The sequence below is a fragment of the Homalodisca vitripennis genome, chromosome X (assembly GCF_021130785.1).
Source record: "Homalodisca vitripennis isolate AUS2020 chromosome X, UT_GWSS_2.1, whole genome shotgun sequence".
NCBI lineage: Eukaryota > Metazoa > Arthropoda > Insecta > Hemiptera > Cicadellidae > Homalodisca > Homalodisca vitripennis.
In genome coordinates, this window is record NC_060215.1 from 68,982,245 (window position 1) to 69,115,999 (window position 133,755).

The 133,755-nt window shown below is 32.3% G+C and overlaps 3 protein-coding genes across 5 annotated transcripts; 1 reads left to right on the top strand and 2 right to left on the bottom strand.

Moving 5' to 3' along the window:
• Positions 1-372: 372 nt before the first annotated feature.
• On the bottom strand, positions 373-41,801 carry LOC124369144 (putative fatty acyl-CoA reductase CG8306). 2 transcript variants are annotated; one of them, XM_046826921.1, is made up of 9 exons: positions 41,553-41,801; positions 30,281-30,477; positions 27,560-27,811; positions 23,848-23,993; positions 12,891-13,000; positions 8,594-8,786; positions 7,061-7,306; positions 6,569-6,826; positions 373-2,202 (listed from the first exon to the last, which is right to left on the bottom strand). In XM_046826921.1, the coding sequence occupies exons 1-9, from the start codon at positions 41,563-41,565 to the stop codon at positions 2,064-2,066; spliced, it is 1,554 nt and encodes a 517-aa protein (XP_046682877.1). In that variant the 5' UTR covers positions 41,566-41,801; the 3' UTR covers positions 373-2,063. The 2 variants fall into 2 exon arrangements, with proteins under 2 accessions (XP_046682877.1, XP_046682879.1); XM_046826923.1 differs by lacking the exon at positions 41,553-41,801 and adding an exon at positions 36,448-36,584.
• A 1,844-nt stretch (positions 41,802-43,645) lies between these two features.
• LOC124369145 lies at positions 43,646-109,493 on the top strand. Of its 2 annotated transcripts, XM_046826924.1 has the most exons (13): positions 43,646-43,773; positions 51,804-51,866; positions 52,713-52,841; positions 63,872-64,033; positions 67,804-67,934; positions 70,608-70,673; positions 73,692-73,842; positions 87,113-87,254; positions 90,106-90,209; positions 93,049-93,591; positions 96,769-97,157; positions 97,706-97,863; positions 104,889-109,493. In XM_046826924.1, exons 1-12 carry the CDS (start codon positions 43,678-43,680, stop codon positions 97,836-97,838), a joined length of 2,109 nt encoding a protein of 702 aa, XP_046682880.1. In that variant the 5' UTR covers positions 43,646-43,677; the 3' UTR covers positions 97,839-97,863; positions 104,889-109,493. The 2 variants fall into 2 exon arrangements, with proteins under 2 accessions (XP_046682880.1, XP_046682881.1); XM_046826925.1 differs by lacking the exon at positions 70,608-70,673.
• Positions 109,494-114,077: 4,584 nt separating this feature from the next.
• LOC124369146 lies at positions 114,078-128,451 on the bottom strand. The gene is made up of 3 exons (XM_046826926.1): positions 128,304-128,451; positions 118,776-118,912; positions 114,078-114,842 (listed from the first exon to the last, which is right to left on the bottom strand). Exons 2-3 carry the CDS (start codon positions 118,894-118,896, stop codon positions 114,601-114,603), a joined length of 363 nt encoding a protein of 120 aa, XP_046682882.1. The 5' UTR covers positions 118,897-118,912; positions 128,304-128,451; the 3' UTR covers positions 114,078-114,600.
• Between the last annotated feature and the right edge of the window lie 5,304 nt (positions 128,452-133,755).

The window sequence follows — 133,755 nt, forward strand, 5'->3', positions numbered from 1 at the left end:
GGAGAATGTCACACAGTAATAACAAACACTGGCATCACACATATGTATAACAATTAAAATACTTAGCAGTAAAGACTTGGGCAAGTGGTTACAGAATGTAAAAATTACATGTGAGCTTTGCCCCTTCTTACACTTCTCACTCTTAGCTAGTTTTATGTAAGGTGTTATTTTTCTAAAGTTTCACATGCTTAGGCTTCCAGGGTTATTTTGAACACTTAATTTTTTATAGAGTTTAACTGGTCACGTGACATGGGCCAGTGAGAGAGTTGGTGAGGTCTAAGAGAGTGAATACCCATTCAAATATAAACAAAATTTGGAATACAAACTATCTTCTTATTTAAAACATGATATAAGGTTAATAAAACAAAATACTGAATATAAACATGTAAAAGTATATTTTTATTTCTTAGTCATAAAATATATCCGTGCTATATTAATTACAAAGTAAACAACATATAGTAAAAATATAAAACATAAATAATGAAACATGGAAACATGATTTCTTCTATAACAGCGATATCATAATATCAAAGTATCTAACAAAAATAATTCCAGAGGAAATAAAATAATCGCTGTCAAGAATTGACGTGTACAAATATGGAATGTGACTGCAACCATTACAAATTATATGTGGTAATAATAACTCCCTTTAAAAAAGAACGGAGAAAGTATGTTTTAAGTACAGATAATGTACTGAAAGTGTAATGTAAGCATACACAATCTGGAAGTATTATAGATAAATTGAAAAAATAAGAAGTAACAGTGTCATTAGCTATTTGTAGAGATAATTATTTTTGGATATTTGGGGACAAATTAAGTGACATTTTCTCAACATCAGGGATTTCTGGTTCATAAAGGTTTAAAAACTTTTCCATAACATAATTAACAGGTAACAGTCAACTTCATTATGCCTTTAATAAAAATGAAATAATATAGCAATATAAATGTTTAACCTTCTTTTGAGAAATCATGAATGTAAAATTGGAATAAGTTTGGGTAAATAACTAAATTTAAAGCTAATTTTAGGTTAACTATTTGAAAGTGTAATTTAATATCACGAAATAATTACAGACTGACTGAGCTGGCAGGGACTGCATCATTATTTTACATTACAATAAAAACAATGTTGCCCATGTGTATTTTTTCTTAATTTAAAAACAAACATCTTTCTGCTTTTATATCCAGTCACTTAGATCAGACATAAAAAATAAATAAAATAAAACAAAAATTTCAAAGTTACTTTGTTATTATTCAAACAATTTAACATTAACACATTGTATTTCTAATAGCTAAATAACCTAATTTTGATTTCCAAAAGTAAATCATGTTTATTAGTAATACTGACATATATAAAATTACACTGTAATTACTAAAGCAATACAAACAAGACAAATCCAAATTAACCATAGCATTGATAAAATTTAATTTTAACTGCTCAAATTAATGAACCAGAATAATACCTATTTATTGTGAACAGATTGTACAGCTTAATTGAATATTGAAAACTTGGTTATACCCATTGTATTGTAAGTTTAACGTAATGTGTTAACAAAATAGTTATTTGGTGTTCAACTTTAATTGAACTTATCAATTCTGATTCACAATCTTTAATATCATGTGAAACATTGTGGAAAACACATACAAGTATTTGATTTGTGCAATAACTGAAGTTAAATTGATGAGGAGACACAACATTTTAAAAACGAAATAAACACAATGATTTTCAAATCAACACAGTGAAAATGTGATAAAATATTTAATATAAAATGAGACCCATATGAATTAAAACCAAACCAAACTAAAGTACAATAAAAAAAAAAAAAACTTGAGCAGGTGTAATTATAAAAAACTCAGCAACGTTCTTTTGTTACTTATCACATTATACCACTTGTTTTCTTTTTGCAATATTTTAATGTTGTACATACGCTCAAGTTATATTCATTATTTACTATGTTATAATTAGTACTAACAATATATAAATCAATACTAATGAAGAAAATACTTGTGTTTAATCCTATGTGAAAAAATAATCAGTATTGTATGCTTCGACCTCGAACGCTAATTTACAATATGCTGAATAGAACATACAGGAATGGAAGAACTAGAGCGGCCTGACCTGCTGAAACTCCAAATACACACTTGATGATGAACCAGAACAACGCAAAAAGAGCAACTTGTAACATCAAGTTAGCCACCATCAACCTGCAATAGAGAAATAAGTCAGGTAGGATCAATTGTACACAAAACATAATACAATAAATGCTAAATTAAATTTTCAACTTTTCATTTCTGTCTGGTGCTTTAGGCATTTTGGCAGGTTTACAGTCTCTCAAATATAGGTAATATATTTCCTGTATTACAAGTGCAGGACTATTTCTTGTATAAAATTAAACTGCTTAAAACTGACAATCAGTACTTATTGGGATGGGGTCAATTTCAAATTCTTGGTTTGGACTTCATCCTACAATGTGTGTCGGTTACTAATTCGGTGAAAATAGTATTTAAAAAGCTATTAATTTTTATAAAGTGTATCCTACATACAGTGATTCAAAATGGGTTACTGACCTTACTTAGTTTAAGTTTAATAGTCTTATACTTGATAAACTTGTAGATGTAGCAGTTAGGACCAACCTGCATGTAATTAGCATTCCTTTTAGATATGACAAACTTCAAAACAACTTTGGGATTCATACCACTAATGGACAGATTCAGAAGGTTCTTGGGTCTAAAATACATAGATTTGTGGATGTAACTAGTTTTTCTAGATTCAATTATATACAGTCTCCATTTTAACAAATGGGGTAAGTTAAACCTAGTTAGGTTAATAAAAAGAAGTGTGATGGGCAAAGGAGACAACTGTCAAATGAATGACAAAAATGAGGCCAGTTTTTTATCACAATGAATAATGTATGTAAAAATGATACCAATGTTGTGTTAAATCCCAATAATCCTCAAAACATGTAAATAAATTTAAAAAAATACGCCCCATACAATCATATCAGCACTTTTAAACACAAACTTTTCTTGGCTTATGCATTTAAATATACAAGGAGGAATATCTTATAAAATAAGAGACCTCGAAATCTTTCTTGAAAAAACTGATATTGGTGTCATTTGTTTAAATGAATATTTGTTACAGCCTGATCAAATTACTATTCTCAATAGTATACCTAGTTTTAAGATAGCAACATATTATTGTAGAAAACATGGCCAAGGTGGCGGGGTACTTATATTTTGTTGAGGGATAATTTAAATTTTGTTGAAAGGAATGATTTGAGTATTTACTTTCAGGATTCAATTTTTGAAGGATCAAGTATAAAACTAACTGATTCAAATTCAATCATTATTACAATTTTAGAGTTCCTAATGCTGTTAAGGATATTTTCCATGATTACAAAAAAAACTTGAATCTTTGTTTGTTTTATTATAAAAAGAAAGTAGAAGTAAGACTATTTACATAACAATGGATGTAAATATAGATTTACTTGAAAGTAGTAGAGTGCCTAACCTCAGGGACACGTTTTTAAATTTCACTAGGTTACATGGATATATTAAATGTTTTCTAGAGCCCACAAGAATAAATTCCTTTTCTAAAACAGGTATTGTTAACATCCTCAGCAACTAATTATAAACCGACTACAAAAAACTTAATTATGACCTATGGATATGATATCATCAGGGTCTCTTTCTTCCAATAATGGAGAATAACAAATTTTGTAAAAATGAGAAAGTGAATTAAGCCCCTACTATTAACAGATTTTTTCAAAACAAAATAATTTTTAAATGCTCTTAGTGAGGTCCATTAGAATGTTCATGAGTACATGTACCCTCAAGATGGTTTTAATAGTTTTTTTAATAATTTAGGTTTATCTTTGAACATTCTTTTCCTTTAAAAACACATTCTTAAAAGATTAACAACAAAACCAGAAAAACATGGATAACTTTAGGTATTAAAATTTCTAGCGCAAGAAAGAGACAACTCAACAAAATTTCAAAACACACTTCTGATCCATTATTTCTACAATACTTTAAGAATTGTAAAATAATATTTAAATCTGCATGTAAAAAGCTAAGAAACTAGTTATTTGTAAGTTTATTGAATCCTCAGAAAATAAAAGTAAGGCAGCATGGTCAATTTTTAAATCTGAACTAGGTAGCCATAAGCTAACAGAAACATTCTCTGAACTTAATTGTAATAATGACATAATATATATCTGACAGACAGAAAATTTCTGAATATTTTAATAATAATAAGTTCGTCAACATTTCTAGAGAGATTAATCTGAACCCAGATGTAAACCAATCAGTTAAGTATGTGTCTAATTTAGAAACTCAATACCCTGTTCAATTTAATATTAAACCTCTTTCAGTCCGCACAGTATATAATACAATTAAAAAACTGAAAACAAAAAGTCATCAGGTTGGGATGAAATTCCTGTGGATTTCATTGCTTCGCCCCTTTATGTCATAATAAATTTGAGACGGGTTATGTCCCTTACCAACTTAAATATACAGAAATAAAACCAATTTTCAAGAAAGGAAGTAAGCACAACCCAGAAAACTACAGGCCAGTATCAATTTTGCCTTCTTTTTCCAAAGCGTTTGAAAAAATAATGACAGATCAAATAATATCTCATTTTAAACACAGTAATTTGTTTGCAGATGAGCAATATGTTTTGTTCAGTCCGCACAGTATATAATACAATTAAAAAACTGAAAACAAAAAGTCATCAGGTTGGGATGAAATTCCTGTGGATTTCATTGCTTCGCCCCTTTGTGTCATAATAAATTTGAGACGGGTTATGTCCCTTACCAACTTAAATATACCGAAATAAAACCAATTTTCAAGAAAGGAAGTAAGCACAACCCAGAAAACTACAGGCCAGTATCAATTTTGCCTTCTTTTTCCAAAGCGTTTGAAAAAATAATGACAGATCAAATAATATCTCATTTTAAACACAGTAATTTGTTTGCAGATGAGCAATATGTTTTTAGAGCTGGACAAAACACAGTTCAGGCTATTGCAGATGTTGTGTATAGAGTGGCGGAGGGCTTGGATACATCACGGAGCACAGCTGCTGTGTTCTGTGACTTGTGCAGAGCCTTTGACTGTGTGGTACATGAAATTCTCTTGGATAAAATTCTCTATTATAATTTTTCTTTCTCTAGTTGGCATTGGATACACTCTTACCTTTCATCTCGATTCTGCCGTACAGTTGTAAAAAAAGTTATTTCAGTTAGAATGGAAATTATTTAATTGTGGGGTTCCACAAGGATCAATTCTTGGTCCTGTACTATTTTTAATATATGTGAATTATCTCACAGCAAATACAAATTCTAGTTTAATATTATATGCAGATGACACATCTGTAATTCTCAAATCTACTTCTAGTACTGGCCTTCATATGTTGAGTCAAGACTCTTTTTGAATTATCAAGATGGTTTACAGCAAATGCTTTAAAATTATACAAAAACTCAATTAGTTGGTTTCCAAACTGTTCAAAGCCAGAACCATCTTGAATTTAACAGTCAGAGAATCAACACATTGAAGTTTTGAAATCAGCAAGTTTTTTAGGAATCCACATAGACTCAAATCTAAAATGTAAATAGTTGGTGGACGTGATATTGATGGTCTGTAAGTGATAAGGGAATAAACATTTGCGTAATTATATATTTTCAAAAGTCTGTAACTTGAAATAGAATTATTTTTCTATGATGTTTTTGGAACAATAACCTTTACACTCTTGAACATTGTAAGACGAACACCAAACTACCGAGGAATTTCTCGCACACTTTGTCCATTTTTATATTATAAATTAGCCCTTTCATGCGAGACATCTATTTTGAATGTATGGTATAGTAAATTACCTGTGATGTTTTATTTGCCAGATTGATATGGACATAAGTTGTGGTGATGTCCTTCTGACAAGACCACGTTGTCATGATTATAAGTTGTCTCAATAAATGGCTAATCTCATGCGATTGTGTTTTAGGCGAGTTCTAATACTTCAAGTACTAGTCTTCCAATCTTACTTTTTGTGACTAAAGCTGCAACGTTGAACCAAGATGCTGACACCATGCGTGTTAGTCAACATCAAAGTGAAAGGGAAGTCAATTTTAAAACTTCATTAAATAATTAAGTTTGGAGGCAAATTCCAAAGAACATTGGAACCACTAGGCACCAGATATAATTTTACTCATAGTTCATTATTACTCTATTTTGGCAGCAACATGGCAAGTCATATTTTTATTGTAACATCTAAAAGTGGTGTTTGTAAGTTTTATTTACCACAATTAAACTTATAAATAAACTTTGCAATATCGAGTATTTATTAGAACATATCAGAGAACTCCTCCCCCATGTGTTTTGTCCATTCAGTACAAATTATAGCTTGTCTGCTTTAACAAATCAAGTATAGCAGACTCACTTTTGTGACATGACTATAAGAAACATCCACCAGTCAAAGAATTAAAAAGTTATACAATTTTGCAAAATGAATTACTTAGATATTAAAATATCTCAACCAATTCAAGATTGTAAATTACAGGATGCTTATCAGATACATACAAATTGTCTTTGTTGCGTGCACGGTCAAGTGTGCTATCCTTCTCCTTGTGCAAGTATCGGCGAACACCTTTAGCCATATCTTCAAAGAAGGGCTCCCACTGCAGTGATGCCACATCTAGGCCATAAACTTCCTTATCTGCGGGTGCCAGAGAGTGGTGTAGTCTTAGTGACTTGCTGTTGTCGAACATCCACTCTTGGAAGATGAATGGCTCAAGTCTGTCAAGAGACTGGTTCACTGCGGTGTGAAGTCTGACCAGCCTGTAGCATACAGTAATACCAGTGATTGTAAAGTCAACACTCACTTACTTTGGTGCTAGCTTATCCATTATAGAAAATAAGACACAACAATGCTCTTGGTAATCTGACCATTTGTGCTCTACTTCCTATTTGTCAATATTGAGTATGTTGGATTTTACACAGAAAAGAAAAGCACCTTATTAATTTTTTTGTTTATTAACTCTCCTATAATGGATTTAATATTATGTTTCTTACTTTGGACGCACTCCTGATACTCTTGAGATGGTGTCAAAGATGTAGGCTGGGATCATGTGGAAAATAAATGCAGAGACTCGGAAATGAGTGATGGAAGGCAGCAGCTTTAGGTGTGGATACCAAACAGCCTGCATTAGAGGGTATTTGTGGAGCAAGTCTGACAGCAAGTGTTCCACATTAGCCCAACGGAACGGTTTGTGGGTGCTTGATGTGCACTGGAAGATGGGAGTTTCAGTTAGCTGATTCCTGAAAAAACATATATAATTATAATACATTATAAGTTTCAATAAAACATACCTAACATAATCAGTTTAGTTTGAATATATTAGTATTAAGTCCAAGCAACAATAACATTTTATTTTTCAAAATATATGATAAACTTAAATTTTTAGTATATTTGTGACTTTCTATCATTCATCCTTGATAACAAAAATAATGTTCTATTTATTTCAGAAAACAGGTCAACTCTAAATAGTGTTATGGCCAAATATTTCAACTATAGTGTAGGTCATTAATACAAAACAATTATAATATACAATAATATTTAAGTCTTTATATTCTGTAATATGACATCTACTAAATCAAATCTTTCTCTATATTTAAACATCATTTACGTCATTCAAAAAATCAAGAAACATTTATGTAGCAGCCTAGTCATTACACTTAATACGAGCTGAAACATCAAGAACTTTTTGATACGTTTAGTAAATCGTTCTTACGGAACATGGAGTTCCTATGAAGTGAACTATTACTGGAATATTCCGATAGAACTAGTTTCTGTTCTTTGGGCACATCTCTATTGGAAAAACACTTACATCTTCAGTTATATCCAACATATCTCAATGCTTTTAGTATTATTATTTATAGTTTTTTAAAATTATTTTGGAAAATGATAACACTTTATATTACACCATAAAAAGTATTATTAAATATCAAGTGGTTTTAGAACTACTGGTCTTCCCTGCATAAAATAATGGCAGTCCAGAAATTACTCTGCTAACATTTTCAGCATATTCTTTATGCTGTCCAAATATTGCATGGTTGGTCTTGGTTGTTTAAAATAGATGATTCAAAAGGATTTAAGGATTATTATTGACAATGGCATTGTTAGGCATAACGATAAAAAAAGACAAGGTTTTGAGTACAAATAAAATCTAACACAGACAAAGGTTTGCTGTAACATCTTTGATACAAACTCTAGTGAAAATATAACAATGTGAAATATCTTGGAAGCACATTGTTACATAAAAATATGCTACCAATATGTTCCTACAAATTGTCTTAATAAATACTCAATACACTGCTTCAATAATAACAAACTCTGTTGCTGCTATAGGCAATGTTTTGAGATCCGTTAAATACCAAAATAAATGCCAAAAATCCGTTTTCAAATTATTAAAAAAACTGCAACTAAAATCAAGCTAATAAACAAATATAAAAACCAAGACAAAATGTATTTCAGTTTCAAATTCTCAGGTAGCTCTACAGTTATTTTCCTTTACTAAAAATAGATTAATTAATGATGTTACATACTTTTGACTAACTGTGTATACAGCAGCTACGATCATAGTGTTAACAACCACATCTACAGGGATGTAGTCATACACCAGATGTTTCCCAACTGGCAGTCTTCTTACTACTCCCATAGCAGCACCCATAATAAATCCTTGAGGTCCATTCTTGCTGTTGGTCCAACCAGGAACAGGTTCTTTCCAAGCACCAACAACTGTTACAGCATAAAAGTTATCTATAATCTCTACTTTAAATCAATTGGCTTTTACCCCCATTCAAAAATTTTGTAATATAGAAATCAAGACACCTAATAGAAGTTCCCAGCTACATTTTATACTCGTATTATAAAAGTAATAGTATAGCTAGCAGTAGGCAATTACCATAAATGTTCCTGAATGTTGATCACGCTGACTATTCAAAATAGTCTCCCCAATCTGTTTTCAGACACATGTTATTAACATGACCTACCCACAATATAGATCAGGGATAGCCGCAACAACCCATGCCCTGATTATTATTATTATAATCAGATTAACTTACTTCTCATTAATGCCAAGAATCCGACTTCTACTTTGTCACTTAAGGCTCAGATTGAGGCCCAGCAAAACATTAATTCCTCCCAAGCTGAAGAAGTAAAAGATAAACAAGTTCTTTTAAAAAGGCCTGAAGAATCATTTTACAAGTTACAAAGCAGGAATTATAGTTATCAGAAGAGTAAAAACCAAACTAGAAATAGTCCTCAGAAAAAAGACTGCCAAAACATGAATGGAAAATTCCCACATTTGATAACGATAAACTCAAATGAGATTCTAAACCAATTCTAATTATGGGTGACTCCATCATAAGCACGTTTCAATAAAAATGGAAGTACAATATGCTATAGAGGGATAACAGCAAATAAGCTTAGTGGAAATATCAGAAGGATGGAAGACATTTCTCAAAGAACATGTTGGTATAAATGATCTGAGTGGGAATGTATGTCAGGATGAGGTGATGGGAGCCATGAGTAATGTAATTAAACTCATAAAAAAGAAATTGGTGCTAGTTCAAGTCATTATCAATAGCGTTACAACTCAAAGAGACATATGGTCTAAAACCATGCACGGCACAAACCAAAATATTCAGTGGCTATGCAAGAACCTTCGTGTTGTGTATCTTAACTTGGAAAGATACATTATGGATGCTTGTCTCTCAAGGAATGGTCTTCATTTACATCAAAGAGGCTCATCCATGTTAAATAAAATATTTATTCAAGTTGTGTCTCTGTGTGACAATATTCACTCCAAACACACAGGACTTACCTCCCAGGGAAGCTCAGACAGTTGTGATCATACTGCCAACAGCAAAACTAATAATTCTGAAAACTTCAATGAGGAGACAAGTGTACTGCCACCAAACCATCTCTCTCTTCAGGAGTACCCACCTCTGCTAACACCTGACACCAGCACTAGCTACCGTTTACAGTGGGATAATCCTAGTGATGAAACATCCAGTGGCTCTCTACCTGGTCAGTACTACAAACAAGGTCGGGTTTGCTTAACTTCCACATTAGCTGAGTGCAAAGTACAGTGTCAGAAAGTTGTAAATGATACAGTGCTCTTAGCGCCCCAATTTGTTCCTCAAGTGCCTATTCAGTGAGATTGCAATAAAAATAAGTCTAATTTAAGTTGTTTTCATAGACAACCAACATGTCAAGCTAATACCAGTATAGAAAGATGTTTTAGAAATCAACTAAATAGTAATAGTTTGTCTAGTTTAAGTTTGAATATGGAGGTTTTTACTCTTAAAGTACTATATGATAGTGTTTCTGTTATGGCAAGAGCTAATGATCACTACTCAAATTTTAAAATAATAAATAAAAAACCAAATAAGAAAATTATTCCAGGCAATAAAAGTAAAAAAAAAACTTGATTATGCACCAAAATATACAACACCTCTCATCTTGTTTAGACCAGTTTCAAATTAATTTAGAAGAAATTAGGCCTGATATTTGGACATTTTTTTAGCATAAAATGAGGGATGCTGATATAATGTACCGGAATATTGAGAATTACACAATAAGGTCATATTTTTCTCATTCAACTACATCAGGTGGCGGAGTAATGATTTTAGATCAAAAATATATTAAAAGCAAAGTTGTCTTGATTCCTATCATTCGGGAGCTATTGTTGGAGAAAGAATTTGAATGCTATGTAACAGAGTTTTAAGTGGCAGATTATTCTTTTGTCTTAGCCTGAGTATATCGAGCCCTTGCTTACCGTTATGTACATACATTTTTAAACAAGCTGGAGATTCTTATTGATGCACTCTCTAATATGTTTGATAATGATATTATAATAGGTGATTTTAATATTAATGTGCTAAAGCAAGATAATATATATAGTCATCTTAAAAATGTACAGTAAGAATTATAAAATATATTTCCCAACAAGAGTAACCTCTACATCCAAATCAGCTATTGATAATATATTATAACGAATATAAGCAATAAGAATTGACTTACTGGGGCATAGAAAAAAGTATCTCAGACCATGACGCATCCAAATCAGCTATTGATAATATATTATAACGAATATAAGCAATAAAAATTGACTTACTGGGGCATAGAAAAAAATATCTCAGACCATGACGCAGAATATCTTCAAATATTAAATACAAATAGTAAACATAAAAATAACAAAAATAATCCGGTAGAAAGTTTTCTAGCAATAATTGTAATGTTTTCTTTTGATGTCTTAAGGCGGAAGAATGGTTGTATGTTTACAAAGCTACAGTAGAAACAAAATATGATGTGTTTCATAGTATATTTATTCATTGTTTTAACATGTTTCCCTAAGAAATCAGTTACAGACAACTCATACAAACTTCTGGATTGGATCACAAGTGATCTTAAAAGAAAAAAAGAAGAACTAATGGAACTAGAAACACATTTTTTATCCTCAAAAAACATAAAATTAAAACCAATAGTTAACAAAAAGAATTTAACAAAACAATAGAAAAACAAAAAAAAATCAATGACAAGATTATAAGCTCTTCAAATAGGGTAAAAAGTATTTGGAATGTAACTAGATCAAAAGTAGAGAAACCATAAAAGACCATGACTAATATAACTTTAGAACATAATAAAGCAGAAATTAATGATCCATTAAAAGTTCAACTGTTCAATAGCTTTTTTGTAAACATGGTCGACGATATAATAACTCTAAATATTCATAAAATATCAACAAACTTTCTGCCTCAACTGTACATTCAAAGCAATATTAGTACATTGTCATTCAGTCCCGTGTCTGAAAAAGAAGTAGAGAGGATTATCCCCTCACTTGAAAATCGATGACATACCAGTAACAGTGAAAAGATTTCAAGAATCTTTATAATTAAACCATTAACTAACTCACTTAATTATTTCCTCTTTAATATTGAACAATTTTCCAGGAAAATAGAAATATCCAAAGTAATTCCTATTTTTAAGAAAGGTTGTACTAAAGATGTTTCATGCTATAGACCGGTTTCAATCTTCCTTCATTTTCAAAAATATTCGAATGAGTTGTTTAAACCAACTTCTTAAATATTTAGAAACAAATCATAACATAAATAAAGAGCAGCATGGGTTTTGCCAGGGAGATCCACAATATCTGCTGGAGTGGAATTCATAGAAAATATAATCAATACTGAACTCATGAAAAAATCAAATTTCCGTCAAAACAATAAAGGCAAAATTTGGAAAGTAAAATTTGCCAATAATGACATAGATCAGGAAAAAATTCCAAAATTTCTGGAACTAACCATTGTTTAATTTCTTGACAATTAATGAACAAAATATACTGAAGAAATGCTTTGTAAGTACACTTAATGATAACTATTGGATTGTTAAACTCCTGTGATGATTTATTATTATCTCTCTCTCTCTCTCTCTCTCTCTCTCTCTCTCTCTCTCTCTCTCTCTCTCTCTCTCTCTCTGAGTATTGCAAGTTCCCAACCAATCTGGACTACTCAATTAACAAACAAGTGTGTTTATACAACCATCACCAGTGGAAAAGTACGACACAGAGAGTAAATAGGCAAGCACGCATCTCATTTTTCCTTCCCTCATCTTCATGGTCTGCTGGTTACCAAGTACTTAAGCATTTTCAAACGCTTGCAACACATTTTTCCAAAATTACTAGTTATAGAATATATTATATAACCCTCAATTTTGTTGGGTTTGCTTCTATTATAACACATTTCTTTAAAATATTTTAGGATTTTTCTTAACAACTCATTTACTAGGAAAAAGTGCACTTATTAATATTCTAAAAATGTAAATTCAAATAACACTTACTCATGCTGGGTCTGATAATGCATGATGGGAAGTTTTGGAAGGAATTGGCCACTTCATGTTCAGCTAAAGCCTTGGTGAATGTGTATGTGTTTGGGTGGTTCTTCAGCAACCTAATAAACAAGTTTAACATTTCATAAAGTTGTTATGCCCACAGTTTCACTATTAAAATTATTTTGAAAATAAATTTCTGAACATAAGGAGATGAGTAAAAACAGTAACAAAGCAACAATTAATTCTTAAACATAAGCTGATAAAATACAATTCTTTCAAAGAAATTGCCGAGTTGTTTCACATTTTTCAAAAAAAAAAGAGAAAATCAACTCTTGTTTGAACCCTTACCATGTCATACAGTAATTATAAACAGATGCACCATATCAATTTAAAATGTTGCCAGATTGGATAACACTTACAGTTATGAAGTTTTGATACTTAATTTGCATATATGGGCTCTTCAATAATTATATAACATGTTAATGAACAAATTAAGAAATGGCTCACACCACTCACTTAAGTCATAAAGATCTCTATTTAGTATAGCACATTTTATATTTTATGTCATACAATTTTACTAAATTATAAATGGAAAGCCTTACAAAAACAACAGTTATATAACTAAGTATATAAATTGAGTCACATATATAATATCTAAATACTGTAAATTGACTCAATAACTCATATCTCAAGATTGTTGAAGTGCCACAAAACATGAAATTTCTCACACAAATGCGAATCAATCGATATGTGTTGGAGAATCCAGAAAGTTCAAAGTTAGAAATAAGTTTTTACTAGGTGAATAGAGTTACATTTTTACCACTAGAGGGCTATTTCACAAGATGTTTACATTATTGAATGTAACCATAAACTTGAGTAAAAATTGTGGTTTGTATTGAAACATAAGAATATACACAAACTATATAATTTTTCCTAACCCTCTTGTAATACCCCAAGAGAGTTTCCTTCTGGCTGGTTTTTACTTACTACAGCGAAACCTCGTTAGTATGAACCTCGATAAAACAAATTCCACGATAAGACAGTTTTTTCAAATTCCCTTGAACCTCTTGTAAAACTCATTGCTAAAAACACCTCTATACAATGTAGTAATTAGTATAAAAACCTCCATAAGACGAATGTTTTTGTGATTTGGCCTAGGACTGATTAACCTCTGTACAACGAATAATCTTACCATAGACCTCTACAAGATGAACGCAACCTCTATAGGATGAATATTTTACGCTCTCAACCTCTATAGTACATAGTTTTCAAAACAAACAGTGACTCAAATGCGTGTCTCGACAGGAAATCGCAGTGGATGCACCCCACTTATCACTCTTCCTTCCTCAGTTATTGTTTGGCACGTGCCTGTGCAGTGTCCAGTACTGTTCCGGTTGCATTTGTATGGCGATGGTGGGAAAAAGATAAAAACAGTGCTGACATTGGAGTTTAAGCATAAAGTTTTGAGGCATATGGAAGAGAATCCGGTGAAGAGGAAAATCGTCATCGAAAAGAGTTTAACATCTCTCCAATCACATTAACAACCATCATGGGTTCCGGTATGGCGACGAACAGTAAAGGCGGCTGCCTGTGTGGTGCGTGCAAAATTTTAATAAATAATGAAGAAGAAACGTTGTTATGTGAAGGATTGTGCGAAATTTTGTATCACGCGAAATGTGTCGGTATCACAAGTAGCGAATATAAATCTATCTGCAAGATGAAGACGAAAGTTCGTTGGATATGTGACAAGTGTGTTTTAAGGTTAAACGTGATGAAAAATCATGCTGCCAGTGACAAGGAGTATTTTAATCTCCGTGATTTAGTTGAAAACCTGATGGGGTTAATAAAAAACGTTGTAAATGATAATGTTCAAATTAACAAAAAACTGGAAGAAGTTACATTACAGGTTAACTCAGCCAAAGGGAAAAGTAAACAGAAAGTCGAGAATATAGTACCGGAAGTTGAAAAAATTCATCTCGACAACAGGAATATTGAGGAGATTACGTCTTTGGAAAGGAACGAGTCGTTGAACCAAAAAAGAGTACTTCGTTCTACCACAAGATCAAAGAACAACTAAAATATCAAGAGTTCTGGTTCGGATTCGACGAACAATAGAGCAATTATGAACGGAATGGTAGCAAGAGTAGCAATGTAGATGACGGCGGAACGGTAGCTTCCAGTCAGACATCTTTAAATGGCGAACTTGTTTCTATGGTTCAATATGAACATAGCGTCGGGACGAATTCGGACGATGTCGATGTGTCAAGCGACTGTAGTGATTTTTACGGTTTTGACGAAATCCCAAATTCGGGTAATGATCAAACAGGAAAATGGATAACTGTAATAGATAAAAAGGAAAAGAGTTTTGCATCTGTAGTGAAGGAGGTTGGAACTCGTGTAAATGCCGGTGAGGCAATTGACAGAGTTAGGCCTAATCTAAACAAATTCAAACGTAGGTCAAACAAAATTTTGGTTGGCACGGGTGAAACAAATCTCATTCAGGGAACAAAAATGGCTTGGTTTCACCTTGGAAAGGTAAAAAGTGGAACTTCTGAAGAGGAGGTAAGGAATTTCATAAAAACAAGCTTCCCAGGTACAGGTTTCATTGTGGAAAAAATGGAGTGTAAGGGAGTGAATGAAAGCTTCAAGATTGGAGTGGATTTTACAATGAAACCACTCCAGCTCTGAAACCAGCTCTGTTTATTTGCAGATGACTCAAACTTAATCATTTCTGCCAAAAACAGAAGCTGAATTAGAAATAACTGTGTATTTGGAACTTTCAAAATTACAAACATTTTTCATTGACAACAAATTAGTTCTAAATACGGAGAAAACTAACTTTATTTCTTTCAGTACCAAACAAAGTAGAAAACACTCAAGTCCCAATATCTTATTAAATGATTCCTGTTTGGGTCAAGTTCGCAATACAAAATTTCTAGGACTAATCATAGACAACAACCTTAGCTGGGATTTGCATATTGAACAGGTGATAAATCGTATCAATTCTGGAATATATGCTATTAAAAGACTGTCTTACTTATGCAGCTTATCAGCTTTAAAGATGGTCTTTCATGCCCACATTCAATCCCATATTGCATATGGAATAGGTGTGTATGGAGGAACCACAAATCAAAATTTTAATAAAATTCTTACAAAAATCTTGCAAAAAAAAGCGCTGCGAATAATGTTAAAAATTGATAAGGAAGAATCAGTTAAAAATCATTTCACTGAACTAAATATTTTAACAGTGCATAGCCTTTACATTTTAGAATGTGTGATGTATGTTAAGACTCATCAGTCCAGTTTCAAGAGTCACTGTGAAAATCATACATATAACACTAGAAATAAGAAGGAATTAGTATTACCTAAGCATAATTTGGAGTATTATAAAAAAAAAACTTCTTATGCTGGAATAAAATTTTTAAAATCAATTCCAAAAATAATATCAAGTGTTCGAGACATAAAGAAGTTCAAATCAATGTTAAAAAAGTATTTAATTCAAAAGGCATTTTATTCATTTGAAGAATTTTATACAATATTATGATTTTACTCATAACTATTATAGTAACTTATTTTTAGTGACGCTATTTATTGTACTCATGTGCAAAATATAAATAAAGATATTAAATAAAAAAATAAAAAAAAAAAATGAAGGATAAAGTCACAGACATTTCACTCTGGCCCAAAAATGTAACGTTAAAATGTTTTTTGTTCAAGAGGAGAGAAACACCACCACAAAGGTAGGACAAATCCAATTTTACCAAGCTAAGACGAATGACCTTAAAATAGTATTTATCAATATTAGGTCAGTTTTTAATAAGGTTGAAGCACTGGAATCATTCTTGGATAACGAAGGACCAGATTTTATTTGCTTAGCGGAAACATGGTTAAATAAGGATAAAAATAAATATTTTAAGATAAACAATTGTTGTAAAATAGCTGAGAAATATAGAGAGAATATTATTGGTGGCGGTGTTGCAATATATGCTCAAATAGGTACCCTAAACAAGCTTAAAGTCAGCCCCTTAAATAAGTTGCAGACTTTAGCAGTGGAAAACGTGTTTGAATGTTGTGGCCTCCTCATATCTTGTAATGGTAATAGGCCTAGATTCGAATTTATTTTAATAGTTTTATATAGACCTCCTAGTAGAGATAACTTTTTGTGAATTTATTGAACTTTTGGAAGATTCTCTAAGCATGATAAAAAATACTTTTTGTGATCTGCCGCTGGTATTATGTGGTGACTTTAACATTGACAATTTAAAAGAAACTTGGGCCAAAGAATGTTTTTTACGATGTCTTAGAGTCATACAACCTTCATGTAACACTTAGAACATCTACAAGAGTTACGGAGAAGACTAACAGTCAACTAGATTATTTCATAACTGATTTACAATCAAACTCATATTATACTGTAACTTTACCACCGTTGTTATCAGATCATAGTTTTTTATCCTTCAAAATGAACATAGGTACAAATAATATTATAAAGAGGAGAATCGAAAAAAGGAAAATAAATAAATCAAACTTGGCACTGTTTGAATATTTACTGACGACCCAGAATTGGCTGGTAAACCTAGACCATATTGATCTACAACAAAACGTAGATAAATTGTTTGATGAGTTTTATTCAACTTTCTTGTACATATTTGATATTTGTTTTCCTAAGATGATTTTTAGTATTAAGGACGAGTCACATGTTAACTGGGTCGATGAAGAAGTTATTATATCCCAGACAAATCTAAAGGATCAGTATTGGCACACTAGGGATAATCCTAGTCACATTGTTAAGTTACAATACGCAAGAGCTAAAAGCCAACATGCCAACTTACTATGTCAAGTTAAAAAACAATTTTACAGGTCGAAGATAAGCAATGCAAAAAATATTTGCAAAGAGTCTTGGGACATCGTTAAACACTTAACATGTGATGAAAATGTAAATAGTTTTAATATTTATTTAAAGGATAAGGACGAGCTCATTTCTCACCCAAGCAATGTAGCAAATGTTTTTAACAATTATTTTGTAAGTGAAATTTTAAAACTAACCGGACCAACGGTGCAAGCTGATGTGAATCAAAATTCAGACCACCAACATGACTCATCTGATGAATTTATCTTGTGGCCTACAGATGAGGAAGAAGTTAAGGAAACTATACTTAAAGTTAGTTCGAAGAGTGGTGCTGGTGTGGATGAAATTCCATGTAGCATATTAAAAGTATGTAAAGATATTATTGCAAAGCCACTCACTATTATCATTAATAAGTCTTTTGAGGATGGATACTTCCCAAATGAAATTAAAACCTCCAAGGTTGTGCCTATGCACAAGTGCAATGAAAGAGATCAAGTTAAGCAATATAGGCCAGTAGCTGTGCAAAGTGTGTTCTCTAAAATAATTGAGATCATCTTTCTGAAAAGATTAATCCCTTACTTGGAGAAAAATCAAATTTTGAATAACCACCAGTATGGTTTCAGGAAATGTAGGTCCACAACAGATGCAATATTGGATTTGTTAATTAATTTATATGAGAATCTTGATTTAGTGGGTGAACAGTTGTGTATATTTTATGATATGACAAAGGCTTTTGATCTACTATCACATGATGTACTTCTCAAGAAACTGTTAGCTATCGGGATAAGAGGCAGGCCATTGAAGTGGATCCATAGCTACTTGAAGGACAGAAAAATGGTGGTAACTGTACGATATTCAGGAGCAGATGGTCTAACTCGACACTACCGTTCAGAGGTCTCTCCCCCTATTAACACAGGTGTTCCTCAAGGTTCAAATTTGGGACCCGTACTGTTTCTGCTATATGTGAATGATTTACCACAATCAATAACAGAAGGTAAGGTCTGCCTATTTGCTGATGATGTTTGTCACTGTTTTGAAGACCTGAACAAGGATTTACTAAGATGCAGAGCACAGGAAGGTCTTAATGAAATGAGCAAATGGTGTCAGGAAAATAAGCTACTGCTAAATAAAGGCAAAACTAAGGCTCTAATGTTTTACAACAGGAAAAAACCAGATAGTGCCCCTTTACTACGGCTTGAGGGAGCGAGCATAGCAGTAGATGAAAGCGTGAAATATTTTGGCTTAACCATAAGCAGTGACCTAAGGTGGCAACAACACATAGAATCCATATCAGCGAGGCTTACTGCAGTATGTTACATGGTGCGAAGGCTCCAGTCAATTATGGACGAGGATGTGCTTTTGAAGGTGTACTTTGGATGCTTTCAGAGTATCATCAGCTATGGAATTATCTTTTGGGGAAACAGTTCAATGGCGCAACGAATTTTTTTGATCCAGAAACGCATCATAAGAACTATCTGCAAAGTACCCTTTCTAGCTCACTGTAGGGCACTCTTTGTACAGTTAAAGGTGCTAACATTGCCAGCCATCTATATTCTTGAATCCGCAATAATGGTAAGGAGGAAGCCTGAAATATTTATAAAAAATGACCAAGTACATCAATCAAGAATCAAGAATCAAGAATCAAGAAGTTTATTAGCCATTGGTCACAACAATATGAAATAGGCATCGTCAAAATATACAGCACTGATATTTACAACAACAAAATTAGTTATTACAATATTGTACTATAATTATACTAATTTTATGACCAAGTAACAGGTTTAATATAATCTATGAAGAGTGTGCACATGGTTTGTTTAATTACGTTATAGCTAATACAGTATAGAAAAATCAGAAATCTACAAAATCAAACTAATCAAAAAATGATATTTATGTCAGAATCTAAAAATTCTTTTAAAGAGTAGAATGGATTGCATATGAGCCAGTTTACTTATCTTTAGTTTAAAAATATTGAAAGGAGTCATTGTAGCAGATGCCAGGCAGCTTATTATAAAAAGTTATGCAATTGAATTTAAAAGAGTTTGCCGGTTTTGACTAGCCTGTGCTGAGGGAGATCTAATTTGGTTTTTACCCCTGGTATTGTGTTGATGAAAATCTTGTCTGGTATTGAAATCTGTAATTTGTAATTTTTTGTATAGACTAGTATATGAAAAATGTAAAGGTTAATAACTGTCATGAATTTGAGATTGATAAAAAGTGGTTTGCAATGTTCTAGAGAGCTGCTTCCACTGATGGTTCTAACTACTTTTTTTTGAATGAGAAGAATATCATTCACAGCATTGGAGTGACCCCACAAAACAATGCCATAGGAAATGTGTGATTGAAAAAAGGCAAAATATGCCACTCTCAAATATTCACAGCTAACAAAATCCCTCAGTTTCCACATTAGATACAAGACTCTAGATATTTTTTCTACATACATGGTCAATGTGTGATTTCCAATTAAGCTTGCTGTCAAGATGAAAACCCAACAATTTTACAGATTGATCTTCATAAGTTTCAGATAAGCTGAGAAGCAGATTTTGCGTTTTCTCCTGATTACATATCAGTCTATTAGAAGTGAACCAATTCAAAGCCAAGCTGTGAGATGCATCCATGTTTTCTTTCAGAGTCTTCAACATGCTTATTAGATGAAAAAAGAGTGGTGTCATCAGCATAAATAACAATGTTAGACAACACATTAGAGGGCAGATCAGTTATAAAAATGATGAATAAGAATGGTCCTAAAACTGAACCCTGTGGTACACCTGTGGCCACAGAAAGAGTGGTAGACTGCTGAGCTTGAACAGAAACATATTGTACTCTATTCGATAGATATGACTGCAATATATTAATGGAATTTTCTGATATACCATAGATCTTAAGTTTGTCGAGGAGGTTGCCATGATTCACGCAATCGAACGCCTTACTTAAATCAATGAGTTGTCAAAGCAACTGACATCCTTTTGTTCAAAAGCATGAAGTGCTTTAACGACTATTTCTGTAACGGCAGAAGTTGTAGATTTATTGGTACGAAAGCCATGTTGGTTATTACTGATTATATTATTGGACTCAAAATGTTGATTAAGTTGATGATACATTATAGATTCAAAAACTTTTGATAAGATGGGGACTATAGAAATTGGGCGATAGCTTTGGGGCAGAGATCTGTCCCCCTTTTTTTGTAGACTGGCAATACCTTGGAAATTTTTAGAAGATCAGGAAAATATCCATGCATTGATTGAAGATGAAAGCTAATGGTGAACTGATGTGTTTTATTGTGTTCTTGACAATATAACTAGATATACCATAAAAGTCGGAAGTTTTAGAGTTTGACAATTTAGCACTACCTTAGTTACATCAGTTGGGGTGATTAATGACCAAGTAAATTGAGGTACACAGTTAGTTAAAGTGTTAGCCAGTAGGTTGGTTTGCCAATATGTCAGTGTTATCAATGTTAGTTTGAATGTCTGCCACCGACTGTATGAAATACTGGTTAGTTTAGGTGTGGATCAAGGTGTTGTTGGTGTCACACCTGTGTTGTTTTGTGTTTCTGAGGAAATTACCTCCCAGGCAGCCTTACATTTATTACTAGCTCCCCTCTATATGATTTTCAAAAAACAAGCCCTTTTTGCTAGGTTGAGCTTTTTTCTATACTCTTTTTTGAAGAATTTATAAAGGTTATAATGCGGCTTCCATATGCTGAGACCCAGTTTTTCTAAGATTCTTAAAAACATCAAAATAACCTAGCATTATTTCTCTACCTCTTTTTAAATCTTCATTGTACCACAAAAGTTTCTTTGTCTGCTTGCTTTTAACACCAATTTTAACTAATGGAGATGATAGATACCAAATATTGTTATATGTTTTTAGAAAACTGTTAAATAAAGTTTCAATGTCAATCTCTTTTCTTTTATAGGTATCAATTATTTCCCACCTTTCACTCTCCAAACTTTCTGCAAACAATTTAATTTGTGTCTCATTTTGCTTACGCATACAATTTTTTTGAGGATGTGACTGTCTCATTTGGTCTACATGATCTATCAAGTTTTTAGATTTAATAGAAGAGGATTATGATCGGAAATGCAGTCATTCAAAACTTTTAATTCATAACAATCCCTTGAAAAATTTACGAGGATGTTTTATCGAGACACGAATCATTTCTTGTAGGAGCCTTATTTATAGCTACCAAGTTAAGAGATGCTACAAGACAAAAGAAAAAACGTTTATGTCAGCCAAGTAACATCCAGCCTAGCAAGAAGTGGCCCAAGATTCATGTTTGGGAAAATATATAATAGAATCCCAGCTGAAATTCAGGACAAAAGACAAAAATTTCTCAATTGGAGACCCATTCTGCAAGCAAAAACTCAGCAATTTGCTGTAGAATTTGGAGACGCAGATTTTCGTGCTATGAGACCATCCAGAAAGTAGATTACTATAGTGGCTAGGGGCAGGACTATCGCGCCATTTTTATGTCAGGGCGTTCCTCCGTTCAGTGGGTATCCAGCTGTCCTAGTGAGCGGTTACTGCACTCCTTGTTGTTTTACAACAGTAGTTTAAAATGTGTGATACAATTGAAAATCCTGTGAGTTTTGAAGTGCAGCAGGTAATATAGGTTTTTTGGCTAAGCACAATAAACCAATTGAGATTTATCGCCAACTCTGTGAAATTTATGGGAACGATGTGATTACTAATGATGGAGTGCGTCAGTGAGATATTAGGTTTAAAAATAGCCAAAATAATGTAGATCAGTCCTAATTCTTCCTCATGGGTCTCGATATTAGGTGGCCCCTACCCCCTAACCTTACCCATCCTGAATATCCTGTCACTCCGGAAGCAGCGCTAAGGTTCTTATAGGACTAAGCACAATTTATAAGCTTCTTGTCCTAAGAGGAAAAAAAAATTGAGAGGTTTCCTCTACTTTTTATATTAAATGAAAAATATTTCAGACTGATAATATATTAAATTTGTTAACTCTTGGTCCTTAATGTTTAGTAAAGTGTTTAAAACAATTTACGACCAACCATGGAGATCAACATAAAATGATGTTAGCTTTGACTAGATGTCTTAGGGATTTTAAAATTATTGACACTTCTCCAAAAGGAATCTACAGGTAATTGTTACAAAAGATTTAGTCTACATCAATATCATGTAGACTGTTAATACCACGAAAAACCAAGAGATTTTTCAACATTTATATTCTCCAAACTATTGAGCACTGCCAATATGAATTTGGAGTACATACCAATCTTATGTTTAACTTAGAAATAGTTTTTATTTATTTTCCAATAGTGAAAGTTTGTATAAAATATCACATCATTTTTATTCTAGTTGTACAAGGTGTGGTTAAAAAATAACCAGATTTACTGCCGGAGCCACAGAACGAACGCAATAGGGCTGAATACCATATGGGTTATTTTTCTATTTTTTACAAGCAAGTGTTAAAATTTGGTACAAAGAGCATAAATTTTGGTGCCATGTGATGAATGATAGAAACTTAGAAATTAGTGAACAAAACTTTACTTAAGTATCACAAAAACGTTAACTTTCCGAAACTTTCACTTAATTAAGTATGAAATATTAAGTTTGATATCAGAGAAGATACAAACCACGCATTGTTATTAGAAGAATGTGACTTCACAGTGGTACTAAAAAGGGCACAAACCATACATTATACATACAAGGGCATGCATGACTCCTTTCAGGTTTATTATTGTTTTCTTCAAATTAGAAGCTGAAAAACTACTCATTGCTCTTAGTCCAAAACAGACTTTGCACTTGCTTCCAGAGTGACAGGATATTCAGGATTAGTAAGGATGGAGGTAGAGGTCACCTCATGTTGAGATGCATGAGGAGAGATAGTGGACACTATATCTGTCATTACAACTTGGAAGAAGGGGAGGCCAGCTCTGTACCAGCCTCTCAAGTCAAAGCAGGTAGGGGTAGCTTGCCCTTGTGTCTAGGCTAGCAGCAATTGTCCTTAACACTTGGGAGAGTTGTTGGGAACACATTGGTTTTGCTATACCCAGTGTAGGTCCAATTGGAAGGTATAAATCAGCCAGAAGTGACCCTCCTGGAGATTCCAGGTGGATAATAGTGAGGGTATATTGTACTTACGAGGGTGTGACCTCTTCCAGTTGGGTACCAGAGAGAGTGCGTACTAGTTCCACCACTTTGTTAACATCCTCAGGAGGAGGATATATAATCTCATCAGCACTTTGTCTGTTAGCATTGGTATAAGCACTTGAAACGTGTACCAGCGTCTACAAAAACATAATATTTTATTAACTACATTTTTCTATTATTTCTTATAATTGTAACATTTAATTTATTGCAGTATGAAGATTTAAACATGAACTGTAACATTCAAAATAAAATAATAAGGGGCCATTCAAAATGAGTATTAGCATATAATTTTTTAAATATTTATTTGATAACATTAATTTCATAGACGAACATCTATAAGTAAAGTTCTTTGTTAAGTTAACAAAATTTTATCAGAAAGTTTTTATTACACATTAATGTCTTTAAAGAATCATTCTGTGGCAATGAAGTATGAGATTCTTCCCTATTTTCAACAAATATTTTGGCTAGTTTATAAACAATTAATCACTGTGTAGGTCTGAAGAGAAATAGAATGGATGGCTCTCACAGACTCGGCATAAGCATATGATGGTAAGTTTGAATTTGTTTTCATCATTACATTTTCGCTAAATATTTGCAGCTCGTAACAACCTTAACTAAAAATATATAAAATTTATTGTTGTGAGCTAACAAAATTTTGTATAACCATTGGCAAAAGTTAATAATAGATGTAAACATCCCATTTAGCATCATTGTAATGGGATTAGAGGTTTATAATGTCTTTTATTCTTAATTTAGTGTTACATGTTTGATTAGTAACACCCACACCATGACTTTCAGAGTATTCTTAAAGGTATCATTATTCTGTCAAGTAAAATGTATTTGTAACTAATTTAATTAATCTATCAGCTTAGTTTTTGCTGTTTTGATTTATTACTACTTTCAACATTTGTAATGGTTTTCATGCCCTAAATTGTTTATAATCTTATTACTGATCTATTATTTTTAGATTGTAAAGCATTTCTTTTCTCTTTTTTAAATCAGTCAAGCAATCCTTATGTGTATGTTTGGATAAACTTAAAATAATTTAATTACAAACTTACGAAAAAAAGTTTTGATTGTTATGTATTCAGTAACATCTGAATTGTGTGCATATGTTTTAGGTTTTAGTTTAGGTGAAGTTAAACAAGCCCAGGGCTGCTTTAAATTGCTTTTAAAATAAAATAAGAATATATCCTTGGTTTCTTTTTCTGGATAATAGCCCAATTTAAAGACAAAATGAAGAAGCACAAAGAAAATATGAAGAGAATAACAGAGAAAAGAGGCCAACCTAAAGAGGAAACGGTACAGATATCAAGGAAAAAGACTACATAGCTTACACAAATAATCGCTATAAATACAGATTTGAAAGGTGAAATCCTAAAGAAAACAAGTACTTATTTTTTAAGCATATAAAAGAAAAAACTTACTTGTTAACCAGTTTATAAACTGAATCTTCGATTGGGACTTAAGAAAGTACCCAGACAAATACTAAAGCAGTGAATAAGGTTACAAATTTGCTTCAAAAAGCCACAAAAACTGTATTGTTACAGAATTGGCAGTGACTCAAGAGACCTTAACATATAATTATGAGACAAAAACGTTACCACGAGGAACTAGTACCTTATTATTACAGATAAAAACAACCTGGGAATTTCCCAAGGATATCAGAGAACAGGATTCCTCAAATCTGATTGGTTTTTGCAAAAGCCTCGGACTTTGAGGACACAAAATTAAAGTAAGGGAGGCGCAAAGGTCTTTTTAGGACTAAGCACGGGAACAAACTCTACTTTTTCCTCAGAAAGGAAAAAAACCTGGGAATTTTACTGCAGAGATAGTGATGACTTACTCGAGATGGAAATTCATGAATTAAAGTAACAATTATTAGCCAACATAGAATATTGTTTAAAAAATTGCATTTTTACGGTGTCTGCGATGGTGTATTGGGATAGCTAGAATCATATCTCACTGACCGCAGACAAAATGTAACTCTTGAGAACAGGATTTCTTCTAAGAAATATGAAACAATTAGTTTCCCCAGGGCTCTATTCGATGATACTACTGCTCTCATTTTCTAATCATGACAAAATCACATTGAAGAGGCTTATTTCTCAGGATTTCTTACAAATGAATAATTGGTTTAAAGCAAATGGTCTCAGTTTACGAAAACCAGTTAAACTATGTAACACTTGTAACATCTCCTGTAACACCCACATAATAGTACAATTCTTTTTTATCAAGAAAAGTACTTGATAATGTAATTATAATTAATGCCTTATATTTTAGTATGGTATCTGAATTAGAAATAGTACAATTAACAATTTTCAATTATTAAACTGTTCACAGACTTTCAGCCATTTTATATTCTCAGCAGAACCATAGGTCTATTTCTCTTAACATCTGTAACACCAGTTATTAATTTGTTCTATTGTTAAATCTATGAGGAAATATAAACCGGCTGTACAAATGTAACATTCAGAACTATGATAATTTGATAATTTTTTAAAAAACTCCTACAGATTTAAAAGTTATTGAGCAAATTTCTTTTATAAAACATTCCCATGGTGCTGCCAAATTTACTAGTTTCATCTATTGTTTACACTATTTTAAATAGGGTTGAATTTCTGAAATCTTTCATGTTCATCCGCTGGCTGTTGTATCCGTCATTCTGTCCTGTTTTATATATTTGGAAACTTTCATAATCTTTAGCTTATTGTTTGTTATTTTTACTTTAAGTGTTATTATCTTGAAATAATTTGATTTAGTGGGATGGGTTTCATTTTAAATCTGCAGAAAACTGAAACACTGAGGAAACCCAAAGCAGACACAAAAGAACAGGCCACATCCTTTCTCCCTAACCACTAACACCAAATGTGAGAGTAAAAGTGACTAATGACCATATGATTATGCTGCAACTGTAGTGAAATATTTTATAGAGACAACTTAGCAAACACTTCCAGAACTTCAAATGCAATTTAACTATTCATAGTAAGTTTAACAACACTGGTGACCTAACAGATTAAAACTTGTATCAGTGTTTAAAGATTTATACAACATTTTCATGATTTCTTCGTATTAAACAAATAATAGCACTACGTTAAGACAATATGTAATTAAAGTTTGTAATGTTATTGTCTCAAAATTATTTTTTTCTATATTTTCCAGGAATTATTTAAGCCCGCTCTCCAAGATCGTGTGCGACAAATGATGTTTCAAACTGAGTACACACTAACCATCTATATTATGTTTATTATATAGAAATATATAATGTTTCTGTAAGTAATAACAAATGTTATATTGATACATAAATTACTTTACCTCTTCATGTCAAAATATAATGTAGAAATATTTTAAAATTTATTATTAGTTTTTGAGTATACACAATGGATGTTAAAACTGTTGAGTGTATGACACTTTCATGAAAAACGCCAAATATTAGATATTGTGTACTGTTACTGGCAAAATCTAATTACATCATAATACTTCAGTGAATGTAAGTTTGCAAAATTAATTTACTATCATCTAAATGTATTTAAACATTCAATACCTGTAATTTCAGTTCTTAAAATCTTGCATATCACCTCAGATTTTTCACAGTCAGAAGAGGTGCAGTAAAGTGTATAACAACCATAGTATAGCTGATTGCTCCTTATGTATGAACAATTCAGTATAAGAATGACGTTAAAGCAGAGAAACAAATTATCACCTTAAGATTTTGCATTTTCTTGCATAATTCAACAATCCTCCTTGTTCCTAGAAGATTGATTTCCACGGTGGTCTTGAGACTCGCCTCAAAGTCAAGCGTGGCCGCACAATGGAATACATAGTTTACATTACTGATGACTGTCTGAAGGTCCTGTTCACTCAGGCCTATCTGGTCAGCATCTATGTTGCCTTCCACAGCCACCAACTTGCTCAGAGCCGATGCTTTTTCTTTGTTGATAAGTGTTTCAAAAATCTGTACAAGACACACATCATATAGCACAAAATATAGCAATTACTACATCAATCTGTAAATTTATGCATTCTATATGTGATGAAAATAATATTCCATATAACATACCTGAGTGTTTACTAACATATGTCCAAATGTCGTGTTTTTAGTTCAATGGGAAGTGAATTTTTTTAAAGATCTTAGTCATATGACCAATCTATCCACATTGGTGTTAGATTAGTATAATAATATTCAATTATAAATTGTAATAATATTTAACATTTAAAAAGCGTGTAAAAATAATGTAGAAAATCTTATTGTGACAAATATTTATTTTTTGGATTAAAACCTGAACACTAAATTACAAGACTTTTTCAACATTCAACCTAAAAGTATCCACTATGTTACTAAAAGTTTCAGAAATTATGTTTTTTTGGATAACCACTGTTCTTAAGATTTGTCATTTGATATCGAACTTGATTTGTGCTTGCACAAAGGTCATCATAGACGGTCCAAGCCCTTAGTAATGATTTATGGTATAAGAAATGTTTTAGAACCTAAGTTGATTAACATAATTTGACCTTTTTATGAGTAGAACACATTGTGATTTGTTTAAAAAATTGATAATACTATGTACTTTATGCTTTAGTGCAATGATATTAACTGATGATTATTACTGATATTAAAGCATGTGTTTGTTGATAGGGAAATTTCCTTTTTGTGGTTTTGCACTGCTAGTAAAAGCAGACTCTTACCATTACTGCCATCAGGAGCTGTACATAGTATGTGAGATGAGAATATTTTTTTTGAAGTGAAAACTTCTTTAGGCGTTGGTTGAGCGTTTTGGTAGAGGGTAAAATCCTCGGTTCGTGTCACCGACATGCTAATGATACTAACCTGCATGAAAAAGTCAGTCTCGCTGTGTTTTTTAACCGTACACTTGGCCGCGGACTACTAACCTGCATGAAAAAGTCAGTCTCGCTGTGTTAAAACTGTCCCGGCGGAGTATGAAAACAGACTGCGGAAATCAGTGACCTTTACGGCTTCCTCTCGCGATTTAAAAGTGAAGCCAATGTCGTACAATTCTGTAAGATGCGTCAAATTAAAGCTCTTAATATTGGCAATCTATTGGTTACATTTTTAAATATTGAAAAAATTTCGAAATAATTTTGATTATTGTTTACATTTTACATAGCGTTTACAATGACAAGAAAAAAGTAGTATGCGAGGATTTTTTTTATTTTTTGGTCAGACAAAATTTGTCAGCGAGAAAGTTGTGTGAAAATAGATGAATATTTTTTTTGAAATTTATCATTTTTTTATTGGAAGTTTAGTTTAGCCTGTAGTAGCGTATGAAGTGATGAGTGAACGTTTCTGCCGGAACTGTAGTTGGCGCATTGGCTCACTGATACCGTATTAACTCAATAAATTAGTTTATTGTGCAATAAAAATACCTTTACGAAAGAACCAAGTTAATTTAACTAATTTATTAGTTTTAAAAATATTGTGGGTTTAATTGTTATTGCAATTATATACTTTATCCGTAGCAATAACTGTATTATTTACAACGGTGTTCAACTCACTGTTGTTCACTCGGTGTTTACTCACTTATAAATGGATAATGAAAACAACGAATATATTTTTAAACATTTTTAATATTTGTACGAATATTTGTATTTAAAATTTAGCATTATTCATTTTAATTATGTTTTTAATATTTAACCTCTTCATCATGAAATGAGTATTATTACGGTATAAGATTTATCTTACTAGCGTGGTAAAATAGATTTCTAGTTATTTGATAATATTTGTTCGTGGATTTTAAAATTGGAAAATTAAAAACGCGTCACATTTACAATTACAGATGTACTGCTACTATAACGTATTGTTAATTACTCTCAACTTAATAGTTCCGTTTTCACTTCTATCGGCAGTCCCACGACTGCTACTGTTTTTTTTCTTCTGGTTTCGAAGTGTAGTCTTTAAAGCATCTTTCCAATATGAAATTCCTCTTGTTTGATAAATCAACATCTGATTCTTTGAGATGCTAAAGAAAACACAGATGGAGGATATATGATTGAAATGGTAGTGTGTGTATGACTTAAATGAGTGTGAATAATGAATAAATGTGTTAGTATAAATTTCCTAACCATTGAAGAAGACCTTCTTAGTGAGTTCCCATTCACTTTCATGATGACAATTTTGATCTCAATCGAGGGAATTGAGTGCTTGGACAGTCTGATAACTATCAATGATAATGTCTCTGGACCTGAATTTCACATTGGAGTGTTTACAGAAATCTTTATGATACAAATACCAATAATACAAATTTGTACTAATAATTTGACAAATAAACTTGTCATAAATACCCTGCAAATTCAATATTTTATATTATTGACAAATTTTGTATCAGAAAGCAGAAAATTTAAACTTTACTTGGCATTTGTGAGATACTTAAACAACTATGTATACAAAACTATTAAAGCTACTTACAGCATTTTCTTTGATCTCATTGAGCCTATCTTCCATACTCTTGCCTCTTTTGGCTCGAATAAGAACATAGATAGTATTAATGTCAGGAACGGTGCGAAGCAATTTCTCCACTAGGGCCAAGCCAACAAAGCCTGTGACACCGGTGACCAACACCTTCTGGTTTGCAAGATAACTAGCCACTTCTGGTAGCATTATATCTATTGAAAAATAAAATTATGTCAAAGCTAATTTAGCCAAAAACTTGATCAGTAAGTATAGCATAATTCTCCCAAGAATGATTTAAAACTAAGGAAGAATGACTGAATAAAACAGAGAATAACGAAAGAGATATTATTACAATTGTAACAGCTTTCATCATTTTAGTGGAAAAAAGAAGAAAAAGTAATACAGAATTTATTGTACAGTAAATTTCATATAGTTTACAGTTTGGGACGTACACTTTACGTTTCTGGCCAAAATTTGGACTTCGGAAGAAATACAAAACTGCCATCTAAAATAAAGTAATATGTGCTATATAAAAATAATACAGTGAATGCATTATTAGAATTACTGAATCACAATATGTGTCCTGTCAGGAGACATGTACCAAATCTTGGAAATCATGTAAACATATGCACATTGCATCATGTTACGCTGGTTGTATGAATATATTCCAGTTAGGCCAGTACATTTTATCTCAAATATCTTTATTTAATATCTGTACAAGTGTATAGTGGATGGATAAAAAGTTGTTTCTTTTTATCTGTGTTTTGTACAGACCAAGTATTTTGCTATTGGAGAATAAATTTACAATAATGAGGCTGAGACACTTCACCATAAAATCTGCATTGAGAATAGCCATATGAAGTTCAATACATTTTTAATTGGGTTGAAAAATTCATGTGATGTAATTCGTATTAAACATTTAATCCAGGAATAAAATGAAATTTTAAAATTGTCCCAAAATATATGGGGATGGTGGGAGCCGCTCACTCAGAGGAGAGGAGAGGAAAGTTTAGGTCACTGTGACTGGAATGATCTGGTATCTAGCACCAAGGAAAGGCATTAAAGGAAGCACAGTGATATATAAAACCAACAACTAATAAAAAAATAACTAAAAGATATATTTTTCATAATACATAGTAAAATAAAATAACAGTACAAAAATTTCAAAATATTATCAATTTATTTTAATTACTAAATAAACATTAAATTAAAAAAGTAAATAAACATCTTGTGCAAAATCAGACAGTATTGGATTAGAAAAGGAGTGGGAATGGCCTTCTGCTAGATCATGTATGAGCTCAACCCTTTTAATTGACTAAATGTAAGGTTTTTGTGCCGCACAGTGTTTATAATTGACATATAGTATTAGTTTGCTTAATGCGGCCACAGAGTTAAGGGTGAGCCTAACAAGTCATGTACTTGATGTTTGACAGTTTATAGTTCGCTAATACAGATTGTCGTAACGGTCTGGGCCTGTTCAAGGTCGATCAATCTGTTCCGTGTCCACAGTGATAACAGTGCCATGGCCCCTCCAGAAAAACCTAAAACGAGTTAAAATAGTAAGGACGATGGTGACAGGTGTCCACAGTGATAACAGTGCCATGGCCCCTCCAGATAAACCTAAAACGAGTTAAAATAGTAAGGACGATGGTGACAGCATTGTGCAGCTGAGTGAGAAGATAGAGGATGTTCAATGAAATGTATGAATTCCGAGCTGAAAGTAGGGACATGGGTATTTCGAGCAACTCAACTCAAGAAAAGATTGATAACTTGAAAGCTGTATTTTCAGTCACATTAAGTCGAAATTGACCGGTGCTTTGAGGACATAAATAAATTGAAAAGTAAAATCTAATTGATCTTTGAAATCTAAAGTGTGTGATGTAGAACAAGATCTTCATTCTCTTCAACAATATACAGGTAAGAGATCTGTAGTTATGTATTATTTATGGAATGTCAGAAGTTATGTCAAAGAACATTTATGATAATGTACGATTACTCCTAACGTGATAGATGTGGCACATAGTGTGTCAGAGAAGTATCATTTGAAACCCAAGGTATTATAGTTAGATAATACGATGCCAAGACAGTGATGAATTTTGTGCCTGACAAAAACTAAACACGGATTTTCTGCTTAAGAACTGGGTTTTTTGTCTGAGTCTAAAGTGTTTGTGTCTTCTTCCCTTGGTAAGTTTCACCATGAAATTTTTTATTTTGCTAAAGATACAGTGCGAAAAGGACTGATGAAATTGCTTGGTATCAGAATGAGAGGTTATTGATATGAAAAGCTAACAGTCAGAAAGAAATCCAATGAGTCTACAGGGATCAGCTTCAGTCTGTGCTGTTAGTATAAGCAATAAGTAAACATCGCCTTAAACTCATAATCTACAGGATACTGGGCCTGGATCAACACAGAATACTGCTTGAAGGGTAAGATTTGAGCTATGTTACGTTATGTCCATGATTAATGAAAGGTCAGTTAAATGTTATTAATATGTACATTTAATAATTATTGTTATATTTTTAGTTATTAAATAATATGTTTTCAGAGTAATTATTGACATTAGGTGTTATTTTAATTATATTTTTTAACAGTTTTGGTTTCCTATAATTGCAATACAAAAATTTGTCGCAATATTTTAATTTGTAAAGAACGTTTATCTAAAGAGAATTTTATGTTTTAGCTTCCTTATTAATGATAAGAATATTATTGTTTCATAAAAATCATTTAGTGATAAATATTATACATGTTCTATTTTAAAACAAAGTTAGTAATATTATTTTGTGAAAGTAGTTCACTCATTATTATTGACATAAACATTTCTTTGAAGCATGTCTATTTTATTAGTGCAGCAATTCTGTTCAGTATAATTTTTAGGTCTGAAAATTGATTATTTGGTTATGTTTAGCGTTGAAGGTTCAATTGATTTAGTATGATGTTAAACAGAAACAGAATTTGGATCAGAGAATAATTTTTATAACTTTTTTCTGCTCCCTTATGTAAATTCAAGCATTATGAGTGTAGATGTATGTAATACGTAGTATATGAATACACTTATGTATGTGTGTATGTAAGTAGGCCTGTATGTACAGTATATCTATGTGTGTATACAGATTTCTTTTTATTCCAAACAATATGTACACAATGAGTTTAAACAATTGTTTTTTTACAGTTTAAATTGACGATGGCAATATTTCGTTATAAAATACGTTCCTTAAAGCTTGTTTGTATGCCTCAGAGTCAAGTCAGCTTTTGAGTTATAAGAAGCAGGTTTATATATGTTTTATAGTTTTGTATTTTGAATATGATCTTCGAGTATAAAGTAGATTTTCCTACCCGAGTTACATCAGAATCTGAAACTGCAATAGATAACTTTATCACTAACATTAAATTTAAAAAGTTAAAAATATCGGGTATAATAACACACTTGTCAGACCATGATGGACAGTTGTTGGAAATTTATGGTTTGGAAAATAAGTTTGGTAATAAAACTAAAATTACTGTAGGAAATTTACGAAGGCTAACACAGATTTAATTTTTTTTTATTTCTGGCACACGAAAATTGGTTAGATGTTTATCAAGCTACTGTTGAAACTAAATACAATGTTTTTTATTGTAAATTTGCTTATGCCTTTGAAACTAGCTTTCCCAAACTACTAACAATAAAAAAATAACAATGTTAAATGGATTTCAAATGATGTTAAAATTAAAAATGATGAAATTGTAAAACTTGAAAAAGAGTATAGAGTGCTGAAAACCGAGATTTTAAAACAGAAAATTAAACAGTTAAAAAGAGGGAAGTTAAATTACAAATTAATAATGAAAAAAAAAACAATTTTTGGATAGTAAAATAATGTATTCTACAAATAAATCAAAATCTACATGGCAAATTATGAAATCTGAAGTTGAAAACACTATTAAAACAAAGGAAAATATACATATTGTTGTAGAGGGCAAAAGTGTATCAGAGCCAAACCTTGTCAGCAATATTTTTAATGATTTTTTTGTAAATGCTGTAGATAATTTAGTAACTCCGAACATCCAACCTAAAATTGTTAGTGAGTTGTCCTTTAAAACACAAAATTCAAGAAGATTAACTTTTGAATATGTTAATGAAGATGCAGTAAAATAAATTGTTATGACTTTTAAAAATAAATTTTCAACTGGTATTGATGATATTCCAATGGCTTTGGTAAAACAATCGTTCCCGCTCATCTCCAGGCCACTCAAGCACATTATTAATTCATCATTAATTTCTGGTTATTTTCCCATGTCAATTAAAAATTGCTAAGGTAATACCTCTTCATAAAACAGGAGACACAAATGACCCATCAAGTTTCAGACCTATATCATTGTTACCCGTATTCTCAAAGGGCTTTTGAAAAAGTAGTTTATAATCAGCTTATAAAATATTTGGAACTAAATCAGTTACTTGATAATGAGCAACATGGTTTTCGACAAGGTAGATCCACAGCTACAGCAAGTGTAAAATTTATTGAATCGATTATAGACTCAATTGACAGAAATGATAAAGTTATTGAAATTTTTCTTGATCTTACCAAAGCATTCGACAGTGTGTCACATGATGGGTTGCTTAGTGTCCTTAGTGATTTGAATATAAAAGGTAAGGAATATAATTGGTTTAGGTCATATTTGAAGAATAGACAGCAGTGTACTCAAATTCAACACATTTTAAACTATGCTGGAAGTCAATATAATTACATTAGAACCTATTTTTCAAAACTTAAAATAGTAAAACATGGCGTTCCTCAAGATTCTATCCTGGGCCCTCTTTTATTTCTCTGTTATTTAAAGGGGCTCCCTGGGACGGTTCCAGGTGGAGGCTCAATATGCCTTTATGCTGACGATGCAAGTATTACGGTTTCAAGTAATAAACAGGAAGACATTGAGCTTTTAACTTTTTTAAACCTTCTAACTGTTAAAGATTTCCTGAGTTCCAAAAATCTCTTGCTAAACCCAAATAAATCAAATTTTGTATCGTTCAGTACCAAACAATCAAGATTACAATTTGAGCCTAACATATATTTAGAAAATTCAAAATTGAATCAAGTAGACAATACAAAGTTTCTTGGAATAATATTAGATCGGAATTTAGGTTGGGAGAAACATGTTGATTATGTGGTAAAAAAAAGTCCTCTGGTCTATTTGCTTTACGCCAAATGTCAAGGGTGTATAGCATTGAGACATTGAAAGCCATCTACTTTGCTATGGTAAATTCCCATATGTCTTACAATATAGGCATATACGGAGCCACAACTAAAAGAAATCTGGACAGAATCGTATTACAACAAAAAAAAGCTTTAAGAATAATTTTTAACCTAAAACAAAGAGATACAGTGAAACCATACTTTTCTCAACTTCAAATTTTGACTGTATATGATCTATACATTTATGAAACTGTTTTATATGTAAAAAAATACAACAACCCAATTAGTATTTTAAATCATCATGATCACAATTTAAGACGTAGCAGATATGTGTTTCAGTTAATTTAAAATATGTTCTTGTCTTTCTTCATCAATAATTTTACAGTAGATAAACCCTTAAAATAAGCTTATAAAATTATGTCAACAGCATTTAATTTAAAATTTTAATTAGAATATGCACACTAAGCTAAATTTTTTTGAATAAACTGGGAAAGGTTACATGAAGACAACAGGATGTTTTAAAGAGTAATTATAACAATGTACATCATAAAACAAACAACATTCAGTTGAAGAAAGTCATTGAAGGCTTAAATAATAATTTTATAAATAGTTTAAGAGATACCTAAATTCATAACAATTTACCATATTTTAAATCATTACACTCAAATTCAGCAAATATTTCCACATATGGACCATTCTCCAAGAGAATTCCAGGTGTGTTTAATTCATAGATGGGGTTCACACAAAGATTTCAACAAAGATCTGGTTAACATAATCAAATTTACAAAATACATAACATACTGTCCACACTAACCTGTATAAAAATTTATAATCTTTAATATTTTATTGTGGCTAGCAAAGCAATAAAACCTGAGCAATAAAGTGATACAAGTGAAAATAGAAAATTTGTATTTAAAACAGCTATAGCTTATCAACTATTATTAATCTGGTTAAAAACTTGACAATGACTATAGACAACAACATGATAATGGCACTGGTTAATTATATGTACTTACGTGTTATTATTTATATACCAAATTACTGAATTTATATACACCTATTAAATAGCTATACAATTTGATAGCAAATGAAATTATAAGAGTATAAAAATAATACAATATTTCAGAGGAACATGACCACCTACTACAGCCACCAGAACTTGCTGTCTAACATTACTCATCAAGGACACAGAAATTACTCCTGGAGATCAAGGAAGTAAAACCAGTTTCAAATGTAAAGCCACACAATCATAGGGAAACCATAATTATGACTTACCTAATGGTTTACTAAATCATAATAAACTATAATGACATCCTGTAGGTACCATCTTAATCAAAACTAAACAACAGCGGCACTTGCCCATCTTCTTCCTTTCAGTTCATAACAAATTTAATGAAAGCAATTATAAAATCAACAATTACTATGAATTTTAAAAGTAGAATAGAAAATTAAACTAAAAAACTAGTTTTTGTTTTTATTTTACATCTGTATAGGTATGAATGCATTTATTTGTATATATTCATTTTGACTAAGTGTACTACTACTATTAGTTTTATTATAAGATATTAGTTTGACCTTGAACATTGTGTACAGTAAATAGCCTTGTGAAATAGGTAAAAATGTGTGACATATTACTGAAATAACAAAAAAAGTTTCACACAATTGTTTGTAATTTTTTATTATCGTCTTTATATAATTTTATCCTGACATATATACTAACATACACCTATCAAACAATAAAAGCCACTGATTACAAATAAAATATATAGAAATTTAACAAAATTATCAAAGAATGATTTAAGCATTGTATTTTTTAAATTAAGTATCATATTAGTCATGATGAATTTCAACTTGACGTTGATAAAACAGTGTAACTGTAATGCTCAAACTATCAATTATTTAATTCTTCTCTCATTTCTGATAATTTTCAGATCAAATAGCAGAATGATTGCAAAAATTACTGTAACTTAACAGTATAGGGACAAGAAAGATGTAGCATGCTATCACCCTGTAAATCTTCTTTCAACAATATCAAAAATTGTCTAGGGAGTTGTGAAACCAAACGTTAATAATATGAAGACAATACCCTCTTGGATGATGAGTAGCATCGCTTGAACAAATATAGAAATTGCAACTGCAGCTACTCAATTTATTTATTCTGATTTAGTACCCCCTCAATTCTATTTGCAATGTTCACAGGCTCTCTTATTCCTCAAATATTGTAGTGACAGAGCAAATAGCTCATTGGATCATGTTAGTGCCTGGTCACTCTTTTTTTTCTTCCTTCAACTGCTGTAAATATTCCGTGCCATAATGTCCAGGAATCCCAATCATAGGTACCTTGTGTGCACTTATTCATAATTTTGTTCATTAAATTGAATGTTATACCAATGTTTAAATAATATTCATAATACACTAAAAGATGCCAAATATAATAAATATCAGGTAATACTATACATTATCCTTGCTATTTGCAGTACACTACTTTCTTATGAAATGCTTGGAATTTTCAGTACCATTTGAAACTCTAGGATTTAAAAATAAAAATAGCCTCATCGGACCAGCCGTTCTTACCAGCGAACATCTTATTTTTATTTAATTAGATAAAAACGCAGATAAATTATTTATTAGTGAAGTAAACTGCACTGGGGATGGGCTGGCCTTAGTTCGGGTGATCCCAATGAACTGGGAAAGTAACTCCCCAGGGGATACACTCAATTGCCACTCAAGACCAATGGGGGATCCGAATCCAAACAATGGTTGGGCTCAGATAATGGTGGTTAAGCATCCGGCAAGAGGTGGCTCTGCTTTTGACTGAACCCCAGGATCTAGGCTAGTGCCCTAACTATGCACTCTGTGCAGCGGTTGCCTTCGGCGCCGCACAGTAAAGGTGCCAAATCAGCCTTGACCAGTCTCAACTGGTCTGTCCGGAATCATACCACAAATTGCTTTTGCCTGACTGAGGGCCCCCCAATCCCATGGTGTGAGGCGAGCTGTGCCTAAGGGATGCGTGGCGCAGGGGTAGTGCGTCACAAATGGAGCTCTTGAGGGTTGGGCACCTTCCAAAGCGTAAGTAGCCTTACCTGGTCATGCGGGGCTCTCACTTTTTATTTCCTTGGTACTTGTGGGACCTTTTATGGATCCTGAAATCAAGAACCCAACAGATCTTGATCTGGAAAGGTTACAGCAGGCAGTTGCATCTGACAGTTTGGCTTTGAGTGTCTCTGCCTATTCATCACACTCAACTACCATCGACGAAGATTCAGCAGTTGGTGGTGTTGATTTAGAGGCCAAGCAGACCAGCTGAGGACACGAGGTGTTGCAACTGATCATAGGAATCAAGGTCCTTCAGGTCAATCTGCAGCACAGCAAAGCTGCCTCAGCTGAGTTCTGAACATGCTTTTTGGCGGATTTCATGTGGCTCTGATACAGAACCCTGGATTTGTAAGGGTAAAATATCAGGGTTTTTCAAGGCAGGGGTCAAAATTTTTAGCGCCCATGTTAATAATGCCAGAGCTTGTATTGTTGTGAGCAACAAGGTGGGCAGCATTCCTGTACCGGAATTTTGTTCCAGGGATCTCTCCACTGTCAGGCTGATTGGGGCTGGTGCTGTACAAACTCTGTTGATTACATCATCATATATCCCATATGATGATGTGGATTGCACACCCTCCAGAGAGATGGCTACCTTGGTAGATCATGTTGGGAGGAGCGGTTTGGAGTTGGTGATTGGCTGAGACGCTAATTCACACGATGAGATGTGGGGCAGCACCAATACAAAAAGCAGTACCCTCTTAAGAGTACCCGTTACAGCAAACCGAAAGTACAGGTATTATTACGATACGTATACCTTACATGGGTACCGCGATTCCTGGTACAAAGTACTTGGACTTGGAAACTGGAAAATGTACCTGTACTATTTTAAGAGTGCACTGTAATTTATGATTATAAATCACTACGGGTAGGTTAAATTTTGTACTTGGTTACTGTGGGTACTGGGTACAGGTACAAACCACAGAAATAGTAATAATTCACCTCAGTTTCATTGTTGCTGTGGTGGTGGCATTTGATATGTAGCGTTTTGAACATAATGGAATTAATGTGTGTCCAGTGCTGTGTATTTCGTGAATTAAAATAAATAGTTATAACAAGTTAGAATTTATCCATTTTCGTTATATTAGATGTAGGCCTTAAAATATATTGTTTACTTTAACCAATTCACACTATTTGTCAAAATTTCAACTTATAATAAGAAAATAAAGGTCTAGAATAGTACAGTAGTACAATAGATATAAAAGGAAGGAAAGCCTATAACTAATAATAACTGAAATTATGTCTGAAATGTCCCTGGTCATCAGTGCGGGTTTCTACCCTGCACTTCTGGCAAAAAAAGAAAAATATCCTCGAGATAGTATCTAAATGCAAGCTTAAATCACTTGAGTGCTCATTTCTGCCCTACCCAAAGTTTGTCCAATGTGATCTGACGTTAGAAAAGTGACCAATCCAGGGACCAACCGGCTAACACAAGAATTAAAGTAACATTATTTTCAAATTTATTTTTATCCACAATAGTAGTGAGATTCGCTTTATGAACTTATTGCAATCGTCCTCCTGGACAAATCAGTATAAGGTTTTAGGATATGAAAATGACAAATAATGAATTTTAAAACAATAAAGGTAGATCTACTTTTCATGGAAGATAGCAGGAAATTATGGTCTGTGTGGTGAATTGGTGATATTTGTTTGCTTTGTCAAGTTGCGTCTCCAAGCTAACAGTAATGGCCGGAGGAATTCATGATCAGACCATCTAGAATTCGATCTTTTAGTTTCAAATATAGTACTTTGAGGGATGTTTTTCATATGCCCGGTGCTAAATATGGGCAACATTAACATTGATATTACAAAAAATGGACCTCACAAAAAACACCTGTCAGAAATTGTTAAGTTCAAAAAGATGTACAAAACAATTAAGAAATTAATTATCCTGACTCGGAGGACCAAAATGTTAAGTGTGGAATGATTGCAATAAAATTCAAAACCAGAGAATCCGGTTCGGAGGCAAAAAATGTTGTGTGGAGAGAGAGCAACAAATTAAATTAAAATATGGAGACATCCGTAGATGGAAGGACGGGTGAAACATGAGGTATAAAGGGTGCATTTGAGGATAGATACCAACGCACCGATGAGGGATATTCTCGGCCTTAGAATGAGGGCTGTATTGTAGTATAGTAGACCATGTATTGAATGTGTATAATAAGTTTTATAAAAATTGGCTCTTATGTTTTTGAGGTACAGCCATTTACAGATTTCGTTTTTCAGTATTTGACAAGTAAAATCGATATATCTCCGAAATTGGTGTCACCTAAGAATGAGGCTTATATTGTAGTATGGTAGACTGTGTCTCAAATGTGTATAAAAACTTTTATCTAAATCAGCTTGAACATTTTTCAGGTACGGCTATCCATAGATTTAATTTTTTCCAGTATTTGACATGTAAAATCGATAAATCTCCGAAAATAGGCGTGACCTACGAATGAGGGTAGTAATATAATACATTAGACCTTGTATTGAATGTGTATATAGTGTTTTATCAAAATCAACTCAAACGTTTTTGAGGTACGGTCATTTATAATTTATTTTTTTCTGCGTTTGGCCTGTGAAATTAAGTACACTTTGTTCATGAAAACCGGTATTTTTAGTTTTAGAATGCCAGTTAAGTAGATTCTAGTTTTTTTTGTTGTAATCGTTCTTTTTGCCTTCAAATAATAAAATTAATTTAGTTTTGTTAGCTGAACTGGTTCAGGAACTAGATTAGTGGTAGTTCAAGAACTAGGTCAGGAGTAGTTCAGGAATCAGGTTAGGATTCATTTTAGAGGATTAGTTCTTTCTATGGATGGAATTTAGGGACAGTTTTACACTGCTTCTTTTTCTTAACCAATAGTTTAAGCCTTAACTGAATTTCCAAACATACAGAAAAACATAACCTAAACTAACCAGAATTTACCTGTAAAACCAATTCAATATGCAAACTATTCATAATTTATTTTTATTTATTCCTTTTTATACTGTGAAATAATAAAATGTTGATTTATAGTATGAGTGATTCACTGAAGAACTTTACCTGATTTTTCCATACTGCTCAAGGCGGCAAGTCGTGATAACGATAAACTAAAACTAAATTTTCAGTTTACTTTACTTTACAGAAAACCTTCTGTACTACTGTACTTCTCCAGTAATACAGTAACTTAGTCACTGTCAGTCAATGGTTCAGTTGTCAGTGTCACTCTTCCAACTTGTTGAATACTTGAATGGTTAGGTCGGATGAAAATGCATTTTTTTAATATGGGTCAGTGACCGAGTGACCACATTCCGCAAAATAACATTAAGGTACGAGCGAGCAGAGACCGCAATGAAGTTAGCGTCACTTTGTCGTCAAGACCGTGTAGCTATCGGCTCTTATTATTTTATGTGTAAATATTGCAGTTCTCAACTTGAAGGCGTAACAAAAATTTAAACTAATCAGTGAAAAACTAAATATAAAAATAAAACACTCGTTTTACAAAACTATGCTGTCTGACTCATTGAAATTATGCAAAAATATTTTCACTAGACACTGTTAGTTGCATAATAAAACAAAAGCCCAAACATTAAATGTCAACGGTCTGGGAATCCATCGTCTGCATTAATGGTTTAAAAACTCGCACATGACCTAATTCTAAACTATTCGCCTCAAAGAAATTGTGCACACAGATGCTCTATAAACTATATTATAACATACAATCACCAAACATGAGTCGTCGCCCGTCTGGGATCTATAGTCTAAATTAAATGCCCGTTAAATATGCGTTCAAGGTTAAAAATCACCCCTGGCATAATTTCAAACTATTCGCCTTAGTGAAATACGTTCTGGAAGCTATATTATAACATAGTTATGGAAGGGGAGCGTAAAGTTGGTAGTTTTCTGTATTTTGTCTAACACCGCGCCTGTACGCTGTATTAAAAATAAATTTAAAGAACTTGTGACAGTATTGTTTTTGATGGCCAATGTGTATGTTCTCACGAATAGATTTTTTTGGAATGCTGTAAGTAACACATTACTTTATTATAAGAAATATCTTGTACTGTTTTTTTTTTTTTTTTTTTTTACTAAAGTCTACAAAATGAGAGCTTCAAAAAAATACAAGATTTAGCATCGCACAAACTTTAATATTATAACATATTAAAACAAACAACGAATTTTTGGAGATGTAAAAATGCATTATTGCACGGACACTTAGACTTACCGTGACCAAGCGACGAGTGTGGGGTCATCCAACAGATAGCATCCTGAATGTATAGCCACTAACAAAACACCCCCACTTTCTTTGACTAGTCTGGAAATGGTGTTCCCAATACTTCGGGCTATGCCTTTTTTTGAGATCATTCAGCTCTCACCAGCTTCTTGCTTCTTTTTACCTAGATAACTTGTTCACGAAAAGAATCAGAATAGTTTAGAATGGCGTCAGGAGAGAATTTTTTTTTAATTTACGCATGTCTAACGGGACATTTAATTTAGATTGTGGATTCCCAGACGGTCGACACTTAATGTTTGGTATTTTGTTTCATTATACCACTAACAATACATATTAGTGCACAATTTCAACAAGACAGACGGTGTAGATTTGTTGAATGAGCGAGTTTTTTTAATAGTTTTATACGGATTGAACTTATTTTTGATTTTTGAGACGCCTTCAAGTTAAATGTAACATTTATGCACAGAATACAAAGAGCCGATAACTTCACGGTGTGGACGACAAAGCGACGCTCGCTAGCTTCAATGTGTAGAGCAAAACCGGTGAGTCCGGTGAGACGCTGTATTCTAAATAGAATTAGTACAAGTGACGATATTAGCTATTCTGGTCAAAAGTCATGAATTTGATTCCTAAAAGTTATATTCAATTTGGTGAAGTGTTGCCTTATACAAAATTATATATTTGATGTAATGTCAGAATTCTGAGGAAAATAGTAAGAAAAACACTCGCTTTTAAGTACTGGCTTTACATTTCACAATTATCACAACATTAATCAGTCTAGTTTTGCTTTTGTTATAAACATACTTTTTAGAAATTTTGCTAGGAGTAAAATGGAATAAAAAAGTGTTTGAGTTCTGAAACTGAAAAACACAATGTGACGATTTGTTCCATGTCGTATTAATTTTTCTCTTTGTCATAATAACATGGAGTCTGTTTGTGCAGACGACACTGTCAATGCAAATATTTATTTATTGGCATAGAATGAGTGGTAATAGTTCTAAAGATAATGATGTATGCCGGCCTGATGAAGCAGTTGACCCAAGAGTTCAGGTAAAATGTATTTTAAAGTTATTTTATGATATTTGTGTAAATAATCAATGATATTTAAACGCTCGTTTTTGAGAAAAAGCTTGTGAATATATCATTATTCCAATTTTACGAACTACATTTAAACATATTTGATTTATCACCTAATAAATATATCAAAATAATTTAAAATGTTTGCACTTTACACAGTTTGGTTGTTTAAGTTTTGTGACTTTTATCAAGGTATTTTTTTTTGTAATTCAGATTGTTTACATGCTGCTTGGTTACAATTAATTTAAATAAAAGATTAAATGATTGAGTGACAAGCATCTAACAAATCACAGGAAGCCTAATGAGGTGCATAACTATGAAATTATCGCACTTTTAATCCTAGAAGTGGCATTAATCATATTTTCAAGATAGTTTGTTGTTGGTGAGGTGGCAGCTATCGGTTTTCCGATAGTCGTGTACTGTTCTCCTTTAACTGATGATTTAACGTTTATAGCTACATTTAATCCAAACATAGTGTATATCAATGAAAAGACAGGATTCTGAACTTACCACGAATAAGTAAAAGAAAAAGTACAATCATTTGTAAAAGTTACGATTAGCGGCAGTTAACCAGTTGTATTGACAAAATTCTATAACTTTGAAAAAATCCGTATAGGCGTTATTTTTTTTCAAAGCTGCAACAATGAAAAGTTCCATTTCTGGAGCAACTATGGTCAATCATGTGCTTCTATGTAGGAGTTATAGTTTTTATATAACAGTTTTCTGAAATTATGTCTTTATTAGAGAAATTATTTAGAAACTAAAGTTTCATCAGTCGGAAAAACCGACAAATTTTATTTTATTTGTACATCCGATATAATAAAGCGTTTATTAATTTTTAGCAATATATATTTATACTACATGAAAGTTTAAGATCTGTACTCTCGTTTGACTATCTATGTCATAGTTATCAGTCAGCAGTCGTCATGTCAGAGCTGTTTCAAAAGCAACCATTTTGTTGATTGTTGCATCACCCGATGCGAAAACTCATGAGTTTTTTTCATGAGGGAAAGAGACGATTGTCCCTACACTTAGTCCTAAAAGGACCTTTGTGCCTCCCTTGCTTATATATGTATCCTCAGAATCTGAGATTTTTACAGATCAGACTTGAGGGCTACTGTTCTCTGATATCCTTTGGGGCTGAGGAGATATGCCTCTAGGATTCTTTTCCGAATTTTAAATATGGCAGGACAGTTTAGCCATATATGCTCCGCTGATTCCTCCTCTTCTCCGCAGAGTCTGTATTCATCAGTCTGGCTAAGGCCACCTTCGTGAGGTGTTTTCTAAGGGGGCCATGTCCTAACTCCCAAGTTAGTCCGAGCTGTTTATGTTTATTGTTTGCTGCACTTGTTGATGTTGTGGTAAAACAGTAACTTAGCACTTTCTTTTATAATGGGCAATTTGAAGTGTGAAATCATATTATTTTACATATGTATATATATATATATATATATATATATTTATTTATTTATTTATGTTAACCATAAATATAATATTAATATTAATAGTATTTATACCAGATAGCCTAGTAACTGTTAAATATCATAATAGTTTGTGAGTTTTCAAGTGTTGCAGGTTTATATTTTCATTCATCAATTCATTCATTGTAGTTCATCATTTTTATTTGGTTCTAGGATGATGACCAGTAAAATACTAATCTATAAATTGCAGCAAATTTTGGAATAAGCAAATCAAATATATTATATGACTTTCTTCATACTTGTAAGGCGTTGATAAAATCTGTTATCTGTAATCTTTCATATTTTATTTTGAAGTACCTTTTTGGTTGAAATAAGTGTAACATTTTTTAAATTTTCGTTTTTAGCAGAAAACTTGCTAACAAATTTATATTTTGAAATTATAATGTGATTATGTTGAAAATTTATATCTGTTGGATTCACTATGTTTTCAGCACTATTTGTAGCTGAAAATACAATATCAGTTTCAACACTACTTTTTCTTAAGTTTTTAAATTTATAACAATTCAAATAATCATATTAACTTGTTGTCCTCTTAATTTTCTACCTAAAATTAAGTTATTTATAAGCAGTATACATGATTCAAGATTTTCGAAAAATGTTCAAAATAAAAGTGGCAATTTTAATAATTTTGTAATGTTTCAATCAATACCAAAGTAGTAAAAAAACTAATATGAACATTCATTTTAAAAAGTGTTTCTATAATAATACATAAATTTCAAAACTATACATCCTGGAATTAATTTGAAAAATTATTTACTACTTCTTTAGACCATCTGTTTTTGACATTTTAAAACGTGATTTTTTCCTTCGGTTTCAACAATGACTGTTAAGAAACGTATCCTAAAACATTTTTGCCAGATTCAAAATCTATGAAATATACAGATTGTAAAAATATATAACACTCTAGGGTTTTAGCATATTATGTGCAATCTATAAACCACTTGGTGAATCTCTGCACAAAGGCCAAAATCTGGCTGCCACCCAGAGAAATTGGGGTAAATGTGCATCCCATATACATGTTAATAATTCTTCATCAATAACGACCAACCTTTGTTTCTAACTGGAATCTTGAAGTCAAAATAAAAATATATAAAACAAGATTCTGGTAGGTGTAAACTTTACTAAGTGCTTGATGAAATGTGCACTTAATATGATAGAAAGATAAAAAGATTATTACTATGGTAAAACTCTCAAAGCATATGAATTATTAAGCATGGGTAGGAAACGCCCTAATATACTTGTCCATGTTCTTCGCCACCAATTTGTTTTTAACTGTAACTCATTGTGAATTGTTTATGAAGTATCACGTCATGCAGTGGTTGGTTATAAGCTCAGTTTATCATAGCATAGATACCATTTGACATACTTTATTAAGGAGAAGCCGATCTCTTTTTAAGCCCTATTATATTGGTATTCTATCCTAATGGTACACTGGCCTGTACAAGGATTTTATCTAACACAATAAGGGATAGGATTTAAAATTGCATTATCTCTAACTCAGATCTTAAGTTCAACGTCGTAGACCGCTGGTCCATTGGTAATTCAAAATATTGTCTCCTAATAGTTATAAAAAATATCTGGTTGAATGTGGTAATGTGTTTTGAAACAGTTGTGTGTTTTTAAAAGCAATCTAAATTTAGTTATATCTTCTTGAACTTATTTAAGTGACCCAAAAAATTATACTACTAATATGTTTAAGTTCAAATTGTTATAATATTATCCATTTGATAGCGCTACTCTTTTGTTATTTTCCTTAGGTGTATCCTACATGTATATAACGACTTGGATTGTAGATACTAATATTCAGACATCCAAGACGATATAAAATATTTTTTTATTAGTAAGCTCCGAGTGAATATTCAGTAAAATTTATCACTAGATTTTTAACTATTAAATATTATCTGGTTTGTCTTAAATAAAAATGACAACTCTAAATAAAAATAATGGATTTATTTTAAACTGGCAAATTAAAAAGTTCAATGTTTCAGAATTTTCATCACTCTTTTTTCCACAAAGAATTGACAAACCGGTTATTAGTATTAAAAAGGTCCTTTGGCAAGAAATATAAATTTCAGTCAAATATATCAAACTAAAAATCAGAGCTCTCTTCTGAAATAAAATAATAAAGTTTTCAAACTAAAATCAAATACCACTTGGAAATAACTAAAATAAAAATGTTCACTTCTAAGTTCACTAAAAATTTGAAAATAAAAAATCAAACTTCTCTTTCCACTACTTGTACCTTAACTTTCAAGTCTTTGCAATTCAGATACAACTCTCATAAACAATTACTAAAGTTCAATTAATTTCCAATTAATAATTCACAATAAAACAGTTCAAATTAAATATTAATAAATTACTAAATTTCCAAAATTCAATCAAAGTTATTAACAAAGTTCAATTTTAATTCACTTTTCTTGCAAGTATGAACCAAATGTAACTTGTTTGATTCTATTGTGCTTTATTGTTCATCGTGAATCAGTTATGCAGATTGCTCTGTAGTTTCTATAAATTTAATTTTTCCCATAAAAAAGACAACAAAATTAATTTAATATCAGATCTGGAAGACTATTTCAATATAAAGTACAATAAATTTGGTGCTTACCTCAAAATCCCTTGTGGAAAAAATTTAGAAACATGGCGCACTGTAATCAACTTAATTCACGATAATAACCAAAACAAGGGCAAAAATTATGAACTGGCGGTTTTATAGTTCCCCTTCCCCCCTTCTGATGGACATCCGCGGCGTTCTCTCATTGGCCCAGCCGTATCCAACTTAAGAACAATAACCTTCTCAGATCTAACGTAACTGCTGTACAAGACAAGTTCTGATCAATTCAAGGCAGTGAACCGCCTTCCTAATAATTTAAAATTACCAGCAACTTGCCAAAGGATTGCATATTCGTTTTTATCCTAACTTCTCACAATCTAATTAAAATTAAATCCCAATATTTATTTCCCAAAATTTTCATTTAATTTAAGTTTTAATTTAAAAAAATCAACCAATGTAGCTTTAAACACGTTACAATGTACATATTAGCAACTCATATTACATATTAGCATAAGTTTTGTCTTTACTTTAACAGTTGCTTGTTGTTTGCATGCTGTTTTTTCTAAGGTGGGTTTAAGTAAATACTGTGAGAGGTACAGCTTTATCTACTATTATAATTTGCCCTCTGTACTGAGAAATAAATAATTTGTACCTGTTGGAGAGAGCTAGCTCAAATAACTCAACCCATAATCGGTAACCTGACGCAGTTATTACTGTTTATATTCACCTTCTTAGACTAGCTGTTACTTACTCGTAGACTTTATTGGGCCATGGAGGTTGTAGATTATTAAGAAAATTGAAGTTATATTTGGATTGGTAATGAAAATTATTGTAATTTGTTATAGCCTAATTTGTTAATAATAGGGTAGTTTCCCCTGATAACGTGAATTCTAAATGTTTTACTTTTTTTAGAATAAATTTTGAGAGTTTGTATATCACATTTGAGCATTCAGATGCATAATTGTATGTATTTAAAGAAATATTAACTTGAACTATGGTCAAATTGTCAATTGGCTCATGATTTACGTTTGTAAGGAAACTTTTAACCTTTTTCACAGAAATACCGATTTTGTATTTTTAGCCTTCTCTCTTTGATTATTTGGGTACTTTTAACACATTCACTGTAAAAAAAAATGTTCAATAGGGTTGGCCAATACAGACAATTTTTTCAGAAAAAACTTATTGTGACATTACAAGTTCCAGCACACCAGTGGGCCTGGTGTACCTGTATAGCAATATTATCCCATGGTGTGCTCCCTGAGTAGCATGACCACCGGAGCCATTTTCACCCACCGTAATTAACACTAACTGACTAATAAAAACTATTAATGTATTTTTTATGTATGCCATTGCTAAACATAATTATATATGTAGATTTGTAATAACATATACTTACAAATTGTAGTCAGGCCACCCGTGGGCCGAGCCATTCCACAGAACCGTACATCAGAAAACTCACTAAGACATCAACAACAATACGGCACAGAAGCAACCATTTAGCACTAATGGCTGGGCTTCACTGATTTATTGTGATAAAGGCTGTAACAAAGGCGGGCCCAGCAAACTGAGTGTGTTTTCCTAGTTAGAATTGGGCTGTACACATCTTTAAAGATAAGCATGGAAAATTTGTGTTGTTCATGAATATATAGGTTTTTTTATAGATTTTTCCATGGATTTCTTATGCGACTTTTATGATGTTTTAACCTCTAAAGTTTATTGCAAAAAAGTTGAGTATGTTCCCTGTCATATGCTGACCCAGTGAATATACCAACTTTCACATCCGTAGTACATCTGGAAGTATCTAATCTCTTGTTATTGAGAGAGTTGATCATTAATGACCACATATAGTTTTAACAAGATAAATAGCATTGAAATAAAAAAAATATTTATATTGCACTTTTAATATTAGTGTTATAAATTTGTTTTTTATTTTTATATTACCAAAATTACCTACTAGTTCAATTTTTTGTTTTTATAATTGTATGTTTCTATAGACAGTATATTTATTTATTCATCAAAGATATATTCTCCAATTTTGTAGTTAATGTTTATAGTGAAGTAAAAATCACACAATGTAAAAATTGATCATTTTATTAAAAATGATCAATTCAGCAATATATATATATATATATATATATATATATATATATATATATATATATATATATATATATGGCATTGACATCAACATCAACAAAGCAGCTGATTGGTATAATAACACAGCAGCTTACCTGATGCTGCAGATAATCTGTGATTATATTTCACCTGGTATATGATAACCTTCTTGAACATTTTGTATATTCATGCTTGCAAATAATTTTTTATTTTTCTATTCAAAATTCAATCATTCTTTATTCATAGAAGTACAGTTTGTAAAAGAATAGCGTCAGTTAACTACATGTTATTAATAATGGGGTTAAAACATTGAATTCTTATTTTTATATTCAAATGAAGTAAAATTTTAAGTTTGTAAATGTAGGCTACATATATCCATGCATTTAAAAATAAACGCAAATATACATATTTTGAGAATTTAATAATTGTGTTAGTAATGTTTGATCAAGTGGGAACTGGAAAACTTATATTTTAGTTAAATACATTACATTTGTCTCTTGAAGGTGTAGTGCTGTGATATAAATGAGAAAGAAGCCTGACAATAAAAAAAACTTGATGCCAGTGGTAAAGAATGAGGTGGTTGAACAGAATTGTACTTTATAGCAATTGAAATCTTCTTACCAAAAGATAGGAAACCACGAGCCAACAACAAGTCCAATAAAAGAAGCTAAAGTAGATGCTGGAACTACAGTCCACTACCAGGGGAAAGTGCCTTCAACTCTATAAATCCAATTTAGATGCTGCTGACTAACACATATCTCAGATTAAATTTAAATTTACAAAGTGTGTTAGATACATTATAAAATGTGCTCACTAATACAACTGCAATAAATAAAAGAAAATATAAAATTCATTGATTTTTTCCTAGACAATGCTAAACATAGTATTGTAGCAACAGCAGTATTGTCACTCAATAAAATAGCAGAACTTTAACACCCTGTAGTTTTATGTATTGTAGTTATACAGCCTTAACACATTCAGCCAATCTGGACTATCCTGCAATACTAAACACAATATTTCAAAAATCTTCTCCATCCGTTAGACAAATAAGTCCCATTGTACTGGTGGCCATCTTGATTTGAGCCCCATAAGATCAATTTTAAATTTCAAACACATTCACGACCGTATATTTAGTTTTAGACCTAGGGGAGGTGTCTAATTTTAAATATGTAAGTGATATGCATCCAAATGCTTTTTAGTTTCTCTGATATAATGGTTATTGAGAAAAAAATGTCAAACTTAGTTGTATTTATTGTTTAAATATTCAAAAATTATACAATTTGGAAGAAAAATTAAAAAAGTGTTTGGATGCATATTAAACACACCTTTAAAATAGTCCTACAATCATGTGCTAACAATTATGGCATAATACTGTAATTCTTTAATTTGAAGGTTTAATTTGGGAGATGGTGTTAGACTGTGGTATTCTTAGCTAAACAGACAAGTTTGGTAGAGGTACCCACCTTCAAAGAGGTCAGGTTGACTTACAGATGTCACTTCTGCTAGCATTGAAAAATGAAAGCTATTTACACTGTTAGACAATTACTGTTTGTTTGTATGATTAACTGTAGGTCAGTTATTCCCAATCATTGAGCTAATCACCCTTTCAAAGAATAAGTTAACCTATGAAAATAAAAACACTATGCAGGGTTTTTCATTTATTGTACTCGTACACACAATTCATCTCATATTTGCATACAACTTGATCTATGGTGTCCTAAGAAAGAATTGATATTTGTTAGTAATATAGAGTAAAAGACGTGTTTTCTTCTGTTTGTTGATGATTTACTTTTTCTTTATAATACCTATTGGAGTATTATATAATAAAAAAAATCATTGCCAGATTATTGTTTCAGATTGAGTTGGAGAGATTAAATGCGGCCACAGATGACATAAACAAACTAGAAGTTGATTTAGATGTGAGTAATTTTACTTACTTATTGGATTAATATAACATTAACTTAGCTGTTTTGATATTTTTAAATATAGTAGGCTATATGTTTTCATAAATTTGTTGAAATAATTCTTGTTACAAAAGCTAAAACCAGGAACTAAAAACGTGAGTATAAAAGCTAATAAAGAATTAAGTAATATAATTTGGACTATGTCAAGCAAATTCGTGTTAACACTATGAAAGACAAACTGTTATTAATGCTAAATAAAATCTTTGACTTTGACATGTTCTCTACTAAAGTAAGAGATAAAACATGGTTAAATTTAATGCAAACTAAAATATCTGCCAGCTTCAGGAAATGTCATGGCATGACTCGGTTCTCTTTTAACGTAACAATAATCTCTCCAAAACACAGTAAACCTAGGTTAAAGTGAGGTGTAAATTTGAAATAATTATTTCTTAAGCTGTGCAACTTGTAAAAAGTTTGTCTTTTCCCGGCTTGAGTAGTGAAAACGTAAATGAAATGGTGTTGTCTGAATTATTATTTCTCCGTTCAGTGACATCAGCAAAATCTAATGAATATATTGGAGACACTTTTCATTTATATAAAATATATTTTATTCAAGAAATCTTTTCACAAAACCATTAATTTTTTTTAATTATGGGGTATCCTAAATTAAGCGGTTTAGTTGTGAGCCAGATTGGTAATGTTGATGACACATACAGCAACAGATCACTGGAGAGTGAATAGAACCGATAAAGGAGTAGTTGGGTTTTACAACTAGGCATTTACAACTAGTTATTAATTTTTTAAAGGAAAATCTATCTTATGCTGTACATGATGTCAGTGACATTAATTTTTGTGTTATAGGAAGCAAGGGCAAGTTTCCGTCAACTCTTATATGAGTCATCCATAAGGATAGATGCACTTGGCAAGAAACTTGGTAATTGTGTTGAGAAAGCAAGGCCTTACTATGAGGCTCGGATTACAGCTAAAGAGGTAGGACTATCGTAATTTGGTAAATAATTAACAGTGTTGAATTAATTCATAATAATACGCATATCACTATTATTAGCCAAATAATAATAATAGTGGGTGGCTCTTCTAATCTACGCATTTAAAAAGTAAATGTTTGTGATGTGCCTGTTTCAAAAACAAACTAGCACATATATTACTGTATTGTGACTATGTGTGTGGTGGCTTGACTTTAAAATGTACCATTTACACACTTTTTCAATGCCCTAAAACTGAGAGGATATCATTAAAACCACTAATATAAATTATTGTGAAAACTTTCAAAACAGCTGTTATTCAACTTAAAAATAGGTTGTATAAGGTGTTATAATAGGTGATATAAATATTAATGTATTAGAAAACTCTAAGGATACAAATCCTTAAATGATATCTACTTTGAAAGCCTATGGTATGAGATACTTGGTCATGTTTTCTACTTGTATAACCCAGACAACTAGTTCCGCTTTGTATAATGTCATTACTAGTTTAAGTCTAAACATTGTCAAGTTTACAGGTATAAATACATAAATATCCAATCATCATGGGTTGTTAATTGACATTGACCAAACAATTTAAGTAAAGTCAATAAGCATCTAATAACTAAGGAATGTTGAAAATTTACTAAAACTAATATAGATATACTTAAAAATGCATTACATGGCTGGATATCTACAATGTGGAAGTTTAAATGAAGAATTATGTTTTACACAGCAAATTTATGTATTAATTTCAACTTTGTTCCCTACTGTTAAAATAAGAGAGAGACATGGTAATACTAAATGGATTTCATATGATCTGAAATACCAGAAAAACTCAATTATAAATTAAAGTGAATTGTAAAGAGAAAAGAAAGATAAAAGTTTATATAAAAAACTTAGAAATATAAAGAAAGCCTTTAATACAAATGTAGAATATGCAAAAAAGAATGTTTTGGAAAGGTAATAGACGTAGGTGATAAGGTTCCTAAAATGAATGAGCCTTGCCATATTTACAATACTACTGAATTGTATACACCTGTTGGGGCCACTTTTTTTTATTTACTATGTAACAGGTTTATCACAAGTAGTTAAAAAATCAAGGCAACAGTCTTAGTTTATAGGCTGACGATGCTAACCTATTGATACATAATTCTTTTATGAGCAAACTTGAGATAAAGGCATCATTAAATTTTAGCAACATAGATAATCTTTGTGTAAACATCAGTTACTTTTAAATCCTGACCAAACTAATTTCATTGTTTTTAAAACTAAACAAAACAGAAATATGTATCATCCAAATATTTTTATTCACCATTCTATGATAACTCAAACTGACCACAAAAAATTTCTGGGTTTATCTTAGTTGGGACAAACATGTTGACCATGTCATACAAAGAATTTCCTCAGGAATATATCCCATCTACAGATTATCAGTAATTGTATTACCGTGTATTTTTAAAATGTTGTGAGTAATTGGCTTGTTGATAACACATTTTATTCTTTAAATGACTACTTAACCTGTGATATTAGTACTTTAATTTTTTAATAGTTATGATTTTGTTGATAGTTATCTCTTGTTATTTATTTATTGTTGTTAAACCTATTTTATTGTTAATTTCAATTTATTGCATTGTTATCTATTTATTGTTACTTTTTAATGTTTTATTGTTATATATTTATTGTTTTTATTTACTATTTAATTTATTCTGTATATAATGTTTTAGATATGTTATATATATTTAACGAGATGCTGCTAATACCATTTTTACTTTTATTTTATTTTTAATGACCAAATTGTGGCGTTATTCACATGTTCATATAAAATTTACTTTGACTTACTGTCTAATCATTACACTTGTACTATGGGATTTTAAAGGTGTGATAGGAGTAGGCCTTTTAGATATAATAAAAAGTGACGTTGTCCATTGCATTGTCAAGTGCTTAAAGACAATAAAGATTTCTTGATTTCTATCGAAAATTTGTTCAAGACAAAATTTATTCACAATATATTTTTCCTTCATACATTCTGCTATTTCTTTTGGAAATAGCATATATGGGGCAACATCAAGGGAAAATTTGGGCATAATATTAATTTAGCAAAAACAAGCTTTAAGAATTATATTAAATTTAGGTTATTCTGCATCTATCAGGTGCCATTTTAAGGAACAAAGAATAATGACTGTTAATACACGTTTTTATATACAGGGTGATTCGGTTAGTGTTACCGGCACTTTCTGAGCTGATTGTACTACAAAAAATAAAGAAAAAAGTTCATATAAACATGGGTCCGGAAATGCTTCCTTACTGGGTTTATGGCCAATTGAAGATTTCACCAAAAATTGTGTGCAGGAGGTCAAATGATGATTTGCCGCGTGTTTATGAAGAGATATTTATAGGCGAATGCAACTTTTTCTAACGGATTTTTAGATGAGAAATTTGAATAAAGTTCATCTCACAGCTGTATCTCATTTAGTTTTTTTGTTATACTACAAAAAACAGAAATAAAATAATTTTGAAAACACTTTTTTAAAGGTTTAAACGGACAAATTATTTTGTTAAATAGGCATTGAAGACCCACATTTTTACAAAGAAACTTGCAGAAAATTTAATTCTGAATAAAATTATGTGCCACACACGGCTATTAACAGCGAAGTATTAGTTTCTGGAATTTAATTTTACAACAAACATTCTACCAAGCAAGAAATACGTATTTAGTAAATAAACACCGTAATGTAATGATATAAGGTACACAAATAATTGATTAGCATACAATTGTAAATACGATTTTAATAGATTAATGCTCAACTAAAAAAACAATAATACTATTACTTTTTAAGACTATCCAAATGGTTACATCATGTACCTACATATCTTTGTCACGTTATAGCTTTTACAGAAGGTAAATTATGTTTTTATAAGTTGGTATCACAAATCAGCTGTTCAACAATACACTGCAATTTATTGAGGAAATCCAAATTATTTGTTACCAATTCTGTACTAGTTTAATGAGTGCAATTTAATACAATTAATTTACTACTCGTTTTGTTAGTGAAGTGTATTTTTAAAGTAACTTACTATCACAATTGCAATGCCTTTGTTATTTACAACGGAAGAATATGCCAACATGGTATTTGTCTTAGGCGTTTTCTGACGGAAATGCAACCGCTGCTACTGCAGAATACCGAAGACGATTTCCTAATCGCAGAGTTCTAAACCCAAAAACGATCAGTGGATCATTTCGTACCCTAAGAGTAACAGGTAAACTTCCTAGTATTAATAATTATCGGGATCCGCCCTGCCCAGAATAATGTAGATATAGAAGAGGCTATAATCATGGCTACTGAACGCAGTCCTGGTGTCAGTACACGGCGTCTTTCTAGGCGATTCGCAGTGTCTCAGTCTGAAGTATGGAGAACTTTGCGCAAAAATAGCATGTTCCCTTACCATAAACAACAAGTTCAAAGTATTTCAACCAACAGATCCTCCTCTTCGATTGGAATTTTTGCAACTGGTTAATTAGAAACCGTCAACATCATAGAACCATTTTATTCACTGATGATGAAGCTCAATTTACCCGAGATGGCGTCAACAACCTTCACAATGAACACACTTGGGCAAGGGGAAATCCACCATAGTACAATCGTGCGCAACTTTCAACACAGATTTAGTGTAAATGTATGGTGTGGGGACTCATTCAATGATCGATTAATAGGACCATTCATTCTCCGAGGACATCTAAATTCCCGCATGTACCTAGAATTCTTACAGAACAACTACCACTATTATTAGAAGAATGTTCCATTAGCAGCAAGGTGCAATATTATTTATCAACATGATGGTGCCCCTGCCCACTTTTCCCATAATGTAACAATGCACTTAAACGAGCAGTTTTCCCGGGGCGATGGATTGGTCGCGGTGGACCACACACTTGGCCACCAAGATCACCAGATCTAACTCCATTAGATTTTCTGTATATGGGGTTGGATGAAGAACCTGGTGTACTAGGAAAAAGTAAAATACACGTGAAGAGTTAAATAAATCGACATTGAAGATGCCGCCGCACAAATCAAAAACAATCGTGCAGCGTTGCGGAGGATAACTCGATCAATCAGAAAGCGAGCTGCTAAGTGTATTGAAGTACAAGGACTGATTTTTGAACACCTGTTATGAAAGTGGTACGTAGTATTATAAGCTTTAGATGAAAAACAATAATTTATTTAAAACTTTAATTTAAATTGCATCCTAATAAATCTTATGTGTAGGCTACTCTATGTCATTAAAATGCGGTTTTCCTTTGCTTTGGAATTTCTTGCTTGGTAGAATGTTTGTTGTAAAATTAAATTCCAGAAACTAATACTTCGCTGTTAAAAGCCGTGTGGCACATAATTTTATTCAGAATTAAATTTTCTGCAAGTTTCTTTGTAAAAATGTGGGTCTTCAATGCCTATTTAACAAAATAAATTGTCCGTTAAACCTTAAAAAAGTGTTTTCAAAATTATTTTATTTCTGTTTTTTTGTAGTATAACAAAAAAACTAAATGAGATACAGCTATGAGATGAACTTTTATTCAATTTCTCATCTAAAAATCCGTTAGAAAAAGTTGCATTCGCCTATAAATATCTCTTCATAAACACGCGGCAAATAATCATTTGACCTCCTGCACACAATTTTTTGGTGAAATCTTCAATTGGCCATAACCCAGTAAGGAAGCATTTCCGGACCCATGTTTATATGAACTTTTTTCTTTATTGTTTATAGTACAATCAGCTCAGAAAGTGCCGGTAACACTAACCGAATCACCCTGTATATATATATATATATATATATATGAAACAATTTTGGTAGTCAATCATTCATACCAGAATTTAACACTTCTGGGTAACTTCAAAAATTATTATTCCTGAAACAGGAATATTATTGCAATTGCTCATCACAATTTAAAATGTATTAAGAAGAAACCTACCTACCAGGGAAACAGATTTTTTCATAAATTGCCGGAATGTATAAAAATTAAAAGAGGAACAAAACATTTTAAGATCAATTTTAAAAATTACCTAATTGAACATCTATTGTACACAATTGATGAGTTTTTTAGTATTTTTAGTATATGATAATGTAAGACATATGTATATAAATTTTACAAGTACGACTTAGAATTATATAATAGTTTTAATTGAGGACTTACGTACTAAGATAAATATGTTATGTTCTCTGTGTTAGTTCTATGTATGTTCTACAGTTTCTTAAAAAAGGGCATTGAACAGAAATAATATGACTAGGCTGGCTAGATTGCTTGACAGTTAAAGAGTTGATATATGGGCTTTAAACGACTAGATATCAATCATGCAAGATTTCTGGTTCGCACTGTGTCAAAAAATTGTTACTACAATAAAATTCATGATATATTTCAGTCTCATTGTGGAGAGCCATCTTCAGTAAAGAGATGTTCAACCAAAACTGACAATAAAACCATCTGCTTATACAGGGTTATCAAAAAGTCAGTGGCCAATTGTCATTTCTAGACAGTTTGACCATTTGAAATAGAAGTTTGGGGACCTTTTTAGGTGGATACCCCACAATATGGCAGCATCAAATACAGGAGAAAAGGGTTATCCTTCGTCCCCCCTAGTCATTTTTCAGTGGATTTGAATGAAAATCCGTATCTGGAGGTTTTTCACTCTACTTATTCAAGGGAGTTTCTAATCGTCACTGAAATTGTCCAAATGCTTATCAATATACAGTTCAAAATTAGTATCCACCAGATTAAGTTAGATTCCTGGCTGAACCAGTCTTATAAATATTACATAAAAAATAATGGGGCACAATGTCAGTAAGACTTTATAAACTTTACTTTACTATAAAACTAAACTTTATAATTATTAAATAGTAGGTTGTGTATCTATGTTTATTTTAGATTTTCTCCTTTTTGAAACAAGTTTGTCATTTACTTAAAAACATAGAAATCAAATTGGTTATAATTATACAGTACATAGTTTTAAGCAACAAAGTGTGACACAATTCTGTATATATACTTGTATGAATAAAGAATATTTGAATCTTGAAGATAATTGAGTCAGTGGCTACAGAACCCTTTGCATTGCGATTGTCTGAAGCAGGTTTTGTTCACATAACGTAGCTATGGTAGGAAGGGTTGATTCAATTGCAGTGTCTGGTATCTAACGCTGTCTCAGACAGGTTTTGTTATTCGTATCTTTTTGTCCAGTACCACGTTGCTTATTTACAGTGTTATCGCATAATTGTGAAGTTTAGTAATTTCACTCTCATTTTATTGTTTTATTGAATAAAAATATGAGTAGAGGATGTGTGTGTGTTTGGTTAAGTAATTTTTTGTTGTTGTAGATTTTACCTTCATTTTAAATTTTCCACGTGATTACACAAACCGTTTGAGAGCTGATAGCCATGACCACACCACATGGAGAAGTTGTGAAATCTGATCACAATCACAATGATATTCTTGTCATTATGGGAGAGAAACAAAAAAAAATCTTGGGCATTACATAAACAGTTATTCTGGAATTTGTTACTGGATGTAAATAAAGATAGTTTAGTTCTTTGAGAAATGAAGTTACTTTCAAATAAGGTAATATATTGTAATCCTGAAAAGAGACGGTTCCAACTGTAACCATCCCATCAATGCACAAATCAAAATCAGTGACAGAGTTTTTTTGACATTTTAAGGAAAACAAAAATATCAAAAATTCCTGGATGTAGCATGAATTTTAAAAAATAGACAGAATTCACTTCAACAAGCTTTGCAAAGACGTTCGTGCAGAAAAAAATTGACATTGCCATTTTGACCATGCCACCTTGGAAACATCTAAGTTTTCGTGAAAACCAGTGTGAAATTCATGCTTCTTAACCTAAAAATTCCCCAAATACCAATTTTCATTCAAATTCATAAAAAAAAATAACTAGAGGACTAAGGATAACCTCTTTCCCCTTTTTTTGATGTTGCCATCTTGAAAACAAGTGGGTAATTTTGTAAAACTGATACCAGGTATACGTTTCTTGATCCTAAAAACCCCCTCAAACCAAGTTTCCTGTAAATCCATTTGTATAGCTGAAAACTCAATTTTCTGCCACTTAGTGGCCACCATCTTGGAATAGTTATAGATAGCTACTTCCGGTTGCAACAAAATGTTCCTTTTTATATTCCTTTTCCAGCAAGGTCTCACATCTGGCGGGTTGCCATTTGAAAACGTTGAGTATGGGTATGTCCTTCCCCCAGGGACCTACAAAGATCTCCATATTTTTATTGCAATTGATCAAGCCGTCTAGAATGACAGGGTGACCACTGACTTTTGGATGACCCTGTATGGATGAGTTGAAGGGGGCGGAGTGTACCATTATTGGTTTTACCTTAACCAATCAATGACAAATATAGCTAAACAGTGATTAATATTTTTTATCTCAGGCTGCCAGATTTTTGATAATTTCATGCTATCTTCCTTCTTGGAGTTATTTCCTTTCTTAATGATTTCTGTGGGTTCTCTTAACAGTGTGAAGGGTTTGCTTGCAAGTACTTTCAAGTGGAAGTTTAATTCTGTTGTATTTTTGGGTTTTGTAACTGTATTGTGCTATGGCAAAATATTTCTGTATCTTTGACTAAAAAAAAAAAACTCATGTAGGTATTAAACGTTTTGTTTCCCCAATGTAAATTGGACAACAATATGAAATTTCGTAGACTCCAGGCCTACACAGTGGAATCACATCCTTTACTAGTCTCAAACAGATCTTCAGTGTTTTAGCTGGCGTAAATATAATTTTCATATTATGTTCTTTTAATAAACTACTCTACCTATTTTATCAGTAATCCCTTTAATGTAAGGAAGATAAATTTAGGATGTTCTTTATTTTGATTGAATGGATATTGTTTTCAACTTCTGTGGTGTAAATGTGATGTTGGGACATATTGCATGTTATATGTTGTAAGAATTTATCTAAACTGTCTTTACAGCATGTTTTAAACTGCCCATACATCATCTATGTAATGAAATTATAACTTCAACTTCTTGTTCATTCCTGTTAATGGAATCTTCTTACAGTTTTTCATTTACAAGTTTACCATTATAGAAGACACTAATGACCCCATTGCTGTCCTATCAGTTTGGACATACAAGTTACACATCAAAGCGAAGTGGTGTGAGCCAGGTCTTCATCGCTGGAAAGAGGTGGTAGCCACTTGGTGCTAGATCTGGGCTGTATGGATGATGATTGAACATTTCCCATCAAAATGATCCAAAAGCTGTTGGTTACGGCTGTGCACGTGTGGACATTTATTGTCATGAAAAAACAAAGATTTTAACCTCCGTTTTCTCCAATACTGGTTTTATATCATAGTGTCTGCCGTATTTCAAAAGTACCTTTCTGTATTGATTGCCCAGCCTTTTTCAAGGAAGTAAACCAGAATCACATCCTCATTATCCCAGAAAACAATTGCCATAACCTTTCTGAATGATAGAGTCTGGAGACATAGTTTTTTGGTTTTTAAAGAAAGTGTATGTGTCCACCATTCCACAGATTACCTTTTCATCTCACATTTAACATGCTTCACTCATATTTCATCACCAGTGAATTCATTATCATGTTTATTTTAAACTTCAAGGAAGTTCAATGATGCAGAAAGCCATGATTTCTTTGGTATTTTGTAATGATGTTTTGAACCCACCTGGTACAAAATTAGTAATAGCCAAGCTTCTCCACAATGATTTCACGAACAAAACTTTATGGAATTTGGGGGAAATGTTCTGAAAGTTCAGTGATCATAAAACAGCTACTTTTAAGTATTAAAAAAAATTAATTTGTATCAAGAAGTCTTCAGTAACCAGGTTAGGTCTACCACTGTGATTCTCGTGAACATTGGTGTTGCTATTTTTATAATCAATACATTCCCATAAACTTCAAAAAGTTGGTGATGGATTTCAATCAGTTTGTAGATTTTACCATCAAAACGTCATCAATGAACGCACTTCACAAATGGTGGGATTTTCAGTTGCAGTGTATATTTGAACTAGCCACAGCGAGAAAAGTAGGAGAGATATATAGACTGCTCGCTACCACAGCTTAATGTGAGTGCAGAAATATTTTTACCCAAAGATGCTGGCTCTAGTCCTGTCCACTGCCAGGGTAGTCCCAAATGTCTGTTACTTTTTGGACAACCCTCAAAAATTGACTGTAGACTTTTTACAGTCAATTGTGCAAAAAAAAAAAAAAAAACATAACCTACACACACCACTACTAATCTATCTTTTGTTACTTTACTTCATATAAATTAGATTCATTTTCTTTTCGTGAGAATAACATGAGATAGTTTATCACCACTTATAAAAGCTATGTTTACACTTGTGCGTTTTTGCTTGTGTTATGTTGCATGTGTCATGTTGAAAGTGTAGAGCACGTAACGCATACACTATTTTTGCATCTTACGAGTTGCAAGCTCAAATTTACGTGTTGAAACCCGTGTTAAACAAGAATCTAAACCTGTCAGGGATTTTTCAGTTCATCTCGTTGCGTCAACCGAGTTTGCCAGTCTGTTTAGCTTCCACAGTACTTATTTTGATCAAATAGCATAACTCATTGTAAACAGTTCAAACATTTCAACTTTTAAAAGTAATTTTTGCGTACCTTTTGTCATTAGTGAGTTATCAGAGAGCAAAACGGCCACTTTAAGATTTATTGATGATTATAAGAAGCACACTGCATTTTGGAATTCAATTTCCAAGTTGAACACAATAAAACAGTGAGAAAATGTACATATGTACAATATGGATGTAAAAGTACAAGGTCTCTGATAATAACTTTTAATGAAACAGCAATCCATTTTGATATAGACTGCTTTGAAACACGAAATAAATACACAAGGGACATGAATGGATCAATCTCCTGTTGCAAGGAATCTGAGTGTGATAGTTAATTTGATTTCCAAAGGAATCGCATAACGGAAACATGTGTCTAATTTTGTGATTTTGGGCCCAATCAGTCTTAGGATTGTATACTTAGATTTTGACATTCTAGTAAAGCTTGACCTTTATCCAAACGTATTTCACCCAAAATTTGATAGACTTTTCTTCAAATAGTCCTTTACCCATGATCTTCCCTTCTTCGTTTTTCCACTTTTTGTCACTAAATAACCTGCACTTATTACGAGAAATTCACTGAAGTTAGTCGAATCCATTGCGTTTGTTGCACAAAACTAATGAATACATGTAGACAGAAAACACTTTCAGTGAGGACATGTGTTGATGCATGCAATTTAAGGCAAGTTGAAAGGCAAGATGAAATGATTGTGAAGTTGATAGTTGAATCGAAAAATGAATAAGTGTAGACATAGCTAAACACAATCATAGTATTAGTGAGTGTGGCATAGTAATTCATGATTAATAGTCATGAATGAGTTTGAGTTCATAGTCAACATCTAGTCTGATAGTGGATTACAGACTGTTATAGCAACTCATTATTCCAGGACGTGACAGTGAAAGGGTTTTACAACAACATGTACCTAGCTAAAATACACAATGATTGGTCTTTCAATATCCAACATCTAATCTGGTGATGGATTACTGACTGTTATAGCAACTCAGTATTCCAGGACACGATAGTGAAAGTGTTGTCTTTTGGGGATGGATATTAACCTAAATTGGTATGTACATTTACCAGAACTAAAGTCAATCTAGTGCAGTCCAGTAGATCCAGTATATCTAGCCAAGAATAGATATGAAGAAATAAAGAGATGTAGTTTAAATACTGTTCCACTTCATAATCTTTAATTTCAATATAAAATGAGTACATTATTGTATCTTAAATTATAACTTTTATTTAACTCATTGAGGATGAAGAGTAATTGAATTCCTAGTCCTCTTTAATACCATTAAGTTCTAAAGCTAGTAAACGAACATTTTTATTTCCCTAATCATTCAAATGTTTACGGGTTTTGAATGCTCAGCACTTTAGCTGTAATATATTTTATCTTCATAGTTTTGTCAGGAACTCTTATTAAAGCAATTGTTGTTGTGCCAGGCGCTTCAAGAGACACAAATGGCAGCAGTAAGGTTTGAAAGAGCTAACTCTGCTCATTCGGCTGCCAAGGAAATGGTCTACCTGGCAGAAGAAGGACTGTGTACTGAGGGCCGCACGTTTGATCATGCATGGCAGGAAATGCTCAATCACGCCACCATGAGGGTAAGTATACAGCCAAGGGTGTTTAATTGACTTATTGAGGAGAAACATGTAAATTTATAAATTTAGATCAAATTTTTCTTTAAGTAATTTTATGGTATTTATTTGTTTATTAACCGACAACTATTTTTCAATAAGTCACAATAATATTCAAGACAGCTAAGTTGCTGTACAGTGCATATGACTTGTTAAAAACACCTAATAAAGGTAATGTATCAGTTAACTATTCTTATAAATAAATATCAAAGGAGACATGCACAAGTAGATACAACAAACAGGAATAATTATACAATGTTTGCTATAAACGTATTAAATATAATGTTTAATAAAACAAAGCACCCTTGAAACATTTAATTTTTTAGTACCATACCAAGTATAATATTATAAAAATTAAAATGTTTCAAGGCTGCATTGTTTTACCAAACATTATTTATAATCTAAGTAGGTATATGCAAAAATAAAAATACAAAGACATCAACAGGGTTTTATACCATTTACAACAAAACTTTAAGACGCAACAAATATAATGATAATAATAATACCAGTACAATCATTTAAAAAATATTGTATTCTATAATAAAATCATGAGAACATATTAAGGAAAAAGACAACAAGACAGTTCTTGAAAACATTTAGACTAGAATAAAAAATATCAAACTGTGGATGCACAGGGTAGCATAAGCGGTGGACTTCATTTTGCAGGTGTTAGTTTCATAATTGGTATTAATTAGCTTTGTTAAAAATTTTCTTGATCTAATATGTGCACAATAAGACATGTAAGAGACTCCCAAGGCGAGCAGGTCTGGAGCGTTGTTAAGATCGTTCAGCAGCTTGAACAAGGAGAGGACATTATGAATATTCCTTCTGGTAGCAAATGGATGAAGAATCAAAGACCAGCCACTCAAGGAACATCCAAATAGGTGTAACTAGATCTTCCTCTGACCATCCAAAGAAACTGGTCCTGAATACTCTGCAGCTCTGCATTGAAAGTGGCTGATATGGAGACCACACAGTTGACCATCCAGCAGTACTCCAGGATACATCTAACATATGGAAAAAAGAGTTTTTTGGCCTATTCATGCTTTTGTCAACAGAGAAGGAAGTCCAGATTTCTGTGGGCTCTTTTATGTCCATTAAATGTTGATCTTGCGAGATTGACATATAATGGATCCAATTCCAAGGTCTTGAAAGGTTGAATAGCGTTTTAATTTGTTACCATCAAGAGAGTAAGCGAAAAGGACAGGTGATTTAGGGGTGGAACAAGATATAAGTACACTTACTAATTCAGAAACATGGAGTTGACCTTTCATCACCGAAGAACTGAATCAAGACTGTTCAGATGCACATCACAATCATCTAAGGATACAATCTTAGATACATTAAAGAGCTTGATGGCATTGGCGAAGAGAAAACATCCCACTGACAGGTGTTCCAAAATGTCATTAATAAACTCATTAAAAAGGGCAGAACTGAGATATGAACCCTGGGAGACCACTTAGGTAACAGAAAATTGGAAGGATAGGTAATTTGAGAACATGACTTGAAATTGACGATTGCAAAGATAACTTATGAACCAGTTGAGTAGTGTCCCAGTGACAGAAAGCCAGAAGCTGTGTATGGCTTACAATGTCGAAGACTTTTGAAAAATCTAAATAAAAATACATCAAGCTGTATTAAGCAAAACTTAAATATCACTAAAATGTACACGAGTAAATACTGTGTATAACTACTGAAGTAAACCTCAAGTACAATTTGGAATGGCATCACAGACGTGAGTTCAGTTGTTTTATGTCACTCATTATATTGAAAATGGGAAAACTAGATTTGAAATTTTCTCTCTAAATACAGATATTATATATTTCTGAAAGGTTGTGAGAAGGTTAGTCTCTGTTCACTTTCGAAGGGTAAACCCATGCTGGCTGGGAACTATAACTAGCTTTGGAAAAAAGGGCTGATTATATTAAGAACCGACTTTTCAAAGACTTTTGCCAGAACAGGCTGAATACTAATAGTACGATAATTTCTAGTCTTCTCATTTGCGCCACTCTTATGGATGGGAACAACATATCCCTGCTTCAATACGTCAGGATACACTCCAGTTTTTATTGACCAATTCAACATTGTAAGGATAGGGCCTGCCACCAGTTTACTACAGTGTGTAAGAACATTAGGTGGTATCATATCCAGTCCACATCCTTGATAATATCAAGTGAACTAAGTTCTCTTATAACCTCTATGTAAGAAAATATGAAACCAGCAATCAATAATGTGTCAGATAAGTAATACCAGCATGAATTAAATCCAGACACTATTCTTGTATTGAATTGAATATTCTAAAAGTACTGGAATTTGATCTCTCAGAGTGAATAAATTGATCACAACTACTAATTGCTACTATATCTCCAAAATTTTATATTGAAATATTTCTTCAACTTTAAAAAATACTAATATTTTTTCTGCACCTTCAATTTGCATTAAAAAAAAACTTAACTGTATTGGAAGCCAAGTCACTGACTGATAGCGACCAACTATGGGCGGTTTTGACCGCTACCTCTCTCTCTCTCTCTCTCCCCCCCCCCACGGACACACTCCAATACGTCGACTCCAGACATATACATTGGCATTGGCTGCATACAGTTTGGGGGTGGGGCTTTGATCAATTAAATCAAACAATAATAGTTCAAACTCATCCTTTTTGGAATAATTGTTGCAATTATTGTTTTTATCTTGAGCAACTCGGGTCTATGCACAGGCCACATTGCCTATGTAGACCTATTTCCTTAGAGCAATTCAATTCAGTCTTACTGCTCTTCTCGCCATGGATAGATGTAATACACCATGGATATAGCAACGTTTCCTCAGGCAGATAAGATAATAATTTATTATAAGAAACCTGTATAGTTACTTTTATTTGTTCCTTTAGTTTAATAATAACTATTACGGGTATCTTTTTCTGTTCATGTGTATATTGTAAAATCTTGATTGAAATAAACTAATTCATTTATTCATTCATTCATTCATATAATTAGAATAAAGATACTATGCAGAAACAGAGTCAAAGTTACGTATAGAATAAGATTATTGAAAAGTACTAAATAATTTAAATTTAAAATCTCTTTATTCATACATTGTATAAAGTTGTACATGTACTGAAATAGAAGAAAAGAAGTGTAGTTACTGCTTCAGTTAAAATACATTAACGATGGGACTGTGCAGTAAAGAAGATTACAAGTGATTAACATTGATTCTCTGTTACATTTTTATAGTAAGCCTTCAGTATCAACAATATCAAAAAGGAACTGTAAAAAATTAATGCATAAGTTAAAGACATTACTTGAAACTCAGTAAGAACAAAATGCCATCTTGCATGTTCTTATAGTATCTTACATAAGCCATCTTAATTTATAAAAATCATTCATGATATAATAAAATCGGCCATATTTGGCCAAATACAGATGATAATAGGTGATCAAAATTTCATAAATTGGATCAGGGCATCTAAATAAGAAAAATAAATTGCAACAAACGTCCAAAATGTTTTATTTCTCCCTTTCTGTATATGTTGTTTGGAAAAAGTGTTTTCATTTTAAAAAAATGGTTTATGTTACAGCACTGATATTTTCAAACACATATTGTGAGCATCCTTAAGTAAACAGTGATAAAAATATTATATGATATACAATTTCAAAATTATTACAGCTTTAAACTTTAGTATACAATTTCATGGAAACTGAAGGTTTTTACTGATACACAATAAATTAATGTGTGTTTAGGTGAATGAATCAGAACTGGAGAGAACTTTAAGCGAGGCTGAGCATAGAAGAACCTCACGTTCATATCAACAGGCTGAAGTCATAGTTCAACAACTGCAAAAGGAACTGAAACGGTCTATTGCTAAGTCGAGGTATTTTCACTAAGCACTCACTTACTAAATAAGTCTCCGTAATTCATCAGCCATCTCACGAATAGTCATGCCAGTATGACATACATGTATGTATGTGGATTTACCTATATGAAAAACTATCATTCTCAGAAATCATTGTATCTTTATATATATATATATATATATATATATATATATATATATATATATATATATATATATATATATATATATGTATTATTTGCTAAGATACAATAAAAGGGTTCATTTACCATTCACCTTAGATTGATAGGGAAACAATTACAGTGGAACCTCGATAAGTCGGATTAATCGGGACCGCGGCCGATCCGGGTTAACGAAAATCCGGGTTAGCACGGAGAATTAGGTAAAAATTAATAAAATACGGTATACTTACAGATAAACTCCATTATAATTGTAAAAACATCAAACATATGGACATTTAATTATTATTAATCCTTACAGTACATTTATAACTGTTCATTTCCTGGTAAAAAAAACTCAGTCAGCTTTGGTTGTGCCAATGTCGTCTGCCGCTTGCGTGCTGTGCGATCCCGCAGTCTCTTCAACATGAGCAATTCAGCCGGTGATGTTTCTGCCTGCCGCTCGAAATAAACCATTAGTTCGTTTAGTTTGGTCACTGCATCTCCATGACTGCAACTCCTGGATCTTCAATGTCCCCGTCTGCCTCCTCAGCGTCTGATTCATTAGCATCAGGTAAAAACGACGCGATCACTTCCTCGTCAGTAAGTGGCTCATAGCCTCCGTTATTGTCTGCCCCTAACCACAGAGTAATGTCATTTTCATCGACTTCAGAGAGGATTTGGGGAAATACGCGTCTGTTATTGTTTCCGAGAATCCGGGACAATGACCGCCACTCGGCCCGCCGTGTGCCATGAGTCACACACTCACTGTCGTACAGTCCCATCAAATATTGATGCAACATCGATTCACAGATACTATACCACTCAAAAATATTACGTTTTTATTATTGAAATGTTTGTCTGATTTTTAATTTTTTAATTGAAAATCGGTCCGGGTTAGACGGACTTCCGGATTAACGGGGGCCGACTTATCGGGGTTGTACTGTACTAAATCTTTTATTTGTCGTACCTGTTATACCTAAATCACAAATATGTGTACCGAATGCATAGACCTTGAATTTTAAAACATTGAAATATATAAAGGATAGACCTTACTGCTTAAAAAATAACATTGATAATTAACTACAAGTAGTGTTTAATTTACTAGTAATGAGATAAGAGATTTATTGTTTTTATTTTAAAAATCATTAAAATTGAGACATTGAGAGACTTCATGTAAGATAACTGACAATTTGTAATACTTCCTTATATGTTATGGTTTTATTGAATCATTAACACAGTGGCTTATATTTATTAATTTGGCTTTAGTTTCCTTGTGGAAATCTTGTGATTAATTGATTTTCCTGCTATTATACTGTAGTAGAAACTGAAACTAAAAAGTTTGGATTGAATATTACTACATCTTTGATAAAAACTATTCCAGCTATTGATAACTGATTGATGTTCATTATTTGATTGCTACCATGCACGTTAATAAATGTAGACTAACAACTACAATGAAAGAGTAGAGATATGGTTGTTGCTTGGGGCAAAACCTATGTGTGAGAATCGTGTAAGCAGTCAAGTGTATAGAATTAAATTATACTTGTTTTATTTACCCAACACAAAATAAACATAACATTAATACAAAACATATTTTCTAATTAACTATGGTTACAATAAAATATTGAAAGTAAAATATATAGTAAAGAACATATTGAATCAATGAAATATAACAGAGGGCCATTATTGTGGATGAGATTGTTACAAACATTTGCTATTGTTTTATTTGCAATAATGATAGTAAATGTCCATAACAATCCTGTCACCCATTACAACTTCCAACAAACAGTAGAGTTCTAAGGAACATGAAATGTATTTCTGGATTTCACTTTTTCTGTGGAAATGGATTTTCCGTACACATGAATATATAATAATATTGGAGTTTAATCCAATTCTTAAAATTGAGGAGTATAACTTTATTATGATCTTTAGCCAGATAGGATCAATATCAAGTGAAGCTCCAAGGTAGTTCACCTAATAATTGTATACCTGCATTAAAGTATTTTTAAACAGTAATATTAACATAAATTTATCTTACATTTTTAAACGAACAAACACATTGATATAATTCCTTACAGACTATACAGTCTCACAAATTATGTAAAAAAGGTACATACAGTATCTAATAATAGTAAAACAAATATGTTGGGTTTCAAGTAATTGTATAGTAACCCACTCTCACCTTTGCAAATTGAACCTGCCCTAATATTAAACAAAATTTATATAGTAACAGTAGACAATACCAGGTACAATACCTGTACTAGACATACTTTTTTATATAACAATTACATTATGAATATCACAATACAACTTACAAGATTCAGGAATTACAATAATATGTAGTAAAAGTAGTTTAAGTTAAATTGTTTGTAATCTAACTATGTTTGCTTTTTAACTCATAATATTTGATTTGAAAGTAGAATTGAGTAAGCTAACATGAATTATAATTTACTTATTTTATTTTGAACATCATTTGATTTTGTATGTTTTTGTATTGATTTTACTTGGTTTGTTTGTATTCTGTTGACAGTTACAACATTGGTCGTGCCTTATCTCATTGTAATGTCTTGGCAGCTACTTTGTTTTTAACTGGGTTGTAAGTAGAAACTAGTATTCATTCATTTATTGTTTTCTTTAACTTTTTAAAAACTTTTCTTATAATTATTTGTATGTGCATTTTTACGTTAGTTTGCTTTTCATTTTTGTCTTTGATGTTTTAATATTGATGTATATAATCATGTATGACTTATTACAAACTTACCTTTTTTATGTTTGGTTTTAATTTATTATTATGAAAAACGATTGAATATGATATTTTATTTTATATATCATTTTCATATTCATTTTTATATATCAAATATTTACATCAATTTCCTGTTAGCAAATCAAATCTTTCTCACACTAGTGTTATTATTTGTTAAATATGTTAGTCTTTATAATTATAGTATTACCACTGTTTATTTTAGTTCTGCTAAATTATTTTTAGTATATTATATTGATTAGGTGACGTGATGTCGGTTGTAAAATATGAGTCTGTATTATGGTTTGTTTGGGAACCCTTTCTTATCAACAATTGTCAAATGAAACTTCTGGGATACTATCACTGCATTATTTGCCCTGCTGATTTTTAACGTTCCTAGTTCTGATATAGAAAAATATTAATGCAAAGCAGGGTTGACAGAATAGGTCATGTACTATTCTGTCTTCCATTTACCTTCATGTTTGACCTTCTTAAGGTTTTTGTGTCTAGAATGTATACTGTATTTATCTAAAACAATTAGCAAAATTCTTAAGTTCTAATAGATTTGTGTTAAATTTAATCTTCTTCATTTTTACCTGAATTATACTGTGAAATTATTGTATTAGAAAGCACTAGATTTTTGGTCATCTATTTATAACTCATAAATTGACCTTTTTGACTTTCTTCGAAAAGACAAACAGATAAAAATGGGTGTTTTTTTATTTTTAGATAATGTAAAATTGCATTAATATGATCTTGTGACCATAAATGCATTAAATGAGCAAATTTTTTTTATTTTTTTAAGAAAATTTAATTTTGTTGGAACATTATTTTGTATATTTGATTTCTATTGATCAATAATAAACATTGGAATAGTCTGTTTTACAGGAAAATGTTTTATTTGCATATTGATTAATTAACAGCCAATTATTAAAAGAATTTTAAGAATGTTACTGGGTTTCATTTACTTTATGTTAAGATTTTTCATAAGTGTTTTCTTTCCTAGTAAAGTGATTTTATTGTCCTCTGACATACATACATACATATGTATGTGTGTGGATTGATAAAATACGAGGGTCGTCCATAAAGTAACCGCCGTTTGGGCCTGGCGCGATAAGTAGTGGGGGTAGCGCCGCCATTCTCACATCGGTGTGCGCAGCCGTTCAGTACGCTTCTAGCTGTGCAAGGGATAGCATCGTGCGATCGCGCGTTCTTTTGGTACAACGTAAAAACATGAGCGCCGTGATAGAAAATCCCGCCACGTGTTAAGTGCGTGGTGTAATAAGATTTCTGTGGTCGAAAAGTTACACAGCAGCTGAAATTTATCGTGAATTGAGTGCGGTGTGTGGCCCAAACATTATGAGCGAAAGTGTAGTCCGTCAATGCAATGGGGTCATACCGCTTCGCCTAGCAAGCCGAAGAAAGCTCGCCAATCTTTTTCAGCGAGAAAATTGATGGCTACAGTTTTTTTGGGATGCTAAGGGCATCTTGCTCGTTGAATTTATGGAGCGTGGTACGACCATTACAGCTGCAGCTTACTGTGAAACCTTAAAACGGCTACGACGAGCGATTCAAAACAAACGTCGTGGTCTTCTGACATATAGTGTTGTGTTTGTCCATGACAACGCCCGCCCTCATACAGCTCAAAAAACTACAGAACTTTTGAAAAAGTTCAAATGGGACGTTTTTGACCACCCCCCCCCCCCTACAGCCCGGATTTGGCTCCCAATGATTTCCATCTTTTCCCGTACATGAAGCGGTGGCTTGCATCTCAGAGGTTTGCGAGTGATGAAGAGCTTCAAAACGCTGTAACATGTTGGCTACGTTCTCAGGCGGCAGATCTTTTTAAAGACGGAATTTAAAAAACTGTTAAAAGATATGATAAGTGCTTGAATTTGTATGCTGAATATGTAGAAAAGTAGAGAAAAGCTGCAGTTTTTACATTTATATAATACAATTTTTGTATCTCAACTAGTTTATTTTTTATTTCAAAACGGAGGTTACTTTGTGGACGACCCTCGTATTTTCTAACCTGCTTATTATTTTATGAGAATAATTGGAATGTAAAAAAGAATTTCTAGTCACAGTTATTGTACTAAGTAAGAGTTGAGCAGGAGTATATGTGTGTAGGATTGTAAGGGGAAGAATAGACACAAATCCATTTCTGCCCATTTTTGTGTTCATGTGTTGATGTTTTGTTCAATTGTAGTACAGCCACATTCATATCATAAGTTACTCTGGCAATTGCAGTATAAGTATTTCTTGTGTTTAGAATACATTATGGTATCAAACAAATAGAATTTTTACTGTATTGGCTGCACAGTTTGGATAGTAAAATGGCTTTACACAAGTCTATGAGTGAGCTACAGAAAATTCTTTTTAAATTTCTAAGTAGAAACAAGTATGAAAACAGGGGTAAAACTGTAGTAAACAATTGTTTGCAGAAACATTCAAAATCTTGTTTAACATACTCCAGTGGTTTAAGACACTAATGATATATTATATTATTAATATTAATTGTATTGTTAATGTTAAAATTGTGCTCCTAAATATGATTCTGCTGTCCATGTAGTCTTATGTAGTGAGAATTTCATTGAGCTAGACACTTTTGCATAACACCTTGTGTAACCTCTGCCGTGGTGTGGACATAGCTGTTCTGGTGACCAAAATACTGTCACAACAATAGGAGTGATGCATCTACTCCTCCCCTGTATACACACCCTTTGTTTACTATGCCCCAGCTGTGAAAAGAAAGTTACTATTTTTGTTTCAATTAGGCTCATAAATTTTATTTAATTCTAGACTTGACCAGCCCTAACTATTGAAAATATGAAGTATATCACAGCGTTATTTTAAAATGAAGTGATGTTACAGGCCTTACTTTGAAATGAAGGCCCAGTTCAACCAGTTATTAGAGGAACAAAAAAAGAAAGTGAAGCAGTTGGAAATCAAAGTTTCTTCAGCCAAAGCTAGCTATGCTGAAGCTCTTCATAATCTTGAACAAATCAGCGATGAGATTCACAGAGTATGTTATTTTATTGTTTAATATATTTACTTAACAGTAAAATCATGAAGAAGGAACTGTGGTATTTTAAAACCTGCCTGGCTTAGATAAATGCATGTTTCAGAATTGCCATAGATACTTATACACTTACACGTAACAAACAAACAACTTTTAGTTTAAATATATTCAATATATTTTCCAGTAATTTAAATCTAAATTCAGATACAATTGCAGTTTACAAGCCATAAGTTCTCATATATCATCCTTAGTTTTAATACCTATATATGTTGAGTATGAAAGATTAGTTTGTGGAAGCTAAATAAAGACCTATGAAAATATATATTACTGCATATTTTTTGTTGTTTATACCATATTACAGTATAAATATTAGGCATGTCAAACATTATTTTTTGGTTGTATTTGTGGTAATAAAATAAAAGTTGTGTTTTTTTTCACTTTCACCATAAAACAAAATTGTAATAAATAGTTTTTTGTAAAAAGCCAAAGGTACGTGTAAAATATTTGTCAGTATTTATGAAGAACAACAAATGTTTGTGGTTTAAATTTTGAAATTATTTTTGTAACAGGATGGACAATAACTTTAGTATCTAGTCTTTTTTTATATCAACAAAGAAAAAATAACTCCTATAAAATCCTATTACTGAGTTTGAGTTATTAGTTGTGCAATCAAACTGCACCCAAGCATGTTAGCATTGCGTAGTGGTTTACCTCAAGAATGCAATATGTTATGTGTATCCACAGTTTCTGGACTGCATCTGTCCATGTAAGCATTAGTTTAACCCTAGTGACCAGAATAATATTTACGTGTATCGACAGTTTGTGGACTGCACCTGTTTTTGTGAGCATTTTTCTTACCCTTAGTAGCCAGAGCCATATGTTACATGTATCCACAGTTTCTTGACTGCATTTGTCCTTGGGAGCATTGTTGTTTACCCCTAGTGGCCAGAGCAAGATGTAATGTGTATACACAGTTTCATGACTGCATCTGTCCTTGCGAGCATTTGTTTAAACACATACTAGTGGCCACAACATTATGTTACATATATCCACAATTTCTGGACTGTATCTGCCCTTGCGAACATTGTTGTTTACCCCGTAGTGGCCAGAGCAATATGTCAAAGTCAAAGTCAAAATCTCTTTATTTACAATTTTTGTAGAGAAATGTATTGGTGTCAAAGTACACAATGTTAAAGTAACACATTTACAGAATATAAGTTAGAGTTGAGCAGTCTTGGTGTCTAAGATGGTCATGTTTCATGTAGATATTCTTCCAGCGTGTAGTATGGCCTGGTCACCAGCCATCTGTTCAGTGCCATCTTCAGGTTCTTCCCCTTCTGAGTATTTATCTCGGTTGGCAGCAGGTTGTAAATCTTGCGACCCATGTATGACGGCTTCCTCCCTTACAGTGAAAGATGGTGTGCTGGCAGGATGAAGTTGTCAGCATGTCAAGTGTTGTACTGGTGTACTCGTACATCTGTTCCTCGAGGGAGTTCATTCATGTCGGCAAACATAATCACTTCCTGGATGTAGAGGGTCACAACTGTCAAGATGCGAAGATCCTTGAAACCTTCACGACATCTGTCCTTCGGTCCTAGGCCTTTATTATTCTTATTATTTTCTTCTGGATCAGGAGAAGTCTCTGTAGGTTAGTGACTGTAGTGTCTCCCCATATAGCAATGCTGTACTTCAGATGAGACTCAAAAAGGGCATAATAAGTTGTCTTTGCAGTGTTTAAATCACTGATGTGAATTCTTTCAATGACAAAGAGGTTGGTGTTAAGTTTCTTGCAAAGGTCGTCAACATGCTGAGTCCATGAAAGAGTTTCGTCAATTGTTACACCAAGAAATTTTGCCTTGGGTTGCATGTCAACTTCTGGAAGAGCTGCAATTTCATCTCGTCTTCTACCAAATGCCAGTTGTTTGGTCTTGGTCATATTGACTACTAGGTCGTTGGAGTGGCAGTACTGGTACGCCATATTTAGTGCTGTATATGAATCAATTGCTAGTTCTTCTGTAGAGTTCCCAGTGACCAGAAGAGTCGTGTCGTCGGCATACATTAAGGTAGAGCAGTAATAATATGTAATGTATATCCACAACTTCTGGACCTCATCTGTCCTTGGGAGCATTGTTGTTTACCCCTAGTGGGCAGAACAACATATTGCGAGTATCTACAGTTTCTTGACTGCATTTGTCCTTGCAAGCATTTGTTTAAACACATACTAGTGGCCAGAACATTATGTTACATATATCAACAATTTCAGGACTGCATATGTCTTTGCGAGCATTGTTGTTTATCCCTAGTGGCCAGAGCTGTGATTTACATGTATCTACAGTATCTGAACAGCATCTGTCCTTTCTAGCATTGTTGTTTATGCCAAGTGGCCAGAGCAATATGTTACGTATATCCACAGTTTTTGGACTGCATCTATTTTTGCGAGCATTGTTTTTTACCCCTAGTGGCCAGAGTAATATTTTACGTGTATTCACTGTTTCTTGACTGCATCTGTCCTTGCGAGCATTGTTGTTTAACCCTATTGACCACAGCAAGATGTACGAGGGGGTACCCAAAAAAAACCAGAATTATTTTATAAAAATTATATATTATCAAATTTTTTACAATACGACCTTATCTCCTTCAAAATAATCTCCATTACAACTAATACACTTGTCCCAACGGTATTTCCATTGATCAAAACATTTTTTGTAGTCATCTTTAGAAATGGCTGCAAGCTCGAGCTTCGTTTTTTTCTTAACCTCTTCAACGCTGTCAAATCGTTGACCTTTCAAGCCTCTTTTCATGTGTGGAAATAAAAAAAAGTCGCATGGAGCGAGGTCAGGCGAGTAAGGTGCGTGGGGCAGCGGAACCATGCCGTTTTTGGCTAAAAACTGCCTAACTGAGATGGCTGTATGTGCCGGTGCGTTGTCGTGGTGGAAGAACCAGTCTCCAGTCTGCCACAAATCGGGTCTTTTCTGGCGAACACTGTTGCGCAATCTTCTTAAAATCTCCAAATAAAATGTTTGGTTGACAGTTTGACCTGGAGGAACAAACTCAGAATGAACAATGCCTTTAGCATCAAAAAAGCAAATCAACATGGTTTTGATGTTTGATTTGACTTGCCGACATTTTTTTGGACGAGGTGAAGATGGCGACTTCCATTGGCTTGACTGTTGCTTCGTTTCTGGGTCATAACCATAGCACCATGACTCATCACCAGTAATTACCTTTTCCAGAAAATCGGGATCATTTTCGAGATGTTCTTTCAGAAGGCGGCAAGTTTCAACTCAATGTGCCTTTTGATGGTCAGTCAGAAGTCGAGGAACAAATTTGGCAGCAACCCTTTTCAGTCCTAAATCTCCTGTTAAAATTCACTGAACCGAGCTCCAAGTTAACCCACTACTCTCTGATAGTTCCTCAATTGTCTGTCGACGGTCGGTGAGCACAAGTTCACGAATTTTCTCAACATTTTCGTCCGTTCGAGAGGTTGATGGACGTCCAGAACGAGGTTTGTCTTCAATCGACATGTCACCATTTTTAAATCAAGCGAACCACTCGTAGACCTGAGTTTTCCCCATAGCATCATCTTTGTAAGCTGTATTCAACATTAAAATAGTTTCTGCAGCATTTTTACCAAGTAAAAAACAAAATTTCACAGCTGCACGTTGTTCACTTAAACTTGCCATGACAAAAAACGAAACAAGAACAAAACAGGGTTAGCGAAAACAGTCACTACGAACGAACAGAATGCACTAGGACAACGGAACTGGGGTCACTGAGCTCGCAATGGGTTGCGCGACACACGCCTAGCGGCAGGAATGTGTACTACACGCTGCCGGCTGCCAGCAATACAATTCCGGTTACTTTTGGGTACCCCCTCGTAGAGAGTACCCACAGTTTCTGGACTGCATCTGTCCTTGACAATATTTTATTACCCTTTAGCGGCTAGAGCATTATATTATGTAAATCCACAGTTTCTGGAATGCATCTGCCCTTGCGAACATTTCTATACCTCTTGTGGCCAGAGGAAGATGCAATGATATTTTCGGGGCAAGCGAAAATATTCGCAACTTGCCATATAGCCAGTCGAGCTGGGTTAGAAATTTTCAGAGTTTGAGAATTTAATATAACTATTATTTATTCGTAGGTGTCGAATCAGATGGCCCTGCGGAAGAAACCGATACTTCCAAAAAAATATTGGGCTTACTTCATCACGTCAACTCCAATAAAATTTTGAAGAAGTAGAAAAATAAATGAAAATAATCTTGATCAAAAAAATAAAAATTTCTTGTTTTAGAAAAGTTATTGTTTAAACGATTTCGAATTTCGAAAACAAACTCTGATCCTAGAGTTTCCAAGATTAAACCAGTATACTGTATTGTTAATTAAAACGTCGGTCAGTGAGTAATTACTAGTAAGCAGAGTAGTCTCCACTAGTAACTTGGTTGGGGAGTCGTATACAGTAATTATTGTAAGAGCCCAGGTCGGAATGATTAATCGGTTAAATAATGATAGTTAGTAGAAGCAAAATACAAAATTAAAGCAAAAATATAAATAGCAGTAGGGTAACTATGGCAAACAAAAGCAATATTCAAATAACTCCAATAGAAAATATACAGTCTTAGAAATTAAAGATTAGCCATGCACCAGTATCACAGTGCAACTACTACATACATAAAGCAAGCACAAAATTGTTAACTTAAACAATATTTCTAAGAGATGCAAAAGCTGGAAAATTTATAACTTAAAAATAGTCGAAACTGTATTTATTCTGTAGGTAAGTGTATGACTCCAAAAATATATTATCAAGTCTATTTTTATCAGGTATATAATTTTAGAAAAGAAAAACAAAATAATCACTTATCACACAACATGCAGGCTTACTCCACAATATGCAAGCTAAGATAATGATAAATGATTTGAACCATGCATTAAGGCTACTAAGCTAAATTACTATGAATATTAGGGCTCTATGAGTATCAAAAAATTCAACACTTACCCTATCTGCACAATTCACCAGAAAAAAAATAAGCTAAAATATTGTTAAGTAAATATTTTTGAAGGAGGGTTATCGGGGTAAGGGTATCAGGACGTTCGCCGAAAAAGAAAGGATTGCAAGTCCCGAAATATATAAAGTAGAAACATAAGGATAATTACTTACAAAAATATAAATAAGTAGTAAAATAAAAGATTAGATTGAATTTCAAGAAGGAAAAAATATTTACGAGTAGATAAGAGATTCGCAAAGAAAATTAATAATAGTCAGACAACAGAATTATTTTCTAGCAAACTTTATACCTAATATAAAAAAAATAACATCGATTGACCATAAGATTTAGTTTATAAGGAAGGGGTCGGCGGGAAGAAAGTATTTGTAAAAAGGAGTCGTGGGGATAGGATGCCAGTACAATTGCCGGAAAGAAAACAGTGGTAAGGCGAGTCCCGACTGTTGTATTTTTCCCGGGTAGGAGATAACTGGTAGGAAAGAGAAGCTCGTAAAAGGAAACTCATTAAGGATTGAGGTGCCAGAACAATTTCCAGGAAAAGAAAATATTAAATATGGCCTGAAAGTCCTGAAAACTTTAGAAGGAAAAATTTTAACAAAGTATTTAAGATTTAGTAGAAATGATAAAAAAAAATATCTGAGTAATTGGAATTTAAAATTAAGTTAAATTGAAGACAAAAAATAACTTGAGTAATTAGAGTTTTAAGTTAAATTGTGAGAGTTAAATTTATTCTATTTAAATTTATTGGTTCTCTTAAATAGCAAATAAATTATTAAGGGTATATTTAAAATCAAATAATTCTCGTATAAAAATAAATCTATTACCATAAAAATATTTCAGATCAATCAGTTTTCTTAAATGACAAATAAAATATTAAAGTCAGTTTTATATAAAAAAATTGGAGGAATTATTGATGGCGGAAATAAACACTTTAGTAAGGAACAAGGTCATTGTCCCTTACCTGATGCTGTATATTGGCGTCGGGTCTCGATGTAGGTTCAGCGAGCAGGGTCGGAGAAGGAATCTTAGCAGTCGTCGGTGTAAGCAAATATCGTCGGCCTGCACCGGTCACGGTTACTGTCTGTCTGTCTTGACTCTTCAATCGGTTGTCGTTATATAGATTCGCGCGACCGCGGGGGTGGGGAAAGCGTTCCCCTCTCGCCATGATTGGCGGGGAAGCGGCAATATTCCTTGCAGCCATGGATCTGCCAGATAGTGCCTGACTCATCGTTAGTAAAATCATAATTTCGGTACTTTTAGTGATAACTATAAAACTCAAGTCATTATATTTTAGTGTTAAAAAAAATTTGTTCTAATTTCGTAATTTCCCAAATCAATATTTAATTTTGCATGTTAAGAAAAAAGTAACATGTTACAAAGATATTAGGTGTATCCACAGTTTCCGGACTGCATCTGTCATTGCAAGCATTGTTGTTTAACCCTATTATCCAAAGCAAGATGTAAAGTGTACCCAGAGTTTCTTTACTGCACCTGTCATTGTGTGCATATTTGTTTACCCATAGTGGCCATAGCAATATATCCCTGCTAGCATTCTTGTTTACACCTAGTGGGTAGAATATGATGTTTATGTGTATCTACAGTATATGAACAGCATCTGTCCTTACAAGTATTGTTGTTTACACCAAGTGGCTAGGGCAATATGTTACGTATATCCACAGTTTCTGGACTGCATCTTTTTTGCAAGCATTGATGTTTACCTCCAGTGGCCAGAACAATAAATTACGTGTAACCAGTTACTGAACTGCAACAGTCCTTGTGAACAATGTTGTTTACCCCTAGTGGCCAGAGCAATATGTGTATTCACAGTTTCTGGACTGCATATGATTTTGCTAGCACTGTTGTTTATCCCTAGTGGCCAGAGCAATATGTTACATGTATTCACAGTTTCTGGACTACATTTGTCCTTACCAATATTTGATTACCCCCTAGCAGCCAAAGCATTATATTATGTGAATCCACAGTTTCTGCAATGCATCTGTCCTTGCCAACATTTCTATACCCCTTGTGGCCAGAGGAAGAGATTAAGTGTATCCACAGTTTCCGGACTGCATATATCTTTGCGAGCATGGTTGTTTAACCCTAGTGGCCTGAGTAATGTTTTATGTCTCTATAGTTTTTGGACTGCATCTGTCTTAGCGAGCATTGTTGTTTACCCAGAGTGGCCAGAGTAATATGTTCCGTGAATTCACAATTTTTGGACTGCAACTTTCATTGCAAGCATTGGTGTTTGTACCTAGTAACCAGAACAAAATGCTACATGTATCCACAGTTTCTGGACTGTATCTGTCATTGCATGAAAAGATATTTACCCTTAGTGGCTAAAGGAATATTTAACGCGTATCTACAGTTTCTGTACTTGCGAACAGTGTTGTTTACGCCTAGTGGCCAGAGGAATTTTTTATGTGTATGCACAGTTTCTGAACTGCATCTGTCCTTACTAGCATTGTTGTTTACCCCTAGTGGTTTGAGCAATATACTACAGTTTCTGGCCTGTATCCGCTTTTGTTAGCATTGCTGTTTATTTCTAGTGGCCAGAGCAAGATGTCAGTGTATCCACAATTTCTGTATTTCTACTGTTGCAAACATTGTTGTTTACCTCAGAGTAAGATGTAAAAAGTCCTTGCATTACCATGTTGCTATGGCCATATTAGTTTTCCATTTGAAAATCATATTGTATTTGCCCAATCATTTTTTATATAATATATGTTCATTACAATTTTATTTCATTAATCTAATGTGATCAATACTTACACTGGTGTCTTGATAAAGTTTTGCTTAGCAAACTCGTTAAACCTGTGCAATTACTTGAAGCCTAATTTGTAGTTGTCAAAATAGTTAAAACTTACACACACATACAAACACATACAGATACATAACATACAGTAATTTGTATTGTAATGTTAGTTCTTGTTACTCCTTCAAAAGTCATGTAATACTAGGGCATAAATACATATGTTGGATATTTATTTAATTTAATAAGAAGATTGGTTTTTAACTATAGATATCTGGCTACTGCGATGTGTTGTTTTTCATGTATTTATTTATTTATTTCCACATTTTATAGTGTATTCTAAATATACTATGGAAACTTTTACCATGTGTTATTTCCTATTTTCATATCATTTCATAAAAAATATTAGACTGTGTAAATATAATTTTTTAAATTTATGCACTTTGTATAAAAAACCCTAAACACAAGATATATTATATACTATGGATTTAATTTTTTTCAGAAATAAATTTTTCATATTCTGCATTTTCTCAATTTGTCAAAAAAGTTAATGTATACAGTCTTTTGAGGTCAAAAGTAAAATTTTTTATTGTTATTATTTCTTTATGAGGGTCATTCCGAAGTAAGTTGCTGAAGCATCTGATTGTTGAATAGGTGGGGGTAGTGACTCGTTATATATTTATATTGATATTGACAAGCGATATAACTGAATTATAACCATCGATATAGCCAATCGATATTGATGAATTAATTAGAAAAATAATTAAGTTATATTATCCAAATCAACTATAAACATTTTTTTCAGATTATTAAGTTATTATTTTAATTTTTTAACTCCAAAACGTTCCGTAGCAGTCTCCATGGATTGATATGCAACTCTGTCAAAAGCTCCTTCAATGTCCATATGTCAGACGCTGACTAGGGCTTTCTTTTTTTCGAAGGTGTTCACCTCTCCCACTAAGCTGTGGAGAGCGGTGGTAGTTGATTTACCTTCTATATAAGCGTGTTGAGTGGGGCTAAGTGGGTGGTCTGGTAATATTACATCCCTTATGTGTCTGTTTATTATTTTTCCCATAGTTTTCACCATGAAGGAGGTTAGGCTTATGGGTCTGTACGAGTTGGGTTGAGTCGGATCCGTCTCTTTTCTGTACGAACACCACCAGTGCTGTCCTCCAGTTTTTTGGTATATATCCTAAGGCGAAACTGCTTCTAAACACAATGATAAGAGTATTTAATAAGATGTCCAGCCCCTCTTGAAGAAGGGCTGGGAATACTCCATCCGCCCCAGGAGATTTAAATGGCTTGAACGATCTTATTTCCCATTTAATTCTTTCGTGTGTAAATAGTCTGTTAGACCGCTGTCTGGCTTTTGCAATCTCTCGGCTGGATCTCCCCTCGAATAGAGAATAAATATCCTCATTTCGAGTCAAGTGACCCCACCGGGAAGTGCGTCTCCAGAAGCAGTTCTAAGGTCTCCTTCCTGTTCACTGTTAGGTCACCGTTGGCCTTTACTAAGATCCCCATAGGGTTAGTGTGATCAGTTTGGAGAGTTTTTTTGAAGCCTAGTAGCATCAGGTAGGCTGTTAATGTTTTTGCAAAAATTTCTCCAGGTTCTTCTTTTATTCATTCTAAGTGCTCTCTTATATTCGTTTTGGGCATGTAGATAAGAGAACCAATCGTCTGTCCTTTTTGCCCATTTTAGTAATTTTCTAGTTTTATTTCTTAGTGTCTCTAACCTCCCAGTCCACCACGGCACGTCTTTCTTCAGCCTGTTTTGCCTGAGAGGGCAGTTTTTCTCGTAGGCCTTTGTTATAACTTGTTCTACTTATTGTGCGTTACCTACCTGAGTCGTCAATCCTCTGATGCAACCTCTATTGATCCAAGGTTCCTGGATTAGGGCGATATTCAGGCCTGTTGAGATAAACCTCCTTCTCAAGATGTCGGTTGCGTCCTTAGCATGGTGAAGGTTTATCTGTATTAGGCGCATACTTACGCCTTTTTCCCACCTCCCCCTGGTGGTCCAACCCTGTCCTTTCTTTTGGAGTATTTGGAGATGCTGTCCCCTTTTCTTCCTCGGGCCAAGACGGATGGTCCTTATAGAGAGGGTCCCCTCTTCAAGAAGAGGGAACAGGTTGGTTTTTCGCTTTCGACTGTTGTACTGGCTTGTGGAGTAGACCTTTCAGGTAAGGTAGGTACAGATTGCTCTGATACCTTCTTGGTCTCCTCCACTTCCATCTCTTCAGCGGTGCTTTTTTCCGTGGTGACTGTCTCAGATTTCTCGGAAGTCTCCTCTACCTTTTTAGGTTTTCCGTGTTTCCTTGTTGTTTCTTCTTCAGTCTAAGCTGAATTTTTCCAAACTTTTAGCCGATCCATGGACCCTCCTTTTCAAGTTTGTTAGCTGTGGCGCAGTCGACTGCCAGGGTAAGTAGTACTGACTTTCCCTCGTCGCTTCTACGCATGGCGTTCCATTCTCCGGCAGATAGCTCTTTGTTTTGTACTTTCAAGAACTTCATAATCTTATCGGTTGTTTCATGTATACTGTTAGGAAGATAGACAGTCGCAAATCTTGCATGTGGAATTTCTTCCTCTGGTACAATCCTCAGACTGGCCTCTTCCCAAGGCTTAAAGAAATCTTGCTTTCCCTTCAGCCATTCAGCGGTATTGGTGTTTTCACAGGTGAATATCAGAACTCCTTGTCTCCTGTTGATACCGTAGAATCTTGGAGAGTAGGGACCCTCCTGTTCCTCCTCAATAGCTTCCAGGATGAAGCTCTGGATCTCTTCCATCTGTTCTGTCGTGAGTAGGGTCTCGGGAAACTTGGAGTGTAGAATCCCCAGCCTTATACCTTCTACTGCTTGTTTATATGAAGGTTTCTGGGGTTGTGCAGATTGCTCCTTCTGTTCCCCCTGTCTTCCTTCGATTTTGTTTTCTTCCTCCGATGATCTTCCGGTGTGGATCCATCAGGGTGAGGTCTTTTTGATTTGTTTCCCTCCTTTTGTTTGTTCAAAAATTTCTTTCTTCTGGAATTGGTTTTAAGGCCAATTCCCTGGCTTCTTCCAGAGAGTAACCTCTTTTCCGAAGCCAGGCCTGGTGGCTCCACATAGTTTAGGCAGTTCTGAGAGCAGCCTTTCGGCTTTTGCTTCCTCTTCCTTTTGGTGTCCGCCCTCCAGTATGGTGTCTTCTTCATCAGTGTCGACTCTAGCTGAGTCGGAGGTTTGAAGACTTCTACTAGGAAGTCCGCCTGTTTTTTGAGTTTGTTCAGGACAGCTAGGATCAGAACTCATCATCAATCCCTCTATTTTTTGTGGATTTTCATCCCCTTTTTGAGTGCTACAAAAGCTCTCCGGTTTGTTTTCGTTTTTGTGTGTTTTTTACTCATTTTGTTCCCACAAGTAGCAGAGATCTAAAGGCATTGTCCCGCTCTACTTGGGGAAGGCTAAGTTTAAACTGGAGGTTGCCAGGTATCCAGAGTTCGCATATTAACGACCAAGCACTCCCTTAATCACGCAGCCCTTGGCATATGCTGTTCCACCTTGGCTTGGATAAAGAAGGAAATTTAGATTTAGTAAAATATAGTTATAGGTAGATTTTTGGGAAGTTTACCCGACAGGTGAGAGTAGTATGAAAAGAAAGATGAATGTAATGAGCCTGATCGGAATAATCAGAGAAGACAAGATTTGGATCAGGCAGTTCCCAGGTGCACATGCACGAAAAATACAGCACTTGAGAAGAGAGAAGATGGCTGTGCGTGTGCTTTGTGGACGCTCTGGCTTGGCACATGTGTTGGGGTATGAAGACCTCGCCACTTCCGCACCCCAGTTGATCACTTATTTTACTAAGTAACTGAGCACTACGTACAATCAGCATAACGTCAATTAGCAAAAAGAAACAGAACAGTTTGGAGAATGACTAACAACTTTCTCGTTGTAGAATAGGATAGCAGATGCTTCTGTAGCAGCCGGTGAGCAAAAAACATATGAGATATTCGTCCAGTCAACAAAGAAAACTAAATTTCCCTACTATAAGGCATCATGCATAGTGGCTCAACAAGTACGGTTTTTCATAAAATTGTTATATGTAAATAGTAGTGTCAGGCTAAAGTACACAACGCTTTATAAACATGATATTGATAAATAAATATTCAAATTCATTATTAATCCTCATTAAAGAGGAAAAAACCCCAAAGTTGCAAGAATTTACGTTAAAAAAACTTTTCACACTACCTCTAAAACATAATTTATGGAGTCAGGGGTTAACGTGTAAAAGACATCAATATTTTTATTTCTTATTAAAAAAATGATTGTTTTAGAAAAAGCTATCTCATATAAGCAATTTTTACTATTGCTAGTTGGAGGGTTCATATTTTATTTAAAGCCTACAGTCAAACAAGTAGAATATACATTAAAATAATTGAATAACTTCCTTACAAAATTGTTATATAAAAAGGGGGAAACAAGTGAATTTTGTAAAATATTTACATTATTTAATACAAATTTTAGGTGATCTCTCAAAAGAATGGAAAGTATTAATGAGGAGTACATTGATTTTTATGAGAAATTAACATATTTATTGTGAGAATATAATTTGTGTGCATTGTTTCACTACATAGATTCTATTAAAAGTTTTATTTAAAATAAAAAACATTTGATGATTTTATACAATTGATTTATGAATAAACATGTTATTTTACATTTCAATAATTTTATATACATATCGAGAATGAAACATATTCTTTAAATGAATTAATTTAGAATCTCTGATTTGAAATAGAATATGTAATACATTTTTAAAGATTTTTAATCTCATATTTGTATTGTTATTTTAAATTTAACATTTGTTTTATCTTAGTAGATGGAGTGTTCAAATGAGTTAACAAATTTGAGTAGTTAAGATATATAAAGTTATACAAATTAGAAGAAAATATAATACATATAACATTTTAAATGTTGATAAACTTAAAGAAATTTGGTTAAATCATTGCAGAGTTGAAAGTTTCAATTTGTAAAAACATTGAGTGTTTTAGATGAAAAAAACTTAATAATTGGTAACAGAGATAATATGTAGTCAATGGTTATTGCAAATTAGAAAGTTAAAGATAATGGTTGTGTTAAGAGTAAATTTTGAAATAATCAGATTTTTCTTTAAAATTCTTAAGTTTGCTCTTTTATATATTTTAAAATATTAATTTAATTGGTTGTGATATTACAGTTTGCTATTGTTATTAAAATGTTTAATGTTTTCTTAATTTTGCTTTTTTTAAATTAATATTTCAAAATTATTTATATGTTTATGATATTTTCTTAACTTTTGCATGATGAGTTTCACCAAAACTAAACTATTATTTACAAATTTGGTCATTACTAATTCTGAATTTTAAAAACCATACAGATAAAAAATGTGGTGCCTAATTTTTGTTACAATGCTTAATTAACATGGTTGCTAACATGTTAATAGTTGTGTATTATTTGTTTAAAAGAACTGTGATTGTTCTATTTCACAATCTAGATATACTTTTCAGATCCGTAAGAACCATTCAGAGATGGGTTTAGGAGCAAGGAGTGCTGGAGTTGGAGCAGATTCACCTCTGACTCCTGTGGTGCTCTCTCCAGACTCCCGCAACACCTCTGCCACTGTCAGCAGCTCCACCAATCCTGACACAGGTAACCTTACCTTCTCATTATCCTCTTCCAGGCCTCATGCAGTTAATGCATGTCGTGTGTATTATACACATACTAACTGTATGGTTATGTGAATGTTGAGTTCATCTCCAGTTGACTATGCAGAGTCTGATATCTGACTTACTCAATTCTTGTCAACCTTCTCAATTTCTTGTTTGGAGATGAGTTGCTTGTTATTTTAGTAAACCTCACTGACTATTACAATAAACTGATATCACAATGTGATAATCATAAAATATATCTCAATAGCAAAAGCTTTACAGTATGGACAGTAAATCCATAATGTAGCATCATTATAACACATACTGTAATTCATCTTTATCCTTCTTTAGCCTGGCTATGGAGCCTAATCTGGCTAAATTTAGCTATACTTATTTTCTTTTTATCTTTTTGAAAGTTAAATAATAATTTACATGAACCATGTCGGTCAGGTTATAATAATTTGAAAGCCCGTCCTTTCTAATTCAGTTTATAAACTTAGTTTCAAGCTGAGAAAAAAACATAAAGACTATAAGTTCGTAGTTGAAGGAACCCATGCCTCACATTTTAACAGGAGTGCAGCAAAGATGACAGTAGAGGGTGTGGCCCGTACGGCCCGCTACTTAGCCTCAGCCAACTAGGAATATGCTGCGTTGTCAAACTGTACATCCGCTGGACAGACACAAAAGCTTTACTTAGCAGTGTTCTTAATCTTAATCTTAGCACTCCAAAAAATATGACAGCTGCTCTTAATCAGAGGCATAAATAAGGAGTATGAGTAGACCTACGTTTTGGTAACAGAATCATTTCTGTAGGCCCAGTATTAAGATAGTTTATTCATCTCTCAATTTTTTTTAGAAATACAATTTGTTCTTATTTTCTGCCATAAATATTTTTTCAAAATTGTGTTGTCAGACTAGTGTTGTATAAAAAATTATGCACAAATTTATCCATTTAATCTTTGCTGTACCTCTTATAGTTTCCAAGATCCCTTCAGTGTACATAAAATTTGAAACACACTATATACCTGTATAGGGTGAACCGCTATCCCTATGTTTATGTATAGGGTGAATCCATCCCTGTATTCTAGGATGGCTTAAATGGAGACCAGGCCTCAGGGAACTGAGGTAGGATGTTTTTGTCCAATAATATACCCAATCCAGTTTAATCTGACTTTCCCTTTGTCATACGAAGCACTTGTAAAGTCTTGGGGATACTCCAAGTAAAACTTCTCATGATCGGGTAAATCCCTTCCGGAAGAGGTTACGAGCGTTTATGTTCAAGATAGGTAAGTTTTAAAGCTTGGAAGTGCCCCTATGGCGATGCGGAGCATGACAACCCCAACCACACGTTCTTCTTTTGCAGATGGTGGGAAAACAAAATAAGGAGACTTTAGATTGCCATAGCCTGACTCTCACTGGACACCATTGTTTGGAAAATGATCTCTGACAGAAAGATTTGGAATTCTGTCTCTTCCTATGTACAGGGGGTTCTGAAAGTCAAGAAATTAGAGAAAAAGTAATACAGCCCCGGTGCTACACAACCAATGGCCTGATACTGTAGGAGCCCTCTGTTGGCTTAAGTAGACACCCGCTTAAAGTAATGTGGAAAGCAGTCCCGAAAGGGAGTGATGCCTGGGCCGATGGAGTTTTTAGCGGGTGTGAGTCCCACTCACCAGCGGAATATGTTTACAGTGCTTTAGCGTTTTCCCCACCATCACAAAAAAATTACTCCTAGTCAAAAAATTGTATGATATGAATCAAAGTAATAACATTGTTCTGTATTATATATCAAGGATATTATAATAGATTTCAGTCATACTTATTTATGCTTAAATAGATTTTAGAAAAGCACGAGAACATCAGAAGTTCTCAGATAAATATTTAAAAAAAATTAAAGCCATAATAATAAAAGCATTCTTACTAGGCACAAGGCGATTGGCAACAGCGAGAACACACTGTGCCTTTATTGGCTGGACTCAAACTCTCTTCTCTGCTGAACTCGGATGTAGTGAAGTTAGTGTTTGTATAAGTTGCCCAAGTTGTTTAATAATAGAGAATTCATCATAATATATCAATTTTAGTTATAAAAACATTTTCGAATCATAAGAATGTAATATTGTTTAATGTTATTTAATTTTTTTATGCCTAAAAAGATTATTATACATTGTTTTATCTTAAAGAATGAGTAATTCACTATAATGGCCTTACTAACTGGATGGCTTTTAATTCCACATTTTATTATTTAAAAATCTACGTTTTGATTGTTTGAGACAATCAATTTATTTATATGCTATCATGTTTTTTTGAAGGGCTCTATAGTGTAGTAATGGTAGCATTCTCTCATGGTAAGTGGGGCAAGTATTTTTTGTTCATATTTTTTATATTATACATCTTTATCTACATATATATCTTTCATAAAAATTTACTTTAGCTTGTGAAATGTTACATAATTTCTTTATTATAATGTGTAGATAGATAAAGAATGAATCTTTTTAAAATGTTTATATAAAAATGTAGTTTATAAATCATTAATGTATTGCATTTGTAATTTTTCAGAATGCGAGAAAATTATAATAATCTTAGCTAATTGGCCTGTAAAGAAAACATTATGACCAGCAATCTCATCCATAATCAAAAATCAAAAGTTTGAAATTAATTCCATAATTTTTAAGCTTTTAGGTGAATTATTTTCCTTGTATTATTTTAGCTCCACTCAAGATTATTTAGTAATTCGAAATATTCTAAACAAATAATATACAAAGTGCGTGTATGTTTTTTATTACAATAGTTTATTATGTTTGAGTCTTATACATATTTTAAAACTATTTAAAACTGTTACAATATTGTTGTAGATCGTTGGACGGATTCTGTAGGTTCATCTGATTCAGAGACCCAAGAGGAATATCTCAGATTACCAGACAAATTGGGCTCCTCCAGTTCACCAATAGTGCCACAAGTGAGTTTCTATCATATATATATATATATATATATATACTTGTTTTTTAAACTTCTCCTAACATTAAAGTTGTTTTCTATCACACTTTGGAAAGAATGGGAGTCAATTCTAGATCTGGTAGTCAAAAAAGTCTGTAATAGCAGGGCCATATTTGTCACGTTACAAGCTTTATTTTAAAATGAATAAAAGAATTGTATGGAGTTATCATTCGTAACCCATGTATTGAAGATTATCTTCCAAAAAAGTCTGTAATAGCAGGGCCATATTTGTCACGTTACAAGCTTTATTTTAAAATGAATAAAAGAATTGTATGGAGTTATCATTCGTAACCCATGTATTGAAGATTAGCTTCCAAAAAAGTCTGTAATAGCAGGGCCATATTTGTCACGTTACAAGCTTTATTTTAAAATGAATAAAAGAATTGTATGGAGTTATCATTCGTAACCCATGTATTGAAGATTATCTTCCAAAAAAGTCTGTAATAGCAGGGCCATATTTGTCACGTTACAAGCTTTATTTTAAAATGAATAAAAGAATTGTATGGAGTTATCATTCGTAACCCATGTATTAAAGATTATCTTCCAAAAAAGTCTGTAATAGCAGGGCCATATTTGTCACGTTACAAGCTTTATTTTAAAATGAATAAAAGAATTGTATGGAGTTATCATTCGTCACCCATGTATTGAAGATTATCTTCCAAAAAAGTCTGTAATAGCAGGGCCATATTTGTCACGTTACAAGCTTTATTTTAAAATGAATAAAAGAATTGTATGGAGTTATCATTCGTAACCCATGTATTGAAGATTATCTTCCAAAAAAGCTAATATTGCATAACAATTTGAAAAAAATCTTAGATGGAGCTACCAAGAGTAGAAGCAAACATTTGATAGTTAACTTTGTAACTACATCTCTTTGTAAAGTAATAAAACATGTTATATTTTAAATTCATTTTTTCATTGTGTTAACTTCAGCCAAAATGGTGTCTTATAGAATAAGAAATAAAGGGGAAAAAAAGCTGTTTGTAAAAAATGCAGCTTGTATTGTTTAATATATATTTCAATTACTATATAAATATACACACACAGGGTGAGGCAGTCCACCCATCCACGATGTATAGCAGCTGAACCAAGAAACTTATCTTCTTGTTTTAACAAGAATGCCCATATTTTGACCCCAAAGAATTAGGGAAAATAATTTTTAACGTACAAAAATACCCCCAAATGGAAATTTGGGGAGGGAGGGGTACTTTTGTAAAAATTTGGAAATGTAAAGGTAGGTCGAACCTTACCTTATTTTAAAGGTTCCTATTTACTGATCATTTTGAAACAAACAAGTTTCAATTTATTTCACTTCTTGTATACAGGATGATCCAAATTGTCAAAATTATAAGGTTTCAGTTTTTTTACTGTCATTTCTTGTTAAAAATTTTAACAAATCCAAATTTTTATTTAAGGTTACCTTAGAAATACTCTTTCTAAAAATACATGTTACAGTTGTCACTTTTCAGCACATTTCAAATTTTTTTAATAGTTACAATTTATTATATTTTAAACTTGTAAAACCTAAAAACTTCTAATAGCAAGGTATGACTTTCATAACACTTATCAATACCTCTGTTTAGAACTAAAACGTTTTGTTTTTAAAGTTTGGATTTATCTTGTATGGTTGAGAAATGGCACTAAAACTACAAATTTTCATAACCTTTTGTGTTAGAGCATTTTAAACTCCTGTATTTACTATAGGTTCTTAGTGAGTTAATTATTTTTAAATATTTTTTTCCGATTTACATTTGTCTTTCTGGTGAGTGTATAATTTTGTGGAATTTTTGTTAAATTACATCGATTTAAATTTGGTGGTAAAACAAACGTAACAAATTAGCTTGTGCAAAGTTTATACCTATGGTAAACTTTGCAACATAGCTTCATATTATAAAATTGATTGATACCACCACAAAAAATAACAATATAAAATAGGTAATAATATTGTAACCAGAAAGACGATGAAATATTGTGGTACTATTACAAAGAAGTTGGAATGTGGTTTACTATGTGACATGTTCGTAACTCATACTGCCGTGGCAAGCAATTTTAATTTTTTATGAACGTTTATTATTCATTATTTTGTTAAGCAGCTTTTTAAGTTAAAGTGGTTTATTAAAAAAAATGTCTTTTTTGGTGTATTAATATATTATAAACAACATGAATAATTACATTAAATTCATCTGTAGTAATCTTGTTCAAAACATTCGCCGCAAGTGTTTCACAAGTTGTAGAGTTAAAATAAAGAAGGGAGAAGTGCAAACAGTTTTATAATGGTACATGTTATTGCTATTGAACAATAATAAAACTGTTAGCACTTTCATTCTATAATTAAATTTTATACTGTGATTGACCAGTGAAATATTCATGACATGAGATGATTGGGTCACTTCTGATGCAATCTGATTGGAAAATCAAGAGAGGATGACACCTCTAAATTCAGTATGAAGCATATTTTATATTCAACAGAGGAGGATCATATGTATTCTTCAAAGAAAAAAGTAATTTTACTGCACACATTATTCGAATAAATAAAATATACGTATTATCAGTCTTTTTTGTATTGTGTAATCAAAATGTATTAAAACTAATAGTATCATTATTCTACCAATTGATTAAACAATACTTCACTCATTATTATACTCATCATGTCATTTTGTACACAATTTATGTGTGTTTAGTTGGTCTGATAAACAAAATATTGTATATTATCAATTATGAACATATATATATTTTGTAGCAATCCAACATTCGGTCTCAAGCCGAATGCAGGTATGTTTATGTCTGATATTTTGTTTCAGAATGTTCACAAGGACGAATCAGAACAGTCGGAATATTTAAGTCTTACATCTCTATCAGACAACAAGGTAAAATCCACTAGCTTCCAGTATTTAAAAAATAATGAAGAATTCACTGCAAAGAATTCACCAAGTTCTCAAATCCAATCGTCACAACCATATCAATTACTTAATAAAAATGAAGTGTGTAGAAAGAATAAAGGAGATAATGTTGAGACGTCGGAGGAAGAAAATATGATTCAATCACTATTTTCCAAGATTGTCCCAGCAAAACTGAGAACTGGGAATCCACAAGGTTCTGCCATCAGTAACATTTCCACAGCAAAAGTTCCCAATCAGATCATAAACAGTATATCTAGCAGTGTTGTAAGTGACAACTCAGTATGCGCTGATGATGCTTCATCGTTCAAGGATCTGGGTAATCTGGAAACCTGGTCCGAGGTCAGCCTCACGTCTCCCGAATACGAACGACACAAGGGTGAAGTGTGGACTGAAGTTAACCTTAATGATTCATCCTCACCTAGCTCTGACTTGCCTGAAAATCAGGTAAAAAATCACATTGATCTCTTTTATGAATTATTGCAATATTTATTGTTATGGGTTTTATAAGTGTTAATACTTTAAAATCGGATTAAATTAAAAGTTTGGATATAAAAGTGGCTTAAAAAACATAAATAGATTTTTTCTTCATTTTAGTTGTTTTAAAATTTTTTGTCCAAAGGATAACAAATTTATTAGAACATGGATAAAAAATAGAAAAAGATCCGGAGCACAGAATATATATCTCTAGTCACAGGTAAAAACCCAGGGATCCTTTTTAGTTAAGTAAATTATACCTGCCAGAATGTGTTTGAATATACATACTAAAAATAGAAGAAAATTAAAGAATCTTCATTCAAGCCTAGAATGTTAAAACAGTGATCTTTGATCGGTTGTTTTGCAAAGCTGTAACATTGAAGTGAATTGTTAGTACCAACAACAGAAAGAGAATTTTCTTTATTTGTATTACCACAAAATAATACTTCTACCATTAATACTTTCTATTTATATTTGTAACATTGGCCGGCCAGCAGCAAAAACTAAGTACAGTGAGTGTGATATGTAATAAAATAATGAAATGTAATAAAAACTATTCTAAATACACTTATCAGTAATTGCATGTTTTTTTTTTGTTATTGCCATAATATATTGGATAAAAGTCTAATATAGTTCTTCGCAGATAAGAAATCTTTAAAATAGTGTATCGTCTTATATGTTATGGATCTAAGATGCAGTGATAACAGCAATAATGAAATACCTCTACTGAGGGTTTGAACCAAGGTCACTCTATAGTAGATTATAGTCATCAATAATAGCCTTGTATTAAAAGCCTAAAACCCAACAGATCATAATGGGTAGCAAAAAGATGGTTAACCTGCCAAATGTTGTGGCTGCCGCAGAGGTAGAGTGCTTGGGAATAATAATCGATGAAAATCTCCTCGTCGCTCTACATACAGAATACATTTACAGTAGCACTAATAATATTTTAAACTTTTTACATCTATTATTTGTATTGTAATAAAGAAATTGCATTTCTATTTAAGGTCGATAATATAAATTAAACCAGTCTTAAATAAAATATGGAATAATTTTCTTTTTGGATACTATGCCTACAAACGTTATGAAACAAAATGCAAAAGAACAGTTATACTATACTTATACAGAAGCTTGTGGGGAAGTATGGAATAACAAAATATACAGACAGTGTTGTTTTAATGCATAAAATAATTACCAAACATAGATCCTATATTTTTAATGTTTTTTACAATCTATTTTACAAAAGTTTAAATTTAAATACATTTAAATGATGCTTTTTATACATGCCGATCCCTTAACATTCTGACATTTCATAAAAGAATATAAAATATAGTATATACACAAGCAAAGAATAAAAGTAAACATATACTATTTAGGATCCGCCGAATTATTCTCGTTGAAATTTATATTTATGCTGTAAATTTTATACTCTTTGGTATATTACAACAAATATTGGAAAGTGCACTTAATGATTGAAATTAAAAATTAAAAAAAAGTATTCCAGTTGAAATTAAAATTAAACTTAAACAATGTTGTATTTGAAATGTACATATATAATTTATATATCTTGACAAGTATATAGATTATAAATTTTGTTTTATATTATGTAGACAATTTAAAACAGATCATCTCTTATTTAAACAAAAAAAGTCATTTTGACTTTGTGACAAATTGCTAAGCTTGTTCTAAATGTTCTGACTGTAATTTGGAAGAATCTTTTGGTGTTTTAAATTTCTCTTTTAATGAGTATCAATTATTCATTTCATCGTGAGCCATTGCATGTGTGAAACCAATTTGTCGTCTTGCCTGTTGAATGAAGACCAATATTAATAATAGTAATGTTTCTTTATGCATGTCAAACCAATGTTTAAAAGCAATGATATAAAATTGTCAAGAGTTAAAAAAGAACAAAAAATATTGACTCATTCATAGTTTATAACAACTTGCAAGACTCTCCATCCCAACCCATATAACGAAATTAACCATCATGATCCACAAACTCACCAAAAGAGTAGTAGGCTCCTTGCACCAATAGGTGCCTTAGCTACTTCTTAAACAATTATTCCATGTTTTCCATACACAAATCCAATGGCAACTTGTTTATAAGTTCATCTCCTACCAGAGACGGTAGAACTTGGAAATATCGGAGCCTCTGTGACATGGTTAACAAAGTGTGTATAACAGAGACAAGGAGCATCTAGACCTTGACAGTTCATTCGCCATTGGCCCACGTGTTACCCCTGTTTGTACGCAATATGTTTTGCTATTTTTCAAATAGTTTTTTATAATATTATTTGTGTAACATGATATTCAATCATATTTAAATAATTATCATAGTCAAGTTTGTTATAGTAGTGTCAAGTTGAAGTTTGTATGTGTGTTATAAAGAATATCATTGTTATTGTGAAGTGTACTGGCTGTAGAGTGTTATTTGTACTATAGTTATTCCATAACAGTTTATTAAAAGAATTATATCCATGAAGTGCTATTGAAAGAAAAGTTTTTGAAAAAACTTGCAAAATGAATTTTGAGTACATGACTACAAGCCAAAGTAACAAATATTATCCTCCCTCATTATCTAAAAAAATCGTAGTCTGTCAAAATATTACATTTTTCTTAATCACTTAATAGCTACTGAAAAAATTCTCAGATGATAGTTATTCATTTTAATTGCAACTTTTCTTAAATGTTCATCAAATAGGTTACTTATGTTTTAGAGCTCAACTGAGTAGTTAAGAAAGACACGCAAAAAATGTTAGCTGAAAATATTCCTCTTAGTATTTATCAAACTAACATAAATTTCCTCTTATATATGAAACTTTTTTTAGTTCTTGATAACAATGACACTCAACTAAAAATGTGTTGAGAACATAACATAAAAGGTGTTCAATTGTTGTACTCAAGAGAGATGTATAAACAAAAAAACTGTTTTCATCACTCACATTTGACACAGAAACTAGTTGTACTAAAAACAACTTGTTCAAAAACACCACTTTGTTAGGATACAGGGGTTATATAAAATTAATGTTTTTGAATTTGGCAAAAATTATGAGAAAGATATGTTGTCTATGCACATTTTTATTAGCCACCAATTTATTTTTAGAACTTCGGTCCTCTAAGTAACATATCTTGATTTAAATGTTTCAGGATTCTAAAGTAACTACAATCGAAGGTACATCAGTGAGTACGAAATCAAAATTGGACTCAAGTTTATCAACATGGATTACCCGGTCATCTGCAGAGCAAGAAAACAGTTCAAGACGACAGAGTTTGGACACCCTCATTCTGGGAGGTTTAGCCACTGGAGAAAGAGTAAAGGAAATTTTCTCCCAAGGAATTATGAAACTTAACATATCTTCGCTAACTGATCGTCGGTCCAGTGAGCCCAAGTTTGAGAAAACTGGAACGGGTGTTCATTTACCAGCCACTAATTCTGCATCACTCTCTGTTAAGAAAGTTCCATCCCCATTGGAAAAGTCCATGATTTACTTACATCCTGAGGATGATTCTACATCAGACAGTGAGAGCTTAGCAAGGTAAAATCTTGTAATTTTACAAGCAACCTTGTAAAATGTTTTTATCTTTGTTTTAAAACTCAAACAAATGAACATCTAAATTTACTTTAATTATAAAATACACCCCTATTATTCTGGAAGTATTTTCATTTTATTTAGAATATTTTGCACAGAATTAAACTGCATGAGCCACTCTTTCAGACACTAGTTACGATTTACAGTAATAATGTGTGTAATTTTAATAAATTTCTCAACCTTGATGTGAATTTTAGTATTTTTGTTAGTAAAAAATGTCCATAATACAAAAATAGACACTACTAGTCAAAATGAATGAGCTAGTGTATGTTAAAATTCGTTTGTCAGTAAACAGTAGACATTCAATAGTACAATATAGCCTATATTACCATACTGGAAAAATGTATAATCAGTAAAATGTATATTCGTTGCCGTTAGGCAGCATCGAAAGTAATATAGTATTTACACTTATACTGGACAAAATCTTTCTTAAACATAAAAGGTTTTGTTGGTCTATAATGATGGGCATGGAAATAAATTTTACTGTGTTGCAGTGTGGAGATGCTAACAGATGACCAAATATCATCATTGATGCTGGAGCAAGATCTGCAGGAAGTGTGTCAGAATGTATTGGGCACGCCCATCTCTGAAGTTGCACCTTTGTTTGCCTCTCAAAATCACCTCTAAATTTCTCCTTACCACTCTTTAATAGGTACATGACTTATTCTAATGTGTATATTTTATTAGGAAATCACACTAGTAAGGTACATGTTTTTATTACAAAGGTGTAAGCTTTGATTGTTTGTAAAATATTAAACAGAGATTCCCTCAATTTTTCATTTAGTGTTAATAGACATAGACATACCTTTATTGTCAAATTCACCAAGAATAATGATGGCAGCAAATGAATACTACAAACTCATAACAAAAAATTACTACATGTCTTCATTAGGTTGTTCTTTAGTGGACATAGTGCATGGATTTAATATACCACTAATAATTGAGATAAAGCTGTGATGTGCTACTACTACTGAGTTAGCCTTTATACTGAACTTGGAAAGAAAATCACTTCAAAGTTTTAATTTTTATTGATAACTACTTTTGGTCCAATGCCTGTAGTGAGTTCTTCTTATTTTAGTGATCTATATGTAAAGTTCACTTTACAGACTTGTACATAGTGACCTGAGAGTACTGAATGATTTTTTATCTGTTGGAGCTAATAAAATCTACAATGAAGAAATAAAGTATTTTACTAAATAAAAAATAAATAACTTATTTGAATGATATCAGAACAATAATTGTGAAATGACTGTCTGGTTGACACTAAACCAAATTATTATTACTTCACCGTTTTCAGTATTACAGAAATGTATATTAAAATATAATAGATAATATTTAATAAATAAATAAAAAACCTTAAATTATAAACGCTAAACTAATAATATAAAAAAGAGGGACAATAGACAAATTTCTTTATTTATATATCCTTTGAGAACAATAATTGCATCAACAGTTTTACATAAAACAAACAGTTAGTTAAAAAAACGTTCAGATATAATTTATCTTGATTACAATGTATGTCAAGTTAAAAAAACCAAGTGGGATTAATCTGGTTGCCCTCCAGTTGATAAATTCTTCCAAGGTGTAGAAAGTGTGCTCAAGCAACCACTCCATGAGATGCTTTTTGAAGGTTTTGTCTTCACGGATTCGTTTTAACTGTTCAGGTAGGAGGTTGAACAGCTTGGCTCCTGCGTAGGATGATTTCTTCTCGTAGAGGGAAGTGTGTTGAATCGGCATGGCAAAAAAGTTTGTGTTATTCCTAGTGCGGTATTGGTGAGAATCTCTTAGTCTCTGGTGATTCTTGTCTACTGGATGATTGACCACTTCAAGAATGTAAAGTGATGTGACAGTCATTATTTTATGTTCTTGGAACGCCCTTCCAAAAACTGAAAGTATGATCTGTTGAATATTAACAGTTAACATTATTTGGCACTAAACAACAAACTATTTGAGGTAACTGGAAAAGTAAATCATTCCAATCCACCGATTTAATTACTTCACCGAAGAATACTTATTTTAATTTTACATGAAAAAATAAATTTGTAATTACACTTCAAAATAGTTAAAGACATGTTTATGTTAATTATTTATTTTAGGCGCGTTTTTTGTAAAATACTGTACAGTTGGGACTATGAACTATAAACACTCAGCTGCTGTCAAAAAAAACATTCCTGGGGCTTATTGATAAATAAATATAAGTAAATGCACTATCTGTATTTCCAAGTTTCTTGTAAATACTTAACCAACTATACCAATCCCTCCCGATTCAATAATCTAGAAAATCATTTCCATTTAACCTGTTGACGAGTGCGCACGGCATTTGCCGTGCCGCTATGACCGTCCATACTGAGTGCCTCATTGACCAGTGACAGACTTTTACGGAGTAAAATAAAAAAAACTTTTAAATGTTAATAAACTTGTATATTATAGTTTAAATGTATATAAAAATACATTGTAGATTGTTAAAAGCAATAATTTCGTTTTAAAACTTTGCTAGTGTGTGATACTGCTCAAAACAAGGATATATACAAAGAGCGACCTCACATATTGAACATTCATAGCTGGTTTCATATCTTCTTTGTCCAGTTTGAGTGGTGTGTTTGCACACATAGCACTGCCTGAGTAGTTTACGCTTCTTTGTGTCATTCTGGGGAAGTGGCCTTATAAAATGGCGACCTAGGAGGCGTAGCGGGTCTTGTGTCCCGCCTCAGATCGGGCGTGCCACGTTCTTTCCGTTGTTTTTTTCCGTGAAATGATTTTCTAATAGTTGTCGGGTCAGATTTAGCCTAAAGTCCATTATATGCAATCTTACAGAAGGGTTTTTTTTTCTTCTGGTATTCCTTAAACATGAAAAAAGAGTTCAAAACACAGATGTCAAGTAAATGGTAAAACACTTTAGTGTACTACTTGATGGTTTTTCTTGTCGTATCGTTAAATGAAATCATCATGTCGGATTTGTCTACAGCTCCCATATTTGCGTTGTAATTTGTGACACATTTTGGCTTTAGCTTGTTTTCACATGACCTGGTGTTCACATTAGTCATCTCACTTGTGTCAACTGTAGACAACATTGTCACTGGCCTCCTGTCACACCATCTTACTACCAGCATGTTTTCATTATGCCGAGCTACCACTTCACCTTTCTTCATTTTTTGGGTAGACATGGTACATTTTTTCTTGTGTTTGATTCTTTGTATATTTTATTAGTTTCTGTAGCAATATGATTCACCACATCATAATCAAAAAATTCATAGAAAGCGTCAACCTCTTTCCATTCATTGCCTACAATCTCATCTGAAATAATAATTCCTGATTTTGAAGAGTTAAATTGCAAATTTCGAGGATGATATTCGCCATTATGCTACCATTTACAAATAGAGCATGGCTGTCACTGGTCAGTTTGTAAAGGGCTCGCAGGAAGGCTATCATCGTTATGATTGTCAAATTGGCCTTGTGGACTTACGGTTAAGTTTGCAGTAGAAGGTGAAACGTTCTCAAATAGGTCTGTAGCTTCATTTTCAGAGTCACTGTCAGTATACTCTTCATACGACTCCAACACATCACCTTCACTTATGTCTCTATACAGTTCACATCTAATTTCATCACTTCTGTCAATAAATTCCATGATGCAACTTTAGACGAACACAGTATTTACAAAAACAAGTAACATTTACTCTTACGAATAGCGCAATGGTGGTGATTGTACAGTAACCTATAACACGCAGGCTAAAAGCGCGCCAAAGTTCTTAACCTGAATGAAAACTTAAAATAATTTTAAAAGTTATCACCAGGTGCTACCACGATACAGGACTAGCAACACTGTACAGCGACACTATTAGGAACAACTGAAAAGTTTCAAAAATCTCCGCTAAACGTCACAGTAAGTCAGTGAGAACGAACTGATAGTCATTAGTCTGCAACGGAAAATGCTGTGCTCCCTCATATGAGACCAAACGGCAAATGCCGTGCGCACTCATTTTGGTATGATTTGCGGACTCGTCAACAGGTTAAAAAGGTTTAGCGAAGCCATTGTTTTAGCATATGTGCCATAAAAAGTAAACAATGTGTTATTTTTACCAGTCTAAGTTAGGGCTAAGAAGCTCGTAAATGCCAATAAAATGCTAATAAAATGTGACTTTTCATTGAGGTTACATTCACAATAAATAACTAACTCAGTTTCCAATTCTTTTTTTTTTTGTATTAATGTATAGTGTGTAGCATTGCAGTTCATCTTTAAGACAGATTATAATTTACGCAACAAAAGTAAATTCAGTAGATTCAATCAAACAATTGTGTTTTCCAGCTATCTTTAAAACTTGCTCAATGGAATGGTGATGCCTAGTTTTTTTTCTTCTAATAATTGCTAACTATGTCAATATTATTATGTATTACTTACATATTTTGATATATACCAGATAATTTGGATGTACCATTTTGGTTTATGTTTTCTTTTTTTCCTGAAGGGATTGTCTTGCACTTGCTTTCCTTAGAATAAACAACAAAATTATACCAAATTCTTACAGTCTTTTTAAATACACAATGATTTTTTCCTTTCCTGTATAAATTGCTTGGTTTCATACTCGTTGGAATTTTTCATATTCAATGCAAGTTTACAACATTTGTTTCAGCAGTGGATATTGAGATTTATTGTGTTTAGTCTGTTTTCCTGTTCTGTGGAAATAAAATACCTTAGTCTTGAAACTGGTTGGTTTATACTTGCCGGTAAAACCTATACTGGACATAACAAAAACAGATATGTCAGATACATTTAGACAAGCTAATGGAAGTACAGAATTTGTTTAACACTAATCGCAAATGTTTGGGTAGTGTTTTAAAAATCTAGTTTACTACAAAGAATGGTTGTTTGAGCTGCAAGTTTGAACATGAGGTAGTTTCTATTCTACTCACATTGACTGGTAAGAGGCTGAAACAGTGAAAGAAAGCCTCGCATTCTTCCATGGTGGCATGACTGAGATAGTATCCATTATTCTTCCTCATGGTATAACTTAAGATATCAGCAGGAGGTGGGCCCAACCCCCACCTTACCCATTCTGAATATGTGTCACTCAGAAGCCCTTATAGGAAGATGCCTAAATAAATTACAAATTTCAATGTATTTAAAAAAAATAAAAAGTAACAATTACTACTATCTTTAAATCTTTATGATTGTTAAATTAAAGTCAAAATTTAAATCAATGCAAGATAGTTCAGATATTTTTTGCTAAGAATTAAAGTTGTTGATATTCTAAACACTACTTTTTAAGAAATAAAAGACATAAGTTTTAAATCATACAAGATATTTATTTTGAGTCTGCAAAAATATTTGTGGAAATAATTGTAACAGTTTAGAGTTTCTATATTTAAAAGAATTATCTTCAAGAACGTTAACATTGATTTTCTTCCAAAAGCTTTTATACACTTATGTACTAGAAAAGTGTACTTTTAGATTATTACATTTTTTAAACAGACAAAATGCTTGATTAGGAGTTTTTACTGTGGTCTCACGCACTTTTTCTGTCACTCAAAAGTAATGAAAACTTTTTTCAGAACAACTTGAAGTAATTCAGGACAATCATTGCACATAAAGATAAATAATAAAAACTAACCTATGCCCATTGTAAATTCAATATTTAAAGATATGCAGTAGTCCCTAATATATTTTAAATGTTTATTATAATACATCTTTTGCATTTTAATTTTTATGAATTTACCAATTTATTAAGGACCCCAGAGGAAGAACTCTATTGATTTTCATGTCAAAAGGTCAAAATTAAAGGTAAAAATAAAATTCCAACATTTTTACATTGCTCTTATATGTAACTGTGATGTCAGTGAGAAAATCACAGAATAAACTAATTTTTAAACACAAGTACAGTCATAAGACATTTTATTATGTGATTTAGTAACAGTTACTTATAGAACTGAGAAAACTATGTTCTCAAAATCCCTTTCATGTTGCTTTAATCGTGCAGACCAATAAAATATGTAATTTCCAGTTCTCAAACTGTCTAAACCATGCACCAGATGGATTTCAGCTACAAGTTTTTAAATACAGGGTTAATAGGGTTCTTTCATCACAGTAAGAAATAATGTGATTTTCAATATAATTTTTCTGTTCCTATTTGCTTATGATTTTATATTTCTTTTCATAATTCAAGTACATATAGTATATATATATATATATATATATATATATATATATATATATATATATATATTCAGAACAGATCAGACATTGGGAAGGTTCCAATAGAGTTAGTTGTAATTTTAAATCTTGTTTTGAATAGTCATTAGTTACTTTGTTGTGATATTCTTATATCAGGTATTTTTTATAATAAGCAAGTTATTTTAGTTTGCCCATCTCACCTTTTGTTCGTGCATTTGAAAAGATTTTACTTACAATTTGTGCAAAAGTAACAAGTGAGGTGTAATTGAGCCAAAAATGCAACTGTATTGTTACGAGAATGTGGGAAAATGTTCCATATAAACAGGTTAACCTCTGATACAAAGGAATGTGACTGAACATTCAAAATCCCTGACAATAACAAAAGGGATAATAGATGAATAGCGTCATTGGAGAGAGAGCACTCAGTGGGTCAGCTTCTTTATCTGGCCTGCCCTGGCCCTCCTTATATGAGAGTTGGGTGGGCACTGTGACCCTTCACCACTTGCATCTGCCCTTCCCTCCCACACGTCTGTTCTCACTAGTAAGTTCTCAAATTCAAATGTTCTCAAAGCGCCAATATCCATATAAGGAGCTGTAGTGATGCAGTGAGTCAGTGGAGTTTTAGAAATGAACTTGTGAAGTGACATAATTAGTGGTAATACTTGTGATTGTGACATTTGGAATTGTGTTGATAATTATTGCCTGTGTCAGTGTTATATATACTTGTGTGTAAATAGATAGACAGTAGTTAATAGTGTTATTGTGACAGTATAAATTATTAACAGTTTTATAAACAATTATTTTATTTAAAGCCAGTCTAGTTTTAAGTCTAAGTTTGTAGATATTATACTTAGATTTATGTATAAGATAAATAAATAGTTAGTGGATTCAATATTTGCTGAGAGTTTCATTTAAGCAAACCTGTAAAAGTATATAATGTATCTGGTGGAGAGTGGATCATATATATATATATATATATATATATATATATATATATATATATATATATATATATAAATCATTTGGATTTAAGGTTACACAATAGGCCTTTGACAGTATGACATATCATACACAATTCTACAGCTTTAGTTTATCAATAACAATATAAACTCTTTAAACATTTCAGATGAGTTTAACTCATTATTTTACAATTAACATTCCTTGGTATTATAGGCAATCAGATTTTGTTATTTTTCATAATAAATGTCATAAATCATATGGTGTTATATTTTTGTTTAATTTATCTTTGTCCTTAATTGGTTTGAAAAATATTAATTAAATAATGTTAACAGACTTATCAACAAACAGTATTCATTACTATTCATTGTATTCATTATTTTCAAAAGTTATTTATTGGTTTCAACAACTTGTGGTAACATATTTGTGATTTTGGCCTCTAGCTGTCATCACTGCTTCCTTAAATATCTGAGATAATTATAAGTACGTTTGTATGTAAGTGCATTATATCTCCAGTTTTTAACAAGGTATTTGTGTTTGTTTTGTATTTCTAGGAACACCAACAATATGGGTTCTACAGTCAATGAATGGTGAAACGGCTCTGAGCAATTACTGTTTAGTCATTATAAACTATGTAGGTCTATAACGTATGCATTAAAATGTAGACAATACTTGTATTATTTTTGTAAATATTATGATTTAATTCTTTGTAACTCAGGAGAAAGTTTTATTTCAATTATTGCTATACTTTTGTTGTTTATCAATACTTAACTATTTGTCTATTTAAAATAGAATAAAATTGTGATCTCAGCTTAAACCAGTGCTTGTAGATTTGAATTAGTTAGTGAAGGCTTTTACAAGCGTTGTAGTTGTGTTAAAGAAATGTTCTTTACTGCTGGCCATTATTATTTTGAAAACATTCTATATGAATCTTTTATTTCAAATATATTACAAGAAAGTAAAATGCACACTGTTACACAGAAGTTTTAACTAACTATTGAACTCTGTAGTAGACCCCATTGTAATGGCTGCACAAGCTACAAAATTTCAATTGTTTAACAAGGGGTCAATGTACATAATTATAAAAGTATTTCTAAACGGAACAAATGTTTTTTTAACTTCTATCATTTATATTATTTATACTATATGCATTTGCAATATACTTAAATCTCAATACATAGTAGGATATGAACTTTATTTCTTTTCATTATATATAATATAATGTAAAATTTTGCGTGAGGGGAAGAATGAGAGAAAACATTTAACTGTTATCAATTGGTGGTAGCCATTACTAACTGATATGGCTAGATAAAACTTTGTATTTTTAAATTGTAAAAATGGTAAAACTGTATTTGTAATAACACAAGTTAACTATTTTGATGTTTTTAAGAGGTATAACACTCGTGAACCATATAAAATCAAGGCTTATAAGGACATTATTAGTTTTGTTCAAGTAAATCTGTACTGTTATTATATCCATAAATTATAACTTGCATCTTCTCTATTATATAAAAAAGTGTCTTGCCAATATAACAGGCATAAATATGTGATATGTTATCAACAATGAACATACTAGACCTTAATTTTCTGTATTAAATTGCTTTTTTAATTACGCTGTATAGTACAATCTACCATATCCAAACCTGTGATATCTGAACTCTACCATAACCAGGCTGGTTCTGATTATGGGTTCTTCCATGAAATAAGCACACTTTATACTGAAAACACACCCATTTTATTCCTTATAATTAATTACTGGTTGGGAAAGTAGGATCAGAATCGAATAGCTGAGGTTTGGTAGCATCTAGAAGCTATAAGTTGTGTCTAAGAGATAAGAAAACTTTACACAAAGCTTTTAGACATTTGTGCATGAATATATTATTGCTAAAATTCTATAATTACTTTCTATAAGGACTTTTTGTATTGATAATTATTAGATAGGATAACACCATCAAATGAAAGTAATTAAGTTTATCTCAATAAAACAAATATTTTATTTTTGTAAATGGATATTAACATATTCACTACTGAAGAGGCATTTATACGTCATTACATGCACATACAATTCTAATGCCTCTGATGCATGTATTCACCTTAGCAGACATGTCTTCCACCATTTTGTGGCTCAGCTGATCAATGTGTCACTGATTCCTGGTTGTAGTGGTCAAGTTTATAGGTTACTCATCTGAATTGCATTTTGTTCTAGATTTGAGTGGATGTTTTAGATTTTTGAAACCAAAAAACAAGGAAAAACTCTACCATGAGCATCCACTTTTTATTATTCTAAATTATGTTTTTTATGTGTGTACCAAAAAACTCCCTAAAGATAAACTTGTGATAAAGTTTTACATAAAAGTATTCAGCTCATAAAATCATGTGGGCATATGTAGCACCAAAGAGTTGTATTTATTTTTTTTTTACTACACTATATTACAAACAAAACATCATTATTTTATAGAAATATTCATAAAATGCTATTTCAAAGAAATGTGTAGAAATAAATATTTTAGTTAATTTTTTAGGACTGCCTATTTTAAATAACTAGGTGGAGATCTGCCATATTATGTGTTTAATATATTATTTTCTAATTCGTGTACACTTGTTCGTTATTAGCAACTTAAGGTTAGGGTTCATCGAGCGGGCAATATACCTTGTATTCTGAATTTTTGTATTATTTTACATTTCATTTTTTAATTTGTGTGCACTTGTTCAAATTTGAGAGCGAAATAAAAGTCTTGCAGTGATTATTCTATGATTATTTCGATGATGATTTAAGATACAGGTGACAAACCCTATCTCTAGGTATCTTTCTGGGGTAATTCAAAATTTAATTAGTCTGAGACCTGTTTCTACAACTGTCATGTACCCTTGGAAAATCCCAGCATAGACTAAGTCGATCAAGGCAAGTGGCTTGGTTTGGGGTGGGGTCATTAGAAAATAAAATACTGACTTCACAAAAGCTTATGTCACCCCATCATTTGTGACATTATAACGTTGCCTATGAGATATTTTTGTATTTTATAAGCAACAAAACAGAAAAGAGTTTGGTGTTTTGTTGTCGCCTGGGGTTCAAAGGGTTTAATAAATAAAAATGTGCTTTTGTAACGGGGTGAGGAAAGTTGCAACATTTGAGTGCAAAGTCTGTCCAGAACAACCAGCTATGTTTATTTAAACTTGTTTTTCAGATTAACACAACAAAACTAACTATTTATTAATTTGAAAACTTTTGTTGATTATTGAGTATCAACTAAACCTGTTAAACATATAAATGCTTCATTAGGACATAGCATAAAAGATTTAGATTATCAGATAATCAGTGATTAAGCCAGCAGTGTTAATGACACACATGTTTACATTTTTTCCGTTGAACATTAGTGAAGTCAATAACAATGCCTTATAGGTAAAATGAAATTTATGAATATCTATGTAAAAAGATTAAAATTGTTTCTTTGTCATAGCCGATATTGAAATTATAGGTAAAAATAATCAGCAGTGATTGTGTTAAAAATTGTGCAGTAAAGTTTCTAGGTGTATTCTAGGGATTCAAAAAATGACACTTTGTCTTTTATAAACAAGTATCTAAAAAAGCACATGGTGTAGGGGGAGGGGTCACAATTGATCAGTACTAATGGATGCTTGAAATTTCAAACTCAATCTTTTTGAAAACAGTGTATCATAGCTAAATTTTGCCAGGGATTGTTTTTTTTTTTATTCTCTTGATTAGTTTTTAAAAAGAAATCTTTTCTATTACGTATCTAAAATGTCTTTTCCAAAAATCAGAATATCCCAACATTTTATAAAAACATTTTTATTTTACTCAAATTTAATTTGTTTTACCAAGAAACCACTGAATGACAAAGACCGGGATAATAGGTGCATTGTCTTGAACGCAGTTGTCTGCCTTACTAAGTTATAACTCCTAAGGGGTGCATTTCAAGCTTATGAGAAAAAAAGTTTGATTTCTATCCCTAAAATAAGCCTTGAAATTTCTTGACATTATAGATATAGATAAACCTTTTAATTTCCTCACAAGCACATTTAATAAAAGATGTCATAATGTATTCAGATCTACTTGTATTATGTAACATATTTTAGTTATTTATTAGCTTTGCTGATATCAGTAGAGTTTTATATTCATAGTTCCATTTAGTATTATGTAATTTAATAGTTACATCTGTGTAATATTAAGTATATCTTTTACCTTTTCATTGGTGTTTGGTATAAAACTAAATATAGATAGGTATCTTGCCTATTTGATAAAATTTTTGAAACACTTGGTATATGATTGAAATGTCTAATTTTATTATATGGTTGGTGGAAATGATAAGAAGAATGAGGAAAGAGAATAAGGTTTATGTGTGACAAAAATGATTAGAGAAATCGTCTAGCTTGTATAAATATGATACATTCTAACTAAATCATAATTTAAGTTTGTTCCTCATTTATAGACACTAAATTATTCAGTGTGATGTCTTCTTTTGCTTAGTATCAGAGGTGGTTTCGATAAAAATGTACAATCCCACAATATGCAAGTTTGATTTTATATGTCTGTAGGTATTATACTAAAACTATCACACAGATAATATCTAGATCACTGTCTAAATTATTTGTATCTGAATAGTTGTCATTTGTATTCAGATATGACAGGTTCCTTCTATATTAATAAAATGTACTAAAGGTTAGTATTTAATTACTTTATTTGGATTTTTACTGATCTTTAATATTATGCTCATATTGTGTTAACTATTACACAAGGGTTAAATTTTCTGTTGTATTTTGCTTTTCTTTATGCGGGAACTAGTGTATTACTAAGGTTCCAGGTTTCCTCCCTGTACATGGCCTTCATTTTAGCTATTATAAACTGCAAATTCTTCTTATTGATATTATATTTGGCAAGGGTATTTATTTTCTATTTGGTAACCTTAATAATGTTAATGGTTCATTAGAGTTTAATAAGTTGTGCCTAAGGTATTTTTCCATCGCAATAAAATAAAGAGCAATATTATCTTAATAAGTTACATAGTTTTATGTGGTATAGTTGTTTCCAATTTTTGTACTGTTTCTGGGTGCAGAACTGCAAAACTATGAACATGTCTCTAAATATTCTGTGGAATGGTGAAAACCCTTGTTTGAAGTAGAATAATTAACTGTGCCTTTGATGTTGTTTTTGCTGGATTTATTTATCCCCCTCTACCCGCAATCCTATAGGTCTGAAGGCCTTGTTTTGGTTGGAGATGAGTTGTAAATGTGTTTTGATCATACTGTCCTCAGGCCAAATTAATTTGTGGCATAGTTTATTTATTGAGACACTTCAATATTTCTTAGCTAAGCTTCAACCAAAGAAATAATTAAGTGTTATTTCTTATATTCCAAACGAATAACAATTTAGTCGGTCAATAGAAATAAACTAGGTGTTTCAACTTCTGTAAGACTGTGCCACAATAATAGTGAAGTCAGTTATGATAGATTTCAGAATATATCTATGAATAGTATCCTCTATTATAATGAAATTATTTTAATGTTTAGGTTGTGTTTGTTGTTTTTATACAGGGTGTTCAGTAAAAGTGTTCCAATATTTTGGATTTTGTTCTATATATGAAAATGAGCAAAAAAGTTCATATGAAGATATGTCCTCAAATCTTTAGTTTTCCGTCTATCTGTCTGTATGTGTTTTTATTTAAAAAATTATATGTTTTGAACCAGTTAAGATAAAGTTATGAAACTTGAGAATTGTATTAAATTTTGGTAGACCTTTTTAAAAAGAAAATATTTAAAATAATCCTTTGACTCGTTTCAAAATGGCGTTTGTTTAAAATATTTTAATTCAAATAACAAAAAAACCGGTATAGTTTTAAAAAATGCATAGGGTACCAAGATTTTAATCATTTTCATACCAATTCCAACGGGACCTTTTCAAAGACATCCTGAAATTTTGAAATTTTTTTGACAATTCCAACAGTACTTTTTCCTTGAATTTCTTTGAAAAAAGGTACTGTTAGAATTGGTATAAAAATGATTAAAGTCTTGGTACCCTATGCATTTTTTAAAACTATACCGGTTTTTTTGTTATTTGAATTAAAATATTTTAAACAAACGCAATTTTGAAACGAGTCAAAGGATTTTGTTAATATTTTATTTTTAAAAAGGTCTACCAAAGGTTAATACAATTCCCAAGTTTTATAACTTTATCTCTACTGGTTCAAAAGATAAATTTAAAAAAATGAAAAACACATACAGACTGAAAACTAAAGGTTTTAGGACATACCTTCATATGAACTTTTTTCTCGTTTTTATGTGTAGAGCAAAATACCAAAGTATTAGTACACTTTTACTGAACACTCTGTACAAGATATTGTAATTAGACCTACTTAAAGTTTACTTGTACATTTAAATGGACTTCATTAATCATTTTGCTTTTCTTCTATGCAAGTAAGGCGATGTATTTAGTTCTGTGATAAGATTTTTTAAATGACTATGTTCCAATTTAAATATAATCTTCAATATAAAAGACTCTTTTCACATCAGTGCTCATTTTTCAGTGTTCTATAAATTTTTACTGTATTTTTAATAATTTAACATATAAAGTTTATAATATAATATATAAATCTCTTTTATATCACTTCTAATAATGGTGCATCTCTTTGAATAGAAATATAATATTAGGTTTATATATCTTTAGTTTGACTGTAATAAAAAAAGATTTTTGGCTTTGGCAAAATTATACCTTAAGAAAGGTTTTCATTCTTTGGTAAAAATAAAGAAATATACATATAGAATACACAAAATTCTTATAAATGTGGTCACCAGAGCCACAGATTTTTCATGTGTACAGCAACATTAAATGATTCGGATTATGTAGCCGCCACCACCCTAAATCAGAAATGGCAACCCCTACTTCATTAAAAACTCCACGCACTTTTCGTGACCATACACAGTGAAGCTGAAATAGCTGAACTTGTCACCTGTAAGTGTGTTAGCGCCTTAGTGCAGTAACACAGCGCTAGACTAGAATGTCTCCACGATCTTACAAATGTATGGTACAAAGACAGACTCGTAGCTATAATCATCCATGCCATTCCTGAGGCCAGTACATTCTATAAAGCCCCACTGCTTAATTATGACACGTAATTTAATTTTGAATTATGGACTATATAGAAACAAATTAAATTTTTAGGCCACACAAGGCAGCAGCAAAGGAGATGACCGAGTTTAACAGTAATGACTGTTACACAAGTGTTTTACACCACTGATCGAGTCACAACAGTCAGCTTCCACAATTACGTATAGTACCTTCCGGTTATCAGAGACCTTCAAGATATTGTGGCAGGAAGGGCAAGTATTATGTTGGTAACTTTCCAATTATGGGTGGCATGGACATTGACAGCTACAAGTCTGTCTTTATGCAAATCATTTCTAAGTTTATGGAGACTTCTAGCCTAGTGCTGTGGTCCTAAACTGTGGCCCTGACTCGTTCAGAGACAACAGGTATAGCTGTTTTAGCCTCACTGTGCGTGATCATGGCACATGCGTGGAGTTTTTGAGATGTATGGGTAAATTACTGGATAAATCAATTAATTAACTGAATTAACACTAAATAAGTTAAAACTGGATCTAAATAACTAGATTATTACATTTTTCACATTTAGAAATTCTCAAAGGCCTCCGGTGCTCGAAAGGTATTCACCATACTTGTGGAAGCTATCAGTCATGATTCGATCGGTGGTCTACCAGAACATGCTGGTCTCTGACTTTTTGATGTGGAGCAGACCTCGACCCCAGTTGACTCAGATATCTGAAATCTGTTTATTCAGTTTTACTGCAGCTGCGATACGTCACCTTGCTGATAGCTGACAGAACTCGTTGAGCTCATTGAACACGGGCAATCCCTCCCGTATATTGAATCTCTGCATTTGTTTGTTGTTCTCAGATATATTATTAAAGGAAGCGGAAGTAGCCATCACTGTGAACTTTGGTAATTTCCTCAACCATTGCCTTATGTGGCCTATACATTTCCATTTTTCTATATAGTTCATAATTCAAAAGTAAATTATGTGTCATCCTTATCCGATCAGGCTTCATCTTTCACTTTTATTTCATCTTATATTTATTTTATCTCCTTTATTTTATTTGAGCACATAAAATTTTACAGGAACAATTTAAATGAGATTTTGTGATCACATTGTTGGTTGCCAAGGCACATAGTCTAAACTCGTGTAATAATTTTATAATACAGTTACTTGTGTGGGAAATTTCATTATCAACCTTGTAATACAAATTTAAGACAACATAATATGAAATAAATAAAATATATTTAATATTCAGTATCCAAATTAACATTGGGCATGAAACTAATATTGCATGAATTATTTCACTGGTTTGTAAAAGTATATTTTGTAAAATGTGTTATCTCTAATCTTGCTTGTTAAATATAAATTATTGTATTATAAACAACTGAGGTGTCGAAGCTCATGTTACGTATATTATTTATTCACAACTATTAGTTTGTATAACAAACGAATAAGTTTAATATTTTTTTAAAAATGTATACAATGTATGATAAATGTATATATATATTATTATAGTTGGTTGAGAAGTAAGTAATAAAATATTTATAGTTACAAATGAGTTTTTACTTTTTTGACACATCTGTTGTACCCTTAAAGATAACTATTTAACAGACCTGGCAGTTTAAAATTCTGTACTGGCACTTTATGCTTTTAAACTCTTGCCCTTTATGCACTTTATCGATAGTGTTAGTTCAATTTTAATAATTCAACTAAAGATACATTATTATACATTTTCTTTGTTTCTGTAATGACAGAGAATATATATGTATAGTTTAATTGTCTTTTTTTATTTAAAATTAGTATTTTTTGCATTAAAAACCATAAAAGATGAGTAAAAATGAAATTTCTTTCTAAAGTAAAGACTTGTAGAAGATTTAAAGAAAAAATTTTTAAGAAGCAATCCAACATATACAAAGTATGCCAAAATGGTGTTTATCCAAAACAATACAAAATAATGTTTACAAAAAGCAAGTAATTTTTTTTATAATACAATTTTTGTATCGGCTCAACTGGCAGCAATGACCATGTTCAAACATAAAGTATTGAATAATAACGAAAACCCAGTCATTTCTAACAAAACATATATCACTTGCTAGTACAATTTGTAAGTAGAGTTTTGTTGTATAGCTCAAGTATTACACTAAAACTGTAATACTTTCACAAGAGAGGAAAAAGTAGTGACTAGTCACAACTAGTCCTTTGCCATCAGTGTACTAGCACAAACAATATTTACAAAGAAATTCATGTATGCCCTGTAAAAAAAGAAACAGATGATTGAAACAAAAAAACACACATACATATCCTGGAGACAATGGACATTATAGCATCTTGAGACAACCATCATATTATGGAGACTCAATTCAATTGTTCCAGTTTAGTCATAGCTATATGTAATAACTATATCAAGCTATTCTGGAATGCAATAAAAAACTATATTTATGAATTATTTAATCTTCTATACATATAGTTCTTGTGGTTTAAAAAAATTAATTTCTAAGTTTAAAGTGCTTAGTAGTTAAACTTCATTTTTTATACCACCAATCGGAATTTTATTGAACAGTTGTGGTGGCATATGATAAAAAATTACACCCAGTATATTTAACTGATGGGGTAAAATGTATTTATTATATTTTATTAAACATTTAATTATGTGTTTAGGATATGACAACAACAATATAAAATAACTATTTATTAAATAAATCACCAATAATAAAATTACATTGTTCAATACCATTATTTATCAACTCTAAAGAACAAATTGTGTGTAACTGGTATTACTTTCTGTTCCTCCTAAATTTGATCAAGTACATACATCAGGTTTCATTGCATTCTCAGTAAAAACTTTGCTGTAAAAATTCCATGAGATGATCACTATTGAGAAAACCTAAATATGTTGCTGTTAAAGTTGTAACAAAGTAAAAAGTTATAAATAGAAGTAAAAACTATTCACATCAATTTACAATATTCTGTATGATTACCTATTATTTAACAGCAAAATATTAATCTAAAAAAGTTTTTAACTTAACAAAACAAGTTCTTTAATTCAACAAACAGACTCTACGATTGAATGCCATAGTACTTAATTCATCACACTAAGTTCCACACAAAACACAATATTACAACAATGTTATATCAATAAATAAAACGGTTATCATTAAAACTTAAAACACTATTTATACAGCTTTAACTTTCAGTGAATTCATTTTGAACAACTAGGTTTTTTCGAAGAAGTCTTCTTAGCGGGTTTTGCCACAGCCTTTTCATTTTTGGGTGCTTTTTTGGAATTAGCAGACTTGGTGTTAGATTTGGCTTTAGACTTCTTGGTAGGTGCAGGGCAATCAGAAGAGGAGACAGAAGTGAAGCTGGACTCACTATCATAACAGCAGTCTGAGGAGCTGCTATAAGAATTGCAATCTGAGCAGGAGCAGTCACTTGAGTCATCTGAAACAACCGTTGGCAATAATAATCAGGAAGGCACTGATGAAAAAAGTAAATAAATTTACTTAAATACATCAAAACACTCAATCTATTGAACACTTTTTATTAGATTGATGTGTCATAAATTCCTCATGGAGAAATTAGAACATTATTATGGTTTGACAATAATTAATTTTTTATAAACTTAGTTTATCTAAAATCTTTATTGGAATTCCAGCTAAGTAGATCCTATAAACTTTGTTTTGTATTTGTTCTATTTGTCTTCAAATTATAAAGTTAATATAGTTCTGTTTATAGGACTGGTTCGGGAATTAGGTTAGAAGTAGTTCATGAACTAGGTTAGGAGTAGATCACAAACCAGGTTAGGTTTCATGTTGTAGGATTAGTTCTTTGTATGGATGAATTAGTGGTGTGACGTTCGAATGATCTGACTGATCTGGCTCAGTCGGTCTTCTTCACTGCAGTGACACATTTATTTGACATAGTCAGTGCACCGAACAAAATGAACAGAGTGACTGAGTGAATAAAGGAAAGAACTGCTTGCAAACAAGTGAACGAATAGAGGAAGAAACTCTTACTGTGAATGTATAGATATAACAATAAATGTATTGTTTCCGGAATCTAGTAAATGTAAATATATCAATCAAAACTGATTAAAAAAATGTAACTCCAAGTTACTAGTTACTAGATTGTTCCTTACAAATATTTGAAATAAATTACTAAAAATCAGACACATTGCTCATTTGAAAATAATAAATTTTTATAAATACTGTAACAACATATTTTAGACGTCTAACTGAATTAGTTCCCATCACTTTTCATAATACCTATGGCTCCCTACTCCCCCATTGAGTACACAGTTACAGTTTTATTCTTAATCGGTCAGCAGTGAACGAAATGAACTACTGAACAAGATGACCGACTGAACGGAGAGAACAACTAATCAAAACGAACAACTGCACGACTTTGGGGACCTACAATTACATATAACATCAGTAACTTATAACGAAATTCAATAAATCACTAAGAAGAATCAGATCTTGATGTGGTTTTTAGGTCTAAATTTATATAAGAAAAAAGTGTGTTTTCGCTGGTAAAACATGTTGTCCAAAAGGTTAAAAATTCAAATAGTAATGCAATAGAGCATATACTCATCCTTCAGCAATATTGATTAACCAGTGTCCCAGTCAGGACATTTCCCCCGGTATCCTAAAAATAACTGAGATTCATCCAATACAAAAATTAGGAATGAATTGAACTAAGAAGGATTGCATTTGTCCTTTTTTTTCTAAAAATGATAGAATCAATTATTGTTAAAATTTAGATTACCATCCTATTTAATAGTAAAACTGTTATGTAGAGGTTTGGATTTAGAGAGATATTTACAATCATCAATGCCCTGGTTAATCATATACTGCCTGTTTACGAGGAACGGTCAATGCTGTAGTAAACCTTATTAATGCCTTTGATCTTGCATGTGTCAAGGTTATTAAATACCTTCTAACCAAAGAAATTGATTAACTACCAAATTGTAAGGAGTTAAATTGTTTTTAATCATTCTTAAACATGGTTCTCAATACATTGTAATTGACTGAGTTATTTCTAAGCAATTTCCTTTTATTTGTGGAGTGTCTCAGAATATTGCATTTTAATGTCTTTAGTTTTAAATCATCATAAATAACCTCAATTATAATATATCAGAGATGTCTTAGCTGCGTTAATGATACCACCGTAATAAAGACACACTTTAGCTGCATCCAGTCATCATCCATTGCTTAAAATCATCTAAATAGTACTGATAATTGCTTTACTGCTAATACACTAATACAAAACAGAAGGAAAACTATAAGTTTATTACACATTTGGATTATGAGAATTGAATGAAATTAATTTAAATTAATATGAGGATTTTATATGGATTCAGTGCTGGAACTGAACTTGGATGGATACATTAGTAGGTGTAATTTGGAATGATATCAGACAAAAGTGGTGAAAGTATCCAGGAGAATCCTCACTTTCCTAAGTTCGCCTTTATCCAATACTAAAGTCTGAAGTGGAGTAAAAACATTATTCCTGATGAAGCAGCAGAGCTAGATTTATAAAATACAGACAGGCCCTTAGCCTCCACCTGAGGTGCGGGCCCTGGGCTTGTGGTTTGAGAGGTATGGAATACCCCCAATGAAAGGGGGATTCGGGGGCCCTCCAAAAAATTAGGTGCAAAATGATGATTTTTAAGGGACTTTGCGCTACATATTCTGTATTGTCTGGCCTGAACATATTAATGCTTTGTCAGTTATAACACAATGTTTGTAAATTTAAGACATTAGCAACTTTAATATTGCTAATTTATAACTCAGGTTATTTTAGGTTATATTTAGGTAAAGATAAGTCACAAAAGTAACTAAACAATTTAATGTACATTGGTAAGAAAGTACAAGGTACTTTCCCGTTTACCTTGAACCAGGCTTCTGAAAGTTTCAACAATGATGCAGCTTTGTTTATGTTGATTCTAGGGTTTTGTAAATATTCACTAATTTTGTTTATCCGCTGCTCTGCTCCCAGTGTCACCATACCCTAGCGTTATACATTCACAATCATGGTCTTATTAATCAAGTATGTATGTACAACATACTATCCACATTAATAAAACATAACCAGTGACATTATTTTGTAATTGTAATTGTGTGGGCCCCTATGTGCGCGCCTGTATCACAAATGCTTAAATCCGGCCCTGTGAAGCAGGCCCAAGTGCTTGGGAACTTGTTACACACCAATGAAGTGAAGTGAAAACACTCCTGATTCTAAAATTTCACTCTTATACTCATGTTTATTAGTGTTTTTTTTTCATCAAACTTTTGAACTTGCTTTGCGGGGAAAACTCACATCTAGAACTATAAAAGACCACTAACTTTTATATACAATTTTTGCCACATTTTCTTTAATGCAATCAGAAGAGAGTACCACTAACTCTTTTATTACACTTAACCTCTTACAATCACTGTTTCAATCTAAATCTGAATTATAAATAACCAATCACATTCTTACACTTGCCTTGGTATCATAATCATACTGTTATATACAATTTTTTAATAATTGATCACACTGTTACATTTGGTTATCACAACATTACAGAATCACTATCAGCACAATGACTACATTAGGTAAGCCAGTGGATGAGTGGTCTAAAACATCGGACTTTGAATCTGAGTTAGAGATAGCACAGTTTCAGATACTATCTGTGACTGTAACACTTTATATCCAGTATCATCAATGTTGTACTCTATTGCCTTTTTCCCTTATTCTGTTTAATAAGTTCTCACACAGTCCAGGGACTCATGAGGACAGACGGACAATTTTGACTTTAAAAAGTAGAAATATGTCTTTTTGTGTTGATAAAAATACACATAATCACATTCCTTTAAAAGTATTATTTCTCAAGTTAAAAAAATTGAAGTCTAGTTTTAGGAAAGAATACATGTAGACCCGTGGAGACTATAATGATGGATAGAAATTATCAACATGATTGAAAATGAACGTACGGTTTTTCTAAAGGTACCTTTCCAGAGTATTAAGCTTTATATTAAAGGTTTTTAAAACCAATAAAAATAATAATTGCTACCATGACAATGTTATGTTACCACAATAATGTGTTTTTAGACAATGAAGGCAACAAAAATAATACTTTCTGTCCAATGTACTTTTTAAAAGGAGGAAATTAATAAATATACATATATATATACACATATCATGATAAGTGGTCTAGTACGCTACATTAACAGTATTCTGGTATAGCTCCACAAGTTGTCTTATTGGACCATTATGGAGTTGCTCTAAAAACTATTAGTATTTCATTTTTATTACTAATCTTACTTCTAAATAAATACGAGTCAAGCATAGCTCCTAAGATTTATAACCAATATATAATAACAGCATTACCTTTACGAGAAGATTTCTTTTTTGTCTTACTGACTTTTGATGTTTTCTTTGATGTAGTTTTCTTTGAATTCAGTGGTTTTTTCTCAGGACAGCTTCCTCCAACACACGATTTTACTGGCATTTTTTAATTTGGAATCCTGAAAAACAACAAAAGGTGAAGTGATGTATAAAAGCAACTTTTTATTTGAAACAAGGGACTGGAATTAAATGGTTAATACATAAAACAAGAGTTTCAACAAATACTAAAAGGAGGTTTTAGAATAAAAACTACAATAGTAGAGTAAAATTTAATTTTCTGTACATTTTACATACTGTTTTTAAATAAGTATAAATTCAAATTCCCCCAAAATACACATTAATTTTACTATATTCCATGTAATGTTTAAAAATTTCACAATTTGATGAAGTTCCTGTGATTAATTTCTGCGATACAGTAAACAGTTATAACACATTTGTTTTACATTTTGTATTATTTAAACTGTTATCTGTATTGAACAAAGCATGCAAAAGTGATAGCTATCCTATTATCCAGTTATAGTGGACCGGTTCCAGAATAAAATTTCTACTCTAAGAAATGGATAGCAACTGTGACTTTAGTTTAAAATGTTCAAGCAGTACAACAGTACTACAAGCTACAATTTCATAATTATGATTGATTAACAAACTTTAAATATGTTCAAAAATGTTTGTAACGATTTAAAAATGAAAATGTTCAAACTTAAAATGGTTAAAATTGAAATAACAATTAAGTTCATGACAATGAGTTGAAACTCATTGGATTAGATATAATCTAAATCTTATAGAGAATAATTTTAAACAACTTTAATACTGAAGGTGCTTGTGGTATGTTCTTTGGACAAAGGAGACTTGTCTTACTGGCAGTTCATGCAAAATGGGCTACTAAACTAATTAGTACAACCTTTTGATCTGTTTCCCCAGTGTTGCTATTCAAATGGTGATTTGACTGCCACCTATAACATCTTCAAATGAACAATCTTCCAGGTAACTTATATATATTTTATATTCTATTGTGTTCATTTCAGCCTACATATTTGTATATAGTATAAAAAAATGGTTGGATTTTGTAATGAGAACTGTTAAGTCAATATCATTCAAGTTAAGATAGGTTTACTGTTAAAAGACATAACATTATGTTAGGTGCATTTTTAATGGTGTCATTGAAGCTTTCAATTATAAACTTTTGTAAGTTTTGTACAGCAGTTTAGAGTAATGGCCACAAAAATGTCAGCATTTAGGTACTGCTAATTTAACAATAACTATAAACATAGTTTAGATAAAGTTCTTTACTTATTTTATTTAATGTTAAACAGTTTTTATTGTTTAGAAAATGTGTACCTTATTTAAAAATTAACTTGAAGTGATTTAGACTGCAAATAGAATTATGCACATATAAACCATTCAAATAACAAATATTAGTAGCTTAAAATAAACCGGGGTTAAAATGTGGTTTTTTTCAATATTTTGAATATCCTTATCAAGATTGGGAGCAACAGACTTAGTGATCTTTCACTGATGCCCGCACATAGAAATTCTGTAAAAAACAATAATGGAGAGTTTTTCGAGAACTCTATAAGTCTACAAGCCACAGAAAATAGAAGAGTGATATTTTTGGTTAAGTAAACTGATACACAATAAAATGACTGGTACGTAACTTTGACTTTCTATTTTTAGCACACAATTTCTTAGTTGATATAAGTCACGGTCAATTTTTGTTTTGTGTCCGTTAAATCCTGAAAATTTTAATTAGAAAAATAACCGTACTAAATGATGTATTATATATTATATGTATTATATAAAATTCTGAAACGTAAACACTGAAAGCTGTTTTACTGGGGTTTCTTAGCTCATTCAGACGTGAACTCCACATCTTTGAAGTGCATGGCAGCCAGTGTCGGAGGGCCAGGTATTTTATTTTAATTTTGATTAATTATAATAAATATGTAACCCCTTCTGAGTCAAATTAAGTTACAATGTAGTTATAACGTAGTTTGTAACTCATCAGATGAACGTTACTGCTTGCTCCCTACCCCTACAAAATTTTCTGACGACGCCCATGTTACGGATTCCCAGAATTTAGCCCTGCCAGAATTGAGTTCACAGCCAGTCATGTTCACCTTGCTTTTTCCAAAAAACAAAAGTATAACTCCTGACATGATGGAAGAGGTTGGTATTTATTCAGGGGCTTATTATAAACGATCCATCGGTCACATGAGTGATGTAACGTTTTCCAAGAATGTAAAAAGTCAAGCAGCTGAATTACAGCTGCAGTTGTCCGCTTGTACAGGTAAACCGGGCCTGTCACTAGGCCACGACCGGTCATAACTGGACTCTCCGTGATTAGAGAGTTATGTCTTGGTTATAATTTTAATTCAATTTTGAGTTAGTTATTAACTTACGAAACTGCATTTTGTTGTATATTTGTTGCATTATGTTTTAGTAAATCTTAAATTGGTTTTTATTTCATTAAATGCTTTGATATACTAAAATACTCCGCAGTAGGCATTATTTTCAACTATAATGGACTCATAACTCATACTAGCTTGTATGTCATTAGTGTTTCATTATTTAAAAATTATAAACTTACTTGTAAAAGTGGTCAGTATATATCCAAGTAATTTATACAATAATAATTAATAATGATTGTTTTTATTTCTTTTTTTAGTATATAAATACAAGATTTAGATTCCGGTATCTGCCTCCTAAACACATACTTTTTTAGAAACTTGCGGTTAGGTGAGTTTACATTTTTTTAACTCTGCCAAGAATTCGTCATTTTCAGAATTGTGATTTGTTAAGTGACAGTAGATATCGTTGGATATTTTAGTTCGTCACCATCAATGCTAAGTATCCTAAGTTTTCGGGACAGATGACGAAATTTAACAGATAAAAGTCAACAACTTCGTGATCCAATGTTATAAGAAAAGGTTACGTGATGTATGTAATTTTTAACATTACTGCAAATAAGTATATTGCTAAAACATAAATTGATAGCTCAAAAATATACCACAAAGTCTCTTGTTTTACATAATAGATATTTTTCTGAGTGAGCATCGAACTGCCAAGCTCGGCAACGGCCTCAATGTGTCCAACCGTATAGTTTCATACTACCCATGATTCAATATTTTTATTTAGCTGGAGAAAGTAAATGACTTCAAGTTCAGGAAATTCTTTACAATTATTATTTTGCTGAAAAAACAGCCGCGGTGCTTCCTTTGTTTATTCCCGATTGCCGTTGTTAAGTTGTGTTCGTTTGCAGTCCCGATAAAAGTGCTACGACAACTTTGGCACGTGAATTTTATTTGTTCTTAGTTTTATTGCCTCAGCAATCGTTGATTCTGTATTGTCATCTATGCTTTTTGCCGTGTGTTTTTATTTTTTTAGCAACGCCACTTCCTTCTTCTTTCCAGAGATGTCGAACTAATATTATAGGCATTTAAAGTATTTAAACTAATGGATTGTTAGAAGACCTCGTTATTCGTAAATTAATGATTTGGGAGGCTGTAGGAGTCTAAGTACTTTGTAACTACAGTACATAAATGTCTAATCGAGTATTGAACTAAAATATAAAATCAAAATTATTGGCATCTGATTAACATTAGGATTAAAAAATTACAAACAAAGATACTGTAAAACACAGCTTATATTAAACGCACGACACGACATGAACGTGACCGTCTTGACGTTTGTTAAAACGTGACCTGGACATTACGATAATTGAAGTGTCACGACCTGACAATGACGCAGCGATAACAGGATAACAGGGTTCTAATAGTTTTTACTTTAACTTTTATACGAATTAATTCATGAATTTTAATGAAGACTTTATGCATTTTTTTAAATCAATGAGTTAGGCATAAATGGTATAATTTAATGAAAGTTGCTACAGCCGTTTTAAAATGCTTAGTTTTTTTATACAAAAGTATTACTTTTTTATAGTAAAAATGTAATTTCAAATATCTGATAGAGGTATATCAGTAAACCTCTCAAGTGTTGAAGTCGCTGCCCTGTATGACGTGTCCAACGGCACGAATTATATTACCTAATCATATCACTAAATTACAACACTCTAGTTAGTACAAATTTAGCAGTAACCTCACTGTTATCCATCCAAAACTTGCTGTATCTCATCATGTAACTGCTAAACGCCAAATCTGCTGGTACAGAAGTACAGAATGCAAATCGTAGCAGTGCCTAGGTGGTTCCAAAACCACGAAGTATATTCTACATCTCTGTACAATTCACACATGAGGAAGATATCAGCACTTACCAGCTTTTGCATAGTCGTAAAACCCACATGTTTATTATTCAAGAATTTGTATAGAATACTTAGAACGTTAACTATCTAGAAAATATAACTTCTATATCTAGAAAATTAAGATTTTTGATAATTGGCTTTTGGGGTCACAAACTTTTACATTTTTCTAGGACGTGTTTTCTAAATGTTATGCTAAATTTCTATGATGGAAAAAATATCAGGAGATACTTTTTGGATGTACAGTATTTCCTGTGTTATCTTTACTTAGTTACTATGAAAACAATATATTTCAGCAGCCCAGTTTAATGGTGAGCCTCCATGCTATAAAGTGTTTAGATTAAAAGTAATATAGTTATTGACATTGCTGACACTGCTGACAAAAATATCTTATTAAGAGGTAACAGCCTTTTGCTATGGCTAAAGAAGCCATACATAGTTTGGATTTACACACTTTTGGAATAATCAGCATAATATTTTTAGAACATTTATTATAAAGAAAATAGATGTATACATCTAGATGGTAAACGTTTAACTACACTGTCTTTTTCAAAATGTGACATACTATTTAAAGCGTCAATTTATCAACATGTTTTACGTTTTCATGAGCTTTCAATAGTGTATAAGGTCACTGTTAGATTCCAAACACACATACCAACGTTGATAAAAACCGCGTAGCCTGCTAAATCAAAGTTTTATAATATCTTTATGGCAGCCTACTACACTGAATATGCTAAAACATACTGGTTGGCAAGAAATCAAAGGCAAGAATGGATTGTGTTGATTAATAGATAACTACGAAGCTACAAGCACAGTTTTACTACTCAAAAACATTTTAAACTGTAGTCACAAGATCCATTTATTAGAATAGGGTTTTATTTTGAAATTGGTTCGCTATCTGTTTTACTCTCAACATATTTTCTAAATAAGGTAGAAATGCGCCACGCCACGTATTGTAACAAGCTTAGTTGAGGTAGCAAGCAAAATTTCAAATCTATAGCTTATTCTTGATATGTCCTGCGGACAGATAGACAGACAGGCAGACAATCATACGGAAAAGTTGACCCGAAAACTACGCATCATAGAACCCATTCTTGTAGAAATGAAGTTCCACGCAAAATTTCAAGTCTACATATGAATCTTTCTTGACATACATTGCTAGAAAATACACTCACATTTTTTTCACTAAATTTGGTTTCATATCAGTGTTTAAGTAATAAAGGTCTACACATAAAGTTACTTTAAAATGGTGTATGTGTTGGGATAGTTAGGTTAGATGTGTTAATATGTCACATGTTTGAATTTCTTATGGGTATATTAAGTTTTTACAAATTTATTTACTCATATTCTGATATTTTCTCGTTGTCATCAAAATACCTAAAAATATTCGCTTACGCTCAGTGAAGTCCCATTGAGTTACATGTACCATCAACTAATTCAGTGTTCCTCATATATAAAATAAGCTTCGTGCACAATTTCAACTCTATAAGTTAGTTCATTTTCGAGATATTGTGCTGACAGATAGACACAACAATTTTTCCAGCCCTACAAGTTATATGCTTCTCTAAAGCCCAGCCATTCAATGTATATCAAGGTATATTTACTATTTACGTTTCATTTCATGTTGTTGAAGGATGGACAGCATAGTCCAGAGCGGAGGTGACCCAAACACGGACTTTCTACAATTTTAACGTTTTATATCTTGATTGTCAGGTAAGATTTTCAGAACACTTCAATGTGCTTGTCCAGATCCCAAAATAAAATTATTTTAAGATTATATAATGTTTACTCACCCATATATTGACGAAAATGTTTCTAATAATATCATTAGACATTTATGATTAGTATAAAATATCAAAAGAATAAATTACTTTTTACTGTTTCATATTGATTACCCCTAGAAATAAATTACATATTTGTAAGGAAAACAAAAATATTCTTACATAAGGATGTGAGAAGAATTTAGTTTCATATAGTATATTATTAAACAAGAAGTGGAAGTTTGTTCGTTTTCTACTGTTACACAATTCTGAATATGCCTCTGAATTATGTCTTGTTTCGTAAAAGTATTTCCGTAGTTTAAGAATAATTGAACTCGTACTTGATCCGGTTTTTCACACTTCATTAAAAATGTGCATATATATAATTTTTTAAATTAGAAAATGTGTATTGGACATTAAAACGTAACAACTGAAAGATTTTAATAAAACAAATGTTGACAACCATACACAAGAGGCTGGTCATCTTAAATCCTCCTCCACCACCATTTTACAGAGTGTTATACTAAAATAATAAATAATATTTAGTTTTAACCAGTAAATGAGCCCTACAACACATCGATCAACCGAGGAAAATACTAAATTTAGTAGTACTTTATTTAACTTAGTAGTAAAAATACTAAATTTGTCTTGCATTATCACTAATATGGTTATCTTTACCCTAAACTCTATGAGAAGAAAACATTTTTCAATAATACAATATTCCTATATTGCATGTAGTTATGCGCTTGACTTTATTTTTTAATTTTTCTTAAACCTTTTCTATTATTGGGACAAGAAGGGTAAAATACCACAAAAGCCAGTTTTAAATAGTGCAAGATACTAAATAGACCAAAAATAATAATTTTTATTCATACATAAAGGAAATTGGCAGTTTTCGCGACCATGTTGCATAGGAGACGGAAGTTTTAATAATTAACACACAGTGAGATCATTTCCTCTTCCCAAACCCACAAAGGTGTTAAATATCAAATTTGTTTTTTGGCCTGAACTATAATTTGTGTAGCGACAAGAATTTCAAGGAGTACTCCTTCAGGAGTATTTCTTTTGTATATAGTTATTTGCACACTGGAATCGACTTTTTAGATTTTTGAAGCTTTCTCTTGTATTGAGGGAAGGAAGGATGAAGTAGTATTAATTACTATTCTTTGGTATTAATATATCAGACTCAAATTGCAATATAATTTAAATTAATCTATACATAGGACCTTATATTAAATTGGATTGCATTAGGAAACGGTCCCAAAATCAGCATTTTGATACACATAAACAAGTACAAAAGTAGGTCTATACTCTTCAAAAAGGTTGAGGTTTTTATTTCTACCATCCACAAAAATAATATAATTATGTAATACGCAAAATAATATGAATATGTTATTTGTAATTTTCTCACCAAACTATTTTTTGGCGTTACACAACTTTAAAGCCGCTCATTACAAAATAACTTCATGGCGGTATAACTAGTTTGGTCTTTAAACACGTCTCCTAAAAAATGAAAAAGAATCAAAATAACTAAAATTGAAAATGTAAATTCTTTTTACATCGGTTAATCTTAAACCTTTACGATCATTTAAATACACTTTTCTAATGCTAATAAAATACACTCTCACAAATAAATATACTTACACATTAGTTAAAAGAACATAATTAGGCTGAGTTGCAAATCAACTAGTTTTGTAACTAACAAATAAATTACCTCTACTAGTTTAAAAGTAGTTTTAACTACTAGTTCTAGTTGATAAAACTAGCCGTCACGCACAGGCCTCGGCCCATGTGACGGTATTTTCAGTATTATAATTGTAATTATTTTATTATATGGTAAAAATAGAGAGTAATTTGATTTGATAACTAATTACTATATTGTAATTAAAGTAGGAGTTTATTTCCTGAACAACAACGACTCGCTACTACCACTAGTAATGTACTATATAAATAGTTGTAGTAGTATTGCTGCACCGACGAATACGATAAATTTTTAATAAGAGCCAGAATACAGTGAAAGAGTTCTATTATTAGATAGTTGACGCTTTTATTCTCCGTTTTTCACCTTATCAGTGAGTTTTGAAAACACTAGGTCGAGTCATTTGGGTTTCTATGAAGAGTATTTTATTTTTGTAATTTTATTAGCAAAATTAGATTTTCAAAGCTATTACATTTAACTATGATACTGAAGTGGTTTTCATTTTTAACTATTTATTGGCTATAAAAAATGAATCGAAAGTGGTACACTTGAATAAAAATGAACTTTTGAGTCTAAAAGTATCGTTTTTGGAAATTATTTTTTAACACATTTTGGTTTTAAAATATCTTGAAATTCAATATATAAATATGTTAAAACGAAACCTTATTTAGAAGATATATATCTTCATTTGTATAAATGGCAATAGACTAATTTAACTTCAATATATATATATATATATATATATATATATATATATATATATATATATATATATATAATTTAAACGAATAAATTTACTGTAATCAACATAAGACAATCAACGTGGTCTCTATCATGGATTTAAGTTATCTATCTGTAATTGAAGTTTGTTTACAGTTTATGTCATTTAGTTAAGTTCCTAATGAAATAAAGAGTAATTTGATTTGATAATTAGTTACTACATTGTAATTTAAATAGTTAAAGTTAAAGTTTAACAAAAGCTGCAAAACAAATATAGTAAAATAATTTATTTCATTTGTTTTTTAGGATGACTTTAAACAATTTTAAATATACCAGGTATCTACTAACTGCACCCGCATGTCAAATATGGCCCAATCAATCCAATCGTTTGGTCCCAACCAATTTTTATGCAATAATTTTAACTTACAAACACACACTTTCGGATATACATTTTCAAAAAGGCACTTTTTGACTGGGAGAGGAGTGGTTCCAAAGTGGTTATTTTCACTGATTATCGAAATTTGATTTCGAGTTACTATTACTTGTATTTTCTCCTATACTACGTATGGGGGAATAGTACAAATGAAGTTCTGGAATGAATAAATGATCATACACGATTCTATATTCTACTGTATTCATTTAATTTTCCATACTTCATATTAGTATCACCACTCAGTACCAACTGAATTGCGCTTTGTAACTACTATACCAATACTTCAATAAAAATATAACACGCATTCAAGTAAGAACAAGAATACAGAACTGAACACGTTTCAATTTTCTCATATATTAGGTAATTGAAGTGTCTATTAAGTGATATCGAGAAAATTTACTTCTCATAACTCAGTGCGGACATTTTTAACACTATGTTACTTGAAACGTAAATTTCAGACCCCTGCAGAGGGGTTATACATATAAATGTTATACATTTCTTTTCATGAACAAACTTATCTCATGACGACTGGCAGAAATATTTAGTATGATCTAGATTAGTGGAAATAATTATATTTGGTTAACTAAATGTAATGGTTTTAGAACAAAAATAATATACTATTATAGTATAATATATTACTTACAAACTGTAACACTTCACTTCTGAATCCTCCGACAGCTTTAGCTGACTGAACTCTGAACACTGACTGCCTTGGACTACAAGACTGAGCTCGTCACAGCCTGCTTCCTCACTGTGCAAGTTAAAGCAAGACTTCTTATCAGTGATAGAGTGCAGGTCATAAGTTGTTCACCACCATGATTGTTCATCTAACTATCAGTAGTAGCCTATCTGATAGCTATCATGCTATCAGTAGCATAAGTCTTAGTCCCAATTTCTGCTTTATTTGCTTTTTTTTTAATGGTGTTCACGAGGGAAAATAAAGTTATTAGGAGGCGGTTCAAAAAGCTCAAAATAAGAAAAAATTGCGTATACAAAGTTTTAAAACCACGTAGTTAAAGATAGACATGATACTGCATATATGTTAGCTTTAAGAGTGAAATGAATCTAAACATAAGTTCTCGATACTAAAATGACTAAGAAATTGTTGTCATTTATAGTTTTCTGATTTTACAGTTTGCGTTTCTTAGTTTTGAGTCAAATGGTATTAAATCCAAAACTGTTGGAAAAACTTAGTTCTTACATTTTTTAATTTAAATAAATTTACTAAAATACTTACAAAAATAAACAATTTATGAATTAAGATTTAGAGAATTTAATTCTGAACAAATTTATTTCAAGAGAAAACAAAATACAGTCTGGTTAATATGCCCTTTTAAAACCAAAACAAGACTCGAGTAGAGAAAATAAAGATTTTATTGAAAGAAAAGAACTTGGCTTAATTTAAATCAGTGGTTATATAATTGAATTCGAGTAATTCACAGATTGTATGCTTTTACTGGTAATTTAGAAAGGCACTAATATAAAAACCCTGTGATTGGGGTTGCGTTTACATAGATGAACCAGAATGTGTTATTGATACACTGTGCTATCTTATACAGCTACTTTTCATATACGCTGACCTTGAACGATTGGCTTTCTTCGCAGGTTGTCAATCAGAAATTGTTGTCATTTATCGATTTCTGATTTTAAAGTCTGCGTTTCTTAGTTTTGAGCCAAGTGGTATTAAATCCAAAACTGTTGGAAAAACTCAGTTCTTAAATGTTTTAAGTTAAATAAATTTACTAAAATACTTATAAAAATATACAGTTTATGAATTAAGATTTAGAGAATTTTATTCTGAACAAATTTATTTCAAGAGAAAACGAAAAAACAGTCTGGGTAATATGCCTTTTTAAAACCAAAACAAGAATCAATTAGAAAAAAGTAAGATTTTATTAATTTTATTCAAATAATTGAATTCTAATAATTCATGGTTTTTTTACTGGTAATTTAGAAAAGCGGTAAATTAAGAAATACACTAAAATAAAAACCTTTTGATTGGGGTTGCGTTTTTATAGATGTACCAGAATGTTTTATTGATGATGAAATAAGGATTAAAGATGTAATGAATCAACACTACATACAATAGTATACAATTACTCTGCTGTCAGCCAGTATTAAGAGATAGAGAGTCTAGCGAGAAAGTCAGTTGCTTAGAGACTTTTTTGAAGCTAATGTACGAAAGAAATTGAAGAATCAACTGTACTGACAGTGCGTGCAGGAATATATTTCATTCTAATCTTGTCTCTTTGGATTGATTTGGAATTTCACACTCCAATCATAGTTTGTGTGAGTGAGGCAGGCACATTATTGATGGTCATATTCAGTACGTTCGCGCAAGGTAAATGAATTTTTGACTTCTATTTGAGTTAAATAAAGAGGTCCTATACAGCTATTTTTCATAACGAACGTTCTATACGCTGACCTTGAACGATTGGCTTTCTTCACAGGTTATCAATCTCTAAGTGGTGGGAGTGCGTAATTGCAATTTTTAATAGTTGGATATTCATCCACTTGCTCTTATCGTTGCGTGTGTTTTAATAAGATAATATCTTATAATTACTTCACGGTTTTTATTACAATCATACTACAGTCAATGACTAGTGCAATTTGGTTGCTTGTCATCAGTGAGAACCTTCTGTAACAATGTCTGTCCTCTGAGTAGGTAGTGGGACGACGGGACGGGTTACAGGCGATTTAACAGGCCAAGGCTGCATCTGTCAACGCGCCACTGTCGCCACGCCACGCCGCCGCCGCGGCCGCTCAGCGACACGGTCGAGTCCACTGTTCCAGCGGGCCTGCGGCCTACACAGACAATAGTGTGACCCCGTACTCCGGGATGTCCCGTTATGACGTCACCAGTCCTCCACGGATGTGTTCGGTTCGGATTACTTGTACTTGTAGCTTTCATTAGCCTTCTGTATGTACTGTGCCGTGCTTCCCGGTAGTTGTGCAATGATGTTACCGGGGCCGAGTCGGGCCGGTACTCGTTACTCAATCGGTAAGCAGACCGGAGGCCCCGACTACCACCGACTACCGGCCGGGGAAGGGTGAGCGAGTAGCTCGACTATCGCCCCTTCTTGTCGCATTATAAATTACGTAACTTGGTGTAATAGTGGTGGGCGTTGAATGATGCCACACCCAGTCCCTGGACCAACAGTCTGTTACTGATTCACTTGGTATCGAATTTAACACAAAAAGAAAGTGAGAGACAATATGTATTCAATCAAAATTTGCTTGAATCTTTTTTATTTATTACAGATGAGCGCCATCTTTTAAATTATAAAATATATTTTTATATTACTTTTAAAATACAACATTTGAGGGACTTTCAAAGTCCTTCTGAAAATGTTATATATCAAAAACCTGTAATCGAATCGTATCTAACTGTTTAAACGTGATGAATCACTTTGTCTTCAGTAGTCTAGGCCCGGAGCTAGCTCTAACATGGGCTCTTATGGAGTTATTATAACATGGGCTCTTATGGCGCTATTTTAGCATTGTCTCTCATGGGAGAACCACGAACACTTTTCTATTGCCTCCCATACTTCGGGCCTTAACAGGACGTATAACAACCCAAAATTTACGTATGCCTACGCCTACAGACTCCCACCTTTTCGAGTAACGGAGCGCCTGCAGCCCTCAACAGCATACTACCAAGGCTCCAATACTATCCAGCTGTCTCATCCCGGAATATCGCTCATACCCGGATTTGTGCATAAGCCTTTCGCTATCCACCCTTTCGAGTACCGGGGACTCTTACAGCTCACACTGCCAGGACTCCACACATTGCCTGTCTCCTGTACTCCGAAACACCCCAACCATTACGTGTGCCTAAGCCTCAGCCTGCGTATCCCGATCGTCTTAAGGAACGTCTAAGCGTCACGTTGCTAGGGCTCCCATACTTGAGCATACCAGAATTCGACACCTACACTTTACCGATCACTGCCCTACACCTTTCGTCTGCCGGATCCCCACACTTTCAATATGCATCCCCTACTCCTACCGCCTACTTTTTACCGATGAATATTCACATACTTTAACCGTCCACATCTTTCATGTGTCGGCACCCTGCTGGGATCCCACACTTTCCGTCTGTCTTCCGTACTTGAACGTAACGCCGAGATTATAGATATTGTCCTATTACGCACTCGTGTGACGTCATGGTCTCAGATTGGTCGAGAGGATCCACGAAGGCGGCGCTTGCGGTTTGCTGGGGAAATAAAGCGAGATCGTGTTGACCGCAAGCGCCGCCATCCTAGATCTAGTGGCCCGCGTCTCGGGTGTATAAATGCTAGTTTTTTTATGTTTGCTATCAATATTGCTGTTTTATATATCAATACTAATGTAAACGACCTTTCTAAGCTACAAGTATAGACAGAAACTGGTGTATTGGAATAATCACCTCGGTATACGCGTATATGTCATTAAATTATGTTGTGTCAGATAACAAAGAAATTAATTTTTATAATCAGTTGAGTGCCTACCATAATGGAAACTGATTGTTAAAAATACAATATAGCCAAAATGTGATGAAAACATACTATATCGGCCAATTAAGCGGCTGCTGCCTTACACGTCTTATATGAATAACTCGAGCTAATACAGGCTGTAGGTTCCGATTATGTGACTCATACTGCACTGCTCTATTATGTTTGGTAACACACATTTTTTTCATTCATTAGCTTCACATATTAAAGCCTTGCATGTGTAACATTAATTCAATGGTACAAATGTAGCCACGGTGAACACTATTGGTCAATGTATTAAATAGTATGAAAACATAATATAATATTGATTATTTCCACCGTTATTTGGTAAAACACTACGTTTCGAGGTTTGAATCTATCCCCTTTCTCAAGTGTAAAAACCCAAAAATCAAAGTGTTAACAACGGTATTGCTAGATATGAACATATAATACCGTAGAGTATGAATCTATGAAGTTTCTATACTTAAGCAATCTACTCTTGACCCACGTTTCCACACCATCCAAGGGGTAGGGGTCCCGGCGCGTTAGGAGGTTTTTAACGTGGCTCCTTCCCCTGTAGGGCTATCCACGTGTGTGTAAAGAGCCCCAACCATCGCTCTTTACGGTGATAGCCACACTTGCTACCTCCCAGCATATTTTATCGGTTCCGGTATGAGGCGGTCAGCACTCATACCGGAGGGTCAACCTCTCCCGGACTTACAGGTTTTAAGCCAGCCGTAAAAGTGATTGAACTGCTCCAGGACTTATAGGTTTTACGCCTGCCTTAGAAGCAGACGCTCCCTTGGCACGAGGGTGGTCACACATTCACGTGGTTGAAGGTAAAGATGATAGAACAGTGATATACTACACTCAAAATACTTGCACCTTTGGCTAACCACCCAAAAGAAGGGTTTGGAGTGCAAAATATGCGCAATAATAAAGTGTAATAATACAATGTTAAGTTGTTCTTTGTAACGGGACATTTTAGTATAACGAAATATTAGAAAAAATTTAATCAGAATTAGTTCTCATAAAATAATGAAATAATAATAATCTTCTGAAGAAAGTATTACAAAAACGAACATCCTGTCACAACCAACGGATGTTAAATACAATTTATGTTCTCTGTATGCATGCCTCAGTTTTACAATGCTGCGTTAAGAATGTGATTGAGGTATTACTTCGTGTGTTAATTTTTGCTTCTTAAAACCAAAAGGTAAAGTGTCATAGAGTCCTTCGAGCCTTCTTTTGGGTCCTGTAATTTTAAATAATTTGTGCTCCTCCATTGTAACAATGTTCTTTTCTTTAGTACGTCTTATTCTGTTTTCTCCAATGTCTATTGCCTCCAATGAGCCACTCAGGACCAACGATTTCAGAGTTTCAAAATTTAATTTTTCGTTGGTTTTTAAATTTAGGGTAAGACCTTTAATTTTGCATACTTCGACTAGTGCATTTTTGTTAGTGGGCCATACCAAGTAGACATAGGTCTTTGGCCCTCCGGAAACAAATTCTACAATGTAGGAGCCGGGGCCGTACTCGACCAATTCGTCGGTCATCTCGCCCAAGTAATCCCCTGTGGGGGGACCTTGTGCATGCCCTCTCTGTGTACGTAGAGGACACTGTCTG

Bases quoted from the DNA above. Each gene is read 5' to 3' on its own strand.
- LOC124369144 (XM_046826921.1), bottom strand. The intron at 27,812-30,280 runs GTAAGTAGCTTT...TGTCTTGTACAG, and splicing joins ATGAGATCAAAGAAAATGCT to ATTTTTGAAACACTTATCAA. The intron at 23,994-27,559 runs GTGATAATTTGT...ATGTTTTTGTAG, and splicing joins AGAAAATGCAAAATCTTAAG to ACGCTGGTACACGTTTCAAG.
- LOC124369146 (XM_046826926.1), bottom strand. From the start codon at position 118,896: ATGCCAGTAAAATCGTGTGTTGGAGGAAGCTGTCCTGAGAAAAAACCA. The intron at 114,843-118,775 runs GTAATGCTGTTA...CGGTTGTTTCAG, and splicing joins AAAGAAATCTTCTCGTAAAG to ATGACTCAAGTGACTGCTCC.
- LOC124369145 (XM_046826924.1), top strand. From the start codon at position 43,678: ATGCAAATATTTATTTATTGGCATAGAATGAGTGGTAATAGTTCTAAA. The intron at 70,674-73,691 runs GTAAGTAGAAAC...GTGATGTTACAG, and splicing joins ACTTTGTTTTTAACTGGGTT to GCCTTACTTTGAAATGAAGG. The intron at 93,592-96,768 runs GTAAAAAATCAC...TAAATGTTTCAG, and splicing joins CTGACTTGCCTGAAAATCAG to GATTCTAAAGTAACTACAAT.